This window comes from Saccopteryx leptura, chromosome 2, assembly GCF_036850995.1.
Source record: "Saccopteryx leptura isolate mSacLep1 chromosome 2, mSacLep1_pri_phased_curated, whole genome shotgun sequence".
NCBI lineage: Eukaryota > Metazoa > Chordata > Mammalia > Chiroptera > Emballonuridae > Saccopteryx > Saccopteryx leptura.
Genome location: NC_089504.1, coordinates 99,209,144 through 99,353,322, shown reverse-complemented (window position 1 = coordinate 99,353,322; position 144,179 = coordinate 99,209,144). Strand labels below are relative to the sequence as shown.

General features: G+C 42.5%; 1 protein-coding gene across 2 annotated transcripts; it reads right to left on the bottom strand.

Moving 5' to 3' along the window:
- Positions 1-25,153: 25,153 nt before the first annotated feature.
- On the bottom strand, positions 25,154-94,783 carry SPTLC1 (serine palmitoyltransferase long chain base subunit 1). Of its 2 annotated transcripts, XM_066368408.1 has the most exons (16): positions 94,695-94,783; positions 91,935-92,042; positions 89,270-89,364; positions 84,834-84,927; positions 84,256-84,328; positions 71,914-72,046; positions 52,487-52,616; positions 48,518-48,607; positions 43,118-43,225; positions 40,465-40,560; positions 39,602-39,698; positions 38,299-38,353; positions 31,272-31,389; positions 28,449-28,522; positions 27,964-27,968; positions 25,154-26,859 (listed from the first exon to the last, which is right to left on the bottom strand). In XM_066368408.1, the coding sequence occupies exons 1-16, from the start codon at positions 94,752-94,754 to the stop codon at positions 26,669-26,671; spliced, it is 1,527 nt and encodes a 508-aa protein (XP_066224505.1). In that variant the 5' UTR covers positions 94,755-94,783; the 3' UTR covers positions 25,154-26,668. The 2 variants fall into 2 exon arrangements, with proteins under 2 accessions (XP_066224505.1, XP_066224504.1); XM_066368407.1 differs by lacking the exon at positions 27,964-27,968 and having other exon boundaries at positions 26,600-26,896.
- Positions 94,784-144,179: the final 49,396 nt, after the last annotated feature.

Genomic DNA, 144,179 nt, shown 5'->3' with positions numbered 1-144,179 from the left:
ATAGAAGACACTTATGGTGGACAATCAGGGAAATTTGAATATGGGTTGGGAATTAGATTATAGTTGTAAAATATTAAATATGATAATGATATCATGGTTATAGAGAAGAAAATGGTTTGTTTGTTTTTTTACAGGGACAGTCAGAGAGAGGGATAGACAGGGACAGACAGAAATGGAGAGAGACGAGAAGCATCAATCATTAGTTTCTCGTTGCAACACCTTAGTTGTTCATTGATTGCTTTCTCATATGTGCCTTGACTGTGGGCCTTCAGCAGACTGAGCCACCCCTTGCTCGAGCCAGCAACCTTGGGTTCCAGCTGGTGAGCTTTTTGCTCAAGCCAGATGAGCCCGCGCTCAAGCTGGCGACCTCGGGGTTTCCAATCTGGGTCCTCTGCATCACAGTTCGACGCTCTATCCACTGCGCCACCGCTGGTCAGGCAAGAGAAGAAAATTTTTATATTGCTTGAAAGTGTAGGACCAAGCTTGCAGGGGCAGTGTCATGAAAGCCATAACCTATAGAATATACTTGTTTAGGAAAAAATATATACATTGCCTTATGTTGGGAGGTCATAGCAGAAAAAACAAAATCTAAGACTCGAGGACATGACAAAACTCTCAAAACGGTTTTCCTATACATTTCAGAAACTATCTCTGATGCTTTGTCTTAGTCAAGCTGTGTACTTCCCCTCAAACTAGCATTGTGCTTTGCTCAGAGCAATTGCTCCATTATTTCCTATTGAATTAGAAATGTTCAGAGACATTAGGCCACCTTTGGGGTAAAAATTGTTTGAGTTAGAGATAGCAGAAGCTGATGCAGGCTCAGCTCCTGCAAGCTACTGTCCAGAACCTAGGGTCTTCCATCTGCTCCTCCACCCTTGCTGTGATGAATCAGAACCTCCTGTCTGCAGGTGGCTGCAGCAGCATTCAATGGAGAAGAATGGTAACAGAGTAGCGCTGGTCTCAGAAGCCTCCCACAGGACTTTCACTGACATAGCTTTGGCCATAACCAGTCCCACAGCACACTGAGCTGCTAGGGAGTTGGGGAAATCAGTATTTTTAGCTATTCTAACCTCTCGTAAGGGTCATAAATTGGGCTCTGGAGGGGCTCACAGGTTTTACTTCCAACCATTCCTAAAATATCTAAATGTATATTTTAAATAGATTTCTTCATATGCAAATTAAAAGAAAACAAAAAGTTGAAAACATTTCATTTGAATATGTATTGAGTGTACAGATAGAGCATTAATTCTTCCCATAATTACTTAAGAAGCCACAGATTGTACACCAAACAGTGTGCTGAAAACAAGGAGACAGATATAAATGAGGGATATCCTGTGTCCTTAGAAAGTTTACAGCGCAACAGTGGGAACAGCACCGTGAATAAATTGTTACAATATAATGTGGGGACGACCCTACAAACTGAGCCAGGGACTCAGATATGCTTTAGAGAAATTTTAGCTCGGGTAAAGCCTAGTGATGAGGACAGCTTGGCACCCAGAGGAGCCGGGAGCAGCGCTCTGTGAGGAGAGTTTGTACCTGTTCTACAAAGGATTTGCATTTTTTTTCAGCTTTGCAGAAAATGTGCAAGACATGGAGTCAGGAATAGACTTCTCTATTTCTGCTGCCCATGAGCTGCGTGAAAGCAAGTTTGAAACCCAAGTCAGCGACCCTCTTGCTCCACCACCACACTCGTAGCCCGTTGCCCTCGTGTCTGGCGCACCGGTTCTTAGCTTCGGAGCTGACATGGGCTTGGAACTGCTGCCATCTGCTAGCACTTGGGGTATTTCTTTTTTCTTTTTGCAGAACCAGCCAGACATAACTTACTATGGCAAATTTGTACCTGGAAATCACGGGGACGTGACGGCGGACAAGCTGTGGTCTTGGAGGAATCCTGCCAAACTGTGACGTGAACCTGCATTCCGTTGGCGAGGCTTTCCTGGGACAACACTGGCTTCCAGGCGACTGGCAGGCACAGGAACAAGCCAGGCGCAGAAGCAAAAGACTTGCCACCAGGAAATACTGGAATCACCTGATCTCCGCCCAGTCGGGAGAGAGGCAGTCCACATGTCATCAGCTCTCTAATTTAATTTTGTTTTTTAACAGAAAGCCTTCACCTCTTCTTATTTTGGTTACTAGCTTTTTTTTTTTTTTTTGCTGGTGGCTTAGAAATGCCTTTTATTCCATGACATTGTAGGAAAGGCGGTCTTGGAGCCAGCCTTCAGTTATAAATGACTCTCGGCACAACTGTTTTTTATTTCCATTCTGTTTCACTGACTGAGAATGTAAATTGAACTTCAGTGCTCTTGCGCTTTCCTCTGCCTCTCTGTGGAAATGTGTTCTGCATTAAGGCCCACGGGGAAACCACAGCAGGCCCAAGCACCGCCCCGCAGCCTGGGAATAGCCTGCTAGCCTCACAGAGATAAAGAACGCGGCTTATGAGCCCCAGATGGCGGCAGAGTGGGTGTCGTGGATGTCTGTGTGCTGTGAGGTCAGGGGTTCAGTCTCCATCTGGAGCTGACTCAGAGCCACTTCACAAGGGAAGGAGTCAAGATGGGGTCCTGGGGGAGGCCCACGGCGCCTGTAGCACCTCACCCCGACCCTGTCAAGGCCCGGGGCACCCCTGCGTCCTTGATGCAGAGCAGAACACTGGGGAGCCCTCTCCCGCAGTCACCTGTCTCCACCCGCGTTTTCCCTGCACTGCGGCCATGGGTCAGCACCCTCCCTGCTAATTCCCCGGCCTCACAGCTTCCTCTGCCCTCTCATTCTTGAAGCAGGCAGGATGCTTCTTAGAACATTATCTGATTGTCCCCGTACTATTGTCCTGGAGAGGGAGAAACTACAAGAATGTTTCTGAGAACATTTTCTGTCTCACTCCCGAGCAGACATAAATCTCGTCAGAGAGGTGGCATTTTGTATCACTTTTACATAGTGCTGATATGGTAAAACCATGTTGACTTTGTGGCCATGTTACTCATTCATGTACCTTTTTAAAACACTTTTTAAAATTGTGGTAAAATACATACAACATAAAACTTACCATTTTAACCATTTTTTTTAAGTGAGAGAAAGGGAGATAGACAGATTTCCACGTGCACCCCAGCCAGGATCCACCTGGTAACCCCCATCTGGGGCTGATGCTTAAATCAACCAATTTTTAGTGCCCGAGGCTAACACCATCAGACCAACCAAGCTATCCTAAGCGCCCGGGACAAACACTCAAACCAGTTGAGCCACTGGCTGCAGAAGGGGAAAAGAGAGAGAAGGGGGAGAGAGTGGGGAAGAGAGAAGCAGATGGTCGCTTCTCCTGTGTGCCCTCACCAGGGATCGAACCTGGGACGTCAGCACACTGAACTGACACTCTATTCACTGACCCAACTGGAGAGGGATCCATTTTTAAAATGTTTTTTTTTTTTTAATTTAATTTAATTTTTTATTTATTTTATTTTTTACAGAGACAGAAAGAGAGCCAGAGAGAGGGATAGATAGGGACAGACAGGCAGGAACAGAGAGATGAGAAGCATCAATCATTAGTTTTTCTTTGCGACACCTTAGTTGTTCATTGATTGCTTTCTCATATGTGCCTTGACAGCAGGCCTTCAGCAGACTGAGTAACCCCTTGCTCGAGACAGTGACCTTGGATCCGAGCTGGTGAGCTTTTGCTCAAACCAGATGAGCCCGCTCTCAAGCTGGCGACCTTGGGGTCTTGAACCTGGGTCCTCCACATCCCAGTCTGACGCTCTATCCACTGCGCCACCACCTGGTCAGGCTTAAAGTGGTTTTTATTGATTGATTTGAGAGAGAGAGAGAGAGAGAGGAAGAGAAAAAGAAAGAGAGAAACATCAATCGGCTACTCCACCTACTCATGCACTCATCAGCTGACCCTTATATGTGCTCTGACTGGGGATTGAACTTGCAACTTTGGTGTATCAGGAAGACAACTCCAACCAACTGAGCCATCTGACAAGGGCTACCATCTTAACCATTTTAAAGCATAAAGCTATGTGGTATTAAGTATTCTCTCATCACCACTGTCCCTTCATAGAATGCTTTTCATTTTGCAAAACTAATATTCTGTCCCCATCAAACACTAACTCTCCCTTCCCCTCACCCACAACCTCTAGCAACCTTAATTCATGGACTTCTCCTAGACTTTTAGGTAAAACTAAAAGTCTACCGCACTCTGAAAAAAAACCCCAAAAAACAAACAAACAAAACAAAACCTGACCAGGCAGTGGCGCAGTGGAGCCTCGGACTGGGCCGTGGAGGACCCAGGTTCGAGACCCCGAGGTCGCCAGCTTGAGCACAGGCTCATCTGGTTTGAGCAAGGCTCACCAGCTTGAGCCCAAGGTGGCTGGCTTGAGCAAGGGGTCATTTGGTCTGCTGTAGCCCACCAGTCAAGGCACATATGAGAAAGCAATCAATGAACAACTAAGGTGCCGCAACGAAGAATTGATGCTTCTCATCTCTCTCCCTTCCTGTCTGTCTGTCCCTCTCTGTCCCTCCTTTCTCTGTCACAAAAAAAAAAAAAAAAAAAAAAAAAAATCTACAGCACTCTGTAGCTCAGGAACAGGGAACCTCCTCCCCGTGATGTGGAGAAGAGGGCGCCTTCTCTGAGGGGGGTCAGGGGGAGCTAAGTGAGCCTGGCTCATCCCCATATTTTGAAGGTAACATGACTATCCTCAGAGGTAGTCATGGGGTCTTCAGCCTTCTCAGTGACTGTGGTTGCTCACATTTGCCTGTGACTGGGTGGGGCTGGGGAGGATATTAAGGAAAAGGCCTCAGAAAGTGGAAAGAAAAACCCTGTTTTCCAATCAGCTTTAACATAAATGCAACTGATATCTTGATCTCTCTTTCTTATTTGTCAGTTGGTTCAGAACTCAGAAGGAGAAAAGAGGGGTGTTATTCAGTGCCCCCAAACCTCAACATGAGTGTGAGAACATTGTGCATGCCATACATTTGATTATTGTTTTTATTTTTAAGTTACTTTTTATGTTTATTTTGTTGATTTTAGAGAGAGGAAGGGAGAGAATGAGAGAGAGAGACAGGAACATCAATCTGTACCTGTGTGTGCCCTGACTGGGGATCAAACCAGCAACCTCTGTGCTTTGGGACTATGCTCCAACCAACTGAGCTATCCAGCCAGGGCCGTGCAATACATTTTAAATTATAAACACATTTTTGTCAACTTCATGCATATCTTTGAAGATTCCTTAACTCAACTTTATTTTAAAATTTTTTATTGATTTTATTTTATTTTTGATTCGGCAAGAGGAGGGGAGGCAGGAGAGACTCCTGAATGTACCCCTACTGAAATCTACCTGGCAAGTCCACTAGGGGGCGATGCTCTGCCCATCTGGGGTGTTGCTCTGTTGCTCAGCAACCAATCTCTTCTTAGAGCCTGAGGCGGAGGCCTTGGAGCCATCCTCAGTCCTCAGGGCCAACTTGCTCCAATTGAGCCATAGCAGCAGGAGGGGAAGAGAGAGAGAGATAGAGAAGTGAGAGGAGGAGGAGGAGTGGAGAAGCAGGTGGGTGCTTCTCCTGTGTGCCTGGACCAGGAATTGAACCCCCAGGACATCCACAAGCTGGCTGATGCTCTACCACTGAGCCAACCAGCCAGAGTTTATTGATTTTTAGGGAAGGGGGAGCAGGAAGCATCAACTCCCATCTGTGCCTTGACTAGGCAAGCCCAGGGTTTTGAACCGGTGACCTCAGCATTCCAGGTTGATGCCTTATCCACTGTGCCACCACAGGTTAGGCTCAACTGTCTGCTTCAGTCATATGCCAGTCTTGGTGTGCAAGGGCCAGTTCTCTTGTTATCAATAACTGGCATCTTCCCATTTTGCAAAAGACAAACAATCCCGAACACCGCTGTGCTGGTGCTGCTGCGGCTGCCCTGGAGAGAAGCAGCCAGGCCATTGTCACATGGCCACCATCACACACCCCTGCTGGCGGAGGGGGAGCGACCGCCGTGGGCTTGTGACTGGGTGCTCGAGTGGGAGGATACCATCCTCTCTGTTGCCATTGTTCCTTTTCTTTATATATTTTTTACCTTGAAATAATTTTGGCCTGACCTGTGATGGCACAGTGGATAAAGCGTCAACCTGGAAATGCTGAGGTCACCGGTTCGAAACCCTGGGCTTGCCTGGTCAAGGCACATATGGGAGTTGATGCTTCCTGCTCCTCCTCCCCTTCTCTCTCTGTCTCTCCCTCTCTCTCTCCTTTCTAAAAAATGAATAAATAAAAAATTAAAAAAAAAAATTTTGGACTTACAGAAATGCTGTACAATGGGCTGGAGAGTTCCCGTACACCCTCACCCAGGTTCCTCTAATGTTAGCATCTCCCAAACCATAAGACCCAACCCCGGAGATGAAGAGGGGGCCGAACACACAACGGGCCTGCTTTTGACTGTACCAGTTTTCCCACTGACATCCTTCTTCTGTTCCAGAATCCCTCCCTGCATTTAGTCTCCTCTGTTCTTGGACAGCTTCTCAGTCTTCTTTGTCCTTGGTGGCCTTGACACACATTTGAAGGTCACTGGTTCATTATTTCTAGAGACTGTCTCTAGATTTGGGTTTGCCTTGTGCTTTCTCCTGATGGGACTGAGGCCGCACACTAGGCAGGAATAGCACACCAGCGACGTGCCTTTCTCAGCGTGGTGGCCCAGTCTGCCCCTGACGTCATCGCGGCAGGCTCTCTGACCCAGGGTCGAGACTACCCTCGCTCCCTCGAGTAAGGCTGCCTGTAAGGGTTTTCACTGTGCAGCCTCCTAATGAGAGGGGGACATTTTGAGGCAGTGCAGACATCTCGTTTCTCCTCAAACTTTCCCCACTAATTTCACACCCACTGGAGGATCTTGCCTGTAACAATTGTCACTTCCATCTCTGCCTAAGGGTGATTTTCTATTTCCCTCACTTCTTCTACTTCTGTTGACTGGAGTGTGTCTGTAAGAAAAGAGCTGTTCCCATTTCTTTACTTATTCCAGTTTTGTTTGTATCATTGTGGACTCACGGATATTTACTTTATTCTCACAGTCTGTCTCCATTGCTCTCACTGTGTAACTTGCTGCTCCATTTGTTATCCTTGTGTCCAAACTCTGGGCTCCACCTCTTTCCTGCGTGGGGAACTGAGACAAAACATTTCTAAAGTTGGAGCAGACTTTGCTAGTTCCATGCACAAGCCACTGGATTTTTTCTAGTATCTTACTATAATATCCTACTAATTTATTTTTATTTTTATTATTATTATTTTTTTTTTGTATTTTTCCGAAGCCAGAAACGGGGAGGCAGTCAGACAGACTTCCGCATGAGCCCGACCGGGATCCACCCAGCACGCCCACCAGGGGGCGATGCTCTGCCCATCTTGGGGCATCGCTCTGCCGCAATCAGAGCCATTGTAGCGCCTGAGGCAGAGGCCATAGAGCTATCCTCAGCGCCCAGGCAAACTGCTCCAATGGAGCCCTGGCTGCGGGAGGGGAAGAGAGAGACAGAGAGGAAGGAGAGGGGGAGGGGTGGAGAGGCAGATGGGCGCTTCTCCTGTGTGCCCTGGCCGGGAATCGAACCCGGGACTCCTGCACGCCAGGCCGACGCTCTACCACTGAGCCAACCGGCCAGGGCCAATATCCTACTAATTTATATATATATTTTCAACCAATAGTTTTTTTTTTAAATTTTTTAAAATTTTTATTTATTTATTCATTTTTAGAGAAGAGAGAGAGAAAGAGAGAAAGGGGGGAGGAGCAGGAAGCATCAACTCCCATATGTGCCTTGATCAGGCAAGCCCAGGGTTTTGAACCGGCGACCTCAGCATTCCAGGTCGACGCTCTATCCACTGCGCCACCACAGGTCAGGCTCAACCAATAGTTTTTTTTTTTAATTTACTTCATTTATTTTAGTGAGAGAGGAAGGGAGAGATAGACAGAAACATTGATCTGTTCCTGTATGTGCTCTGATCAGGGCTCTAACCGGCAACCTGTATGCTTAGGGACAAAACTCTAACCAACTGAGCTATCTGGCCAGGGCCTAATTTATCTTGATTGAGTATTAAATTGATCAGTCATTAAAAGGTTTGGTACTCATGGGAGATTTTGCCTGGTTTTCGAGTGAATCAAATAAGCAGTCAACAAATTGTAGGGCTCACTGAATGAATGCTCATCACTGCTGATGTTCTCACTATTCAGGGGCAGTCCATAGAGATTCCAGCATTCCAGCAGAAACTCATTCAGCAAGAATCCCTGACTTCTAGAATGGAGAGAATACCTACCCCACAGAGTTATTTTATATATAAATTTTTTTTATTTTTAAATTTATTTATTTATTTTTTACAGAGACAGAGAGTCAGAGAGAGGAATAGATAGGGACAGACAGACAAAAACAGAGAGAGATGAGAAGCATCAATCATCAGTTTTTTGTTGCGACACCTTAATTGTTCATTGATTGCTTTCTCATATGTGCCTTGACCGCGGGCCTTCAGCAGATGGAGTAACCCCCTTGCTCAAGCCAGCGACCTTGGGTCCAAGCTGGTGAGCTTTTGCTCAAACCAGTTGAGTCCGCATTCAAGCTGGCGACCTTGGGGTCTTGAACCTGGGTCCTTCTGCATCCCAGTCCGACGCTCTATCCACTGTGTCACGGCCTGGCAGGCTATAAAATTATTTTTATATATTAATATTATTTTGTTGTTAAGTGTTAAGCAGACAACCTTCAAATATTTTTTCTTTAAAGATTGCTTCTCTACTCCCTGAATTAACTGTCACTAATTGGGTTACTACTTTTTTTTTCTGAGAGAGAGAGAGAGAGAGGTGGGGGGTACACACAGGGACAGACAGGAAGGGAAAGAGATAAGAAGTATCAACCTATAGTTGTGGCACCTTAGTTGTTCATTGATTGCTTTCTCATATGTGCCTTGACGGAGGACTCTAGCTGAGCCAGTGATCCCTTGTTCAAGCCAGTGACCTTGTGCTCAAGCCAGCAACCTTTGGGTTCAAGCCAGCAACCATGGGGTGGGTCATGTCTATAATCTCACATTCAAGCCGATGACTGTGCTCTAGCCAGCGACCCTGGGTTTTGAACCAAGTCCTCAGCATCCCAGGCTGACGCTCTATCCACTGCACCACCACCTGGTGAGGCAGGTTACTACTTCCAAATCTTAATAATTTGTCGGTTACCTCTGTGTGACAGGATTAAGGGTGAGTTTTGCACTTGACACCTTCCTGAACTTTTAAAGTTTTTATACAACAAACAGGTATCTCTTCTATTATAATAAAATGTTACTTGAAATATTTTATAATGTACCCCTATATCCTCCTCAAAAAGACATACAGACTTTACTTTGTTGAAGAGACACTATGCCTCCCCCCCTCTCCCCACTGCTAATACTTAAGTCTTGGTTGTTTGCCCTGGGGCACACACACTTGTTTGTTTATACATTAGAATGGTGTTAGAGAGATTATTTTGTTAGCTTGTAAAATACACCCAACTTTATTCATAGTTCTCCTTTTGAAAATAGTAACACTAGGAAAATGTGATCTGTTAAAAATTCCCCCAATATAGTAAAGGACTTTAATTTACTTATGTTTTGACTTCAGGAATGGGCTTGCTTAAACAAACTCCCTCAAGACCCTGGAGCGTTGTGCGCTGAGTACTGGATTACATTAAACAAGCAGAGTTTCCTTACCTAAGCATGGCTGTGTGGGAGTATCAGCATTGCATCAAAACTGCATTTGTTCACCCTGCTCTGTTAGAAACTTGAATGGGGCTTTAACCTAAATGGGTCTAATTCAGAAAACTCTTCCTACAGAAATAAACCCTGATAGCATTGTCATTCAGTGAAACATTTAGGGCAAAGCCGGACTCCAGCTGAGACGGAATGAATTAGGCTCGGCTGTAAGAAGGCCCCGCGGATTGTTTAGGTAAAGCCCACAGGAGGGGGGCAGGCAGCAGAGGGGCTGACGCTGGGGAGATTCCCCAGCAGGGCCCAAGTGCCAGGGCCTCACAAATTCCGGCCATGCAGCAGTGCTTGTTTGCACAGAATAATAATAATGCTGGTTAAAAATCTCCAGGCTGTTTACTTGCTGAATGGAAGTTAATGACCCTATCTGTGGAGAAGGCTGGCAGGACAAGGGAGTGGAGGGAAGAATGTGGAGGCCTTACCCCTCAGCCGGCTACCCCAAAACATACCCCACTTTGGCATAAGGACTATTCTGAGCGGAAGGCAAATGAGAGACAGCAAGTGTGGGAAAGGCTCTCTGTCCTTCTCCTTCCCACCTAAAAGCAAGACATAAAATTTCTCATGAAAATTGTGCCCTCTGTGCACCAAGAAGAGAACAGAGGGCTATGGGAACTCTCTCCACTATAGGTGATGGATAGTCTTCCTGAACTCGAGATATTCTTCCGCTCTCTTGTAACTTCCCATAGTGCTACTAAAAAGTCCTATGTTGCTGTTGTTATTGGTGCTTATTATTATGTGTATTAAGACACGCTGGGTAGCAGGGAACTGTAGGGGAGGAAAAACTCTTCCTCTGCCCTCTTAGTTCCTGTAGCTGTGGTTTGTGAATTAAACAAGAGACACATTTTTTTTAATTTATTTTATTTTTTTGTATTTTTCCGAAGCTAGAAATGGAGAGAGACAGACAGACAGACTCCTGCATGCGCCCGACCAGGATCCACCCAGCACGCCCACCAGGGGGCGATGCTCTGACCCTCTGGGGCGTCGCTCTGCCCCGCCTGGGGCAGAGGCCAAGGAGGGGCAGATGGCCCCAGCGCCCGGGCCATCTTTGCTCCAATGGAGCCTCAGCTGCGGGAGGGGAAGAGAGAGACAGAGAGGAAGGAGAGGGGGAGGGGTGGAGAAGCAGATGGGCGCTTCTCCTGTGTGCCCTGGCGGGGAATCGAACCTGTGACTTCTGCACGCCAGGACGACGCTCTACCACTGAGCCAACTGGCCAGGGCCCAAGAGACACATTTTTTAAAAATTAATTTTAATGAGGTGACATTGGTAAATCAAGGTACATATGTTCAGAGAAAACATCTCCAGGTTATTTTGACATTTGATTATGTTGCATACCCCTCACCCAAAGTCAAATTGTCTTCCCTCACCTTCTGGTTTTTTTTTTGTGCCCCTCCCCTCTCCCCTACCTCCCTCTGCTTCCTCCCCCCCCCCCCCCGACACATTTTTGAATTTGATGTAGTTTAATTTTCCTGTGTTCGTGGAGGCCTTCTAGTGAAGAAGCCACATAGGCGCAGCGGAACCTGGAGGCTTATCTACCATTTTAGCAAAGGGTCATAAATTGTGGAGACACAACCAGACAGAGGAAAGGGGTTTGGACTTCAGGAGGCAGAAGCTCACGGGAAGGTACATGTATGGGGGAAAGTAACGGAAGGTGAATTGGGTCTCCAGACTCATCTCAGTGCTGCCTCCATCTCCAGAGACTTAGGACGCTCTTCCCTTTGTGGTCTCAGAGAGGGGAAACCTTCACAAAGGGAAATTTATGCCTGTGTTTAGGGAGGCAGGGGGATGGCCGAGCTTTTCCTATGGGTCTGCTGCTTCTCCTTTGCCTTCAGTTCAAAATATTTCTTATGCCAGAGTGGCATGTTTTGGGGTGTCACGTTCTGATCCTCTCCAGAACATAATATCTATCTAAAAATAGCATGAGTGCGTTGATTGTCCCCTTAATGGGATAAGTGTAGGGGATTTCATGTCATATTGATAGTGTTGTGTTGACAGTTTTGAACTGTTTTCTCATAACCTTGGAACTTGACTGTGTCTATCATGTGATAGTCTAAGTTTTTAGATGACATTGTATAGACAAACTGTGTTTGTTACTTGAAGTTGTCACCTATAGTTCTTATTAAAAGGCTCACTTTACTCACCAACCCTGGTGACTCACTCGAATTTCATTTCACGGAGATGAACTCACCCTCTGTTGAAGGACAAAGTTAGAAATGTAGCTGAAGGTATAGCCTTTTGTGAATATGTATTATAAATAAATAATATGACGCTAACAGATTAAGTTTGAAAACACAATTCAGAAACTCAATGTGCTACATACAATATCTGACATTTCATAATGATATGCTTTGCCATGGGTCTTTTAAACTGATTTTTGGGCCCTGATCGGTTGGCTCAGCGGTAGAGCCTCGGCCTGGCGTGCGGGGGACCGGGGTTCAATTCCTAGCCAGGGCACATAGGAGAAGCGCCCATTTGCTTCTCCCCCCCCCCCTCCTTCCTCTCTGTCTCTCTCTTCCCCTCCCGCAGCCAAGGCTCCATTGGAGCAAAGATGGCCCAGGCGCTGGGGATGGCTCTGTGGCCTCTGCCTCAGGCGCTAGAGTGGCTCTGGTTGCAACATGGCGATGCCCAGGATGGGCAGAGCATCTGCCCCCTGGTGGGCAGAGCGTTGCCCCTGGTGGGCGTGCCGGGTGGATCCCGGTCGGGCGCATGCGGGAGTCTGTCTGACTGTCTCTCCCTGTTTCCAGCTTCAGAAAATTAAAAATGAAAAAAAAAAATAATAATAAACTGGTTTTTGGAGATGTTCAGTGGGCTTTTCCAGTATGGAAACTCACATCTGGACTCTGGAAAATTTCCATGGATTAACTTTTGAGGAAGGAGATGCCTGGGTTATTTATCCATTATCATTCTAGAAGGCCCAATATCTACCTAATATTTTGGTTAGTTAAGCTTTTAGTTAATTAAAACTTTTTTTTCTTTCTTTTTATACCTTCAGTTAATTAGATATTATTGTGCTTCCTAGACTGATTCTCTCATTTTTTATATTATCTCATATTTTTTTTCATTTCTCTATCCCTCTTGCCCTGATATTCCCTGAACTTCATCTCCCACGCCACCTACTGAACTTGTAAACAAAATTAATTTAGGTTATTTGAGTCTCTGATAATTATTCTCAATTTATACAAAATTTTCTCTATTTCTGATACCCAAACATAGGTGTGTGTATGTGAATAATTTACCTAAATTGTCTGTTTTGTTTGTTTATTTGTATTGGTTCCTCCTATGAGGGTAACTGTCATCTCTCTGTCACACTGAGTCAGGTGTTAAGAATCTGGCTGTATGTGAGCAAGGGGAGTTTGGGGCCTGGTGGCCCCCACTGAATGTGCTTGGCACAGAGCCAGTTCTATCACATGTCAGCACCTGGAGGTCCTTTGTCCAAAGAAGGGCCCTTGGATGCAGTGGCACAGCCTGCCAGAGTTCTAGAAGCCAGATAGGACAAAGGTGTCTGAAACAGGTCACCCAGGTCTTCCTTCCAGGAAGAGCTTGTCACCCCTGCTTTCAGCTCATTCAGGGTCAGCCTCAGTGCAGGCAGCGTCTCCCGGGGCATGTCCTGGGGACAGCCCTGTCCCATGCTGGATGAAGGTGACACCTGCCTTCCATGTCTGGCCCCCTAGCGTGAGCAGCTGGCAGGTTCAAAGTCCCCCAATGTCCTCAGTTTAACTCTCTGCTGGAAGTGACCAATGTCACTCTAAGGACTCCATAAATGCTGAGTTCTCTTTTGTAAAACCCGCAATAGCTGGTGTGGCAGCCAGCCTGGATGCCAGACTCCCGCTGAGCTGTGTCTGCAGATCCATGACCTACGGCCAGCGCTGTGGCCACAGGCGTGTGCGCAGGGGCAGGAATGTACCTGTAGCCGCCCTCACCTGGAGCGGGCCGAGGTAGGGCACCTGGCCAGCCTGACTCCCCAACAGGTCAGCCCAGCTGTCCACTGGGCCCTGTCTCTGACACTGTTCCTGGAGTAACATGCACGCCTCTGCCTCTCTCAGGTGCTTCCTGGGAGGACCTCCCAGGTCAGCAGCTGTGACCCAGTCAGTCAGTGGACAATCCCGTACATGTCCTCTTAGCCAGAGCTGACCTGTAGTGCAGGTCATGGGCTGCTGTGTGCAGGCCGTGGGCAGTGCTGCTGCCTTGTGTGGCCATTGCTGGCCACCGCTTCTGCACAGCAACTGAGGCTGCTGGTCTCACCCCATTATTTCACAGGAGTAGAGCTGGGGCTCAACACTTGAAACAAACACAGAACGGCATTGAACGTAAACTGTAATTTTAAACATTTAAAACATTACAAAATTAAAAGAAAACAAAAATGTTGCCTGAGGTCACATGGCTAAGTAACGGGGATGCCCTTGCTGAAATTCCACCTTCCCAACTCCAGGGTCCACATCCTCACACAGGCGAGTCTCTGCCAGGACAGGGACCAGCTGACAGTGGTTCAGGAACAACAGCTCCGGGAGAATCATGCATGTTCCCAACACTACGGACACCGATTCTCCAACAAACGTGTCTGCTTCTTTCTTCACGGTGTCTTAAGAGTCATTTCTGATATACAAGTAAAAACAAAAAACAAACAAACAAAAAACAACCCCACCCTAGTTTGAAGGGAGAACATTCCCAATCTGAAAGAAGGGGACGAGTAAACTCAGAAGAGTCATGTCGGGTTAGGGTTCAAGGGCCGTTTTTGAAATAACTGTTTTCCTAGGGTTTGATCCCCCAGTTATTTTTTGCCCATTTTGGATTGCTGGGGTAAAGACACAATTTCAGCTAGTGAGGTGAACAGGGATCAAGAGAGGGCCCGGGGGACATGCAGGCTGTGGGACCTGACACCAGTTAGCCTCTCCGCCTCCGCTTTCTCCTCTGTGCATGGATGGGGTGGGGTTTCCACGAGGCACAATTTCTTAGGGAGTCTCAAAACATAAGACTGCAGAACGCCCTGCACCCTCAGAGGGTTGTACACTGAGCCTCGGGGAGAAGCCTAAGTGTGGCTCCAACACCTGATGTGTATGCAAAGAAAGACCTTCTTCCCGGGTCTTCCTGGTGCAGAACCTCTTTCCAAAGCATAGGTTATTAAACCCTTTCCAAAAATGGAAGCTCATCAAAATTCCCTATTCATCTTTGAAATGTAAATGCACTTGGAATTTGGCTTCTATGAAATTACTTGCGTAAGGGCTGTGTGATGATTTCTGAAACAACATAAAACAGAGAATACAGACCATTGGTAACCTCTTTAGATGTAACTCTGATCCTGAAAAATAAACTTCTAAGTAGACACATTCTGGAAATCAGAACACTTATGTATCTTAGCTGCTAAAAACTGCGTTTACACCCTTTTATATCTTCTTGCTTGACTACAGTTAGGGTGCAGTGACGGACAGGTTGGTCTTGAATTCCTGCCCCCTGGAGGTGCAAAGGGAGTGAAGCCGTGGGCAGAGCACAGGGAGCCGGCAAGCCACCCTCTGGGGCAGGGGTCCCCAAACTTTTTACAGAGGGGGCCAGTTCACTGACCCTCAGACCGTTGGAGGGCTGCCACATACAGTGCTCCTCTCACTGACCACCAATGAAAGAGGTGCCCCTTCTAAAAGTGCAGCGGGGGGGGGGGGGCTGGATAAATGGCCTCAGGGGGCCACATGCGGCCCCCGGGCCGTGGTTTGGGGACGCCTGCCTGGGGCATGCTCGCATGTTGATGGCAGGTTACTTTGGAGTAATTCCCATTCACTTGATATTTATTGAAGAGGCTATTTAGTGTCACTTATGCTTCTGAGGGAAGAAATTAAATATGAATAAAATGCTCCAGGTTTAACTTACCTTTGGCATGAAAGCCATCATTACTGATCAAACGTAAAAGGTGAAGTGAAAGCTTATTAAAATGGGGTTTTGAAACAGCAAAGTAGAGAGTTGATATAAAAGCTCATTTCTAAAGTATTTAGAGCTTGTATTGATTTCCCATATCATCTCAGGACCCAAGGTCTGTCCGCAGTAGCAGCTTCATAGAAGGGTGGATGCCAGCGCCCCACAACCTAATTTAAAATAATCAGGTCCAGATGCTGTTGCCAAAAAAGAGGCTTGTACCATTTGCCGCCGTGACCTGGATCATATTTCAAAAGTGTCAAGTCGAAGCTGTCCCACCAAAGACTGATTTCTTAATGAATTCCTTATGCATTTCATCTCTTGAATATGAAATAGGGGGTATCCACTGGGGAGTGAAATTCGGACAAAAACAAAGCCGGCGGGTGTGACCCTTCCTGAGAAGTCACATGCACGCATGTGTGGATCCTCTCTTCTCGGGTGGAGTCACTTCCTGCTTCATTAAGATGCTCTTGTTTAAATGCCACATCCGAGAGGCATCAAAGTACTTACAGAGGAAAGAGAGCCCAGGCTGGAGGGAGTTGTGCTGAAAGGTTTGTCTTTACAAAACGCTGACATTCTGTCATGCTACTCTGATACCATTAAGGGTGAAGTATTAAAAATCTGTAATTTCTCTATGTTAAATACTGGCTTATTTCCTGAGAAAGTTTCCAGCTAACGATTTCTAGTCCTAATTTATGATGGTATGTATGTACGAATACTGAATAGCAGGTTTCCTGTTTTTCTCTTTTTTCTTAGAAAACAGAGAATAACGATCCTCAAAGTGACTAGCTAAATACATGTACGCAGACAGAAACAAGACAGACAAACACAGAGCTGAGTGGACAGATATCAGGAAAGAGCAGTGCTGTCAGCTTTGCAGAAGAGCAGTCCTCCACCTGCAGACAACCGGCTCACACGGACTTTCCTCAGGGAGATGCAGCCCCAAGGCCTTGAGAGACACCTGTCCAAGATTTGAGGCTGTGGGGCTCTTTATGCCCTGAGGACACTGAAACTGAAGTATGAAAACCCCATTCTCTCATTTGTTAACTGATAATCATCACAGTGCCCACTCTGCAACCAGGTCCAGGGGGAACTCTTGTAACCACGAAATTTATATGGTTCATTCCCATTTTTATTTGCCATATCTCAAAGGGTACTTCCAGAACAAGAAAGTATAGACCCACTGTTCCCTTCATCCCCCTAAAAACGACTAAGCCTGGAAACCAGTCCAAGAGACAATGAGAAAGGATAGGAAAAGCTGGAAAGGATGAGGTGGACCGGTTAGAGACCCCAGGACTCAAGGAATGATGATGTGGTGAGTTCTTTTATTTCCCACATGCTCCATCTGGGTGCCAGCAGGGCCTGATGCCTGGAATTGCCAACGGGCGGGCGCAGACGAGCAAACAAGGTAGGCTGGCCAAAGGACTGGGAAGGAGAAACCCGACAGAGGCCACTCTACAGGGGCCAGGCGGGGCTTGATTTGCCTCCTATGCCCCTACTCCACACCTGGGCAACGGTGGGTGTGCTGATCCATGGAGGGGCAGCATTGGCACAACCCAGCACCTCTCTGTCCTTCACCCACTGGCTGCGACCCCTCCCACGTTCCTTGGCAAAAGGTGCACTTGCAATACCAGGTTGTTATGGGAAACAACAATCACCCTTTCAGGCAGAGCGTGCAGGAACTGAGTGCTACCCGCAGAAATACCAGCTGAATAAGGCAGCCCAGAAGAAAACTGCAAGGGTCCTAAAAACTAAACTGTCCCTGGAACTGCAGCCCACAAGAGTGAGCCAGCATCTCGACATGAAACTTAAAAAGGGTGATTGCCACCTAAAGTATTGATAGATTTAATTTTAAAACCCCTGGCCTGCCTAGTCAAGGCACATATGGGAGTTGATGCTTCATGTTCCTCCTCCCTTCTCTCTCTTTTCCTCTCTCTCTCTGTCTCTCTCTCACCTCTATAGAAATAAATGAATAAAATCTTAAGAAAAAAAAGTCTCCGAACAGAATAACAAGAATGTCCAGGATATGATAAAAAAATTCACCCATCAAACCAAGAACCAGAGAATATTATATATAATTTTATATATAATATTATCAAGAATAGTTTTTAAACCATAGAAAGATCTCCAACAAACTGTGAGAAGCGCTACCAGTGGGGAGGAGAGTGAAATGGGGTAGAAATAGGATTTTCAAGTTTTATTCCTCACGCCTCCTTATAGTTTGGATGTTTAATATACTATATTGTAAATGCCTATCATTTATGTAAGTTTAAAAATGTAAACAACAGGAAAGCAAGGCCCCTTCTTACCAGGGATAAATAAGAAACTTGTGCGTCCACGTTAAACTCAAGAGTCCAACGAGCCCAAGGCCACATAAGCCTTAGAGGGCGGGAAACAGACACGGAGGAGCCGGGGCGGAGCTGGGGGCACACATCCTCACAAGCCCCTTTCCCGCTCAGCTCCAAGCAGAGATTGTGGGTCGTCCGCCCTGGGACAAAGGACAGTTTCCTCTTCATCTGAACAACGAAGAAAAACAAGATTTGGAGAGTGCCAGATGTGACCGCCACGAAATGATTTATCACCCACAGATCTGAGGCCTTGGAAATGGGGGCTTGTTCCTGTTCTCACTCACCATGGCTCACAGGGCCAGGCTGCCCAGACGGAGCCATTCGCGCTGGGAGCCAGGCCTGCCTGGTGGAGGCGGCCTCCCTGGAGTCCTGGCCCCGAACCCTCACTCCCTCTGGGAGCTGGTGGGCCGCAAGGAGCTCGGGAAGCGGTCAGGGCGGCACAGCTCTCCTCTTTCCCCTTCATCGGCTGCTGACACGCGGGTGCCTGAAGACCGATGCCAGGGACTCGCGCAGGTCCCTCTCCTTTGCTGACCTCCGCTCCGGCCGCACTGGAGACCACTTAGTTCCTCTGCTTTCTTTCCGTGGCTTTGCAGGGCACAGAGGGTGTGGGCTGGAATGTGCCACCAGGAGAGCTGGATCCTCAACCACATCCAGGAAGCTGGTTACGGGCACACCTGAGTGAAAGGCGACCGAAATACTCCTTTTCCTGAAAGTCTTCCGTGCGGCTCTGCAGAAGGAATCACGGAATTGGATGTCACAGAAATCATAGTCCTCCTAGAGTGACTTTCCCCCGACCCTGTTGAAGGGAGATCTGCACTTGCTACACGGAGTTCTTTTGCCAATGTGTCTTCGTCATGCTGTCATCGTTAAAAATAACATATGCCTTGGCAACACATCAAGTACAATTTCCAGCATTGCTTGTGTCGTCTCACAATGGCTTTGTGGGATTGGAGATGACCATTCTTAATTTGCAGGTGAGGAAACTGAGGCACAGAAGATTTGAGGCTCTAAGCATGGTAGGTGGAGATGTAGGTCCTCATCTGTGTGACCTCTCTCCTGGGGCTCGAAATCCTGTGTGCAGAGCCTGGAGCCCTTGGTGACTTCTTCGGACATCACATGGTCTGTGGGACAAAGGACAAAGGGTCCTCGCAGGAACGCACAGTAGGGAGGGTGACTGGAAGAAAGTGCAGGGGCCATTAAGTGGCAGTGGGATGGCATGTGGCTGAGGGGGGCCGAGGTGCTCTGCTGACAAGGAGTGACAGTTGCAGGAATGGAGCCCAGTATGTGAAGCTTTCTGGCTGATGCACTGTCACATAAAAATGGGGCATAGCTGGTGTGAGAGACTAAAAGGGTCTCTGCACTGCCCTTGAGAAAGGTGTGTGGTCCTTCTCTCTCTGAGACAGAGGTCTGTCTGGAGCTGAATAGAATTTTCCCAGTTGGCCTGGGGGAGCAGGAGGATTCCATCATTCCGACAGATACGGTCCTTCAGCTCAACCCTGTATCTCACAGCAAAGAACTGTCCAGTGAGGAGCAGGATCTCACCCAGGGTCTCTCAGCGACTGTCTCACAGGAAAGAACTGTCCAGTGAGGAGCAGGATCTCACCCAGGGTCTCTCAGCGACTGTCTCACAGGAAAGAACTGTCCAGTGAGGAGCAGGATCTCACCCAGGGTCTCTCAGCGACTGTCTCACAGGAAAGAACTGTCCAGTGAGGAGCAGGATCTCACCCAGGGTCTCTCAGCGACTGTCTCACAAGAAAGAACTGTCCAGTGAGGAGCAGGATCTCACCCAGGGTCTCTCAGCGACTGTCTCACAGGAAAGAACTGTCCAGTGAGGAGCAGGATCTCACCCAGGGTCTCTCAGCGACTGAATACAAGAGCTGGGACCAGATCTGCCTGCTGTTTTCAGATTTGCCTCGCACTACCTCCTGGAGGCCGCTGCCACTCCTTGGCTTACAGTCACATCCCTGCAACCTCTGTGTTCACAGGGCCATCTGCTCGGGTGTCACCTCCTCTGTGTGTCTGTGGATCATCTTCTGCCTCTACCTTCTGACTCTGGCGATGGTAGAGGCGATTATAACTGTGGTAATCTTGGTTATAATTCAGGGGCATCTCATCTTTATATCCTTAAGCATAGCCACACAGAGCCCTTTTTTCCCCCAGATAAGGTAACATTTACAAGGTCCAGGAATTAGGACTTGATTCTTTGGGTGGCCCTCATTCAATTTAGCACAGTATCTAATTCTTAGCACCATTCGTGGAAGACTATCCTTTTGCCGTTGAATTATCTCAGCACTTTGTAAAAAATCAGCTTAAGACAAATCTGAGGGTTTATTTCTGAACCCTCAGCTCTGTTCTATGGATAGATTCTTGAATCACTACCATACTATCTTTTTAACTGCAATATTATAGTAAGTTTTAAAATTAGTTAGTGTGGGCCCTGGCCGGTTGGCTCAGTGGTAGAGCGTCGGCCTGGCGTGCAGGAGTCCCAGGTTCGATTCCCGGCCAGGGTACACAGGAGAAGCGCCCATCTGCTTCTCCACCCCTCACCCTCTCCTTCCTCTCTGTCTCTCTCTTCCCCTCCCACAGCCAAGGCTCCATTGGAGCAAAGTTGGCCTGGGCGCTGGGGATGGCTCTATGGCCTCTGCCTCAGGCGCTAGAATGGCTCTGGTTGCAACAGAGCAACGCCCCAGATGGGTAGAACATTGCATGCCGGGTGGATCCCGGTTGGGCGCATGCTGGAGTCTGTCTGACTGCCTCCCCGTTTCCAACTTTACAAAAAATAAATAAAAAATAAAAAAATAAAATTAGTGTGGGTCATCCAAATTTGTTCTTTTAAAAAAAATTTGGCTACTGTAGGCCTTTGTATTTTCATATAAATTTTAGGATTGGCTTATTGATTTCTGCATAAAAATCTGCTGGAATTTTGATAGGAATTGCACTGGATCTATAAATCAATTCAGGGATTCTTCTAATCAATAAACATGAAATGTCTCTCCACTTATGTAAATCTTTAATTTCTCATAATATTTCATAGTTTTCAAGGCACAAGTCTTATACTTAATTAAACTTGTTATTCTTTTTAGTGCTATTATGAGTGGAACTGTCTTAATTTCATTTCAGATTGTTTATTGGTAACATAAAATTACAATTTATTTTTGTCTATTGAGCTTGTATCTTCTGATCTTGCTATAAACATTTATTGCCTTAAAATTTCTAAATAGTATTATGTCGTTTGAAAATAACAGTATTTTTTGCTTCTTTTCCAATCTGGATGTCTTCAATTTTTTTTTTTTTTTTTTTGCCTTATTGCATAGGCGAGGTTCTCCAGTAAAAATCTGAATAGAAGTTAAGGTTTTTTTGTGTTCATCTTCATGGGGCAATCTGTATGTACTGGCTTTGATATTAAGGTAATATTGATTTCATAATTGAATTGAGAGATGTTCCTATCTCCTGTTTTTCTGAAAGAAAATTGTAAGGGATTTGTATTACTTTAAGTAGTAGAATTTACTACTGAAATTATAATGATTTAACCAAAAAGCCCATCAATAGATGACTGGATAAAGAAGATGTGGCACATATATACTATGGAATACTACTCAGCCATAAGAAATGATGACATCAGATCATTTACAGCAAAATGGTGGGATCTTGATAACATTATACAAAGTGAAATAAGTAAATCAGAAAAAACCAGGAACTGCATAATTTCATACGTAGGTGGGACATAAAAGTGAGACTAAGAGACATTGATAAGAGTGTGGTGGTGGGGAGGAGGGAGAGGGAGAGGGGAAGGAGGAGGGGCACAAAGAAAACTAGATAGAAGGTGACAGAGGACAATTTGACTTTGGGTGATGGGTATGCAACATAATTGAATGACAAGATAACCTGGACATGTTATCTTTGAATATATGTATCCTGATTTATTGATGTCGCCCCATTAAAAAAATAAAATTATAAAAAAAAATAAATAAATTATAATGATTTAGGTATCTTTATGGAAAGATTTAAAATTATTAATTCAATTTCCTTACTTGTTATATAGTTCTATTCAGATTCTATTTTAGTTTTGATAATTCTTCATCATTTAAATTATCTAATTTGTTGGCATAAATTTGTGATATTCCCTTATAATCCTTTTAATTTCTGTGGAATTGGTAGTGATACTGCCTCTCTAGGTCTTGATTTCAGTAATTTGTATCTTGTTATCTTCTTGGCCAGTCCAGCTAAGAATTTGCCAAATTTGATCTTTTCAAGAAGAGAACTTTTGGTTTCATTTATTTTCTGTATGGTTTTTCTGTTTTTTATTTCATTCATTTCCTCTCTAATTGTTATTTTCTTCCTTTGGCTTGCTTTGGGTTTAGCTTGTTCTTTTCCTAATTTTTACGGTGGAACCTTAGGTAATTGATTGGAAACCTTTCTTCTTTTCAGATACTGGCATGTTTAGACCTATAATCCTGCTTATCGCTGCTTTAGCCATGTCACATAAATTTTGATGTATTTAGTTCATTCAGTTCAGAACACTCAAAAAATTTCCTTTGTAATTCTTCTTTGATCCAAGTTATTTAGAAGTATCCTGGTTAATAAACAAATATTTGGGGTTTTGCCAATTTTCTTTCTATTATTGATCTCTGATTTAATTGTGTTGTGGAGAACATATTTTTTAATCTTTTAAAATTTATTGAGACTTGTTTTATGGTCCAGCATATGGTTTATCGTGGACACTGCTTCATGTGCAGTTGAAGACTATGTATTTTAGAATCTGCGGAGTGCTCAATGAATATGTTTGTTCAGGTTGCTTGATGATGTTGATCACATTTTCCGTATCCTTACTATTTTCTTTCTGGTTGTTCTATCAATTATTTAAGGTGAATTCAAATCTTTAATTTTTATTATTGTTAAATTATTTCTCCTTTCATTTATGTCAGTTTTGCTTCATATACTTCAGGACTGTTTTCAAGAACATACATATTTTTGTTATATTTGCTTTACGTATTGATCGTTTTATTATCCTCAGATGTCTCTATTTATAGTAACATTTATCTGAAAGTCCATCATTTTTCTAGCTTTTATGGTTTGTATGGGAAATGACTTTTTATCTCTCTACTCTCTGCCCACTTGTGTCTTTGAATGTAAAGTGTATCTTTTATACACATCAGTTTTCGTTTTAAATTCAGCCTTTTGAATGAAATGTTTAGTTCATTCACATTCTAATGTGGAATTATTGATATAGTTGGGTTTTTACTATTTGTTTTATATATCACTTTTGTATCTGTTTCTCCTTTAGTATTTTTTCTGTTTCAATATTTTTTAGTTTACTATTCTAATTCCTCTATAAACTTGTTACTTGAAAGACAGCTTTTCTGGAATACAGTCCTTGATTTATGTTTTTTTGCCTTGAACCTCTAAAATGCTGGTTCACTTTTGTTTTGCTTTGTATATTGCTGTTGAGAGATGGACTTTTCTCTCCACCTGTGTTCCGTCATCTTTGAGCCTTCCAATTCATTCTCCCTATCAGACAATAAGCGAGGAAATAAGGTTTAAGTCTTTTCTACAACAGTCCATACTGTAGGTGTGGGCTGTCATCGTAAGGACACTGTCAGATGGGGATATTCAGATTTAGGTGGCTAATAATTATTATCAAACATCTCTATTTTGGGAACTAAAATTTTATGTCCACAAGGAAGCTGGCATCAGATTATTGTTTCAGATGCACTCTCTGATATTGAAATGCATCTTACAGATGATGGTGTGTTAGAGAGCAGAGTACATAAACACACAGGGTCCAGGTAGTAGTGTTCTGGATTTGAAGTACTGCTATCTTTTCTGTTCTAACTTGCCTCAAAGCCCCACTTTTCCTGAGTTAGAACCTCACTGTAGACAACAAAAAGGGAGCAGTCACGTGGTTCCTTCCTCCCCTTTGGGCAACTATGCTGAGTGGAAATGGGTTCCGAATGTTAGAAATGCTGTTCACCACAGCCACTTTCTCAAGAGGGGTCATTACAGAGCGCTACAGAAGCCTGGAATTCTAAGAGAAATCTGTAACCTGTATCAGACTTGAGAGGACTATTGTTTCCTCAGCTTTTGGCCTAGCTGACATTTTCGGTGTTGTACATTATTGAATTGTGGTCATGCTCTAGTTTTAATAAAAGATGTTATTTTTGTTTAAAATGTTGGTGCTTTACAAGAATTAAAATGAAATAATATGTGTTGCTCTAATATCTTTCCCAGGAATTTGCAATCCTTTTTTTTTTTTTTTTTACAGAGACAGAGAGAGGGATAGATAGGGACAGACAGATAGGAACGGAGAGAGATAAGAAGCATCAATCATCAGTTTTTTGTTGCAACACCTTAGTTGTTCATTGATTGCTTTCTCATATGTGCATTGACCGTGGGCCTTCAGCAGACCGAGTAACCCCTTGCTCAAGCCAGCGACTTTGGGTCCACGCTGGTGAGCTTTTGCTCAAACCAGTTGAGCCCGTGCTCAAGCTGGTGACCTTCGGTCTCGAACCTGGGTCTTTCCGCATCCCAGTTCGACGCTCTACCCACTTTGCCACCGCCTGGTCAGGCTGCAATCACTTTTTAAAAGTAGTAATAAACATCTAGGCTCTGGCTGGGTTGCTCAGTGGGTAGAGCGTCGATCCATTGCTTTGAGTTCGTGGGTTCCATCCCCAGTCAGGGAACCTATGAGACGTGACCAATGAGTGCACAATTAAATGAAACAACTAAGTGGAACAATGAGTTGTTGCTTCTCTCTCTTTCTCTCTCCCTTTCCCCTTTCTCTTCTTTCTCTCAAAGAAAAAAAAATTTTCTGATGCCTGGAATCGCCAACAGGCGGGCGCAGACAAGCAAACAAGGTAGGCTGGCCAAAGGACTGGGAAGGAGAAACCAGTCCTGATGGTTAAAGTACTGAAAACCATCTAGATGTTGCAATTTTGACTTAGAAGGCATAAAAGCAGTTGAAAAGTTACTATCCTCATTGTTTACAAAAGAACGGTTCTGGTATTTTTGTAGTTATATGTGGTCAAGCCTTAAATTAGTAGGAATGTAGGAAATTTCAGGTATTATATACTTAAATAATATACTAAGAAACTAATATTTTCTAACTCCCACAATACCACTCTAGATTTGTAAAATAAGAAAATCAAGGAACTATTCTGTTGAATATATTACATATGCAAACACATTCATTATCAGGAATGTAGATTTATTTTCATGAAAAAATAGTCATCCTTCAAAGAGTTCTGTATCCTTTAAGCAGCAGCAGCAATCACAAGGCACATATATATGAAATACCTCAAGCAAAATAGAAACCAAACATTAAAAAATGCATTATTTAAAAAGATGGTGAGTACAGGTTATAAAATGACATTTTTTTCAATTTTATTCCTTTAGCTTTAAAAAGAGAAAAATGGTATAATATTTATGTAACATGTGTGGCACACCACCAACATTTACACCATTAACTTGGTTTGCTAAGAAAAAAACAGCTGAAGTACAGCTTAAACATTTTATTTTTAGCGCTTTTCATCATTTTGGAATTAATCAGCTGAAAAGAAAAAACTTCTCATTTTCCTTAGCTCAGAAAAGCCTGTAGTTATATGTCCCTATGCAAACCCACTATACAAAAAAATAATACATTCAAGATACACTACAATATGGAAGACATGATTTATATTTTGGAATCATCACAATAACCTTCTTTCTAAAACAGATTAGTTCTACACATAATAAATGGGAAGGCCAGTTACATTAAAATAAAATATCTGATTTAAATTATTGCTCACTTAGGAAGTATAATGACTATTCTCTGGTTAGTGATACCAAGATTAGCTGTGAGAAATGGTGTAACATCAGTATTTAGTGCACATAAAAATCCTAGGATTCAAATAGAACAAAAAGTTTATAATAATTGCACAAAAAGAGTTCCTTTATATGTTAGCTACCACGAGTGTCACACGATGAAGACCGAAGAAGACGGAGTTGAATTAGATCTTTGTGTGTGTGTGTGTGTGTGTTTTTCTGAAGCTGGAAACGGGGAGAGACAGTCAGACAGACTCCTGCATGCGCCCGACCGGGATCCACCCAGCACGCCCACCAGGGGGTGATGCTCTGCCCCTCCGGGGCATCGCTCTGTTGCGACCAGAGCCATTCTAGCGCCTGGGGTAGAGGCCAAGGAGCCACCCCCAGCGCCCGGGCCATCTTTGCTCCAATGGAGCCTTGGCTGCGGGAGGGGAAGAGAGAGAGAGACAGAGAAGAAGGAGAGGGGGAGGGGTGGAGAAGCAGGTGGGCGCTTCTCCTGTGTGCCCTGGCCGGGAATCAAACCCAGGACTTCTGAACGCCAGGCCGACGCTCTACCACTGAGCCAACCGGCCAGGGCCTTGATTTAGATCTTAAAGAATACATTTCCCATCACATATGCTGAAGGGCTTCTTGGAGCCACAACGTTGCAGATGTTTCACGTAACCTGAAGGAGTGCTTGCAGAACCTTCAGTAGTAGAAGGGAGGGAAGATAAACTGAAGCTCCATTTTTAAACAATGACAATGACAAAGAAAAAATACCAAAATAAAACATTTAAATAGTACTAAATAGTACAATTTAAATACCAGTTATATGCTGTCATTAGTTTTCCTTAAAAAAAAAAAAAAGTTCCTGGTTTTTAGATGTGTTTCCTTTGTAAAAGTAACCAGCATCCTTCTCATGGTCATACACCGAGTCCACATCCACCGCATCTGGTGACAACAGTATCCAGTACGTGCAGGCCCTCCTGCTGCACATTCCCAGCAACACTGAGGCCCGTCTGTGAGTTGTATGGCAGCCACCAGGCCCTGAGATGGACTACAGTAGGACGGACTGGGCTACCGCCTTGATCGTGGATGCGGCTTTCTCCAGTTCCTCATCTGTTTGTTCCACTGTGACCACAACCCTAATGCTGAGAGATAACATAAGACATAAGAAATCCCCCAGTCATCCTGCTGCCTGCTCTCTGAACAGAGCTCTCCTGGAGCACGGCCCTCCCAGCAGCTGTCCTGCTATCTACAGACGCTTCCGCACTACTAAGGCAGGGCAAGGAGTTGTGACAGGGACCCTAGGTCCTGCAAGCAAGCCAGAACATTTACTATCAGGCCCTCTATAGGAGTGTATCGCTTCCTGCCTGGAGTGTGAGTGTCTACTTGCAGTAACCTTGCAGTGAGCCTCTGCCCAGGGACACCAGGAAACTCGGTCTTTGAAATGATCTACTGCTTCAAGCAGTACCCAGCCCAAAATGAAAACTCCAATTGTCTGGCTGCTCGTGTTTACAACTCAGTAAGTCATGTGGAACTTCTATAATACTTTGAGTCAAGGCAGACAGTTTCAAGTTAGCAGAAAATTGAAGACAAACACCAGATCCACAGGGCATTTCTATTGCTGTTCCTCTACATGTGTCTGCTTCATCCCCTGGACACATTCACTGAGCTGCACTATAAGAGGCTTGGAGCCTAGGACATAAAACACACTTTCCCCACCTTCCTGACACTAAGTCACACTTTTGCTGGGTGCAGTTAGAAACGACAGGGCATGACCTTTTGGGTGCTTCTGAGCTGCAGCCAGAGCTCCAGGCCAGCCTCTGTGTCCACACAGCGCTGACACCATGCATTCCCAGGCCTATTGCCAGGCTTTTTAAACTTATGCATTGGTTCCCACATGCAATAATAGCTCACTATGCCAGGGCATGCCTGCTACCGACTGGAAGGCCATGATGCCTACCAGACTGTCTGACATATTTCATTTTCCGGGCTCAGCTTATACATCTCAGAAGCCTGAGTTCCTCCAGGCCGGACTAACCATGGCCTACTCTGTGACCTCACCAACTCCATGCCATGACCCTGAAACATCATGCTCCAGGTGTCTCCCTTCTTCAACTACACTGTGAATACACAGAAGGCAGAATCCAGATGTTCTGTTAAGTCATGAGTCCAGGTTCATGCCCATGCAGGGAGGGCTTCCAGAACCTCTGACTTCCCCTACCGCCATATTCCTTGGGTGTGTGTAAGTGTCTGTGGGATCAAGTGCTACCTGACACTATAGCCCGGGACAGAGGAGTACTGCCCGCAGTGCCTCGTGGGGCGCTGGCTGTGTGCTGTCCCAGGGAGCTATAGCCAGGGGCAAGGGAGCACTGCCGACACTGCCCTCGTGAGGGGCTGGCCATGTGCTGTCTCATGGTAGGCATTTGCTGAATGAAGTTTCCGCCAGCCCAGTGCATTCTTGGGATCTAGGCATTTCTTTCAATCATCCAAGAGGATACTGTGAGTCCTGTGGGGCTTTTCAGCTATGATATCACATCTAGTTTAAGAACAGAAAATAGTTGATGTATTTCTATACTTTAATGATAACATTCTTCCCTACACTGTGATAGCCGTTCAAAACACTTTAAAACATGATACATTTCACACAGGTTTAAAGTAGGAAAACAAAAGTAAGCCTATACTTTAATAACCACCAACCTTGGAGGAGGGAGGCACTTCTCTTCCTTCTCCAAGTAGCGTGCCTGGGTTAATGCGATGTTCCTGTTCATGCACTGCAGGAAGGGGAGAAATACATTTAAACCTGGACTGCAGACTCTGTGGCAATCAAAACAGGAAGGCACACTGAAATGCCACCCTCAACAGTAGTTTTTATTCATTTTTCCAATTATAACTGCTAGAAGACAGAACTAAACCAGCACATCGTAATCAAGAGCAGCCCTGTTGCACAGAACTTCCCAAAGTAAGGAGGTGTTGTTGCTTCTGCACTGTCCGCATAGCAGCAGGGAGCCCGTGTGGCCACTGGGCACTTTAAGAAATGACTAGTGCCTCTGACAGAGCTGTCAATTCTACTTAACTGAAATGTCAATCGCCACAGGTAGCTAGAAGTTACCATTTTAGACAAACCAGAGTTAGGACATGGGGGGACAAGTCCAGCAAGGCTCCGCAGACTAACCAAGAGCTGCATGTTTCAGAGAGAATTTGCTCACCCTTCAAATACTAGCGATGCCCGATTCCTGTTCACTCACTCCCCGCGGCAGGGCTGCCAGGCACAGAGGCTGCTGCCACACATCTGTGCACAGCTTTCCCATGCCTTAGTCACCTGCTGACACTTTTTAATACTTAAAAAATATTCTCTATCAAAATAAAGCAAGCATAAAAATCAGATCTAGATAGTGAGTTTCAATGGTTTATTTTTGGGGGGTGTTGAAAACTTTTTGTAGTTTCAGCTGCACAAACTTGTGAGTTGTGCAGAAAGCACTCAACTGTATACTTTAAAAGGGTGGCTTTTATGGTATATGAATCATACACTGCTCATGGAAATTAGGGGATCAGGGAACGTGCAGATACTCCAGTACTTTCATTGTGCATTTTGTATAGTGCATTTTCACCAATGAAATAAAAGTTGGTTTTGTATCTCATTTGCATAATTAAACAACTTTGACTTATTTGCTTTTCTAATGTTCTTGTTTAATACAAAATAAATGTGCTTTTTTTATCGCTTCATATACATTTTGAAATATCCCCTAATTTTTGTGAGCAGTATACTTTTTTAGAATCATCTTATTTATTTACAGTGTGTCCGTAAAGTCATGGTACACTTTTGACTGGTCACAGGAAGCAACAAAAGACGATAGAAATGTGAAATCTGCACCAAATAAAAGGAAAACTCTCCCAGTTTCATACCTATTCTGTGCAGTTAGATGTGGGCTCACGCACAGATTTTTCAGGGCTCCTTAGGGAGCTATCCCGTATAACCTCTACAGACTCGTCACTGACTGATGGCCTACCAGAACGGGGTTTCTCCACCAAACTGCCAGTTTCCTTCAACTGCTTATCCCACCGAGTAATGTTATTCCTATGTGGTGGCGCTTCGTTATAAACGTGCCAATATTCACGTTGCACTTTGGTCACAGATTCGAATTTAGCGAGGCACAGAACACACTGAACTTTCCTCTGTACTGTCCACATCTCGACTGGCATGGCCATGGGCTGCTCCACTGTATACACGGTGTTACGTCATCATCTGCGCATGTGCACATGCTGCCACATCATCCTACAGAAACTGGGAGGGTTTTCCTTTTATTTGGTGCATATTTCACATTTCTATTGTCTTTTGTTGCTTTCCTGTGATTGGTCAAAAGTGCACCATGACTTTACGGACACACTGTATTTTAGAGAGGGGAGAGAGAGAGAGAGAGAAAGGAGAGGGGGAAGGGTGAAGCAGACGGACATTTCTCCTATGTGCCCTGGCTGGGAATCGAACCCGGGACATCCACATGCCAGGCTGATGCTCCACCACTGAGCCAACAGGCCAGGATCATATTTTCTTAATTAGTAATCTCACACTCTGAGCTTGGTAACATTTTGGTTTTTTAAGAGGACTGCCTCCAGAAGGCCACAAATTGCACAAAGTTATCCAGGAATCTGTTATTCTAGGTGATGTGGCTCACACATCTTGGGACACAGGACAGGTGGCGGCCATCACAATGACCCTGACACCAGGCAGTGGGCCTCACATAGGAACCTCCACAAGGAAACGACAAAGAAGCAGAGCATGGCCCTTCTCACTCTCACAAATACACTAGATGTGCTTCAGATTGAAGTAAGAAGCACGCATTTCCGGAGCTATGGGGCAGCAGCACGTGGGCAGGCACAGGAGGGGGGGATGCAGAGGCACGTGGGGGAGGACACTGTGGCACGCAGGCAGGCACGTGAGGGACAGGACTCCAAGAGGGAAGGGCAGGTGCTTTTTCCAAGTGAGCATTTCTTGGCTAATGACTGAGTTACAGTTAGTAATAAATTCACTTTCAGAGAGTAAATACATTGAAACTGACCTCCCAAATTAGGCCATGTTACAAATTGGTCCTCCCTCCTCTCCTTTGGGCTATAAGATTATCGCAGCCTGTTCTTGAGCTTTGCTGGGGCTCACCCTGACAGCTGCTCAGGGCTGCAGGGGCACCACACACTGGCCGGCCTGCCGGAAGAAAGCCTGGCATCGTAAATGGTGGCAAAAGGTTTTTGGGATGGCTATTCAGAGTTGAGGCAAAGTGTATTCTGCTTTAATACAAGGTGGCCCAGCACACGCCCCTTCAGTCCGACCTGAACGCAGATCCCACGGGACCGATCATTTCTGCAGAGATGCTGGACTCCACTGGACACCAGAGCAATCTCGCCAGCGGGACCAGTTCCTCCCTCATGCCCACCCTGGAGGGCAGAGAGAGCCCTCTGGAGAGAACATAGAGAAGGCGTGGGTCCAGGGGCAGGGTACAAGGAGAATCACTCGGATGATGGGACACTCACCTGATTTACAATCTCCTGAAGCAGCTTCACATCCTCCTCTCGGGACCCGGTGCTCTCTTCCAGCTGCAGGTGAAAGGCTGGCGATACGGCCTCACCCACCACCTTTAACCCGGAAATGCTGGGGAAACACACATGGTCAGAGCACATCCGCCAGGCCCAGGGGTCTCCACCCAGTCTGCCTGAGCGCGAGTCTCCGAGACCTGCAGCGCTGAGGGAGACCTGTGCGGGACTCTGACTGCCATGGTGAACACATGCTCCAGGCAGTGCACCCGCCCTCCATGCTGTTCCTATGAGCACGGCTGGGAGGAGCAGGCCGTCAAGAACAAATCTGGGCTACTTGTCACAGGAATCACCCCCGTTTCCCAGCAGCTCTGCAGGCCCTGCCCCCTCCCCACCGAGTGTGGCTAGTCCCTCGCCCTGTAGTTTCCTCTCCTCCCATGGCCCGCAGGCGCTGGACATCCCAGGTCTCTTCCCAGTGCCACCCGGGGCCTCTCACGGCTCACTGCAGGAAAGGGCTGCACTGTCCTCCCCACACTTACTGTTCACTTCCTCCACTTCACAAACTACTTATTACAAAGGATAACATTGTGTTCTTGATTATTATCTAAGTCTTGAGTCTGTGTCTTGTCTTCTCAGAAATTATCAGAATACGTAGACTACTAGCAATACATTTCGATTGAAAAGTTTCCTCTGTATTTCTATGTTTAATTTTAAATTTTACTTAATGATTCTTTTCTTTCTCTTTAGGATTAAGAGCTCAGAAATCTGCTTCTCAGGGAGAAAGACATTTAAAGATGATTTCTGACCTATCTCCTAGAACACAAATGGTAATACTGTACATGTTTATTTGAAATGAGGCTAAACATTCTGTTTTGCTTTCATTTACTTTGTTTCACCTGAGAAGACCACTTTTCCCTGGGAATGAAATGTGCACAAAGAGCACTTGGTAACAACATGCTTTACGCCTCAAATATGTTCCAGACTCCATAAGCTTTTACTGAATGTCTACCACGTGCCACGGAGCATATGAGCTGCTTGGAAGCTAACATCACCTGGATTTCAAACCACCATTGCAATTATTCAATTATGTTTCCTTTCTTTAAATGCCATACACTGTGCTATGATCCCTCAGTAAACCAGGCTGCAAATCTGAATCATGGAATCTTAGAATCTTAGGGTTTCTGGAATGTGGGAGAACCTTCTAGATTAGTTTTCTTTACAAATGCAGAAGCAAAACTGTGTGCTTTCAAAACCATTATCCTATGTAAATTTTAATGTGTTAAACTTGTACACAAAGAAGTACCAATTGTTTTTAGGTCATGAACTCTCAAGGGAGAATTTTAAAACTCATATTTCAAATAGCATTTCATCTGCATTAACTGGCTTGTGTTTTTCTTAACACGAACAAAGCAACTAGAACCCAGCTTAGCCTGTGTTGCCATCAAGGGCTCATCTCCCTGGGTGGGTGGGGGAAGCTGCTAGGGGAAGGAAGGAAACAAAATGCCCTCTCTCTGCTGCCATGACTGAATGCCAGAGGAAAGTATAATTAAAACCAAATGGACACAGAATTATAGCTCAAGTTCAGAAACTTAACAGCTGTATTTCAGGGCCCTATTATACTTTTTAAACAGAAATTGTAGAAAGCATATGATTTTATCCAAATGGACTAGGTGCCAAGGACAGGGCCATCAACACTTCAGCCATGGTCTCTGTCATGCGCTTGCAGTCTGGGGAGAAAGCTGATACAACTGTCCGCTATAATTTAAGGATTCTTAAGGTTCCAGCAAGTAATCAAACTAGCACAGGCTGCCGACCTGTCCCAAACACATCCTGAGAGATGAGAGAAGAGAAGCACTGATTAGACTATAAAAAGTTACTTAGAAGTGAACACTGAAAGCACTATCTTTGATATTGTTTACCTTTAAGGTATTTATTGGAAAATAAGAAATAAAACCAATAACCTAAGTAAGAAGCCTAAAAAAAGAGTAAGAAAACTTCAATCAATCAGAGTAGAAAAATAAGGAAAGAATCAATGAAAGAAAAGAAAATATAATTAAAACTTAAAATAACAAGATAGGCAAATTTCTGGAAAGATTATCATTAAATGCAAAATAAAGAAACTTATAATATAAAAGAGAAGAAATGTAGACTAAATGCAAAATAAAGAAACTTATAATATAAAAGAGAAGAAATGTAGACACAGAAAGATAATCACAGACTGTACCCAACACAAAGGCCCCAAGCCTCGAGAACCTTTCTTGCCCAACTCTGACGAAATAAACATCAAGCCTGGTCTTATGCAGTGGCTTCTTAAAAGCAGGAAAAGTGGGAAAATGGTTTAATTTGTTGAGGCTACCAGACACTGATTTCTAGGTTACATAAAGTTGGTATTAAAAAAAAGATATAGGACCATTTAAATTGTAAGTATGGATATAAAAATTCAAATTAAAATATAAGCTAACTAAATCAATAGTACAGAGAATTATATTATAGTCAAGTAGGAGTTTAGTCAGAAATGTGAGGATGGCTTAACATTAGAAAATATATCAATGCAATTCAGCATCTAACAAACCTATAATTTTTAAAAAGTCTCCAAATCTAGGAATAAATGTAATAAAGGCCACCCACAAAAACCTATTAAATGTTTTATACTTGATAAAGAAAATGCTTTTATATTGGGAACTAGAGAAGGATGTCTGCTATTACTGTCACTGTTCAACAGAGTATTAGAGACCCAGACGGATGCAAGAAAAGAAAATAAAAAAATAAGATGTTTAAGAATTAAGATAGAAAAACATTATTATAGATAATAGGATTTCATGTACATCTGAAACAAACTACTGGAATAAATAAGATCTTAGACTGCTGAATGTAAGATCGGTTTAGAGAAAACAATTAACATTCTTATAAATCAGCAACAATTAGACAATATAAAAGACAACTTGATTCATAATAGCAACAAAATCTATAGGATATTGACAAGTTGTCCTTAAAAGTCACATGAAGATACAAGAGCTTCAGGAAAAAATTTTAAATTTTCATTAAAGGAAATAAAGGAAAATTCAAATAAGTAGATGTAAAATAAATTCCCTCCACTATAACAAGAAAACTTAATAATTATACTATTAAAATTCTAGTAATATATTTGGTGGAACTTGAACTTATTCCAAAACTTATAGTGATTGTGCTCACTTTGTCAGACCATATAACCAAAGTTACAGTGATACAAACAGAGGTAGTAGTAAAAACAGTCTCAAGCATGAGCAAATAAACCAATAAAAGAGGAAAGGAAGAGAAAAAAAAAAGAAAAAAAAGAGAGAAAAAAAAAAAAAAGAGGAAAGAGAGCTAAAAACCAGATTCAGGTCAAAATGGGAAATTGGTAAAGGACAAAGACCAAGCAAGGAAGAAAGGACGTGGCATTCGGACATTTAGAAACTAATGGTACTAATATTCAAACAAATGGAGACCTCCCACCACGGAACCCATTTCTTCCTCCAGCCACCATCCCATTTCTCTATTCCTCTCAAGAGCAAAACTCCTCAGAACAGGTATGCAACTGTGTCCAAACCCTCCCTTCCTGGTTTCTCTTGAACCTGCTTCTATCAGGCTTTCTGCACCCACTGCTCCCCTGAAACTGCTCGAGTGCAGTAACCTCCACACTACAAAACCAAAGGACCAATTCTCAGCGCTCTTTACCTGATCTACCTGACGTGCTGACCTACTTACACGTTTTTTTCCCTAGACTCTTCCTTAGGTTTTCTCAGTCTCCTTGCCTGGTCCCTGACCTCTTCACATGGATATGCTTGAAATACCATTTACATGCAGTTGATCCCAAACTTATCTCTAGGTCAGGCTTCTCCCTTAAGCTTCAAATTGTATCTCTTGGACATCTGATTGCATTTCAAGCTTAACATATTCAACACTGGATTTTCCCAACAAATTTCCCCAAACAGTTCTATTATCCGTTTTATTTACTAGCAACTCTATCTAGTTATTCACCAAAAACCTAAAGAGCAAGCTTGAGTCATCTTTTCCTCACTCACCCTGAATATGAACTTCTGGCAAATCCAACTTCAAAATATATCCAGGTCCTGGCCAGTTGGCTCAGTGGTAGAGTGTCAGCCTGGCGTGTAGATGTTCCAGGTTCAATTCCCGGTCAGGCACACAGGAGAAGCGCCCATCTGCTTCTCCACCCCTCCCCCTCTCACTTCTATCTTCTCCTCCCCTCCTGTAGCCATGGCTTGATTAGAGCGAGTTGGCCCTGGGCACTGAGGATGGCCTCATGGCCTCCACCTCAGGTGCTAAAATATGGCACCAGTTGCAATGAAGCAAGGGCCCCGGATGGGCAAAGTATTGCCCCGTAGTGGGTTTGCCGGGTGGATCCTGGTTGGGGCGCATAAAGGAGTCTGTTTCTGCCTCCTCTTCTCTCAAGAAAAAAAAAAAAAAATCCAAAATCCACTGCTACTCTGAAGGTCAGAGCAACACTGTCTTTTACACACAGCACCACACAATCTCCTCACTGTTCTCTTGGCCTCTGTACTTACAAATATGTATTACATATTTTTTCACACAACACAAGAGTGATTTTGCTAAGATGAAAGTGCAGTCATGTCATGCCATTCTTTCGTTCAGAGCCCAGTCATGGCTCCCTATTTGAGCCTGGTTTTTGTCAAGGACTCCACGGCCCTTCATGTCCTGGCCCGTTCTCCCCTCTTACCACACTGGCATCATTGCTGTTCTGTCTCCTGTTCCCTCCAAATATCTAAACACCTGTGCGATGTACTCCCACACCTGCCTTACTGTGTGTTGGGCATGAGGTGCCTGTGGAGTCCTCCAAATAGAGATACTAGGTAAGCCTCTGGATGTGAGACCTGGAACTCTGAAGAGTGGGACAATAGTGGAAACACAGATTTGTGGGCTGCCCACACACAAGTGTCATGATCTGAAGCTCCAGGGCTGGAAGAAAGCAATTCCCCAAGAAGGCAGCGGAAAAGGCGGCCTATGACTAAACCCTGAAGAGGAGGATGCTAAAAGAAAGGATTCTAAGAAGACCAAGGTAAAGCGACTCAAATAGGCAGAAGCGGCCAGTGTGCCAGAACAGAGTCCAAGGAAGAGGGAGCTGCAGGAAGGCAGTGGCCAGTTGTGCTGGAGGCACTGGGACCACTGAGATGGGTTCTGAAGACGGTCTGCTGGAGTCAGCAACAAGGCAGGTACCGACAAGCCCAACGGAGCAGTCTGGGCAAAGGGAAGAGCAGAGGCAGATTCAGGAGTGTCAAGTGTAAACAGAGGTGAGGATGTAGAGAAAGCACAAACGACTCCAGAGAAGAAAAGCTACAAAGGAGAAGTGGAGCCCGGGCGAGCTGCTAGAGGTAGAGGTGTGCTTAGGGGAAGGAATGTGAGGGGTCAGAGGGCACCGAATGCTAACCACACACTCAGGAAGGAGAAGACCCACACCAAGAAGAGGGGACAACCAAAGGCACTTGGGCTTTAGGAAGAAGAGCTGTGACAGTTGGAGGAACATTTTTTTGGCTGTAACATAAGGGGAGATTGACTCAGATACCATAAGTGTGCAGATAGGTTTGTTAGGAAAAATGAGAGTTCCCAAGTGACAGCATGAGGCATGGTTGCCAGGATGAAGGATGTTGGAGAGATGAGAAGGTGTGAAAGAGCTGGGAGAAATGGAGACCTGGAGTCACAAAATAAACACTGACGTTGCCAAACAGCACGAAGAGCATCTGTTCCTGAATTTACAGTGACTCCAATGTGCTGGTCTGTGTTGGTACATTAATATTTCATAAACCAACACAAACACTATCTCTGCACCATAAATCATGCAAGAACTGATCTTATTATCAGGTAGACACACCCAGAACTTTAATTATTTCTGCCTCGACTTTATCTGGAACAGCTGTGATCTGCTCAGTTTTCAACTGTCCTTCTCTTTTAGAAAAGTTTCTGGTTTCCGCATCTGGCAATAAAGAGGCCTTTCATCACCAAAAAGGCATGTTTCACCTTAGAAAAGGCAAAAGAAAACACTTTGGGGCAATGTAAATCCATTTTCAGTAAGACCAGAAATCTGCCTGAATATGTCACCAATGTCAGTTTTTTTCTTCAACTGTAGGGAAATCTTAAAGAAGTACTCTTGTGTCATTAAAACAAATAAACCACTCATAGATTGACTTCAATTTCACATGTTTCTTCTTAACTTTAAATAAACACTAACTGTAAATAAAAATAATTTTCTAGTAAGGAATATGGACAGTATGAACAGACTATCATTTAATTACGCATCATGTGATTATATCCTTATATTTGTAGATGTGAAGAGATTCTCTAGGGTTTATGCTGGTTATTTCTGGTGGTAGAATGTCAGGTTATTATTTTTACCTTGCACACTGCTGTGCTTTTTTATTTTTAAGTGGGAGGAGGGGAGATAGAGAGACAGACTCCCGCATGTGCCCTGACCAGGATCCACCCGGCAACCCCTGTCCCCTGTCTAGGGCTGATGCTCTGCCCATCTGGGGCCATGCTCACAACTGAGCCGTTTCTAGCAACTGAAGCAGAAGCTCCACAGAGCCATCCTCAGCGCCCAGGGCCTATGTGCTCCAACCGATTGAGCCATGGCTGCAGAAAAGGAAGAAAGAGAGCGAGAGAAGGGGGTGGGGGAGGGAGGAGAAGCAGATGGTCGTCTCTCCTGTGTGCCCTGACTGGAAATTGAACCCAGGACTGCCAATATGTCGGGTCGACACTCTATCGCTGAGCCAATGGCCAGGGCCGTATACTACATTATTAAAGAGCTTGTATCATTTTTAGAAAAACATTCTTCAAAATAACGACACAATGAATACACACAAATTTACAAATCTGAGTGAATAGAGTTTTTGGTTTTATAGTTGCAGTTCAGTCAAACTGACCCAGGTCTATCAAATGTACCTAAAACCAAAGAGATGACATTCAAAATTTTACATTAATTTTTAAAATGTGATGCAGATGATTTGTAAGTTGGCTGCATACATATAAAACTTACCCTTGTAAAGCTTTATGAATTCGTTGGCTCTTTTCTTTCAATACTGCAAAAATACCTGAATGAAAAAAATGCATTCAATAGTATAGTTAACCTCTGAATAATGTGAGGGTTAGGGGTGCTGACACCCCCTGCCCCTCACAGTTGAAAATCTGCATATAACTTTTGACTTCTCAAAAACTTGAATTGTCCCTCGGTATTTGCAGGAAATACCAAAATCCACTGATACTCAAGTCTCTTATAAAATGACACAGATCAATGTATACAGTCAGCCTTCAGCATTCTTGAACTTCCAACTGCAGACTGAAAACAATACAGGTATTTATTTAAAAAAATCGTGAATTAGCGGTCTGTGAAGTTCAAACCTGTGTTGTTCAAGGGTCAACTATATATTTGGAAATTCTGGTTATTACAGACCTAAAAGTATTTTTAAAGATCTAGTTCAAGCTCATCAATTTAAAATGCTGCAAACCCTTCCACATACTAGTAACACACAGACAACCAGAGACTCCCCTGGAGGCCCAAGTGTTCATCTTTGACACATACTGATATGCTGTCACCCCACTTTCAGCAAAATCTGGGATGACGTTTTCCATAGCAGAACAATGGGTCTTGTTCTTACCAAAATTCTATAAATAATCTGGCTAAGAATAAATGGGTACAAATATATTTGTTATTTCTGGAATCTAAACAATTGGATAAAAAATATTGACTGTGTGTACAAAGTAATATTCATGACTCTCCTAGGTGTTTTTCCATTCCCTCACAGAAAAGTCAGAAACTGACATCTCTGAGAAGGCCAATGGCCAAGTAGGAAGGTGAATGTGCACAGAGAAGCACTCACATTTCCTAAGGTTCTGAATTAAAACCAAAGTTGAAAATTTAGAAATTCAGAAAATTTAAAATCCAGAAATACCAGGTAATGCCTGTTTCTCAAATTCTGTTTTTAGGCTTTGGTGAGGAGGTATGATCACAGTCAAAGACACATTTTAAATTTAGCTCTTTGTGCATGAAGTGAGCTTTAATAGCTGGTGAACTAGGTACTAAGTTCAAAGGCTAAAAAGGAAACCAGACAACCTGGGCATCTCCACCTGCCAAGGAAACCAGCACTTTGGCTCCAGCTCTGGGACAAGAGAGCAGCTCTACACTCAACTGCTGATGCAGAAACAACTACTTCTCTATTAGTCACACCTGATGATGGAAGGTCAGAGCTACTCTCTGATGAATCCTGCCCTCTAACTAATTCCTCCACAGCGTACACCAGGAGCATGGCCAGTGTCCGACTCCCTGGGCTGGAAGGTCGTACCTGGATTCTCTTCCATGATGTTGAGGGCCTCAATCGCAGCAGCGGCTAACAGGGGAGGCAATGAAGCTGAAAAGCAGTACCCCTGGCCGGAAAGTCGCTGAGGAGAAACAAACAAATTGAAAGCACTAATACATTTCTCTTTTTTTTTCCCAGCAAAAAAATCTAAACGCACCACATCTCTGAATCATTTACTGGATAGTATAAGTAGTGAGGCAGTTAAGATCCAGGCATGTATAAAACTCATACAGGTAACAAAAACAAGACTTTTTTAAAAAAAGGGAGATAATATAAAAATGTATCAAAATGTAAATATTTTGAGTGATTCTTTAACAAATTAACTTTTAAGGCTCTGGCCGGTTTGCTCAGTAGTAGAGCACTGGCCTGGTGTGTGGCGGTCCGTCCCAGGTTCAAATACTGGTCAGGGCACACAGGAGAGGCGACCATATGCTTTTCTACCCCTCCCCCTCTTGATTTTCTCTCTCTCTCTCTTCCCCTCCTGCAGCCATGGCTCGATTGGAGCGAGTTGGCTCAGGGTGCTGAATATGGTTCCATGGCCCCCACCTCAGACGCTAAGAACTCGGTTGCTGAGCAACAGCAATGCCCCAGATGGGCAGAGCACTGCCCCCTAGTGGGCTTGCTGAGTGGATCCTGGTCAGGGCGCATGTGAGAGTCTGTCACTGCCTTCCCTCCTCTCACTGAATAAAAAAAAAACAAAACCCTTTTAAATAAAAATTATGTGATTAACTAAAAAAAAAAATTATGTGATTAACTGTGAATGAGATTTTATTAATCAAAAGTTACATTTTGAGGTGACATGCAGCAGTGGGTTTCAGCTGCTTCTTTTGTTTCTGAAAAGAACCTACCTGGTGGTCAATTACAAAAGACCTGCCACAGCAGAATCCCCCAATGGAAGCAAGAGAATTCTCCATGTTTGCACTGATGAGATCAATATCATCGATCTGCCAGAAAAGAGGGACTGTGTCAATTATTTCTGGATTAAAAACAGACAATGTCAAGCCTAGAGACAAAATGTCAGCACTAATCACATCAACATCTGGGTTTTATGAACTATGCACATGGAAACAGAGGACAAACCACACAAGAGCTATCGTTAAAAGGACTGCCGTTTCAAAGCCCACCTGAAAGCGTCTTGCTTTTTCTTTCTTGCCATTGGATCATACGCTAACAATTTATACACAATGGAAGAGAGAGAGAAATCAAAAGATGAAACCCAAAGCTGTTTGATACTAAAAATATTCAGAGGTTCAAAAATCATTCCTCGCCTTCCCCACAAAAGGTACTTGAGGTAAATACAATCTAAGTTTTTTTTTGTTTGTTTTTTTAAAATTTAAAACACAAGAGCTTTTTTTTCCCCCAGAGACATAGAGAAAGGGATAGATAGAGACAGACAGGAACGGAGAGAGATGAGAGCATCAATCATCAGTTTTTCGTTGGGACACCTTAGTTGTTCATTGATTGCTTTCTCATATGTGCCTTGACCTAGGGCCTTCAGCAGACCAAGCAACCTCTTTTGCTCGAGCCCGTGACCTTGGGTCCAAGCTAGTGAACTTTTTACTCAAGCCAGATGAGCCCACGCTTAAGCTGGTGACCTCGGGGTCTCGAACCTGGGTTCTCCGCATCCCAGTCCGATGCTCTATCCACTGCGCCACCGCCTGGTCAGGCCAAATCTAAGTTTTGAGCACTCTGTTCCTACATCCCACTCACATCTATCTCTTCAAAAATGAACATGGCAATCGAGTCTTTGACCAGACTGGATGGGCCAGGCAGTAGATGAACCTAGTGTTCCCTGTGGGCTTCTGAGGCCCCACTATCGTCTCAACTCCTGCAGTAATCCTTTGCTCCTCACTGTCTGCTCCAGGCCCCAGATCCAGTTTCATCCTGGCCACAGAGTAACCAATCAATAGTTACTCACGGATGGCTATGATAATGACCAGTCAGATCATAGCTGGTGTTTTTCCAAGTGTTCCTATGCACTCTTATTTAAAAAAACAGAAACAAAAAAAACCACCTTTTATTATAAAAATTTTCAAATATATACAGAAGTAGAGAGAATAGAAGAAAGTATCCCATCACCCAGATTCAACTGTCAACTCATGGACTGTCTCATTCTATGTATAGCCACTATAACCCTCATTATTTCTCTGGAGTTAATTTCAGACTTCATATAGTTTCATCAATAAATATTTCAGTGCATATTGCTACAAGATATGGACTCTTTCAAAAATAAAATCACACCTAATAAATGAAAAATTTCTTTATAAATTTTTTTTATTTACTCATTTTAGAAAGGAGAGAGAGGGGGAGAGAGAGAGAGAGAGAGAGAGAGAAGAGAGACAGAGAGAGAAGGGGGGAGGAGGAGCAGAAAGCATCAACTCCCAAATGTGCCTTGACCAGGCAAGCCCAGGGTTTTGAACCGGCGACCTCAGCATTTCTAGGTTGATGCTTTATCCACTGTGCCACCACAGGTCAGGCAAAAAATTTCTTAATATCAAATATTTGGTGTTAAAATATTAGTCTCACAACGCTTTACTTTTGTTTTGTATTTTTACAGTATTTGTTTGACTCAAGATCTAAACAAAGCCCATATACTCTACTCTCACTCAAGCCCTCATATGTATTATCTCCATGACGACTGCTGAAAGCAGTTAGAAAACTAGAACAGTGATGGTTGACAGTACTTCTTCTCCCTCTTTAAAATTTTCATGCCTTAAATTTTGCTTGAATTACATTTCCATTTTATCTTCGATTCCTTTGGGAGTGTGTATGTCAATTTAACTGCTCTAGGACTGTATGCGTAGTGACGTGCAGTTAATCTAAGGTGATTTAACGGTTCATAGTTCAACTTGTTAACACAGGCTGCAAAACTTTTATGTACAGGACGTGAAGAAAAGATTCCTTCAACATGACAACACACATGGTTGGGTGGAGACAGGTTCTGTAGATGGGCGGACTCACTGCTCCATGAGGGCCAGGAGCACAAATCGCTAAGATCAGGGCAGTGGGGCTCACACTTCCCTTCAGCTAAAGAAAACATGACAAACTCATTTTGAGGGGCTTTGAATCCCGGCCACTGGTATTTCTGACATATGTTTATGTGTCAGGACTTTAAATATTAAAAGAACATCCGTTCACTGCCATCATAATAGATACTTTCTCAAGAACCACTTAGGGAATTCTTACTGACTTTAAGAAACAAACAAACAAACAAAATGGAAGGCAGATTCAATAGTTTCTAGAGAAGAGATACTGAAAGCCAGGATCCAACACTACCATGTAGACATGACACAAATTCTATGGTGAACCTTTCTGAGTGAATAGTTCTGAGAGTGTAAACAGGGCCCACTGGTCTGGCTCAGTGAAGTGACAGACACCAGAGTGGCATGGCCCTGTCCGCCCACCCACCCACGAGGAGCACTGTCTGTGACCATGAACCAGCTCAGAGGACACAACTGCGTCTTTCCTACATGAGGGAATGTTCCAAAAAGGAGAGCTTACATTGATTCCAAAATGCTCCGTGACTCCTCGGCCATGCTCCCCCAGGACTCCAAATGAGAGACTTTCTTCTAGAAAGATCCTGGCTTTGTATTTGTATTTTAACTTAACCTAAGTGTTAATAAAACATAACTTTACAATTCTGATGATTAGCAGCAGCAAACAGAACAACCTGGGAAAAACAAAATTAACAAGTGAAAAGGAGAAAAAAGCATGTACAGTTGCTCCTCAATATAGGTAGATTCTTATCTGTGACTCCGCACACTTGCTGAAATTTATAGGTAACCCCCAAATCAATACTCAGGGCACAAGACAGAGCAGTAAAACCCGAGTCACCCGACATGCATGTTCCCAGCTGAGTTGAATGAGGAGACTGCTTCAGCTCATCCTGTTCGCAACTGTCCTTTTAACAGTCTATCCATTGCCATAGTTTCTGCATTTTGTGATTTTTGTTAAAATGCTCCTAATCATAGGGCCCTGGCTGGTTAGTTAGTTGGTTAAGAGCATCATCCCAAAATGACAAAGTTGTGGGTTTGATCCAGGATCGGGTCCCAAATAGGAAGCAACCAATGAATGCACGACTGAGCAGAACAACAAATGAATGCTGTGAGGCCCCCCCCCCCCCCCCCCGGAAAAAAAAATTAAGCCCTGGCCGGCTTGATTTTGGAGCATTGTCCTAGAATGCAGAGGTTGTTGGTTCAATTCCCCAGTTAGGGCAGATGCAGGAACAGTTCGATATTCCTGTCTCTGTCACTGCCTCTCTTAAAAAAGGCTAAGGTGCTGTCTGGTGTTCTAATTGTGAGAAGGCTGTGATGTGTCTCATGGAGAAAACACGTGTGTTAGATGAGCTTCATTCAGGCAGGAGTTAGACTGCTATTGGCTGTGAGCTAGATGTGAATGAATCAACAATATAAATGAAGTAAGGTGTCTTCAAACAGAATCGTATATATTGTAAAATGAGGTAATGTACTGAATGACTGATGAAAAGTTGTGATTAGAGGCTTGCAGAAAACTAATTCTGGGTTTGTGCTGGGAGCAACAGGGCCGAATTCTGTAATTCACTATTTGCAGCATGTTTACAAAACATTAATGAGAACTGACTGCACTCTAAGATGCTCTAAAATGTTCAGACTCAGTAATACAGACAGCATAGTGCCGATTTCTCAAAAAAGTAAGTGTAAGACATTATGAGTACAGACACGTAACCCATCTGTTAGACATGGTCTGAGTCCCAGGGAAGTGCACGCCTTTTGCCCTCTGTGGCACTGTGTTCTAAAGTGGATCCATGGCATTTTTTTAGATGTGTCTATCTGCATGTTCTAAGTATTTCATGTTATTCACATTTGTGTTTACACATTGGGAAGTTGAACATATGCATGTTTGTGTATAGGTCTCCTACCCCAATGTTTAATGACACCTCATGGTATGTACTTGATCAGTTTCACAACTGAATTAAGTCATTATCAACCACTAACTTTATAAGTGATATGAGAAATTGACCTCTCCCATAACTCATATATCTTTATCTTTTCTTGTGCTAGTATTACACATTTAATTACTAAAGATTTAATTTTTAAGAACTTTTCCCACTAAAACCATAGAATGAACAACATGTATAAAATAATTTGATGTCCCATATCACAAGACTCAGATTATTTATTTTTTAGTCATCAAAATTTTATTGGCTAACCTTGCTAATCAGTATCAAACTCGGAGGGAGTGGGGATGTGCTTGGGCCACTGAGCTTTTTGCTGGATTTTCATTAAAAATGAGTCAACTCATTTGGGGAGAATCACATCTTTTCAACACTGACTCCTTTATATCCATTAACATGAATGAGATACTTTTAAAATATCATGTTTTAGAATATATTTAGGCCCTGGTTGGTTGGCTCAGTGGCAGAGCATCATTCCAGCATGTGGAAGTCCCAGGTTCAATTCCTGGTCAGGGCACACAGAAGTAACCATCTGATTCTCCACCTTTCCCCCATCTCTCTCTCTCTCTCTCTCTCTCTCTCTCTCTCTCTCTCTCCCTGTGGCAGCCATGGCTCAAGTAGTTCGAGCAGGTTGGCCCCGGGCACTGAGGGTGGCTCTATCGCCTCACCTCAAGTGCTAAAATAGCTCGACTGCCAAGCAATGGAGTAGCAGCCCCAGATGGGCAGAGCATCAGCCCCAGATGGGGGTTGCTGGATGGATCCTGGTGAAGGTGCATGTGGGAGTTTGTCTCTCTGCCTCCCAGCCTCTTACTTAAACACACACACACACACACACACACACACACACACACGTATTTAATAACATTATAAACATATTAGTGTGCAAATAAAAAAATCAGTAAAAGAAGGGAAACCCACAGTCAAGCCCTATTTTGTGTCCTGTGACCTTTGACCCTCACTACTCATACTTCACCTGCCCCTACACTTCCAGTACTGTGTCACTGCTCAGCTGTGCACTTGCCCATCAGTACTGCTCCATTATCGTAGCCCTGTAACATACAGTTCTAGTATCGTTTGCCCACCACCTCCCCCTCATTATTCTATCAGTCTCTGACACTCATGAAAACAAGGAGAGGGAAACAAATACATATTTTTCATTGATACTTAGGATGTATCTGTATTTTCTTAAAACATAGTGAAAAACTTTAAAAACAAGAAAAGAAACTCTCATTTAAAATCCTTATTCAACTGATGAACTCATAGATTCAAATTTCAATAGTCAAATGCAAGAGTGGTTCAACACAGGAAAACCGGCCAATGTAATACAGTACATAATTAATACAATGGCACAGCCACTGTGGGCAACAGTATGGCACTTTCCCGGTAAGTTAAACATAAAGCTACCATGTGATCTAGCAATTACACTGCTAGATATACAGACAAAAAAACACAGAAATTCAAACAAATACTTGTACAAATGGTCATAATGACACTATTCACAATACCCCAAAAGTGGAAACAATCCAAGTTCATCAGCAGATAAACAAAATGCAGTATATCTATAAACATGGCATTACTTAGTATTAACAAGAAGTACTGATGCATGCTACAAATTACAACTGTGAAAACATTAACCTAAGTGAATGAAGCCAGACACAGAGGTCATGTATTACAGTAGTCTCCCCTTAGCCTCAGTTTGCATTCCGTTTCACTCATCCATAGTCAACTGTGGTCTGAAAATATTAACGGGAAAATCCCAGAAATAAACAATTCATTGAGTTTTAAATTTCATGCTGCTCTGAGTAGTGTGATGAAATCTCGCGCCATTCCCAGTGCTGCTCAGGACGTGAATCACCCTTTGTCCAGCGTATCCACACAATACACACTTAGTAGTCGTCTCAGCTACCAGAGCTGCTGTCGAGGTGTTGCAGTGACTGTGTTCAAGTCACCCTTACTTTACTTACTAATGGCCCCAAAGTGCAAGAGTAGTGATGCTGGCAATTCAGATGTTGAAGAGAAGCCATTTGGTGTTTTCTTTACATGGAAAGGTGAAAGTTCTTGACTTAAAAAAAATCGACTTTGGGTGATGGGAATGCAGCATAAACAAATGTCAAAATAACCTAAAGATGTTTTCTCTGAACATATGTACCCTGATTTATCAATGTCACCCCATTAAAATAAAAAAAATTGTATGCTTAGGTTGCTAAGAGCTACAGTAAGAATGAATCTTCTATCTGTGAAATTGTGAAGAAGATAAAAGAAATTCATTGTATCTCAAACTACAAGTTACAATCACAGTACATGAATGGGAAAAGACATTAAATTAGCAGGTGGAAGATGTGCACAGGAAATGTATCCCAATTTGATGGCGACAGTTGCACCTGGAGGCATGGAGCCTATACAAGACTTCAGCAAGGGACCCCCTGAAACTGTGACTACCTTCACATAACTTTTATCACAGTGTAGTTATAATTGTTCTATTTTATTATGTCATTGTTAATCTTTTACTGTGCCTAATTTATAGGTTTATCTTTATCGTATATATGCATTTATAAGAAAAATGTGGTATATATTGGGTTTGATATTATGTACAAATTCAGGTGTCCACAGGGGTTTTTGGAATGTGTCCCCTGAAGTAAGGGGTGAACTACTATATATGATGTCTATGAGGATGATTCCATTTACAGATATACCCAGTTTAGGTAAATCCACACAGACAGAAAGCAGACTGGGGGTTGTTGAGGGCTAAAGGAGAGGGAAAAGGGGAGAGACTGCTCAATGGGTACAGGGGAGTGATGAAAAGATTTTAAACTAGATAGTTGATGTTTGTATAACACTGTGCATGTAGTAAATGCCATTAACCTGTACACTTTATTGATTGTAGAGAGAGAGGAAGGGATAAAGAGTGAGTGAAACACCAATTTGTTGTTCCACTTATTTATGCATCCATTGGTTGATCCACTGACCAGGGATCAAATTCACAACTTGGGAGTATCAGGATGATGCTCTAACCAACTGAGCTACCCAGTCAGGTTCTGATATGTATACTTTAAAATAGCTAATGTTATGTAATATAAATTTCACCTCCATTAAAAAAAAAATCTCAAGTCTTTCTTTTTTTTTAAGTGCACATACTTGAGAGAAACAGACAGTAAGAGAGAGAGATGAGAAGCATCAACTTATAGTCATATCACTTTAGTTGTTCATTAATTGCTCTCATACATGCCTTGACAACGCATCTGCAGCCAAGCCATTGATCCCCTGCTCAAGCCAGCCACCTTGGCTTCAAGCCAGCGACCTTTGGGCTCAAGCCAGAGACCATGGGATCACATCAACGATCCATGCTCAAGCTGGTGATCCTGAACTCAAGTGAGATGAGCCCACACTCAAGCCGGTGACTTCAGGGTTTTGAACCTGGGACCTTCGTGTCCCAGGTTAACGCTCTATCCACTGTACCACCACCAGTCAGGCCCAATAGTCATGGTTTCTAAAAACAGTATATTGCTTTCCTATTAAAAAACTTAAGTTTTATAAAATACATATGGTATTTTATCTTTATGAAATTATACAAAAGGCAAAACTATAGGAATGAAAAGATTAATGGTGGCCTTGGGCCAAGTCTGGGGGTACTGACTACTCAGGCATGAGGGAACTTTCTGAAGTGATAAATATGTTCTATATCTTGACTATGGTGGTGGTGACAGTGGTATATACAGCTGTTACAACTTATCAAAATGTACATTTAACTGCATACCTCTATGAAGCTGGTTTTAAAAAGCTGAGTCTTGATTCCTTTATAAAGGCCAAAGTAGGCATGAATGCTAATCTACATCTCAGGTATGATTAGAATGTGCTTATGATACCTGTTGTGCAAACCAGTGTGGACGCTATACATTAAAAATAGTCATAAAACAATAGCAAACTGCACCTAGTCTGAACACTCATTTGACAGCCAGCCAGCCACGTACCAGTTCTGGAAGAGGACAGATGGTTCCAGTGTTCATGTACAGCCCTTCAGCCACGATGAAACGCCGAGTCACACGAGCCTTGCGAGGATTCTTTGGAAAAAAAGCCCAGACATTTTAAATTTTAGTAACTCCAAATATAAAATCTGTTATAAGACTCATTCATCAAATTAAATAAATAAGAGTCTGGGTGAATTTCAAGCCCAGTCTCAGGTCATGTTTCCTCCTCTCAGATGTGGATTTCAGTTCATACAGTCCACTAGGAGACCTTATATGTGCACGTACACACACGTGCACACACATGGTTTACGCACTCTGAGAATAGTATCACACAAACAAACACCTCCAAGCCCAGAATGACAGGGAAGGAGGCCAAGGAACTTTCTGGGATGATAGGACTTTTGATATCATGATAGGGGCCAAGATACCAGGGTTACACAGGTCTAACCACTGGGAAAAACTGTATGGCTAGGATCTGTGTATTTCAGTGTCTGTAAATTTCACCTAAAATAAAAATAACTATTACAACAATGTCAGTCATCATCACAGAGATGTAGTGGGTAGTCAGGCAGAGATTCAGATGATACAAGAATGGCAGATGTTGGTAACAAGCTGGGATAAGGGCCCAGGAACTTCATTATACTTGTGCTTCCTTGGAATATGTCCAGAATTTTTCATAATAAAAGTTAAAAAACAGACAAACCCTGCTTTACTTTATTTACCAAAAAACAGATGAAACCCTTTTTCTTCCTTACTCTTCACTACTGGGTCAAGTGAAACTTGACTATGACCTTCCCTGGTGATGCTGGAAGTCAGTATGTGGAGGGACTTTTCGGATCACACACTCCTTCCCCACACCCAGTGATTCCAAGCCCCACTGCTGAATGTGGAAATACTTCAGGTGTGAGAGGCTGAAAACACTGAGACCCAGAGAGTCTACGGTCACCTTGCTACTTCAAGGTTCTGACTGCTAAGCTTCTGTCTGGTGGATAGCTAGAAACTCAAATATTAGAGCTATACTAAGGGGTCTCTTAGAACCCACAGCTGGAACACTTAGAAAGGCGCTTGGTTAAGTGTGCAAAAGCAGCCAGCACTGAGTCTGCTTGGTCCGTGCCACTCTGTCATTAACATAGACCCAAAGGCCATGGGTCTGCTAGCAGTCCCAGATGAGGACATGGGGGCATATCCCACTTCTCCCTGCCTTTTATAAATGAAGTGTTTTATTTAGGACTTAAAAATATTCACTAGAACTCTTAGGAAATGGAAAAGTACAAAAAAGAAGTAATTAGCTCATCACATCATACACTGATAACTTTGTCTTTCTTATAAAAAACGTATCTTTATAAATTACTTTGTTCAAATCAGGATTTCACTAGAACAATCTTAGGACCTGAATTTTAAAAATATTATGTCATGAGCATTTCCACATTATTTAATATTTACCAAAAATGAACGATTCTCCCAATGTTGGAAGTAGGCTGTTTCCCTCATTTTGCTGTTTTACATCATATTGCAAATACCACTTCTGATTACAGACAGCAATCCACATACAAGCCTGGAGGATATGGACATTTAAGAATACTGAGGAGCCTGACCAAGCGGTGGCGCAGCAGATAGAGCATTAGATTGGGACATGGAGGACCCAGGTTCGAAACCTCGAGGTTGCCAGCTTAAGTGCGGGCTCATCTGGTTTGAGCAAGGGGTCACTAGGTCTGCTGTAGTCTCCCTGTCAAGGCATATATGAGAAAGCAATCAGTGAACAACTAAGGTGCCGCAACGAAGAATTGATGCTTCTCATCTCTCTCCCTTCCTGTCTGCCTGTCCCTATCTGTCCCTCTCTCTCTGTCACCAAAAAACAAAAACAAAAAAACTGTAATATACTTGCTCACTTACCCTCTAGAATGACCATGTCAACTGAAACTCTTCCCAGAATTATAGGACGGCTCTCCGTGTCATCACACAGTGATTATTACTATTAAAGAATATCCCTAACTGGACAGCAAAACTGCCTAGCCTAATTTCTCTAATTACCACTGAAGCCAGGCTACTATTCACTTACTCAGTTATTTGTATTTCTTCTATGAACTGTTGTTTTTATCTACTGTCTTTTATTTCTTAGGAGGATATGGGACAAGAGAACCCAGTAGGAAATGAGAAACATCTTGGGAAATAAACTGTAATAACTTACTTTCAAAGGAAAGATAAGCATCTAAGTAAAAAAATACTAAAAAAATTTAACATTTATATTCATGTTAAAATAAAACTGAAAAGGTATTATTTTCAAAAACTAAAATGTAGTTATTTAGAAAGTCTACTCTTGGCAGGAAAATGTAGTATAAATTACTGAATTTTTCGCTCCATAAGACACACTTTGTTCCCCCAAAAGTGGAGGGGTAAATGCCTATGCATCTTATGGAGTGAATGTTCATTTTTTTAGCTGCTTGTGGGCTCCTGAACAACTAGAAGAGTATTTGAACATTAAAGTCTCTTCTTGTTTGTTAATGACAGTGCTAATGGTTGTTAATACTGCTGTTGAGTTTACATTGTTGAAATATTACTGTGGTATATTTTATTAAATATTTTAATACACCATTTGGTTCAGAATATTTTTTTTTCTTATTTTCCTCCTTAAAACCCTAGGTGTGTCTTATGGAGTGAAAAATATGGTAATAAGTAAAAAAGTAAAAACTATAAAATGAAAATAAATTTCAAGATAATTATATTTATTATTCTAAAAAAAAAGTTCCAGATTATAAATCTGGTAAAACACAAACACACAGGACACCTGATATGTTTTCCAAACCCGAACAATACTAACTTGGCACAATAAACTCCACAGCAGACTGGTCCCTGGTCCCACTACTCAGGGCAGTGATTGTGCATTCTATACTAAATTGCATAAGGGACATCTTTTACAATTTGTAAAAAGAAAGTCATTAATGGAACAGTTTCAATTTTAAGATTTTCCTCAACTGTGTAACTATAAAGCCCTGGCCGGTAGCACATCCAGCACGAAACAGCAAGTCTAGCCTTTGTATCACGATGGAAATTCATCACAGAATGTAACACATTCTTTAATAGATGTGCTTAGGCTGTCATCTAGACAAAGATGATAGGATCCTAAAGTAATAATGCAAATAGTATCTGGAAGAGCAGAAATTAATATAAAATTAAGGAACGTGACAGACATTTCATAATTTTATCTTAGTAAAAGAATGAGCTATGTTGGACAAGTCTGCTTGAAAGCGGTGCTGAGACCCAGGCTGTGGAAACCAGGTCCCTAGTACAGTCCACACAGCACAGATCCTGCAGAACCACAGGCAGCGCTGCCTTCTGCATCCATGTCATCAGAAAATAAATGATAATTCTAACAATGAAGCTCCACACACATTTCCTCTGCTGCACGCCAATGGAATGTGAGGAACAAACCCCTCCCCTACAGGGAAGAAAACGTAAATGGCTGCAAGGTGACAGGAAGCCACTCTGGGCTCCCCATAGCAGCTGCTCGGGGCTACCGCATAAAGGTGTGGTGCGGGAGGAGTCTCACTGTGTTCATAAATTCATAAATTCTGACCTGCTGTTACTGTTTCTTCCACTTAATTGATACATGATTTACTCTGACAGAAGTTAACCTAGTTTGAATTCATAGGTGCACCTCACTGACACTGTAATGAGTTCTGGAGCTATTGCTGCAGAGCTGACAGTGCCCACCCCCAACCCTAGTGCAGGCTGTTTCATCCCTCCGTTAGCTGCCTGATGACGGCCTCCAAACTTGCCACATATAATTATGGCAGTGACGGGGTGATTAGTCAGACCTGGCTCTGTACCATGAAGTACACTTAATAAACAGGAACGTCCTTAGTGTCCAAATGTGATCCTCAGGCAAGTTTTCATGACAAATCATGTTCCACATGTAAGTTAGCTGGTTACAAAGTAAAAAAGAACTCAACATTTTCTTCAGAAGAGTTATACCTTTTGATCTTCGACCTCTTGTTCTTTTAGCAGTCGCTCCAGATCAGCCATGTCATTATGCTCAAATAACTTAATGTCACTACGGGACGCCTGTAATCCTTTCTGAATAGCAAAGCAGGCAGCTCTGTCCCTGTAAGGAAGAAAGAACAACCACAATTGGGTTTAAAGGGCCTTGTCAACATTCTTAGAAAAGGAACGCTTGCTTTAGTAGTGATCAACATCCACTTGTTAACGTGTACACGACAAATAAAGCACGTCTGAACATTTGCACATCATTATTTGCACTTCCTCTGCAATCCTTCTCACAACACTGCATGTTGACTCTAACAAGCACACTCCTGTATTTTCAGTTCTCAGAAGTCAGCATGCATCTCACTAAGGGTAGTGTCTCAGCTGACTCGGCAATTTTCTCTTCCTGAGAAAAACACAAAACATTGCGCATTTCACCCTCAGTAGCACCTCTGATCTGAATGCCACACCCCTCTGCCCTTACACTCTGGCAGAGTGATACCAGAGAGCTGACTCCATCTGTATAACCCAGGGCAGAACTTCAAATCTTGAGGATTTAAACTTCCATAGATTGCTAAAAGTGAGTTAATCAGGAGAAAAAATATTTTTAAATTAAGTTATACTATTTATTTATTTTGTATTTTTCCAAAGTGAGAAAGGAGGGGGCAGAGACAGACTCCCACATGTGCCTGATCGGGATCCACCCAGCATGCCCACCAGGGGGCGATGTTCGGCCTCTCAGGGGTGTTGCTCTGCTGCAATCTGAGCCATTCTAGTGCCTGAGGCAGAGGCCATGGACCCATCCTCAGTGCCGGGGCCAACTTTGCTCCAATGGAGCCTTGGCCGTGGAGGGGAAAAGAGAGAGAGAGAGAAAAGAGAGGGGGAGGCGTGGAGAAGCAGATGGGCACTTCTCCTGTGTAGCCTGGCTGGAAATCGAACCCAGGACTTCCACATGCCAGGCTGATGCTCTACTGCTGAGCCAACCGGCCAGGGCCTTAAGTTGTACTATTTAAAAGTATAAGCAAGACTTCAATTTCTAGGAAGGTGACGTAGACATTTTTCTCCTACTTGTCTTACTAGGTATAACCCAAGCCCTGGCCATTACACATGAAACAAACATAAGACTGAAGGATGAGGACAAAAGTCAGACCAGCTGGAACCTGAGAAATGACATGAAATGAGTGTCCTGGACTTTCAGACTTGAGTCAGTAAAGCTGACACCTGGAAACGTCACAGACACAGACAAAAATCTCCAAAAGAACCTGTGCTCTGCAGCCAGCAAACAACATGTCTCTGCTGCAGCAACTTCATGGAAAACCCTGGCCCACCCCCTCCGCACCAGCACAGGACAAGGAGGACCTAGATACTGACCCTTGTGGGGCTGTAGCAAGTCAGCAAGTCACCCCAACAACCCTCAGGGGAGTGTGAGGTAAAGGAGCTGAGACTTTTTTATCTGCAACGAATGGTAACCTGTGGCCCCAACTGTGGTGACCATGAGACCATGTGAAGAGCCCCAAGTTCGACCCACCCTACAGTTGGGGACACTCTCCCTCTCTCAGTGTGGCCTGTATCAGAAGAGATACAGGGGAGCACAGGATGGAGAGACAACACCCCCACATCAATGTCAACAGAGGCTGAGTAGAGACCTCCACCTGGCAGCCCCCTGTCCCTGTTAGAAATATCAGAGAAAGTTTATTAAAACAGTACATTGAAATAAAGCATAAACTAAAATAGCAAAATATGAAAATGTCCAGATTTCAATAAACTATCACTTGTTATACCCAGAACCTGAAGATAGCTAACACAATGAAAGAAAACAACCAGCAATCAATGCAGAGGTGACAGAAATGTCAGCACTTCTGGTAAGTTCAGAGCAGTCTGGATAAAAATATTTCCTCAAAAAATTAAAAACAGAATCATTATTCGATCCAGCAATTCCACTTCTGTGTATTTATCCAAAGAAAATGAAAACACCAATTTAAAAACTTTTTTTTCTTCTTCTTCTTCTTTTTTTTTTACAGAGACAGAGAGAGAGTCAAAGAGAGGAATAGACAGGGACAGACAGACACGAACAGAGTGACGAGAAGCATCAATCATTAGTTTTTTGTTGCGCATTGCGACACCTTGGTTGTTCATTGATTGCTTTCTCATATATGTCTTGACCGTGGGCCTTCAGCAGACTGAGTAACCCCTTGCTGGAGCCAGCGACCTTGGGTCCAAGCTGGTGAGCTTGTGCTCAAACCAGATGAGCCTGCACTTAAGCTGGTGACCTTGGGGTCTCCAACCTGGGTCTTCGGCATCTCAGTCCGTCGCTCTACCCACTGCGCCACCGCCTGGTCAGGCGAAAACACTAATTTAAAAGACATACGCATCCTTATGTTCCCTGCAGCATTATTTACAACAGCCCAAGTGTCCATCATCAGACAAATGCGTAAAAACGCTGTGCTACATACACAGAATGGAATACTACTTGGCCATAAAAAAGAATGTAATCTTGCCATTTGTGACAACATGTATAAATCTAGAGGGTATTATACTCAGTGAAATAAGCCATGCAGAGAAAGACAAATGCCATATAATTTCACTTATATGTGAAACTAAAAAAACCCCAAAATAAAAACCAAAACCCCCCAAATAAACAAAAGCAAAAAGAGACTCATAGGTAGAGGAGACAATCTGGTGGTTACCAGAGCGAGGGAGTGACTTGGGGTCTGGTCAAAACTGGTGAAGAGGATTAAGAGGTACAAATTTCCAGTTACAAAAATGTGAAGGAGTCACAGGGATCTGATATATAGCATAGGCATTATAGCAACAATATTGTAATAACTTTGTATTGTGACAGATTTTATGTGGGGATCATTTCATATGTGTATATTATAGTATCAAATCAGTATAATGTGCAACTGTAACTAATAGGATGCATATGTTAATATGTATATTATAATATGTGTAATATAAGTAATGTATAATATACATAATAGGATACATAATTGTACATCAATTACAGGCCAATAAAAGAAAGTCTCCAATGAAACCAAGAGCTGATTCTCTGTAAAGATTAACAAGACTGATAAACCTTTAACCAGACTCATGAAAGAAAAAAGAAAGAGGACTCAAATTACTAAAACGAGAAATGAAAAAGGAGAGGTACAACTGAACCCAAAGAAATATAAATGATTGTAGGAAAATATAGCAAAAAACTAAATGCCAACAAATTAGACAATCTAGAAGAAATAAATTCCTAGAAACATACATTCTCCCTAAATTGAGTCAAGAAGAAACAGAAAATTTGAACAAACCAATAACGAAATCAAAGCAGTAATCTAAAAACTTCCAACAAACAAAACTGGACTGGAGGCTTACAGGTGAGTTTTATCAAACATTCAAAAGATAACACCTATCCTTTTCAACTATCCCAAAAAATTTAAGAGGAAGGAAGACTTCCAAGCTTATTTTATGAGATAAGCATTCTAATCCCAAAACCAGATAAAGATATCACAAAGAAAGAGAATTATACACCAATATCTCTGATGAACACGGATGCAAAAATTCTTAATAAAATATTGAAAAACTGAATGCAGCAATAAATTAAAAAATCATGCACCATGATCAAGTGAGACTTGTTCCTGGGATGCAAAACTGGTTCAATATCCACAAATTAATTAACATGATATACCACATAAATTTAAAAAAACACCATGATCACATAAATAGATGCAGAAATAGCATTTGACAGAATCTAGCACCCATTTATGATAAAAACTCAGCAAAGCTGGAATAGAGTGGTCATATGTCAATATAATAAAAGCCATATATGACAAACCCACAGCTAACATCATACCCAATGGAAAAAAACTAAAAGCATTTCCTTTAAGATCAGGAACAAGATAGGGGTATCCCCTTTCACCACTCTTATTCAACATAGTACTGAAAGTCTTATCCATATCAATAAGACATGAAGAAGAAATAAGTCATCCAAATAGGAAAAGAATAAGTAAAACTGTCATTACTTGCAGATGACATTATAATGTATATAGAGAACTCAAGATATTCCACCATAAAACTACTGGGACTGACAGAACTAAAGAAGTAAAAGACCTGTACTGAGAAAATTCTAAGACACTGAAGAAAGAAACTGATAGAGATACAAAGAAATATAAGCATATACCATGTTCATGGATAAGAAGAACTAACATTGTTAAAATGTCCATACTACCCAAAGCAAACTATAGATTCAACTCAATTCTTACCCAAACACCAATGGTATATTTCACAGAACTAGAATAATCCAAAAATTTATATGGAAGAACAAAAAAACCCCCCTCAAATAGCCATAGTAATCTTGAGAAAGAGGAAGAAAGTTGGAGAAATCATGCTTCCTGATTTCAAACCATATTCTAGGACCACAGTAATAAAAACAGCACAGTACTGGCATATAAACAGACATATTGATTAATGGAATAGAATAAAGAGCCCAGAAATAAACCCATGTCAATATGGTCAGTTAATATTTGACAAAGGAGTCTAAAATACACAATAGGGTAAAGATAAGTCTACTCAATAAATAGTGTTGGGAAAATTGAATAAATTAGGTACAAAAATAGTGAAACTAGTCAACCTTCTTATGCCATAAACTCAAAATGGATTAAAGACTTAAATATTAGATTCCAAACCATAAAAATCCTAGAAGAAAACATAGGCAGTAAAATCTTTGACAATTCTCTAATCATATTTTTCCTGATAGATCTCCTCAGGCAAGGAAAACAAACAAACAAAATAAACAAATGGGACTACATCGAACCAAAATGTTTTTGCACAGCAAAGGAAACCATCAACATAATAAAAAGACAATCCACTGAATGAGAGAAATATTTGCCAATGATGCATCCAATAAGGAGTTAATATCCAAAATTTATAAAGAACTCATAAAACTCAACACTAATAAAATAAATAATCCAATTAAAGGTGGGCAAAGGATGTAAATACAAATTTCTCCAAGGAGGACATACAGATGGCCAATAGATATGAAAAAGTGCTCAATGTAAATATCATCAGAGAAATGCAGATAAAAACCACAATGAGACATCACCTCACATCTGTCAGAATGGCGATCACCAATATATCAACAAAGAACAAGTGCTGGCGAGAATGTGGAGAAAAGGGAACCTTTGCACATTGGTGGGAATGCAGACTTGTGCAGCCACTGTGGAAAACAGTATGGAGTTTTCTCAAAAAAATTAACAGTAAAACTGTCTTATGGTCTAGCACTTCCACTTCTGAGGAGAAATCCAAAAGCCTAATTTGAAAGAATATATACACCCCTATGTTCATTGCAGTGTTATTTACAATAGCCAAGATATGGAAGCAACCCATGTGCCCATCAACAGACAAACAGATAAAAAATAGCTGTGGTACATATATACAATAGACTACTATTTGGTCATAAAAAAGAATGAAATCTTACCATTTGTCACAGCATAGATGGACCCAGAGGGTATTACACTCAATGAAATTATTTATTCAGAGAAAGACAAAAGTGTATGATTTTACTTATAAGGTTAGGGCAAAAGTAGGCTTATAGTCATAATATAAATAATACAATAATTAATAAATATTTGAAGAATGAACTCATGTTCTCACATCTGTAAACCTACATTTGCTCACCCCTATATGTGGAATCTAAAGAATACAAACAAGCAAACAAAATAGAAACAGACCTAGAGACACAGAGTACAGACTGATGGTTGCCAGAGGTGAGGGGATTGGGGGACTGAGTGAAAAAAGATGTACAAATTGGCAGTTAAAACACAGTCGTGGGATGTAAAGCACAGCTTAGGGAAAACAGTCAATGATGCTGTAGTAACTATGTATGGTGCCCATTCGGTACTGGAAACACAAGGGGAACACTCTTAAAGTATATGGTTGTCTACCACAATACTGTGCACCTGAAAGTAATACAAAATAATATTGAATATAACTGTAATTTAAAAAAAAAAAAAGAGAAATGGAAATATTTTCTACAACTTGTCTTTTTTACTTGGGGTTATACTATATTTTGAGTTTTTACTGAAAAAGATATTTTACTTTTCTCATTACTGTTTCAAAGGTTTAACATATTTACCCTAAAATTAAATTATTTTTAAAAGTTTCAATGAACAATTATGAATACTCTCGACACAAATGAAAAGTAAAAAGAGAAAACCTCAGTAAAGAAAAAGAAGATACAAAGAATCCAATGGAAATACTAGAACTGAAAAATGAAATAACTGTAAGAAAACATTTAGTATATACGGGTTCAGCAGCAGAATAGAAGAGACAGAGGAAAGAATCGGTGAACTGAAAGACTGCAGTAGTAGAAATTAGATATGCAGACCACAGAGATCAAAATGACTAGAAAGAGGGACCTGTGGGACTACAATAAAAGATGGAATATTCACATAAGTGAGGTCTCAATGAAGAGAAAGAGGTGTAGCTAAAAAGGTAGTCAAAGAAATAATAATTGAAAATGTTCCAAATTTGGTAAGAGGGTTAAACCTAAGAGTTAAGAAGCTGAGCAAAATTTATACATGTAATTCTAGACAAATAAATGCCAAGGCAGTTATAGTCCAATTCCTGAAAATGACTAATAAAAAAATATTGAAAGCAACCCAATGAAATGGACATCTTACAAATAAGAGAAAAACAATTTGATTTCTCATCAGAAACCATGGAATGGAGAACAGAAAAAGCATCACAATATATTTCAGATGGTGAAAGAAAAAAAAAGTCAACCAAAAACCCTATATCAAACAAAACTATCCTTTAGGAATAAAGAGAAAACCAAGATATTATCAATGGAAAGAAAACTAAGAATCTGTCCTTTAGACATCCCTTAAAGGAATGATTAAAGAAAGTTCTTCATGGAGGAAAAAGAATTAAAATATTGAATAAAAGAATCTTAGATTATCAGGAACAAAGGAAGAACACAGTAGGTAGAAAGTATAAACAATCACATTAGGCTTTTTTGTTCCTCCTCTAGTTTTCCAAATTATTTTGGATAAAGTAAAAATTACAACACTGTCTGCTGTGATGCTCAACATGTATACAGGAAATACCTAAAACAGTGACATTATAAATGAGGAGAATAAAAAGATGTAAAGGAAGTTAAAGATTTATACTTAAACTGGTAAAATAATGACCAGTAGAATAGGTCAATGATTTAAAAAACTATATAAAAATATTCAAAAACAATATGAATAAAAGTAGAATCCCAAAACATAGTCAAATAGTCAACAAAGAAGAAAAAGAAATCAGAAAAACAAAAACCATAAAGAACAATTAAACAAAATGGAAGATTTTAGCCTTCACATATCACTAAATGTAAATGGCCAAAACATAGAATTTAAAGTCAGAGATTGGCAGAGTAGATTAAACATGATCCAACCATATGCCTCCTCTAAAAATTCACTTTAAATGAAATACAAGTAGTTAGAATATAGTATATGTTTTTTACATAATACAGATGGTGAGAATATATACATTATATTCAGTAAGTATACCATGCAAGCATTCACCAACAAAAGCAGAACTGCCTATGTTAATATCTGATAAAGTAAACTCTGGAACAAAGAAAATTATCAGAGACAAAGAAGGACATTAAGTACTCACCAAAATGTACAGCTGCAAAAGATGAAACAAAACTGAATAAACTGAAAAGAGAAATTGACAAATCACAAATACACCAACTGATAGAACTACTAGATAGAAAATCAGCAAGGAAATAGAAGAACTCAACACTATCAATGGATTGTCATTTACAGAACACTCAACTGAACAATAGCAGAATGTTCTTTCTTAAGAAAGGTTCTTAAGATGACCACAGAACATATTTTAAGTTAGACCACATCAGCCCTGGCTGGTTTGTTCAGTGGATAGAGCATCGGGTCTGGCATATGGACGTCCTGGGTTTGATTCCCAGTCAGAGCACACAAGAGAAGTGACCATCTACTTCTCTCCGCCTCCCTCTCCTTCTTCTCGCTCTTCTCCTCCTCTCTTATAACGAGTAGCTCAAGTGGTTTGAGCATTGGCTCCAGACACTGAAATATAGCTTGATTGGTCTGAGCGCATCAGCCTCAGCTCAGTTGATTTGAGTGTCCACTTCTCTCAGCCCCCCTCTCCTTCTCCTCTCTCTCTTCCTCTCCTATAGCCAGTAGCTCAAATGGTTTAAGCATCAGTTCCAGGCACTGAGTATAGCTTGAATGGTCTGAGCGCATCAGTCTCAGCTGAGTTGATTTGAGCGCCCCCCCATCTGGGGGATCCTGGTCGGGGAACATGCGGGAGTCTATCTCCCCTCCTCTTACTTAAAAAAAAGAAAAAAAAACCACATCATGAGCCATAAAACAAACTGCAACTAATTAAAACCTTAAAACATTTGGAAACTCAACAACACACTTCTGTATAACCCAGGATCAAAGAGAAGGTCTAAAGGGAATAAAATACAATGAATAAAAATGAAAATAGACACATCAAAATTGTGGGACACAACTAAAGCTGAGAGGGTAATTCATAGCACTAATGCATCAGAAAAGAGGAAATGTCTGAAATCAATAATTCAAGTTCCCACCTCAAGAACCTAGAAAAAAAGAGCAAAACAAACTGATAATAAGGCAGAAAAAAAATACTAAAAGTCAACAGAACTTAAAACAAAAATAAAATGGAATAAAAGACCAATAAAACAAAGAGCTGATTCCATAAAAAGATCAATAAAATTGAGAAACCTTTAGGATTGACAAAAAAGAGTGGACGGAAATTACTAGTCACAGACAAAACGGGGTATCACTGCAACTCTGCAGACATTAGAAGGCTAATAATAGAAGAAGAATAATCATAGAGAGTGAAACATATCAATCTCACGACTTAAAAGAAGTGGACAAACTTCTTAAAGAACATAAACTATCTCGCCTGACCAGGTGGTGGTGCAGTGGATAAAGCGTAGGACTGGGATGTGGAGGACCCAGGTTCGAGATCCCGAGGTCGCCAGCTTGAGCGTGGGTGCATCTGGTTTGAGCAAAAGCTCACCAGCTTGAGCCCACGGTCTCTGGCTCAAGCAAGGGGTTACTCCGTCTGCTGAAGGCCCATGGTTAAGGCACATAGAGAAAGCAATCAATGAACAACTAAGGTGTTGCAACGAAAAACTAATAATTGATGCTTCTCATCTCTCTCCATTCCTGTCTGTCTGTCCCTATCTATCCCTCTCTCTGACTGTCTCTGTAAAAAAAAAAAAAAAGAAAAAAGAAAAAAAAAAGAACTATCTTAACTCACCCAATTTGATATAACTTAAATAGCCTTTTAAGTATGTACTAAGGAAACTGAATTCATAATTAAAATACTTCCAAAAAAGAAATCTCTAGGCCTAGTTGGTTTTACTGGAGAACTTCACCAGTTAAAGAATCAAAAATTTTATGCAATTTCTCCAGAAAACAGAAGAGAACACTTTCCAGTTGATTTTATGAAATATTACTCTGATGCCAAAATGAAACAAAAAAATGTGATCATTAGTTACTAGGAAAATGCAAATTAAAACAACAAAAAGATATCTCTACTCACTTATAAGAATGGCTAAAGTAAAGTTAGTGATAATACCAAATTCTCCTGAGGATGAGGAGAAACTAGATCACTTATACAGTGGTACCTTGAGATACGAATTTAATTCGTTCTGTAAGCGAGCTCGTAAGTCAGTCAACTCGTATATCAAACAAATTTCTCCCATTTAAAATAACTGAAATAGATTTAATCTGTTCCAGCCCTGTGAAACATCCCCAAACCATCCTAAATTATGAAAAAAGACATGTTTTTAATTAAGAAACACATATGTATACTTTACCAATGCATAACAAAATATATGAAATAAAAGAAAAAAGTGTTATTTAGTACTGTACTGTATTCTTACCTTGGAGACAGATGAGTGAGGCTGACTGGAGGTGAATGGTGGAGGAGGAGGGAGGGAGGGAGGAAGGGATGCAGGCACTGTAGACACATACACTAAAACTGTACTTTCTTAACACTAAATGTAAACTAAAACTGCATTTTCTTTACTTTAAACAAAACTAAAACTGCACTTTCTTTACTTAAAATGAAACCACAAAAACTTAATTGTAAAAAAATGCACTTTCTTAACTTTAAACTTAACCTAAGCTTAACATTACGTATTTTTCATTTAATCATCACCTGTTTTTGTCTTTTTGGCTGCACTTTCGGCACTTTCACTTGCAGGACTTTTGAATAAAAATCTATCCAAAGAGGTTTGCTTTTGCCTGTCTTTTAAAATGTTACAGAAATGTGACTAACAAGTATCAATTAAAAAGTGCTGAAGCATGACCAGTTGAAACTTTTTCTGGGTGTTTCTTTTCAATGAAACTTGAAAGCTTCTCCCACATTGCCAGCATGTCTTTAATTTCACTTGTAGAAATCACTTCCTCTAACTCTACCTCCTCCTCACTACTAATCTCTCGCAGAAGCTCCGTATGTTGCATCATCTGTAGCTCCTGCAACTCCTCAGTTGAGAGTTCCTCCTCATGTCCCTTGACGAGCTCGTTTACGTCACCCTCATCAACCTCCAGACCCATCGACTTTTGGAGGGACACAATCTCCTCCAAAGCTTCTACCTCAGTCTCAGTCTCTGGTTCGAATCCTTCGAAGTCCCTGTCTGCAACATCAGGCCATAACTTTTTCCATGCCAAATTCAAGGTTCTTCTTGTAACCTCTTGCCATGCCAAGTCAATAATGTATAAACATATCACAATGTTGTAGTGATCTTTCCAAAACTTTTGAAGGGTTAGATTTGTATTCTCAGTTACCTCAAAGTAGTGGCGGAACAAGTGCTTTATGTAAAGCTTTTTAAAGTTGGAAATGACCTGCTGATCCATAGGTTGCAAGATTGAAGTCGTGTTCAGTGGGAGGTAGAGGACTTTCACGAATTTGAACTTATCGAGATGTCATCTTCAAGACCAGGTGGGTGGGCTAGAGCATTTTCAAGGATTAGTAATGCTTTCATCAGGAGTTTATTTTCTTGAAGATATTTCTTCACTGCAGGACCAAAGACTAGATTTACACATTCAATAAAAAACTGCCACGTAACCCATGCCCTAGCATTGGCATGCCACATAACCTGCAGTTTTTCTTTAGGACTCTTGAGGATTTTCGGAATGATACACTAGCAGTGGCTTTACTTTATAGTCACCGCTAGCATTTGCACACAATGCAAGGATCAGACGGTCCTTAATGGGTTTATGGCCTGGCAGTTTCTTCTCCTCTGCGGTGATGAAAGTCCTCTGGGGCATTTTTTCCCAAAACAACCCTGTTTTGTCACAGTTGAACACTTGTTGGGGGATGTAGCTTTCCTTTGCAATAAGCACAGCAAAACGTGCAATGTACTCCTCAGCTGCCTATTGTCAGCACTTGCAGCTTCACCATATCTCACCACCGAGTGGATGCCAGATCTCTTCTTGAAATTTATTTATTTATTTATTCATTTTGGAGAGGGAGAGACAGAGGGAGAGAGAGAGGAGAGACAGAGAGAGAGAAGGGGGGGAGGAGCTGGAAGCATCAACTCCCATATGTGCCTTGACCAGGCAAGCCCAGGGTTTCGAACTGGTGACCTCAGCATTTCCAGGTTGACGCTTTATCCATTGCGCCACCACAGGTCGGGCTTCTTGAAATTTTTAAACCAGCCGTGACTTGCCCTAAACATATCTTTTGCTGCCTCTTTTGAGGTTGATGGTTCTTTCTTCTTCAAGTCACTGTAAATAATACATGCCTTTTCGCATATTATAGTCTCCGTCACTGTATCTCTCCTGCAAGCTCTTTCTCTTTTACCCACACCAGCAGAAGTTTCTCCATTTCTTCATGGATATTTGTCCTTAATTGGGACAGAATTGTAGTTTCTTTTGCTGGATTTGCGCTTTTGATGGCATCCTTTTAAGGATGGTACAAATTGTAGATGTATTGCGGTCGTACAGCCTTGCCAGTTCAATCACTCATACACCACACTCATGTTTTTCTATTATTTTTTGCTTTACTTCTATCGACATCATTCTCTTCTTCTTCTCACCACTGTCCTTTACACTCACTTTCTTCGGCCCCATGACAGCACACAAAAAAAGTTAGTGACAAATGCAAAAATGATGCAAGAATGAGTACAGTGCACGAAATTCAAGTTGATTCTGCGGGTAACACGTGAGAAAGAACGAGATGCTGGTGTTGTGCTGCCGATACTGGACCCGTGCATCAACGCACCACTAGCAGCAGCTTCCCAAATCATGACTCATATCTAGGAATTTTGCTCGGATCTCGAACAAAAATATGGACCGAGTCGCAGCTTGTATCTTAAATAATTCGTATGTTGGTCTGCTCATATCTCAAGGTACTACTATACATTGTTAATGGCAATACAGAATGATATAACTGCTCTAAAAAACAGTAATTTCTTTTTTTATTGATTGCTTTAGAAACAGAGAGAGTAAGGGGAGGAGAGGGAGTGCGGGGGAGGGGGAGGGAGTGTGGGAGGGGGCAAAGGGGGCACATTCATTTGTTGTTCCACTTAGTTGTGCACTCACTGGTTGCCCACTGTACATGCCCTAACGGGGGATCAAACCCTCAACCTTGGTGTTTTGGGACAACACTCCAATTGACTGATCTAACTGGCTAGAGCTAGTGCAGCAATTTCTTAAAAAACTAAATATGCATAACATATGACCCAGAAACTGTACTCCTTGGCATTTATCCCAGAGACAAGAAAACTTATGTTCACAGGAAAACCTGTATGTGAATGTTTACAATCACTTTATTTGTAATAACACTAAACTGGAAACAACTCAGTTGTCTTTGCAGATAAATAGTTCAACTAACTGTGGTGCAGCCTACCACGAAATATGATCCAGCAATCCAAAGAACAAGCTCTGGATCCACACAAGGACTTAAATGAATCTCCAGAGAACTAATGCGGAAGAAAGACAATCCCAAAATGCAGCCTACTATATGACTGCACTTGCACAATACTGAAATGACAGAAATGTAGAAATGGAGAACAGATGAGTGGTTGCCAAAGATTAAGAAGTGGGTAGAAGTGTAGGTAATCACAGTATTGCCTCCTCCCACAACCACATCAAGATTACAACTAAACTACAGAACACTCAGAATCGCCTGAATGGAAGTCCTACAACTAGGGAATTAAAGAAGCCACATTGAGACTGGTGGTGGTGGTGGGGGCAGAGACGCGGAAGGGGCTGCTCCCACACCCACTGTGGCAGATAAACATCTCCAGGGATATCTCGGCTGTGGAGGCCCCCCAGCCCAGGTGCCAGAGCCAGGAAGAGAAGTCCCCACAACTTCTGGCTGTAAAAGACAGTGGGGATTGAGACTGAGTGAGATGGAAAACTGTGGGAGTCTCAGACATTCCTCTTAAAAGGCCCATGCACAAACTAACTTGGACTCACTTCCCCTGAGCTCCAGTGCTGGGCAGCAGCTTGAAAAGAACCCAAGACATATGGGGAGAAACGGAACTGTCTGGCATCAGAGTGAGAACTTAGAGGCAGTGTCCTGCCAGACAAAAGTGCTGGCAGAAGCTGTTGTTCCTGTTCTGAGACCACCCCCTTCCCCACAGAGCCAGCAGGTGGGCACCATACTTGAGGCTCCATCCACCTGGCTCACACTGCTTGCCATGCATGCCCCAGTGATTGCTGAAAGCCCGCTCCACCCAACTTGCAAGCCCACCTAAGTTGTTTCTAATGGCTTTTCCATATGAATGGCCTGTCTTGGCTCATGCTTCAGACTTTCCAAAAATTTCTCAAACAAGCATCTGGCCTCACCATGCCCTATATCACTCATTAAATGGGCCCAGGTCTGGCACTAGCAGCAGTTGGCCTGGGGTCACAATTTGGCCTCTCCTAGGCACCTTTAAGCCCAGCACAAGTAGAGCCATCTGCATATTGCTTTGTAGCTCATGCCAGGTGGCCCCAGGGAGGGCATAGGTGGTAGCTGACCTTGGCCTCCACCTCCCAGGAGGCCCAGATTCAGTACACCCAGAGGACAGCTTCAGACCACATCAAAGCACCACCGACCACCTCTACATGCATCACACTCAATGGGTGGACTCAGTGGGCACCAGAGCCCCACTGAAGTAATTCCTGCTCTGTGGTGTGGGCCCTTGCACAGCTGATCCTCCACAGTGGTCAGTGGTCACAGCCAGTTCTTGCAGCTGATTGGTCTGGGGTAAATCCTTCCCATTGACATGACAATAGCAATTAAAGTTCAACTACAAGAGGAGGGTGTACACAGCCTACACGGAGAGCACACCTTGAGTGCCCACCTTGGGTACCGAGAGGCTGTGCTACTAGACCCTACAGGACACATACTACACAAGGCCACTGAACAAGTTCAGAAGACGTAGCAGCTCTACTTAATACATAGAAACAAACACAGGAAGGCAGCCAAAATGAGGAGACAAAGAAACGTGCCTCCAATGAAAGAACAAAACAAAACTCCAGAAACAGAACTAACCAAAATAGACAAGCAATCTACTAAATGCCAAGTTCAAAACACTGGTTATAAAACTGCTCAATAAAATTTAGTGAGAACTTCAATAGCATACAAAAGAGCCAGTCCATAAATGAAGAATACACTAACTGAAATGAAGAATAATTTACAGAATTAACAGTAGAGTAGATGAAGCTGAGAATCAAATCAGCAATTCAGAACATAAGGAAGCAAAAAACATCCCAACAGAACAGCAAAAAGAAAAAAGAACCTAAAAAATGAAGACAGTATAGTCTCTGGGACAACTTCAGGTGTACAAACATTTGCATCATGGAGGTGCTGAAAAGAGAAGAGAGTGAGAAATCATAAACCTATTTGAAAAAATATGACAGAAAACTTCCCTAATTTGGTGGAGGAAACAGACATACACGTCCAGGAAGCACAGAGTCCCACAGAAGAAGAACCCAAAGAGGCCCACACCAAGACACATTATAATTATAATGCAGAAGTTTAAAGACAAAAAGAGACTTAAAAATTTTTTTCTATTTATTGATTTTAGAGAGAGAAGAAAGGGGTGGGAGGTAGAGAGAGACAGAAACATCAATCTGTTCCTTCCTGTATGTGCATGACTGGGGATTGAACCAGCAACCTCTGTGCTCAAACCAACCAAGCTATCCAGCCAGTGCCAAAAAGAGGCTCTTAAAAGCAGGAAGAGAAAAGCAGTTACTGGGGGTCCTCTGGTTATGCCAGTCTGAACATATAATGTTTCAAGTTTACCATGCCAACCACAGGAATAGAGGTAAGAAAATTTTTTTTTTAAATTAAAAAAAAAAACTTTTTATTTATTTATTCATTTTAGAGAGATGGCAGGAGAGAGAGAGAGAGAGAGAGAGAGAGAGAGAGAGAGAGAAGGGGGAGGAGCAGGAACCATCAACTTCCATATGTGCCTTGACCGGGCAAGCCCAGGGTTTCGAACCCGTGACCTCAGCATTCCAGGTTAATGCTTTATCCACTGTGCCACCACAGGCCAGGCAGGTAAGGAAATTTTTTTACACTCATTTTTTTTCTGTTACTATAGTATAGTGTACAATACAGTATATTTATGTCTTTTTCTGTCGCTTACTTGTGTTTTTATGTTCTAGATTATGATTTTACAACTGCGTTAGGATAGGTAAGTGACTTAGGCTAGGGTGTGTTTTGACTTACACCAGAATTCAAGTTATGTCACTGTCGTAGGAACGGAACTGTGTCGTAACCTGAGGACCCTTTGTGGAGCTGCTATAAGATTGTCAGCTTGTATCTTAACAGAAACACTTCAGGCCAGAAGAGACTGGCAAGAAATATTCAAAATGATGAAAAGCAAGGAACTACAATCCAGATTACTCTATCTAGCAAGGCTATCATTTAGAATTGAAGGACAGATAAAGAGCTTCTCAGACAGAAAAATGTTAAAGGAGTTCATCACCCCTAGACCAGTATCACATGAAATGATAAAGAGTCTTCTTTAAGAAAAAGAAGAAAAAAAGAAAAATATGAACAATACAATGGTAATAATAATAAATACATATCTATCAACAGCTAAATCTCAAAAATAAAATAAACAAGCAGAATAAAATAAATAAATTTCTAGCTATGGAGAACATTTGGTGGTTACCACCAGATATGAGGGGGGTTAGAAAGATGGTGAAAAAGTTGTTACAGAACAGTCATGGGGATGTCAAGTACAATATATGGAATACAGTCAATGGTATTCCAATTACTATGGATGGTGTCAGAATTTATTGGGATAATCTCACTTAGTAAGTTGTGTAATGTCTAGTCACTGGGGTATACACCTTAAACCAGGGGTCTCAAACTAATATAATAACATGTCAACTGTAATTGAAAAATTAAAAAATGATTAAAAAAGAAAGAATGTAAAATAACTCACTAAAACCTTTTTTATATTGATTACATGTTAAAGGACACTATTTTGATAAACTGATTTAAATCAAATATATTATAAAAAAAACTTCATCTGAACGTGGGAAGGATAGGGGGACACGGGAGTGACAACATGCGCCCCCTCTGGTGAGGCAAACCTTTCGCATCTTGACTTGATCAACATCAGCATCCCAGCTGTGAAACTAACAGTCTTGCAAGAAGTGACTACTGTGGTGGACTACTAGGTCAAGGGCGCAGAGAATCTCTGCATTACTTTGTAGAAATGGATGTAAATCCACAATTACCTCAATATATAATAAAACACTGCATTAAAAAAAGGTATGTGAAGTCACATGAACATGCACTTGACAGTGACCAGGACAGGCTGAAAAACATGCACAGTCCTTGTGCTGAGACCTACAACTGGAAAGCCTTTTTCACTGTTTACTAAAAAAGGAAGAAAATAAAGCACTAGACTTATTGTCTATACCTAATGAATTTATCAAAAACAATTTCAAATAACATACTAAACACTATTTTTGTCTCTAGTTCTACTGAATTTCAGGCAGAATATTTAAAATTCTGTATAAGAGAATAATTAAGTTGTCTAATGATTCACTAGAAGTTGAAGTTCAAAGACACGGGCTTTAACATTTGGAAGTGAATTTAGTCTAGGTTTCCTAGCAGTTAAAACCAAAAGGACAGTATAGTTCTTATTAACTGACAAAGGAAGAACACAAAGTCAGTTGTTAACTGTACACTTTTTCTGGACTTAAAAATCAAGAAGGCATTTACAGCCTGACCAGGCAGCTGCACAGTGGCTAGAGCATTGAACTGGGACGCGGAGGACCCAGGTTCGAAATCCTGAGGTTGCCAGCTTGAGCGCAGGCTCAACTGGTTTGAGCAAGGCTAATCAGCTCGAGTCCAAGGTCACTGGCTTGAGCAAGGGGTGACTCGCTCTGCTGTAGCCCCCAGTCAAGGCACATATGAGAAAGCAATCAGTGAATAACTAAGGTGCCACAACAAAGAATTGATGCTTCTCATCTCTGTCCCTCTCTCTGTCTCTGTCACAAAAAAAAGGTATTTACAGTGTATGAATACTACATGACATTATAGTTATCTATAAAACTATGTTTTTACTAAAAAATAGAACCACTGCTTAAATCAGCAGCTCTCAAGTTTGTAATGAGTTGCTATTTGATTTTTTAACTGTGTGCAAAAAGTGAAAAAAGACATTCGCTTTCATGATCCCACAGGAAACACTACTACAGGCCGTCCTGGAGAGCTCCCAGGATGCTGCAGCACGATGGGGAAGAACAAGCAGTACGTGCCCTGGAACCCCAGGCAGAGCCAGCATGGCAACCCATGCAGGAGCACTGCACCAGCAGGACTTCCAGTAGTGAGTGAGAAGCAGCAGGCAGCTCCTGGGCTCTGAAGTCCATTCATTCACTCACTGAACTGGAATATACTGAGCACCATTAAATGGCAAATACTATGCTAGGCAAGGAACTACTATCAACTGCTGGCAGTGAAATAAAAGAGGATTCCAGTGAGTCTGAGACCAGATGAGAGAGCAGAGAGTGTGTATGCGTGTACACGCGCATGTGTACATGGGGAAGAGGAGCTGAGGACTGACAGGCAGCAAGTGCCATGATGTCTTGGGTTCACAAGGTGCCAGTCTCCTCTGGCAGTTAAGATCTTCTCCACATGTAGCAGGGGATCCTGACTTGGTCTGAGAGGGCGGGGAAGACTTTCCTGCATAGGTGATGATACTACATGCAGGTGAGCAGGGATTAATAAGCAGGATGTGAGATGAGGAACAATATTCTTACATGCACAAAGACCCTGAGATGAGAGAAAGCTAGTATAAAAGGCTGGTGAGGCTACAGTGCGACCTGAGGGGATTTAGTACAAAGTAAGCCAGAAAGGTAGTCTAGGACAGTGGTCCCCAACCCCCGAGCCATGGACCGGTACCAGTCTGCAGAGAAAGAATAAATAACTTACATTATTTCCATTTTATTTATATTTAAGTCTGAATGATGTTTTATTTTTAGAAAATGACCAGATTCCCTCTGTTACATCCGTCTAAGACTCACTCTTGACGCTTGTCTCGGTCACGTGATACATTTATCCCACCCTAAAGGCCGGTCCATGAAAATATTTTCTGACATTAAACCAGTCCATGGCCCAAAAAAGGTTAGGACCACTGGTCTAGGACATGCAAGATCAATATTTTAGGAACAAGTGAAGCTCTTGAAAGAGTGTAACATAATCAGATTTGGAGTTTTAAAAGATTATTCTGCCCATGATGTTAAAAAAAAGAGGAAGCAAAAGTAAATTTGTTCTTAAAATTAAGTCATTTAATTGTCCACTCCAAAGGTGACAGAGGCTTGGGCTAAAGACAGATGCTGACTTGTGCAGGCGGCCGCCTGGGCTGCACCAGCCTGTGCCCCGCTTCTCTGCCCCTCCTCTCCACAGGAACCGCAATGGATCCAGTGCACTCGCACGTGAGCTCTGTAGATGTGCTCATGGGAAGTGAAGGCCTCCACTCATGGCTTCTGTGTCCTCAACATGCCATGAAGAAGACCAGCAGAGACCAGGAGTTGGGTGGGGGTGCTGGGTAAGTGCAGTGGCTCTGCTAGGCAGTATGCGTGGTTGTGACCACAGGCTCACAGGAACACCACACTTCACAGAGCTGTACTGGGAAGGCAGATAGTTGGCCAATAGTTGGCTAGGTCTGGCTTCTCGATATCAATAAATAAAATCATAATGGAAGATAACAGAGTAACGACAATTCTAGGTATTCATTCCTTCTAATGACAGTATCACAAATTCTGTAAAATTACTTGGCTGGGGTGACAATGTATTTCTTTAAAAAATCAGTATTATTTTCAGCAGATAACATGTAACAAAGGATTTCTCTAGGAGGGTCAACATTATTTCCAAAGGAATTCTGATTAGAAAGATAGGCAAAGGCTACTTACACAAACACAATGTCCCCTCTCTTAGAGTAAGCGGGAATAGCACTGGCTATGGTGGCAAAGCCATACGAGTAGATGATGGCTTCTTCCGTCTTCATAAATTTCGCTAGGCGGTCTTCCAAATCCAAGTGCACATCTAGCTCAGTAATAAAAAAGTAAATGGTTAAACTGTCATATAAATTTTTCACTAACTAAATGATAAAAATAAACAGTTTAGTTATACTGTCACCTTATGGCCAAAATGTTATTGTTTTTAAGATATAATACATAAGGTCAATTAAGGTGATTCTGGGCCAATCCTACCTCTACAATCTGTGAACTGAATCAGCTACTCCTCTGTCCACACAACGTGTCACTAGGACAGATCCAGTTTGGGGCTTTGCTCTGATATTACTCTAGCCCAAGAATTCACAGCCCCGTGACTTTACCAGCTTTGAAGTCCTTCAACCAAGAGCAACAGTACTTTGCCAATGGACAACATTAATCATTAATGCCGTTTTGCATTTTAGAAGATATCAAACCGGGCACTAAGATAATGTCAATCAGCTTTTAACAGGGAAAGGATAAAAAAAAGAGAGAGAAGCAGTTCATTTAAAAAGAACCCCACACATTCTGCATCAAGAGCACGGCTGAGCAGTGGCGGTCACTCTTCTACAGCCGCTGCCGGCGCTCACTTGTAGCGACTGCCCTCCCGGCGCAGGACTGTGGCCCTGCCTCAATTCCTTTTTAAGTGTCCTGCAGAATTCATATTTAAAGTACCAAGGGAAACATGGTCTTTTATAAAGGAAGCTTCCGATGAATGCTGATGTAACAATGGGAACAAATAATCATTATGAAACTTTTTTCTTCTCTTGTATCATGATTCCTTCTAGCCTTTCACCTTCCCAGGCTGAGCCACAAGGCATCACGCCCTGGGATGGAAGATGTCTAGAACAAACAGTGCACTGACTGGCTCTGAATCTGAAATTTCAAAGTGGTCTTAAAATGAGGCATTATCCAGGAGAGAAAAAGACTTTTAAAACTTCCTTTAGCTCTTACCTATAGCAGGACCCTTGCCTGGAGAACGGGACCAGATTAATCACATGCCCAGCACAAAGAGAACTCAGAAGCTGACAAGGAGGGTGCCCTGGAGCTTTATGGGAGAAAAGAGGGAGGTCAGAGGTGGGAAAGGCAGACTTTGAGATTGTGTAAGGAGGGCAGCACGGCCGCTGAGGGGGAGCTCAGAAGTCTAAGCAGCAGCAGAGGACCTAGATGGTCCCCAAGGAGGGGTACGCAGAGGGCTGATGGGCTGGCAGAGCACCCTGGCCCAGGTGCTGAGGTCCCGTGGGTGGGAGCATCCCTAGAGACAGGCAAACCCCACCACCCTCTGCACCAGCCTTCCCTCCAGAGAGCATTGACACCTCACTCCAGAGACCAGGGAGAAGCAGGGCCCAGCGCCTCCACACTCTAGAGAGACTGGGATGCTCCCGCCCCCATGGAGGCTTTCTTGGTGAGGAGGAGGAGAGAAGCAGGACCTGAAAAACTGAGATACACAAAAGAGACGACATAACCAGCTGGGAACAAAGCCCGACTGTGAGTGGATTCGATATTTCCACAGTACGGGATGGGATGTGGCTAACTGTCCAGGGCAAGACTTTCGCCACTTTCCAGGGAGGCACAAGGCAGTGAGGTCAGGTCAGCTAAAGGAAATAAATACCTTTCTTAGCACCTTTGAATAAAGCGTCTAAAATCTGCAAACTCTTTCTGACTTATGAGGCAAACAACTGATTGTGATGCTTTGTAATTACCGTAGTTCAAGGCAAATTAAGAATTAGGAAAGTTGTAACTTCACAAAGGACTACATTTTAAAAAGTAGTCAGATGAGGGGGACCCACAATGTTCACAGTTAATTCATTCACTAATCACACATGCAGTGAGTATCACATAAAGACAGATGCTCTGATAAACAATGGATCAGGGTTTCTGCCGCAGGTCAGGACACACCTAAGAGAGTCATCCGGCAGCTGTCACTGGGACTCTGGGCCAGACGGCAGGTACAAGGGGAAGCTAAGCCTCCAGTCGATTGATCTGAAACACCTAAGTCCCTTCCACACTCAGAACCACAATACTCCACAGTGATTTCTGATGGAAGACAGTGAATACTCAACACCAAACCAAAGGTGGGTGACAACCAGGAGACACAGATGGTCTAAAATAAATCCCAACTGAATGGCAAGAGAGACATAGGAAGGAATTAGAAAGTTCAGTAGCAAGATATAGAGATTGAAGATCTCTACTTATAGATTCTTCATAGGATGTTATTAAATTGTGAAAAAACTGTTTATCCTATTCCAATCAAGTAATGATAAAAAACTAAGCACAGGTCTTCCCATTTATAAGTTAAAATATGTATACCAACATAGTCTATAAAAAAACACATGAAAACCATTTGATTTTCATCAGTAATTGTTAGTCATTTCATAAACGGACACTTTCATTATCTCAACATTATATAAAGCTGGGATTTTTACAGTAACAAAGAAGACTATATCCCACTTCATCAAAATGGTACCAAAAGGATGCTTGGCTTATCAGGCATCAGATCTGCGACATCAACACCGAGTCTGAGGAGTTGAGCCTGCAGCTGACTCTGCCCTGCTGTGACAGACGCTACCAATGGCAGGTTCCAGGCAAGATCTGGCAAGAACAAGGAGGCAGCGAAGCACTAGAGCTCAGGCGTGTCTTCCTTTCCCTCCATGGTGTTCTCTGCGTGCCTCCCCACAGCCAGGTCCCACCACTGCCACCTCTCCTTCCAATCAGACGTGACAGCAGGTCCTCTGTGCAAGGCCTCCTTCAAATTACAATGCTGCCTCTAAACTGGACTATGTACCCCATACCTTCACAATTTAGCTAGCTGGTGGGCAACCCAAGCTACACTGCACTGCTTTCATTCAGTCTCCATAAAGAAAAAACACACTCTGGAAGCAAGCTGCTTTTGCTAACTACACACATGACTTTAAATCATTTTCCAGACTTAACTTTAAAGAACTCTTCTCCTTGATTAGCAAGGAGACAGTAAAACAAACTTGTCTTTATTTCAGAGCTTCAACGTTCTTACCTAGTTGATGAAAATTCTGTTAGGAATAATATACTCACAACTGTTTTTATGTCGTTGACATAAAGTCTATATAATAAATCAATGACTTACTGGTTATTGCCTTGCTCCTATCTATAGACATGGGCTTTAGTTGAGTCAGCCTTGCGAAGCAGGTTTTGTCATACGGAAATATGAGTAAGCTACACAATTTCTTCTGCCGTATGACAGTGACTTTGCGCAATGAAAGTACTCTTGACTCAAGGGAAAGGGAGGCAGCACATAGGAGAACTGCCAGGGCCTGTTCCCCAGCTTTTGCTGTCTGATTCACTTCTAGGAACTGATGCGGGAGATAAGAGGTCACGTGGGGAGGTGGCCTGAAAGCCTGTCTCTCCCAGCACCAACTGCCCTTGGCTGCACCTGCTGTCTCACCAGAAAGGAACCGGGAGGGAGGGTCGGACAGGATGCCTGGCTCCAGCACAGGGCCCGGCCATAGTACTCATCAGGGGGCTCAGATCTGGGCTCCCTCATCACTAGGTTTGGACCCTGTACAGGCCTGAGCCTGCTCTGTACCTCTCGGGTCCTTCAGCCAATTGGGTAGCAGCTATACCTGCATCAAAGGGTGGTTCTAAGAACCTCTGAAGTCAGTGCTTATACAACATACAGCAATGCCTGGCATGCAAAGGCAGCACATTGTGTTTATTCATTTCAGTCTGTATTTCTAGAATAAAAAAAAGTTATCCTTTAAAGGGTAAGGAGAGTTACACAACCTTCTAATTAATTTATCCAAACCCAGACTATTTGAGAACTACCTTAAACTCCTGTGCTCAGGTTACCGTTTATGTAATATCTCCTCTTAACCTGGTAAGAGCAGGTATCAACATTAGAACAGTTTAAAGCACAATTGACATATTCTCTCCAGGTCTCCATATTTTTGTTACACACTGTTATTTTATTCAATCCTTTGAGAATTGGACAGTTTTCCTTAAAAGCACAATATCACTTATGCACTCATTAGAACATAAATACAGTGCAGAATGTTTTTCAAAATGTTTTTACAGAATATTATGCAATTTTCCCAAAATTTTCTGAGCTGCGCAAACAAGGGCTATTCACTTCCCATGCTGGGAACCCCAGACCGATCTTCAGGGTTCAGCTGACAGCTGCAAATTGTTCACTGCACAACTCTTTACTGCAGGCTTCAGGGCACAACTGAGTGCCACCCTCTCTCACCACAACACCCTGCCACTAATTGCCTTTTGATCAAGTTTAAGCCCAGAGACAAGTAAGCAAAGCAGGTTCTGGACACCAGCAATAAGCTACAGGTAAACAAGATCTGTTTGTATTATAATCGAAACAAGTTCTCAAGAGGAACTATCAAAATGCACTGGGACTCCATTAGCCTTAGAGTAAAGGAAGGTTCTACAAGCTGATAAAACCACTTCCTTGGTTCTAAAATACACATTGAGCCTGACCAGGCAGTGGCACAGTGGATAGAGCAGTGATTTTCAACCTTTGTTTCTCACGCACTCATAAACTAATTACTAAAGAAAAAAGGGCCCTGACCTCTTCTCCCTTAGTAACTAATTTATTTGTGCCATGAGATGAAGATGGTTGTATTTAGTCAGGGACACTGACCTTAGTAATTAGTGTATGTTTGTGCCATGGAAAAAAAAGGTTGAAAATCACTGGGATAGAGCGTCAGACTGGGATGCAGAGGACCCAGGTTCGAAACCCAGAGGTTGCTGGCTTGAGCACGAGCTCACCAGCTTGAACATGGGATCAGACATGACCCTGTGGTCGCTGGCTTGAGCCCAAAGGTCGTTGGCTTGAAGCCCAAGGTTACTGGCTTGAGCCCAAGATCGCTGGCTTGAGCAAGGGGTCACTGGCTCTGCTGTAGCCACTCCCCACCCAGGTCAGGGCATATAAGAGAAAGCAATCACTGAACAACTAAGGAGACTAAGGAACCGCAAGGAAGAGTTGATGCTTCTCATCTCTTTCCCTTCCTGCCTGTCCGCATCTCTGTCTCTGTCACACAGACACACAGATAGACACACAAATAAAAAAATACACACTGCAACAATAAAATGAGAAAGTGGAAAAGCTCATCATACCGTCCCCATGAGATCATTGTAACAACTTGGTTAGTTCTCTCTGCCAAGCCTAAGACACTAGATGAGCCTGACCAGGCGGTGGCGCAGTGGATAGAGCGTCGGACTGGGATGCGGAAGGACCCAGGTTCGAGACCCCAGGATAGCCAGCTTGAGCGTGGGCTCATCTGGCTTGAGCAAAAAAGCTCACTAGCATGGACCCAAGGTCACTGGCTCGAGCGGGGGGTTACTCAGTCTGCTGAAGGCCCGCGGTCATGGCACATATGAGAAAGCAATCAATGAACAACTAAGGTGTTGCAACGAAAAACTGATGATTGATGCTTCTCATCTCTCTGTTCCCATCTGTCCGTCCCTATCTATCCCTCTATCTGACTCTCTCTGTCCCTGTAAAAAAAAAAAAAGACACTAGATGAATACTAATTCAACTCTTGTTTGACTTTCATTTACTCTGTTAATCATCTCATATGTTACTGTGAAACAAAAAGAATGTTTTAATAAGGAAATGTACTTTTACAAGTGATTTATAGTCATTATCTGAAAAGTTGATGAAAGAGTTAAAAGAGTATTTTCATCTTTGAAGAGAGATGACTGGATGTGAGGCTTCCAGGAAAAAACAACAACCAAAAAACAAAATTAAAGACAACCTTCTGGGATCCAGAGAAAGAGATCCCAGACCTCAAAAGTACACAAGCAACTACAAAGAAGAGGAAATGGGCCCTCAACCTGCTTTATTTCACAGTGTAAAGGGCCAGCAGCTTCTCTGAGCTATCTAACACTGAAATTTCAAAGTAATTTAATATAACTACAATAGTTTAAGTGATTACTTCTAGAATAGGAAAAACATAGAAACTATCTTGTTGCGAAAATCAAAATGTCAAAAATATAGGTGAGGTATCTAAAGAAAGGAAAAAGATGATAAGTAAACATGGGCAACTGTTCAGGAACAAGAGAAGTTTATTGGAAGGACAAGGCACAAAAAAACACAACATGTAATTACTCCAAGCATTAGGTTTAGTGTCTTGTCACAAAAAACACTGCCAATTACTTTTCAACCTTTGCCAGATTACATAGTCTGAAGCTTCAACTCCAGTTAGGATAAAGATGACTCAGTGACCAATAGTCATTTACAGAGGCCTTGATACAGAACAATGTGTTCATTACACTGTCTCTGGTGGCACATTCAGACACCTAAAAAATCAAATCCAATTTAAAGCACTCCAATAGCAAGGTGAAGAACTTGTGTGGTATGCTGCCATTTTTGAAAAAAAAAAAAAGGGAGAAAAATATACATGTATGGAAGAGGTTTATATATGTTAAAAAAAAAGTCAAAGAGCTAACAAGAAATCACTGATAGCAGCTGTCTTTTTGGGGGATGGCATGGCAGTGGGAAAGGGAAGACTTGTCACTCTCTTTCTCTATAAACCTGCAATTTATATCACAAACTAAATTATTCAATCAAGAAAATTAATTAAAAAATATTCATCAAAAGATCCCATGTTTGGAAGCACAGAGCACCCTGTTACACATATTAAAGCTAAGGTCATCCAAATGGCAAGTTGACTGTGCTAGTCTAACAATATATTTCCACAGCTTTGGGAAAACTGGTCTTGAAGATTTAAAACATTTGTTTTTCATGACTTGATTTAGCAATAATTCTCTTATCTGTCATCCCAGATTAACTCCCAAGCCAGGGCCAAGGCCACATATGCAAGTAAAGTTCACTAGAGAGAGAGGCTTTTCAGAAAGCAATTACCCTATCCCGGTAGGCCATGGAAAGAAAGCCTTGTTGATCAGATTATAACAAACCCCATAAATAATGCCTTTCTATTTTCTTATCAAGGAAATCATTCTGCACTGATCAGAGCCAAGCAACAGTCCATGACTGCAGGAAGTTAGAGCAAAGAGGGAGACTCGTTTAAGAAACTGATCTTGCCATTAAGACTGGGAGTCACCAGTCATCAAGATGGCAGAGTAGGTAAACCTCCTCCCAAAACCACATTAAAATTACAATAAAACTACAGAACAACCATCACTGAGAACCACCTGAAGACAAGCTGAACTGCAGTCTTGTGACGAAGAAGATATGGAGGAAGCCATGTTGAGTCTGGCAGAAAGAGCAGAGATGGGGTATAAGCTGGTCCCACATCCACATATGGAGGTTAAAAAAAGGGAGGGATATCTTGGCTGCGGAAGTCCCTCCTGAGGAGTAAGGGGTCCCAGCTCCACACTAGACTACCAGCCCTGGGTTCTAGTCCTGGAGGAGAAGTCCCCATAACTTCTGGCTGTGAAAACCAGTGAAGATTGTGGCCGAGACAGAGACTACTGGGGTCCCAGGTATTCTTCTTAATGAGCCAGAGCACAGACTTACTCTGATGTACTTGCACTAAGTTCCAGGTCAAAAAGAACCAGGGACACATGGGGAGAAACTGAATTGTGTGGCTCTGGGTGAGGGTGGGAGGGGCAGCTTTCTCCTGGACAGAAGTGCCAGCAGAGGCCACCATTCCTTTGTGGAGCAGTCCCCACCACAAAGCTGGCAGGCAGACATAACTATATCTGAGTCTCCACCAACTTGCTCACACTGTAATTCCCTGATTCTTCCCCCACCCCAAATTTGCTGCCCACCCAAGCCACTTTTAGCAGCTTTTCCATATAAACAGCTGGTCTTGGCTCTCACTGTAGACTTTTCTAAAATCTCTTAAAGGTTCACAAACCCAGAACAAGTAGCATCTAGCCTCAGCATGTCCTGTACCTCTTGCTAAGCAGTTCTATGTCTGGCACTAGTGGCAGCTGGCCTCATTTAGAAGATTAGCCTCTTCCAAGTGCTTCCAAGCCCAACACAAGTGGCAATCACCTGTGGATCACTTGGTAACTCCTTTCAGGTGGCCCTGGGCAAGGCATTGGCAGTGGCTGACCTTGGCCTGCACAGTGCCTCCCAAAGGGCTCCAAAACCAGCACACCTGGTGGCCAGCTTCAGCACACCAGAGTACCACCCACTATCTCCACCAACAACACACCCAGAGGGTGGACTTGGCCGGCACCAGCGCCCCACTAAAGTGACTCCTGCCATGTAGGGTTAGCCTGAGGACCAACTCATCCCACTGACCTGCAAAGGAGGGAACACAGAACCCACACAGGGACAAATCTGGAGCACCCGGTTTAGGTGACCAGAACACCGGGCCCCAAGGACACCTACTACATAAAGCCACTAACAAGAACAGGAGACCCAGAAACACAGGGGGGCAGCAAAAATAAGGGGAGAAATAAACATACCCCAAATAAAAGAAAAGAAGAAAACTCTAGAAGAACTAAACAAAAAGGTGACAAAGAATCTACCAGATGCAGAGTTCAAAACACTGGTTATAGGTATGCTCAATAAATCCAGTGAGAACTTTAACAAAAAGACAGAAATCATATAAAATGGAGACAGAAAACATTAAAAAGAACTATCCAGAAGAATACAATAATTAAAATGAAAAGCACATTATAGAAAATCAACAGATTAATCAGGCATCCCTAAACTGTGGCCCCCTGAGGCCATTTATTTGGCCCCTGCCGCACGCACTTCTGGAAGGGGCACCTCTTTCATTGGTAGTTAGTGAGAGGAGCACTGTATGCGGCTGCCCTCCAACGGTCTGAGGGACAGTGAACTGGCCTGGGACTCAGATGAAGCAGAGGATGGAATCAGCGAGTTAGAAGACAAAGGAGCAGAAAACACCTAATCAGAACACCAAAAAGAAAAAAATTAAAAAACGAGGGTTTAAAGGGTCTTTAGGAAAAAATCAAGTGTAATAACATTCACATCACAGGGTTGCAGAAGAAGAGAGATACTGAAAACCAATTTGAAGAAATAAGGATGGAAAACTTCCCTAACCTGGCAAAGGAAATAGACATACACGTCCAGGAAGCACAGAGTCCCAAACAAGATGAACCCAAAGAGTCCCACACCAAGACACAACATAATTAAAATGTCAAAGAGATCATCATAAAAGCAGCAAGAGAAAAGCAGTTAGTTATCTGTAAATGAGCTCTCACAAGACTGTCGGCCGATTTCTCAACAGAAACTTTGTAGGCCAGAAGGGACTGGCATGAAATATTCAGTGATGAAAAAGCAAGGACCTACAACCAAGACTACACTAGCCAGCAAGGCTATCGTTTAGAATCAAAGGAAAAATAAAGAGCTTCTCCGCCAAATAAAAGCTAGAGTTCACCACCACCACAACAGTAGTACAAGAAATCTTTAGTAACTAGACATCTTTAAGAAGAGAAAAAAAAGATAAAAAATATGAATAACAAAATAGAAAAAACTTCATGTCCATCAACAATTATTTTAAATGTAAATGGACTAAATGTTTTAATCAAAAAACACAGGCTAGCTGAATGGATAACAAAACAAGACCCTTATATATGCCATCTACAGGAGCCCCACTTCAGATTGAAAGACACACACAGAGACTGAATGGAAACAGATGGAAAAAGATATTTCATACAAATGGAAACGTGAATAAAAAGTTAGGGCATCAATACTTAGATAAAATAGACTTGAATACAAAGAGTATAACGAGAGACAGAGAAGGACCCAGCAACTCCACTTCTGAGTATTTATCAGAAGAGACCCTGAACACGAACCTGAAAACATGTACATCTCTGTGTTCAACATAGTGCTATTTACAACAACCAAGACAAGGAAGCAGCCCCGGTGTCCATCAGTAGACAAATGGATAAAACAGAACTGGTGTATATATGTTTATATATGTAAATATGACTCAGCCATAAAAAAGAATGAATCTTACCATCTGCAACATCATGGATGAACTTAGTATTATACTAAGTAAAGTAAGTCAGACAGAAAAGGCAAATACCATATAATTTCACTTATATATGGAATGTAAAAAACAAAATAAATGAGCAAACAAAACAGAAAGAAACTCAGACACAGAGAACAAATTGATGGTTGCCAGATAGGAGGTGGGTCACGTAGATTGGTGAAAATGTAAAGGGATTAAGAAGCACAAATTGGCAGTTATAAAATTAGTCAAGAGGACATAAAATATAACATAGGGAATATAGTCAGTAATATAATAAGTATGTATGGAGTCAGATGAGTACAGTACTAGACTTACTGGGGTGATCACTTCATAAGTTATACAAATCTCAATTATACACATGAAGCTAGTATGATAATGTGTCTATAACTGAGAAATAAAAAAAATTGAGAAAATAATTATTAAACAACAATAAAGACTAGTAGTCAAAACACTTGTTTTCTAGTTTTAGGGCTGACATTAATGAGCTGTGTGACTGTGAAGAAGTCACTTAACCTCTCCGGGCTATTTGTTTAATAAATAGTTGGGATGCTGAAGGACAAGATTTTTTTTTAAAAGTTTTTATTTTTATTTTATTTTATTTTTCAGAGACAGAGCGAGAGTCAGAGAGAGGGATAGAAAGGGACAGACAGACAGGAACGGAGAGAGATGAGAAACATCAATCACCAGTTTTTTGTTGGGACACCTTAGTTGTTCACTGATTGCTTTCTCGTATGTGCCTTGACTGTGGGCCTTTAGCAGACCGAGTAACCTCTTGCTCAAGTCAGCGACCTTGGGTCCAAGCTGGTGAGCTTTTTGTTCACACCAGATGAGCCCGTGCTCAAGCTGGCGACCTTGGGGTCTCAAACCTAGGTCCTCCACATCCCAGTCCAACACTCCATCCATTGCGCCACCTCCTGGTCAGGCTGGAGGACAAGATTTTTAAGATCCTTTCCAGCTACAGGATTCTTGGACGCTAACTCCTGTCACCTGTTTCCAATATAAGTTATTTAACCATTAAAACAATTAAAAAATAAAGGGGAGCCGTAAAATAAAAACATCTAAAATGTTAAAGTAAACATACACACACACACAAAACTAGAAATGGATATGAGGACAGAAGATAGAAATGTCTGTGGCTCTACTTTCCCACACTCTGACATTTGTAACTCAGAATGTTATTTCCAGTAAATACTCATTTAAATAATTATTTAACATTTTCAAAAATTTCAGAAGGCCCTGGCCAGTTCGCTCAGTGGACAGAATGTCAGCCTGGTGTATAAATGTCCCAGGTTTGATTCCTGGTCAGGGCACACAAGAGAAGTGACCATCTGCTTCTCTTCCCATCCGTCTCCCCCTTCTCTCTCTCTTCTCCTCCCGCAGCCATTGGCTCAACTGGTTTGAACATTGGCTCAGGCACTGAGGATAGTTTGGTTGGTCCAAGCATGTCAGCCTCACGTGCTAAAAATAGCTCGGTTGATTTGAGCATTGGCTATACAGATGGGCGTTGCCAGGTGGATCCCAGTTGGGTTGCATGTGGGAGTCTAACTATCTCCCCTTCTCTCACTTAAAAAAGAATTTTTTTTTCATAAGAATAGAACAATGCCAGGGTCGTCTTTGACAAGTCTCAGTTAGAGAGTTAGTAGTGTTTGAAATCACCATTCATTCTAATATTTAATTAGCCTGTAGCAGTCACCCATACACAAGGAAGTCAATGGTCCTTTACCTTTATTCTGGAAAGAAAAGAGCAACAATCAAAGTCTACCCCCCACATCTGCTCCTGCCTTTCTCCCTGGCATGTGGCGGCTGCCCCTCTGCAGTGAGCATGGCTGGCTTATGATCTCACCAATACAATGCGAACAGGGTGATGTGCAGTGCCACCTGCGTGCCTAAGAGTACTGCTGCCCTGCACTCCTGCACCCCATTCACCCCACACTTGCCACTTGGCTGCAGCCACACAAAGACTGTACCCTCCACACTGCAGCAAGGAGACAGGGACGACCGTGTTTCCTGCACAACTATGAAGAGCATAGCCACCCACACAGAACCCTCCCCCTTACAGTCGTCATGCACCACAGACACAAACTGCTTCCTCACACCGCTGCCTCTTGGGGCACACAAAAGAGTGGCTCAAGCTTTGACCCAAGAACCACACCTCTAATGTAACCACAGCTCTTCTCCACAAGTGACACTCAACCCCACCAATGGTTGCAAACACACAATGTTCTAGAAAGTTAAGAAATAGCACTCACAAGCTTAATACCACAACTAATTAAGGTTATCTTCTCCAAGGAGTTTTGAAATGAAATGGAATCTTAATTCTTAAAGCAGCAGTCTGAAAAATACAACAGAAACGTACCAAACGTGCCATAGAATCCTCTAGGTCCACAAGTCCCCACACCGTACTTCTTTAGAGATGCCAAAGCTGCTGCCTTTGTGGAAGAAAAGAAAGTAAGAGCTCAAAACTGGCAGTTCCTATTCTAAACCATATACCTCTTCGTCCCCCTAATTTTCCTTTCTTTCTTAGAACTATGACATCCTAATAATAGTCTATAAATAAAAGACAGACATAGAGATTTAGGGATATAACTTAAAACATGGAACTGTTCTATTAACTCCTGGTTATCAAATCCTGGTTAACTCAGTGCCTTTCTACTTTTTGGTATTTGTGGACATATGTCTATCCTCAAAAATATTTACTGGCTGACCATCCCAATAGGAAATGGAGCAATTTTCTAGACACATCTTCACTATTACCAGGTCTGGCTCCTACCACACTAAACACACAGACACTCCTGCCACCTTCTATGGAAACGCAGGTCACAGCCTTCCAGAAAGAAGTAATGGCAACACTTACAGAGCCCTCGCTGTTGTTCTGCATTTTTTGATTTAAAGTCAGTTATACAATCTTCCTACATCAGCAAAGCTGCTACTTACCTTGACCCTAGGGTTATCCAACAATCCAAGAAAATTAAACGAGGCAAAATTTATACATTCTTTTCCATTCACCACGATGTTGTGACTTGGAGGGCTGGGAAAAAAGACGAGATTTATGTCAGCTGATATGGTGTTATCGTACACACACCATACTATGTTGGCCTCAGGCAGGACACACAAGTGTTAGGCTACCCTACTTGCATAGTGGTCTCCTAGCTCTTTTACTTTTATTTTATTTATTTTTATTATTATTCATTTTTTTTTGAGAGAGGAAGAGGTGGAGAGAAGCAGGAAGCATCAACTCCCATATGTGCCTTGACCAGGCAAGTCCAGTGTTTCAAACCAGCGATCTCAGCTTTTCCAGGTCAACTTTATCTGCTGCACCACTGTAGGTCAGGCCTTTTATTTTTTTTAAAAAAAATTAAACAGTGGTGCTCGACCAGGCAGTGGTACAGTGGATAGAACATTAGGCCTGGGACACTGAGGACCCAGGTTTGAAATCCTGAGGTCGATGGCTTGAGCGTGGGATCATAGACATAATTCCATGGTAGCTGGCTTGAGTCCAACGGTAACTGGCTTGTGCCCAAGGTCACTGGCTTGAGCAAGGGGTCACTGGTTTGGCCGGAGCCCCTGGTTAAAGCACGTATAAGAGGCCTGGCCTGTGGTGGCATAGTGGATAAAGCATCGACCTAGAATGCTAAGGTCACCAGTTTGAAACTCTGGGCTTGCCTAGTCAAAGTACATATGGGAGTTGATGCTTCCTGCTCCTCCCCCCTTTCTTTTTCTTTCTTTCTTTCCTTTCCGTTCCTTTCCTTTCTCTCTCTCTCTCTCCCCCCTTCCATTCTCCCTCCCTCTTCTCTAAAATGAATAAATCTTTTAAAAAAAGCATGTATGAGAAAGCAATTAACAAACAACTACAAGTTGATGCTTCTCATCTCTCTCCTTTCCTGTTGGTCTGCCCCCACCTCGTGCTAAAAAGATAAAATAAAATTAGACAGCAGTACATTAAAAATCAGATAGTCGACCAGTAATTCTATTCTTAATAGGCTTCCAAAATGGATGGATAGCAAATCTTTGAGTTTAAGTCACTTAAGAAAGACTAGTGAAATAAGGTACCTCAAAAAAACCCCCCAATTTTGGAATAAGATAAACAAGAAGGAAATATGAAGAGCCCAAGATCAGAAGTAGGACTAGGCAGAGCAAGTTACAATCTTACAGTGAAGTGGTTTAAAAATAAATGTTACCTACAGGGAGCACTAAAAGAACTGGGATATGTACCCAATTTCTAAAGTTAATGCTAAAATACCATTAAACAGAAATTCTTCCTTCGCAAACAAAAAAATCAGTATTAAAAAAAAAAAAAGAACGTAGCCAGCTCCACCAGAACCTGTCTCTGAGCCTGGCAGACTACCCGTCACGTCTCTGCTGACAAACACTAGATGGCAGCCATGCTACAGGACACGAGCAAGTAAAGGGCTGTAAGACCAGCCCATTGTAACAATAGGCGTATCAGCAGGTACTGTGCAGCTGATAGTGAGCCTGTGCTGGAACAGGGTCTCAGGACACAGCACTGTCTACCAGGCGTCCCCAAACTACGGCCCGCGGGCCGCAATGCGGCCCCCTGAGGCCATTTATCCAGCGCCCACTGCACTTCTGGAAGGGGCACCTCTTTCATTGGTGGTCAGTGAGAGGACCACTGTATTTGGCAGCCCTCCAATGGTCTGAGGGACAGTGAACTGGCCCCCTGTGTAAAAAGTTTGGAGACCCCTGGGCCGCTGCATGAAAGAACGAGGAGCTGCTCTCACTGCAGTTCCAACACAACTGGTTTTCCATGAGAAACAAGACACTGGGAAACAGGAAGAAAATGAACGACAACTTTCAGTAAATGCACAAAAGCAAGATACAAATTCACAGAAGGCAAGATGACTCAGTGAAAGGAACGTGGGCTGTGGAGTCAGACGATCCCATCTGCACTGTGGCTTCTGATGGCTTCAGAAACCTGTGGACGTTGCCTGGGCTTGTGAGCCTCGGTTTCGTCATCTGTAAGGTAGGGAGAGAGCCTTTCTCTCGAGGGAACTGTCACCAAAAAAGGGCCTGGCCCAAAGAGGTACTTCTAAAGGACTTCTTCCTTCTTCTCTGTGGTTTCCAGGACTGCTTCTTTCAGCCCACTGTGAGTGGGAATCCATCGCATCACTCAGTTTCACCCTTCTCAGGGCTTCTTACAGTTTCTCTGTCCTCCTGTGTGTGCAGGCCCTCCAACACACAACAGGACAAACAAATGGAACACCCACACAGATGAGCCTATAGGGACGGCTGCTGCTGTCAAAGTCAAGGCCGCTCTACAAACACTGTACCAGAAAAAGCAGACGATCCAGAACAAGTACCCAGCCCCTGACCACAGCCACAGGCAGCACACACAGGCTGTCTGGACCTGATTTCTGTCCAGCACCTGGGACAAGGAAGGAAAATGGTTTCTGCTGAGTAATCTGTGCCTCACATGACACAGGTATCTGGGATATAAGACCCTCCAGGGTCACCTAGCAGAAGCAAATGAAACCAATCAAAAAGATAGCTCCACAGCTGAGGCTTCAAGAGAATGGACAGAGGGAAAATAAAACCATCCCAATCAAAACCACAACCCCACTATTAGTGAGAACTCGTAATCAAACGATGAGTAAAGGTTCATAAATGGCTAAGTGAACTTAAAATTGGGAGAATGGTGCTTTACCAGAAAGAAACAAGTATCACAGACCCTGTTAATATCAGGTTTGGAGCTGGTGTGAGACTAGACAACTAGACCAATGAGAGAGTCTGGAACTCAAGAGAACTGTGGATACATAAGGCAGGTGCTGTCATTTGCTAAGAACTCAGCAAATGACAAAATCTGCCCCACAGAGGACTAAATTACACACAAGTATTTCTCCATGCAGAAAATCAAAGTTGTATAACTATGCACAAAGGTGAATTTGGACATTGTTACAAACCGAAAAGACATTCTGAAAAAAGATAACAAAAGAAAACATAGAAGAATGTCTTTGGGATCTTGGAGTAGGAAATGATTTCTGAAATGAGTCTAAAGCCACATAAACCATGACACCAAAATGGATGAATCTGATCAAGTAAAAATTAAGAATTCTAGTTCAATGAAGACACCAAAGACAAAGTTAGTAGCTGGGTATACAGATTTATTATATTTCACTGACTCTTAGAGGCCACCAAGTATATTTTATTTACCATCAAGGAAGAAAAATGCTGCCAATTAACATTTCCTGTCATCTAGAATTTTTTAGATTATATTTAATGAAAAGATCTATAGGGCATTCTTGGACACAGATTTAAAAAAAAATATTTTCACTGATTTGAAAGAGAGGGAGGGCAGGAGGTAGGGAAAAAGAGAGGAGTGGAGAAAGATGGAGACATCAACTTGTTTCATTTAGTTGTTCCATTTAATTGTGCACTCATTGATTCAGCCTCACAAGTGGTCTGACCGGGGATTGAACCCGCAATCCAGGCATGCTGGGACACTGCTCTATCCACTGAACCACCAGGCCAGGACCAACACAGATTTTTGCTACACTTTTTGAACTTATGAAAATGAATATACAAGCAATTAAATTGGTTAAGCCATTCCTCATCTCTTTGAGTTCCGATAGTCTGCTCTCCTCTGCTAAGTCACGGACACCAAGGACATTCACACAATGTCTGCTCCTGCCACCAAGTACCCAGGCATTGACTAGCATCTCTCCAATTACCTGACCCATTCTCTAAGTTTTAATAAGGGAACTTTCCTATTGGACTAAACTACTTTCATCTTTTTCCCAATCAAATCATGTGTCTAGAAAGCAAATTGTATTATCCAGAGGCAGCAGTCTGACAACAGGGTGTTCATAGTTTAGTCACCTCAGCCTCCTTCATCTGCTCGGAGCTGATTTACTAACCAGCAGTGCCCAGAACTCAGGTGAAGTGCTGGAAGTAAACAGTGCCGTGACCAAGATCACTATATATAGGCAATAACACCCCACCCCATCCTGGCTGACAATGACTTTCAGCAGCTGTAAGATTCACCTCTAACTCAGAGATCTTAATATTAGAAAAAGAAGTACATCTTAGAATCAATGTAATAAAGTACTACATCAAAAACCGGGCAAGGATTAGAATCTATGTGGGATACGGGACTCCTGTTAATTGAGACAGGCTTGGAGGAGCAGGACAACGCAAACTACATGAGCAGGAAGGCTGAACCCAGCAGCTAACAAAGAGATGAGATGGTACTCAAAGGAGACTACAAAAAATGCCCAAAAAGAAAGTTTTATACTGGAAACTAAAGCAGGTACTTTTTGATCTGCAGAAATTTCTAAATGTTTTATTTCAGGTGAAAAATGAATACCATTAAACCACTGTCTACTTTGGGGTAACCAAAGAGCAAACAGATTTACCCTGAAACAATGTTGTAGTTTAGAGCAGGATGGTCTTTTGAGATAGGAGGAACAAGAGGTTCTGGTTGCCACTCTTCGATCAATTCTTCCTTTTCCTGCAGGAAAAAAGGTGTTAAAACACAGCACAATGCTAGTCACTGGAGTGACTCCAGCACTATCTAAATTATTGTAATGGAACTATCACAATAAACACACTGCTAGAAATAGAGGTCTACTTGTGGCTAGAAATGAAACAATCACTTTAGAGCAGGGGTCCCCAAACATTTTACACAGGGGGCCAGTTCACTGTCCCTCAGACCGTTGGAGGGCCGGACTATAAAAAAAACACTATGAACAAATCCCTATGCACACTGCACATATCTTATTTTAAAGTAAAAAACAAAATGGGAACAAATACAATATTTAAAATAAAGAACAAGTAAATTTAAATCAACAAACTGACCAATATTTCAATGAGAACTATGGGCTTGCTTTTGGCTAATGAGATGGTCAATGTGCTCCTCTCACTGACCACCAATGAAAGAGGCGCCCTTTTCGGAAGTGCGGTGGGGGCCGGATAAATGGCCTCAGGGGGCCGCATGTGGCCCGCGGGCCGTAGTTTGGGGACCCCTGCTTTAGAGTTTGGGGCACTTAACTTCCTCGCCTCTTATCACAGACTAAAGGCTCTTTTTCCAATCAGTTTTGCAGGTGATTGGAAAATTTAAGAACATTTTATTTCAATGGTCAGAAATTTTCACTGTAGAAATACAAAGTATAACTTATACTGATTGTAAAACAAAAAGAAAGTCTACAACATAAAGGTGAGAAGCACAACTGTTCCTCAGTCGGTTCAGCCTCTGTTCCAGACAACATAGAAAGTGCTTACAGAGCAAGTGCCACACCCAAAGTGCTGACAGAGGCGACCACCATGGGAAGGGGTCAACCAGACCACAAGCCCTGTTTCTAAAATCCACCTACAGGCGTTCAAGTGTAGCTGAAATACAGACAAAAACTCATCATTATTGTTATGGGCTTTTGCTTGGAATTTCTCGTTAAAGTTACATTATTCCTTTTATCTGTTACTTCATACATTTTTAAGTATTTTGACTATTTTGAGTTTCTTATCCTTTCCTGAATCAGAAAAAAGGGTAATTTTGAAAATGTAGTCTGGATGAACCAGATAAAATGAGGCAACACACATTAACATGCTGGCCACAGCAATTCCTGCCTTGCAAACAGACCCTCTCTAAGTAGCTCCAGTCTCAGACTTCTGATAAATGATTCTGTGCATCTTTACCCTGACAGGCAACTCCACAGCAGGACCAAAAGCACCTTTCACCTGATTTTCAGGCACTCAAAAACTGCTGGCTGAATAAATCAACCAATAAGCTTCTCATCTGCTTCTGCTAATAACTTCACGGGAGAAAACAGTAGCCGAACAATCCTGGAGCACATGTCATACACACTGTCCACTTGCTACTGTGCAGACAGACGTCAGAATCCACTGCAGATGCTCTGCTGGTCAAGAGCCCCTGCAGATCTACCAAACTTGGCAGGGCGCTTCTCACTCACAACACTGCTATCAGGGTTAAGATGTCAGTGACTTCTAAATTCTGTGCTAGCTAAGTCTGCTTCCAGAGGATTATTCTAAAATTATGCTTAAAAATCGCTCTGAAAAAATATGTATGTGTGAATTGATATGTTTAAACTAAAACGAAGAATATTCGGATTAATCAAGTCTTTAAAAAGTTGGGCTAGAAATCTGCTTCATGGTCACCTAATCATTCACAAGACATTCTTAAATAACAAAGGAAGAAAGTATAGTTAGGATTTCTGGCCTAGAAGGCCCAGTCTTATGGCAACGCTCAGAAAGAGTGTTCATTCCATGGCACAATAACCCCACAAAGTACTCATTAAAGGGGCAGGGGGAGAGAGAGATAGATCTGTGGTCAAGGTTAGGGTATTCCTCCAAACAAAAGGTCAAATACGCACTGGTATATTAAAGGTATGCAATGAGAGCTCTCTTTACTCTGCTTTACCCAGGTTACCAAAATGTTTTGTCCTAAAAACTATATGCAGCATGTCCCTATAGGACAGTGCCTGATGATTTCATGATTCATATCAAGGATCAGGGCAGCAGCAGCCAGTCAGGGAAACCAGAGAAGCAACTGCTCATGGTTGAGCTAGTTCCCCTCCACATGCACACCCTCCTGTGACTGCTCCAGGAAGTACAGAGAAGCCCAAGGCTGCATCTTTGTGCTTCCTAAGGGTCACCTGGCTTGGGCCTGAGCTGGGTCCCCTATCTTACAGAACACATCAAAATTCGATTTGGGTCAGGGAGTTGTGGATTGTGGGGCAAGAAGGATTCTTTCCACTTATGAATTTCCTTCATGAAGACCACAGGGAAAACTTTCACTCAGGCTTCAGAAATAGAGGGCTCTTTTCGAGTAACACATGTAACCGTGCATACGAACACTGAAACCCAGTTGCTACCCATGCTGCCCTTTTGTCATCTGCTCATAAGACTGCTATTTACCCCCGCAAAGCAGAGAAGTCCGTAACATGGCACTCCTCTGCATGGGTACTTTTTTCTTGGCTTTCCCATATTTTGCCTACCATGTATTTAATTTCCCTTGATTTCTTTACATAACAGAAAACAGTTTAGCAGAGAGATTTAATTTCTTACCTTGACTGTAAGATCAGATCGTTCTTGCAATTTGTAAGTTTTAGAGAAAAGGAGTCTGATTATCCAGAGTATCAGAATTCCTTCCAAGATAAGATGGTAAGCAGGAGCCTAAGAGTGAGTTGAAAACAAAACAAGTAAAACAAACATTTCTAAAACCTGTATATAAAATTTAATGCACCTGTGCATACCACCTCCCATGACTTTTAATCTATCACATCTTAAAATTTACTTTCAAAGCTCCTCTTATTTCTACTCATTCCTTGCAATTGGTAGGCAATTTCTTCTACACATAAAATAGCTCCAATAGTGCAGCTTTAAAATATCTTTAGAAAAAAATCTTTAAAATAAAATCTGACACAATCTCAACATGTCAAACAACATCAACTAGGTCAGTGGTCGGCAAACTCATTAATCAACAGAGCCAAATATCAACAGTACAACGACTGAAATTTCTTTTGAGAGCCAAACTTTTTAAACTTAAACTATATAGGTAGGTACATTCCTTATCGAGGTAGTGCCCACACGTGGTATTTTGTGGAAAAGTCACACTCAAGAGGCCAAAGAGCCGCATGTGGCTCGCGAGTTGCAGTTTGCCAACCAGGGAATTAGGAGATCCTATAGGTAATTTAAATGTTTGCTGCTGGGAAATGACTCTAACAAATATCTCACAGCTTCACAAGCCTTACACAATACCATCTACATGGATGAGTTAAGAAAGTTATTCAGAAACTGTATTCTTCTGATAAGCCTCTTTAAATTCTTCTTGTAACATGGCAGAGACATAAAACTTTATAAATGCTTAAAGGGCAGGTCTTTTTTTCTGCTGTAGTTCTACAAAAGTATACAGTGTCTTCCATGTTGAGAGGCATAAAGATACCTTAATGAAATTATCTCTGTCAAGTCTTCTTTTCAGCTGTACGTTTCCAGGATAAAGATCAAAGTGACTTCTATCTTCTGTCCAACCAGACATACAAAGTACACATGAAAGACTCCACATAACAACTAAACCCCGTAACTATGGGGTCCTTTATTTCAATAGTTTGTCATCGGAAAATTTAAAAGAAATATTTTGAAATGTAAGCAGAAATCATTTTCAAACAAAGTGGTGATGGTTCACCACAGTTTTTAAAAATAAATTTCGGACTCTGGAAACAGGAAAACTGCTGAAAAACTCAAATGTAAACTTCTAGGTCAATGTACAAATGACTTTCAAACTATAACTACATACATATGGTACATATAGACACTATTATTTCTTTTTTGGGTACACTTCACAAAACTCCTCAAATTCTACACACCAAGTATATAGAATATTGGGAACAAGAAAAGAAACCTCTCTTTAAGAGGATTTTCAAATTTTCTAATCACTCTTAAATATAATTCATTTAAGAATAAGAACTCTAATCTAAATATCCGTTTGGTTTTCTCAATAATTGAATTTTAGTAGGAAAACATTTGCCCAAATCACTAAACATCCCACTCTACAAAGAAAGCATCCTAAGAAAAGTCAAATACTAACTGTTTAGTGAATTAATAACAATCACAAATGCAGCTTCTTTTTTCTGGAAATGTTACATTCAGGAGGACTTCTCCCAAAGTTCACTTCTGGTCAATTATGCAGTTTTCAATAAGAGAGCAAAAACAGAAAACAGGAAATTATTCATTTACACAGGGGGAAAAAAAGCATTACATTTTAGGGGCTTTTTTTTTTTTTTACTACAATTACCTAATGCTGGACATCCTTATGTCAACTGTTTTTCAGCAAGTCCTGGTAAGTTTAGCATCACCCATTTCAGTAGGCAGCAATGATTAAGTTTTAAAAAGCACTGTCAAAAGAAAACTGAGATTCACTTTAGATGAATGTGAGCTCTATAACCAAAGGGCCTTTCGCCTGTTTGTTCAATGCACTAGTCCAGCGTCCTGACTTCTGCTGTCCAGTATCATAGCCACTAAGTCACCAGATAATTATCTGAATATACATCTAAATTAAATTAAATAAAAATGTAGTCCCTTGGTCGCACTCGACACAGTTCAAGTGCCCAAAAGCCACATGTGGTTAGTGGCTACTGTGTTGAACAGCTCAAATAGAGAACAAAGTTCTACTGGACATTGCGGGGAAACTCGGTTAGATACCTATCAGATGAACAAACGCTCTCTTAAGACTGACATTCTGATTTCACTTTAACATACTTGAAATAGATGGCCTTTCAGAAAAACTGCTCACCACTCTTCCTTTAAAGGCCTAAAACAGTTGCCTATTTACAAGACAGAAAATGGGGCACACGTGAAATAGTAACGACATGCATTTCATAGTCCTAATTCCTAAGCTTTTCGGCTTCTTTTCTAACCTCACGCTCCGACGAAAATAGACCAAGTTCACCTTGTCACTTCTTCCCCTTCCGCCGGCCCCCCAGCTCCGAGGACCCTACTTCCGCAGTACCTCCGACACTGAGCACTGAAACCGTCTCTTAAGCATCACCTCCGACCAAGACTTTGGAGGATCAGCCTCCCCTGCGCCCCGACAGGACCCAGAGCGGGCGCGCGCCCGCGGGAGCTTACACCTAGAGTCCGGTCCCCGCTTCCGCCGGTCCAGTCCTCCCTCCCTTGCCGCTAGGACACCATGCGCCCGCGAGCGCTAGCAGCGAGGGACGCCGATGCTCCGAGCCCACCGCGCCCAAGCCTCTCAACACAAGTCCCCAAGAGTCGTCCCAATGCCCCAGGGTCGGTGGGCTCGTGGGCTGCCCAGGCCGTCGGGCTCACCTCATACAGCGCCTGTACCATCTCCACCAAAACCCACTGCTCCGTGGCAGTCGCCATCATCAGCCACTGGGGCTTCCTTCCGGAAGGCGGGCCTTAGGTGCGACAGACAGAGCGCGGCGCGGCCCAGTGACGTATTGGCTCCTGGGGGCGGGGCGGCCGTGCGCGGGACGTAGTGTCCTTGCGCTTGCGCACTGGGCGGTCGGGGGGCTGCGCAGGAGGGGAAGGGCTAGTGCTCTGGCTGGAAAATTGATTTAGGGACTCGCAACCTGGCTGGGAGGGTTGAAAACAGCACTCTGGCTTTTTGGAGAGATATTCGTTCCATGCTCGGCCTTCGAGATAAAGGGACTGAGTAAATGGCCTGTGTATGCATTTGGGCGCAGGGAGTGTTAGTAATCCTTTTTTTTTTTTTAAATCACTCAAGCAATCCAAGACTGTATTATTAAAAATACAAAAAATGAGTTAAAAATAGCTAACTCTTACATAGTACTTACTGTGCCATGCATGCATCGACTAAGGCTTTGCAGGTTCTGTCGCCCAACAGGTAGATGTGGAACCTTCCAGTATCTTCATGGTGTCAAGAGGAAAAAACGTCCAACCTATAGAAAAGTTTTATAGGAGTCTATGTGTGCCAAGACTTTGTGGACATGTCTGGAACAACCTAACACATTGGGAAAATGCTCTGGAGAATGGCAGGTTTGCAGCTCATTTTATCCATTGGAATGAAAGCAAATGAGGGTTACATGAAATCCATTAATGGTAGATTACTGAGGCAGGAGAAAGTTCAGGGCAGTTAAATTCTAGGACAGGATCAAAAGTCAAATGGGCAGATACATACTTCTTTTACATTGGTAGGTGCAGGGTAGTTAACATCAACAATACATAGAGATGTATGCAGGCAACAAGGTAACAATAAGGAATCTCTTCTTTGTTGCTGGCTGTTGTGTCTTCTCCCGGTCTGGGAAAGAAAATTACTCTGACATTTTAAAAGTGTGTTATCCTAGATCAGGGGTCCCCAAACTACGGCCTGTGTGCCGTATGCGGCCCCCTAAGGCTATTTATCCACCCAGCCGTACTTCTGGAAGGAGCATCTCTTTCATTGGTGGTCAGTGAGAGGAGCACATTGACCATCTCATTAGCCAAAAGCAGGCCCATAGTTCCCATTGAAATACTGGTCAGTTTGTTGATTTAAATTTACTTGTTCTTTATTTTAAATATTGTATTTGTTCCCATTTTGTTTTTTTACTTTAAAATAAGATATGTGCAGTGTGCATAGGGATTTGTTCATAGTTTTTTTTATAGTCCGGCCCTCCAATGGTCTGAGGGACAGTGAACTGGCCCCCTGTGTAAAAAGTTTGGGGACCCCTGTCCTAGATGCACAAAGACAATGGGCTCAGTTAAGGTAAAAATTGATCTTTATCGAGCAAGCTACAGGCCTGGGATTTGACTAACCACTATGACCTGCTCAGTTAGGATTTTTTTTAATGTTCATACTGGTAAGGCTGGTCAGGCCAGAAGAAGCAAACCCCCCCCCCCCCCCCCAGTGTGGGAATCTGGCCTCTGGCTTCAATACCTGTTTCCTTAGATATCCTGCCAGTGAGTCACCTCCCCATCACTTATCTGAACATTCTGTTACTTAATCATTAATCACCAACCCCACCCCACTCCATTGTTTAAGCGACAGAGGTAACAGAAGTTTTCACCCTGCAGCTGGAAACACCATCAAACCCCATCCTATGTAGGCTAGAGCAGGGATCCCCAAACTACATGCTGGCCACATGTGGCCCCCTGAGGCCATTTGTCCAGCCCTGCCGCACTTCCTGAAGGGGCACCTCTTTCATTGGTGGTCAGTTAGAGGAGCATAGTTCCCATTAAAATACTGGTCAGTTTGTTGATTTAAATTTACTTGTTCTTTATTTTAAATATTGTATTTGTTCTTGTTTTGGTTTTTTACTTTAAAATAAGATATGTGCAGTGTGCATAGGGATTTGTTCATAGTTTTTTTTTGTTTTGTTTTGTTTATTGTTTTCAGGGATGGTGAGAGAGTCAGAGAGAGGGATAGACAGGGACAGACAGACAGAAACGGAAAGAGATGAGAAGCATCAATCATTAGTTTTTTGTTGCGAGACCTTAGTTGTTCATTGATTGCTTTCTCATATGTGCCTTGACCGGGGGCCTTCAGCAGACCGAGTAACCCCTTGCTGGAGCCAGCGAGCTTGAGTTCAAGCTTCTGAGCTTTTGCTCAAACCAGATGAGCCTGTGCTCAAGCTGGCGACCTCGGGGTCTCGAACCTGGGTCCTCCGCATCCCAGTCCGATGCTCTATCCACTGCCCCACCGTCTGGCTAGACCATAGTTTTGTGTGTTTTTTTTATAGTCCAGCCCTCCAACGGTCTGAGGGACACTGAACTGGCCCCCTTTGTAAAAAGTTTGGGGACCCTTGGGCTAGAGCTTCTCTTCCTCTTGCTGCTGACAACACTTAGGGTCTCCGCCCATCTATTTGCAGAAGCCTAAATAAGTTTCTTATAAAACTCATCAGGCTTGTGCATCGCTCCTTTGACAATCTAACAATACTATCCTGTATGGTTACCTTTTTTTTTTTTTTTTTTTTTTTTTTGTTCACAGTATATATAAACAAACGTGATGAGCACACACAATTACATTGGATTTCTTAAATGCAATAGACCATAGGGATAACACTGTTTTACAACTTGCTTTTTTCTTATAGTTTTTTTTGTCTATAAATCTTGTATTTTTAATGGCCCAAGAAGACTATTTCTTGGAATAATTTGTTATATATATGTCTTTTCCATTTATTTAAACATTTTTTTAATGGTGAACACTTAGGCCTCCCCCACACACACACTTTTGCTTATCACAAATAATGCTGCAGTAAACATCTACATGAATGTCTCTTTCTGTACATGTTGGAACACTTCTGATGAGCTTCCTCAAAGGCACTTTTAGTCAAAGAGTATGCATATTATTAATGTTGATAGATACTGCCATACCGTTCTCCAGAATAGCCTTAACCAATTAAAAATGTTTGGACAGCCACCCTCTAGCCCATGAAGATAATCAACTTTTTTTTAAGTTTTTGACAATTTAATGAAGATAAAAATGATACCTCTCTGAGTTTTATTTTCCATGTTGCTGGTTAGTCATGAAGCTCAGCAACTTCTTATGTTTATTGGCATGTGTCATTCTGTGAATCATCAATTGATATCTCTGCCCATTTTTCTATTGTTTATTTTTCATTTTCTTAAGGATTTATGCATTCTGAATATCTTATGTTTTCCTATCTCATACATGTTATTTTTGCCTAGTTTCTATCTAGTTGTTTATGTTGTCTTCTATCATGTCTCCATTTTAAATTTTACGTAATGTCTCAGTCTGTTCCTTTATTACCTCTGCATTTGTATCTTGCTTAGAAAGACCATCTTCACCACACGAATGTTTTCATCCCATAGTTGCATCAGTCTGTTATTGTTTATAGTTAGCTATTTAATTACTCTGGAAATTATATTTTTGTATGATGAGAGGCATAGGCCTTATAATTACTTTTTCCTAAAGGAATAACAAACTTTCTTAATGTCATCTATTTGCATAATCTTGACTTTCCCTAGTTCCGGGAATTGGCACCAGCACTATGCATTATGTTTCAGCATGGTGTTGGCACCATGTCCCTGATGATCGCAGAGCTCTGCTCACATCCCCAGAACTTGGTAAAGTGTGTTAGCATGTTGCCTGACCCAGGCACTTTCATTCCCAACAGCCATCACTTGCATTTTTTAGAGAACTACCCCCAGGATGCCAGAACCCATGTTTCCTGTTCTCGCAGAGAATTGGAAAAATCTGAGAATGTTTATTTTCCCTAGGAAGCCCATGACTGGGTGGATAAGTGATGGTTTCTGGGATAAAAATATTGCAGCTTCCTTGCTGCTCAAAGCAAGACAACTCTGAGGGGAGCACTTCACCATCTCCCCTGAATTGAGTCAGTGGTAGTATCTGCAGATTCCTTTACATGCCCATCAAGGGGTAGAGTCTACATTCTCTTCCCTGATGGCTGGGCATATCTTTATGACAGCTCTACAGTAGAATGCAGCTGCCATGTAGAAAGATCACAGTGGGACCATGCAGAGGGAGAAAGAGATGGCCAAGGGACCCAACTCCAGCCCCCAGCTGTTTGAGTCATACAGCCCACGTGCCAGACATGAGGAGAGATGCCTTCAAGATTGCCCAGCTCCAGCCATCCTCTGGTCACAACCACTCAAAGGACCCTGAGTGACAAATGCCTAGCTAAGCCCAGACAACCCCCAAATTCCTGAACAAAATAGATGATTGTGGTTTTAAGTCATTGCTTTTGGATTTTGTTGTTGTTATTTGGCAGTGTTGTTTTCCTCTGTATTATTTTCCTAGGGCTGCCATAACAAATTATTACCAACTATATGGCTTGAAGCAACAGAAATTTATTCTCTCACCATTCCAGAGCCGGAAGTTTATAACCAAGGTGTTGGCAGGGCTTTGCTCCTTCCAAAGGCTCCAGAGGAGAATCCTTCATGTGTCTTCTAGCTCCTGGGGGCTCCAGGCATTCCTTAACTTGTGGCTGCATAGCTTCAACGTGTGCCCCTGTCTTCACACTGCTTTCTCTTCTTTGTCCTCTCTGTACCTCTTTATAGACACTTGTCATTGGATTTAGGGCCCATCCTGATAATCCAGAGTGGTCTTATCTCAGGAGCCTTGACTTAGTTACATCTGCAAGGAAACTTCTTCCAAATATGGCCATAGTCACAGGTTTTAGAGATTAGGCCATGGACATGTCTTTTGTTGGGCCATTATTCAACCCTCTGCAGCAGAACCTCCTGCCCACAAATTTACATCTGCCCCACATGCAAAATACATTCATCCCATCCCAATATCTCCAAAAGTCTTAACCCTCATCTAAATATGAGCTCAAAAAGTCCCAAATCTTCATAAGTCGTCTATGTCAGATGTGGTGAGACTCTAGGTATAATCCATCCAGGGGAAAAATTCTTCTCCATCTGTTGACCTGTGAAGCTAGAAATACAAAATACAATGGTTAGTCAGGTATAAATAGACATTCACCCTGGGCTTGGCTTGCCTGGTCAAGGCACATATGGGAGTTGATGCTTCCTGCTCCTACCCCCCTTCTCTCTGTCTCTCTCAATCTCTCTCTCTCTTTCTTCTCTAAAAAATGAATAAATAAATAAATAAAATTAATTAAAAAATACAATAGACATTCCCATTCCAAAAGAGAGAAAGTAGAAGGAATAAAGAAGACCAGCTCTAAGCAAGTAAGAAATACAATAGGACAAGTTTCATTGATTTCAGGGCCTGAGAATGTGGTTCAAATCTATACCACTTAGGCCAGTGATTTTCAACCTTTTCTGAGCCAAGGCACATTTTTTACATTTACAAAATCCTGGGGCACACCACCTACCAAAATGACACTCTAACACAGTACATATTATACATATAGTTAATAATATAGTTTCTAAATGTATTTATACTCACACCTGACCATGTCTCATGGCACACTGGTTGAAAAACACTGACCTAGGCCACAGCTCCTTTGGCCTCCGTACCCATGGCAGGTTGACTGGGCTTTGCTCTCACGCCTCCACCCTCTACCTCTGCCTCTGGGATTCTGCCCTTGTAGTCACACTCTCTTTTTCTTAAAGGGCAGCATATGCTTACAGCTCAATAGCTCTATCCGCCCATTTCCTGCCTATAGAATTTCTGAAAATATAAGAGCCCCCTTTCTCTTTGTCCTATCTCTGTCCCTTCAGGCCAAGCTAGAAGTGTTTGTGCTGATAAGACATTCTCAAAAACCTTGTGGGTCTACCATGTATGTCATGAGGACTCATGTCATTAGACAAGGGCCTCCTCCTACAGACCTTCCTTGAAGAGCTCTATTTCTGTTTCCTGGCTCTGCTGGGAGTTTGTGTGGATCCATGGCACAAACGCCTAATCTCTTCAGCAAAGTCTGTCCAGCTGCCATTGGTCCTCTCTCCAGAGCCTACTTTCTCAACAGTGAGTCTACTGATTTTTTTTTTTATCCTTTGAAATAGGGATAAGCCAAGAATCTTCCAAATCCTTAAGTGCTGGTTAATTTTTTGCTTAACAGTTTCTTTCTCAATTTTATTTAAAATAGCGACCATCTGCTTTGCTCCTCCCTCTCTCTGTTCTCTCCCTCTTCCCCTCATGCAGCCAGTGGCTCGATTGCTTCAGTGTTGGCCCCAGACGGGGGTTGCTGGGTAGACCCCGGTCAGGGCACATGCAGGAGTCTGTCTCACTATCTTTCCTCCTTTCACTAAAAAAACCCAAAACATATATAACAGTCCCCACCTTCATCATTTTGCTTGGAAACTTCCTCAGCTAGTTATCCAAGTTCATCACCTACAAATTCTGCTTTCCACAGAACTATAGGGCACAGTTCAGCCAAGTCCTTTGCCGCCACGTCACAAGGACCGCCTTTCCTGCAATTTCCAATAACATGTTCCTTATTTTCTTCTGAGCCCCCAACATAAATGCCTTGAACATATGTATTTACTAACATTCTACTCATGGTGAGAGATGCATTTTCTGAGATAACAGAAATTTTCTCTATCAACCTCTCTACTTCCTTCTGTGCTCTCACCAGAACTGCCGTTAATGTCCGTATTTCTGTTAATAGTCTCTTCAAGGAAATCTGGGGTTTTTCTTTCATGCATCTCAGAATTCTTCCTACCTCTAGCCATACCTAATTCCAAAGCCACTTCCCCAGTTTTTGGTATTTGTTGCATCAGCACTCCCCTTCCCAGTACCAAAATATGTATTAACTTCCTAGGGTTTCTGTAACAAATGACCACAGACCCAGTAGCTTAAAATAAGAGAAATGTATTTTCTTATAGTTCTGGAGGTCAGACGTCCAAAATCAAGGTGTCTGAAAGGAGCACCCCTTCTGAAGGCTGTAGGGGAGACTCCCTTCTTGCTCCTTTCAAGTTCTGGCGGCTGCAGACATCCCTGCCTTGTGGCTACGTCACTCCAGTGCCTGCCTCAATCTTTACGTGGCTTTTTCCTCTTTCTAAATTTACTGTACGTCTCTCCTCTTTTCTTTCCTAGAAGAAAACTTGTCATTGGATTTAGGGTGCACCTGGATAATCCAGGATAATTTCATTTTGGGATCCTTAATTACTTCTGCTTACGACCCTTTTTTGCTAATAAGGTCACATGCACAGGGTCTGAGACATGGACATGTCTTTTGGGGGGCCACCCTTCAACCCTCTCCAGTCTCCTTTCCTTCCTGATCATTCCACCTTATTCTGCACATTTCCTGAGAATGTGTATTAATAAGTCGTATGACATAAATCCTTGCCTCATGGTTTGCTACAAGGGAACCAAACCCGACAGAGTTGATATCTGGAGTCTCTATGTGATTCCATTCATGAGGTTGTTTGTGCCTATTAAAATGCAATGTTGCTTTTAAAAAGTTAAATTACTTATTTTGAGCTATTTGTAAATTCTTCTAGTCTCATAAGAAATAATACAGAGACATCTCACATACCCTTTACCTTACCCAGTGTCCCCCAGTGATAACTGCTAGGTTCAGGTCCAGGGCCCTTTACCAAAAAACCTCTGGTTAAACTTGAAGTCATCTAGCGTCAGGGCAGTTCCCGTAACTCCCCACCTGAGCAAACCTGCTGATATATCCGTGCCCTCCCCTCACCTCCCACTTGCACAGCTTTCTCAGTCAGCGACCCCCTCTTCCAACCTCCAGTTTAAGAAACTCCAGGATAATATGCTGCTCCTATGAGTCAGCTAAACAAGAAAGAAGATGGCATGGGTCCCCCGGTGCAGAAAAGAAGGGGAGGATCCGAGGACGACACCTGTGGGGCAGGCCTGCAGTGTGAACTGGTCACATTGGATGAAGGGCAGAGGGAAGAAGGAGAAGACCTGGGAGTACAACACCAAGCTAAATCCCGAAGGAAAGGACGCAGACTCTTTCTGTGTTTCCATTCTGCAGTCCTCGGCATGGTGGCTTTGTGTTGTTAGGATCGTCACCGATACCAGATCGCCACAGTGCCACACGTGCGCACACAGTTGGGATGAGAGAGCAGAAAAGGACCTTTCTCCTTGAGCTCTTGAAGCTTTCTCCATAAGCCTGTTTGCCCCAGCAGCCTCCAGCAGTCTATTTGTATGTACTTTATGTCTCCTGACCAGTCACTGGGAAAGAGGGGGGAAGTTAGTTAGGGGCTGGGCTTACCATCACAGAGACCAAGGGGTCTCTGCCCACTGGCTGAGTAAAATGGGATTCAGTTTTCAAGAAAGAGGGGTGGAACTGGATATGCCTAATCCTTAATGACCCTTTTGTTCTGCGTCTTGGCACATGTACCTGGAACACACGCTCTGTACATAGAAGGCTCTCCTCTCCCCGTCCAGACCTGAGATCTGTGCCCTTCATGTCTCAGCTCAGACACCACTTCCTCAGGGAGCTCTCCCCTTCTGAGTTATACGATCTCTCAGAACTCCGCACTTGTTGGCTTTGGTGTAATAAAGCCTTAAGTATGTAGTTGTACATGTCCAAATTATTGTACGCCTTCTCCGTAGACCATAGATAGAAGCTGTGTCAGTGTTTTCGTCACTATATTCACAAGTCTCTGATAGATGCTCATTAATAAGTTTTTCAGTTTCAGTTCAGGATACTACAAATAAGTGATTTCTAATAATAAAGAACCTTGTTCTTCTTTTAAGTCTACAAAAATGATGTGTTCATTTTTGCACAAATGCCGATGATCGTGATTAGGAGAGCCCCTTCAGGAGGGACTAAGTAAGTTGCTCTAGAAATTAATGTATTGTGTTAACAAACCCAACTTGCAGGGCTCAGGGGTGCTAATTGGAAGGTGAACCTTCTGGCCCTACAAGAGTAGCCAAGGGTGAAAAGTGGTGAGGAGGCCGTGTGAAGCCCCATGCCCCTTCCCAGCTGTGTGAACTTGGGCAAGTTTCAAAAACTCATGTGCCTCATTTTCCTCATCTGTCAAGCAGGGAATGACAGCAGGACTCACCTCCTAAAGTGATCATGCGGGACAAACAAGACAGTACATAACTGTGTTCAGAGTCGGACTTGGTACAGCCAACATTCATAGACCTTTACTATTACTATGTCTGAGAAAAATCTGGGTGTTTTAAAGTGGAAAATGTCTATAATACTTCCATTGGTAGTTTTCTTCCTGTGCTATTTATTTTCAGCAGGGTCACCATAGACTTCGCTTCGGAGCACAGGCCTATCATGTTTTAGACCTGCAGCTGGGAGCTCCTCTCTAGCTCCTCTCATAACTGCTCATGACCCCCTCAGCAGTACTGGGAGGGAGTGACTACAAGTTACACAGGGTTTCAGACAGGAAGACTGAAACTGGAGCTTGGAGCTTGTGTGGCTCAGAGAAGACCTGGGATTGGAAGACTTAGATGGGGCCATTTAAGGAGGTATAGGAGATGGCTATGGCCTGTTGGTTCAGTGGATAGAGTGTCGGCCCAGCGTATGAACATCCTGGGTTCGATACCTGGTCAGGGCACACAGGAGAAAGGACCATCTGCTTCTCTCTTCCACACTCTCCCTCATCTTTCCCGCTTTCCCTCCTGCAACCAGTGGCTCCATTGGTCCAAGTGTGTCAGTCTCAGGTGCTAAAAATAGATTGGTTGATTTGAGCATCAGCCCCAGACTGGGGTTGCTGGATCCTGGTAGGGGTGATGCGGGAGTCTATCTCACTATCTCCCCTCCTCTCTCTTAAAAAAAAAAAGGATGTGTAGGAGGAATGAGAGAGGATGAGGAGGGGCTTGGGCAAGGGCCCAGAGGCAGGGATGGATGGGGCACTTTCTACCCTGCAGAAAGTGACATTTCCTGGTAACAAGAAAGACAAGAAATCAGAGCCACTCAGATCCTGCCAGGTGGTCACGTTATGCCCAGGTGCCTCTTCCTGCTTTGCTTGTTGAGATGGATGACTTGCATTTGTCATCTGGGAAGTGGCTTTTAAATGCCTGTAGCATTTCCATTTTAGAATGACTTACAATCATGGACAGCAGATTCTTTCCAGTTTTATATAATTATACATTGGAGTGAAGTATATACATTGCATATCCATTTGTGTGTGTGCACACCCCTGAGTATATGCATCCATTCTTGTGTGTGGATCGATAGCTACTATGCACTACTGTGAATACCTCTTCCAATATAGGGAGATTTTGCTTCATGTTCTCTCCTCCTCCCTCCTTTTCAATCTGTTATATTTCTTTGTTAGATGAAAAATCTTGAAGTAATCAAGTCAGTCCTCTCTGTTGGATAGTCAAAGATCCCAAGGCTGTGCTCCGGATAAGATGTGAATGGAATAATAAAAAGGTTTAACTTGAATTCTTTCAGGAGGGCTATGGGGGCCACATCTGGGAACTGGAGTGGGGACAGAAGGCCACAGCCCCCTGAGTGAAGCCCACTTGGATGGGTCCAGCCCACACTCCTAGCATTGAGGTTCTCAGCATATTTTTAAAAATCTCTCTTTCTCTCTTTCTTTTTTGTTTTGGATTTCTTTTCTTATGTCATAGACTGGAAAAAAATTAATGTACAATTAATTAGCATACTGTTCTCACTACCACAGGACTAGTGTGCCCTCTTGGGTCATCATGAAGCTAATGAAACACCTAACATAGGAGTAGTGAACAATGACTGGAAGTTGTTGTTATTAGAAGAGTCCCCATTTCGGTGGGGACAGTTGTGCAGGTAGCCTAACCAACATGTTGTAGGACTCATTCAGAGCCAATTCAGGGAGTGACTAGGTGACTCGACAGGATTCCTCAGCTGAAATGGGACAAGGTGTGACTGCCAGTGGCTTCCCCTGGTTCATCTAAGGTGAAGAAGGCACTCATCTGTACTCCAGACAAAAGTATGATCAGGGCGTAATGCGGAAGGACTCTGGGACATGCTTAAGATTTTGCCTCTCTTCTTCCTACCGTAGCAACCACTAAGGTTTCAAGGAAGAGGTCAGCCGCTCAGCCCAGTTCACTGTGACTGACTCCACTCTGAGCAGGGTGGAGTGCTCATTTGCTCAGAGCTCTCAGGAGAGACATTCTACATCTCTTGATCTGTATGCCAAGAGGGGTCGCTAAGATTCTCTGCCACGGACTCACCTTTTTGGATGTCACGGTAGCCTCTGTACCCCCCTTGATGAGCCAAGTGTGAAATGGGTAGAGGGCAACACAAGAATGAGCCATCTTGGCCCTGACCCTACCCCTCTCCCCCCTCATGTAGCCAGTAGTTCAGTTTGAGTGTGGCTCCAGGCACTGAGCATAGCTTGGTTGGTCCCAGTGAATCAGCCTCAGGTGCTAAAAATAGCTTGGTACTTGAGCATCAGCCCAAGATGGGGTTGCCAGTCGATCCTGGTCGGGGCACATGTGGGAGTCTGCCTCACTGTACACTCTCCTCTCACCTAAAAGAAAAAAGAAATGAGCCACCACGTTGGTCTAGTCGGTATGTGCTCAGAAGGAACTCAAAGAAGTGCCTGTGAAGCCGGGTCAGTGCCAAGAGAAGCCTAGGGGACTCTGAACCCCTCATAGTCCCTGTCAGCCCCCTGTTCCCACCTCACATTTGCTTGATTTGGGAAGCTGGTTTGTTCTCCATCTTGTACAAAGTACCCTACAAATGCAGGTTCAGCTGCCTCCTGGGTGGAGCTCCAAAGGCCTTCCTTCACCCAGAATCTGGACGGAGTTGATCCACCTAGATTGTTGCATCCATCCACTCAGTCAAGTTTTTACCTCAAGCTCTCAAACAGAGTGAATTTTATTTTTCCATCATAGACTGGAGGACATCAACAACCACTCCTTCCCGATTCCAAACAGGTGATTGTTCAGGTGTGCTGCTGGGCTGATCCTGAACCTGGAGTGCACCATGTTTGAACGAGAGATGGTGAACAGCCAAGGGAAGTAGGAGTGTCCCGCGCTTTCTTGAATAACTTGATTAGAATTAAGTGCAGGGTTTCTGGAGGCAAACATTCAGGATCCACAGGGAGCAGGATGAGTTTGGCAATGTCCTGACCTCCTTTGCTGGGCTCCTGGGAGCTGGTTTCTCAATGGCAGGTACGCACAATAGAGTTTAAGAGGTGGACAAGGCCACCCATTATAATACCGTGTTTCCTTTTCACTCCTGTGTGTTAAATGTGGATTTAAATCCTGGAGCTGCATTTCTAGGGAGGCTAAATAGTTTTCTCAATCCAAACCACTGCTGCTGACACATGAGTTCTAAAACCTCTTAGAATTCCAGAAGGCATGAGCAGAAGTTTACTGACTGACTAACATGCCTAAACACTTTCTCACCCCCTATAAGGAAAAGCAGCAGTGTAATCAACATAAAAGTAATCACAGAACAATGTTGCTTATCATGTTTCTGTTACTTGAGGGTTGTAAAAAACAAAACATCTATTTTTTTAGATTTAGGTTCACAGCAAAATTGACAGAAAGTACAGAAACTTCCCTACACCCCTTCCCCCACTGAGGTGCAGCCTCTCCTGCCATCAACACACCTGCCAGAGTGAAACGTTTCTCACAATCCGTGAAACAACATTGATACATCACTCTCGCTCAGAGTCCAGAGTTTACCTTGGGTTTACTCTTGCTGTACGTTCTGTGGGTTTGGACCACAGAATAATGGCACGTTTCCACCATTGTATCAGACCGATAGTTTCACTGCCCTGAAAATCCTGTGTCTGCCTACTCATTCCTCTTGCTTCCCCTTGACAACCAAGGACCCTTTTCTTTCTTTTTTAAAAAAGATTTTATTTATTCATTTTGAAGACAAGAGAGAGAGAGAGAGAGAGAGAGAGAGAGAAAGGAGCAGGAAGCATCAACTCCCATATGTGCCTTGACCAAGCAAGCCCAGGGTTTTGAACCAGCGACCTCAGCATTCCAGGTCAATGCTTTACCCACGGCGCCACCACATGTCAGGCACACGATCCTTTTCTTGTCTCTGTAGTTTTGCCTTTCTCAGAATGTCATACAATTGGAATTATATAGCGTGTATTTAGCCTTTTCAGATTGGCTTCTTTCAGTTGGTAATATGCAGTTAAGATTCCTCCATGTCTTTTGTGACTTGATAGTTCATTTCTTTTTAGCACTGAATACTATTCCATGGGTGTACCGCAGTTATCAATACATTCACCTACTTAGTTGCTTCCAAGTTTTGGCAATGATGCATAAAGCTGCTGCGAACATCTGTGTGCAGATTTTTGTGTAGACATACATTTTCCCACTTGATCACAGTGTATGATGTTTTTAATGTATTGCTGATTCGGTCTGCTAATATTTGGTTGAGGGTTCTTGCATCTGTGCTCATCAGGGATATCAACTTATAATATTTTTTGTAATGTCTGAGTTTGGAATTAGGGCTTGTAAAATGAGCTTGGAAGCCTTTCTTCTTAAATTTTTTGAAATAATCTGAGAAGTATAGCCATTCATTCCCCTTTGAATGTTTGGCAAAATGCACCTGTGGAGCCATGCAGTTAAAAAAACAGCTCTCGGTTTCATTGACCTCCACATTATTTTACACTCTGTTTTGTTTATTTCTTCTGCAATTTTTGTTATTTTTTCTTTCTATTCTTATTGAGTCTTGTTTTTCTTTTTCTAGTTCCTGTAGGTGTAAGGTTAGACTGTTTATTTCAGATTTCTTTTGATGGGTTTGTATTTGCTTTGAATTTCTAAGATTTGCTTTCACAGTGCTCTCCGTAGACTTTGGATTATGTTTTTATTTTATTTGTCTCAAGGTATCTTTTTATTTCTTCCTTGATTTCATTGTTAGCTTATTCATTAGTAGTATGTCATTTAGCCTCCATTTGTTTGTGTTTTTTAGTTTTTAATTGTTTTTTGTTTTGTTTTGTTTTTTGGTAATTATTTCTAGTTTCATACCATTATAGTAAAAGAATATGCTAATAGAATTTCAATCTTCTTAAATTTATTGATAGTTGTTTTGTGGCCTAACATATGGTCTATCCTGGGAAATGGTCTATGGACACTTAAAACGAATATATATTCTGCTGCTTTGGGGTAAAATGCTCTAAAAATATTAATTCAGTACATCTGGTCTAATATGTCATCTAAGGCTGCTGTTTTCTTGTTGAACTTCTGTTTGGAAAACCAACTCATTGATGTCATTGGGGTGTTAAAGTTCTCTGCTATGGCTACTTTACTGTAGATCTCTCTGTTTATATTTGTCAGGATTTGTTTTATGTATTTCGGAGCTCCTATTTTGAGATAATGTTTACACAATGTTTACATGTTTAATGTATGAATGTTTACAAGAATATTCCTTTGTTGAATGGATCCCTTTATCACCGTGAAATCTTCTTCTTTATCTCTTATTATAGCTTTTGTTTTAAAGTTTCTTTTAGCTGATAGAAGTTTGCCTTCACAGCTTTTTTTTTGCTTCCATTTGCATGAAATATCTTTTCCTGTCATTTGTGTGGTTTTAAAAATCTGAAGTGGGTCTCTTGTAGACATTATACCTATGGCTCTTGTTTTCTTATCCATTCACCGACCCTGTGTCTTTTGTTTGGGGCATTTAATATGTTTACATTTAAAGTAATTATTGATAGGTGCAGAGTTATTACAATTTTATTATTCATATTTATGTTTCTCTTTTTCTTAAAGAGGTACCTATAACATTTGTTGTAATACTGGTGTGGTGGTGATGAACTCCTGTAGCTTTTTCTTGTCTAGGGAGCTCTTTATCTCTTTCAACTTTAAATAATGGCCCTGGTGGGTGGAGTAATCTTGGTTGTAAGTTCTTGCTTTTCATCACTTTGAATACTTTGTGCCAATCCCTTCTGGCCCGCAAAGTTTCTGTTGAGAAATTAACTGACAGTCTTATGGGAGCTCCCTTGTAGGTAACCAACTGAAGTTGTCTTGCTGCTTTTGAAATTCTCTTTTTCTTGATCCTGCAGTATTTTAATTATGGTGTGTCTTGGTGTGGGCCTTTCTGAATTTATGTTGTTGGGGACCCTCTGTGCTTCCTCTCCCTGTCTGTCTATTTTCTTCACGAGGTTAAAAACGTTTTCAGTCATTACTTCTTCTCAATTCCTTGGTCTCTTTTTGTACTATGATGAGACTATTGTTATGTTTGATTTTGCCCTAGAGGTTCTTCAAACTACCTCAATTTTTAAAATTCTTTTTTCTTTTCTTTTTCTGTTCTGATTGGGTGTTTTCTGCTACCTTGTTTTTCTAATCATTCATTCAATTCTCCCCTTCTCATTTGTTGTTTAATTCTTCTAGTTTAGTCTTAATTTCAGCTAGTGTAGTCTTTATTTCTGACTGGTTCTATTGCATAATTCCTAGGTTCTTTTTCATGCTGTCTGTGTTGAAGTTCTCACTGAGTTTGCCTATTCTTCCACTAAGTTCCTTGAGCATCCTTATAACCAGTATTTTGAACTTGGTGTCTGGTACATCATTTGCCTCCATTTTGTTTAGTTATTCTTCTGGAGTCTTCTTTTGTTCTTTCATTTGGGAAATGTTTCCCTGTCTCTTTATTTTAGCTACCTCTCTGTGTTTGTTTCTATGTATTAGATAGAACTGCTACATCTTCAGCCTTGATGGTGGCCTTATGTAGTAGGCGTCCTGTGGAGCCTAGTGGTGCAATCTTCCTGGTCACCTGAGCCAGTTGCTCCAGGGTGTCCCATGTATGGGTCATGTGTGCCATCCTGTTGTAGTTGAGACTTGATTGCTGTTGGCATGACAGTAGGTGGGGTTGACCCTCAGACGGCCTGGCTGTGAGAATTGGCCATGACCACAGCACACGAGCTTCTATGTGGGGCTGACTCCATGAAGAGCTATTTACCCTAACATGGTCTGGTGCCTGCTGAGACTGTCCTTAGGGTGTGCCACTTGTGGAGCTAATCATGTGGTGCTCTGTTGTGGTCAGAAGCTGATTACTGGGCATGATATTCCTTGGGCCTCTTGGGAGGGCTTTGGTGCAGGGCAAGGTGAGCTGTTGTCTGTGACTGACCTGGGCCTACCTGGTAGGAGCTAGAAAGTGGTCCATGGTTGGTACTGGTCGTGCTGGGCTTGGAAGCACATGGCAGAGACCACACTGTAAAGTGAGGCTGGCTGCCACCATTACCAGGTATAGGGCTGCTCAGCAAAAGGCACAGGGACCCCAAGGCCTGTTGCCACTTGCCAGCTGCCCGTGAGGCTCAGCTGCGGAAAGAGCTTACATTGGCATGAGCACAAGGCTGAGTGCTTGGCACTGAAAGAGCCTCTGGTGGTGCTTGGGTTGGATGGATGCAGTCTCAGGGAGCTAACGGGGCAAGGCAGTGGTGTTCACCAAGCTAATTTGGCCATGTGGGCGGAGGTCTCAACATGGGGGTCATAGTGGCTGTTCCTTTAGCCTTCTCTCTGGAGCCGCACAACCCATTTTTTTTCCTGTATGTCTTTGTTGCCCCCACGCTGATGTCCTCCCATTGAAGCCCATGGGAAATGCCTGTTATTGAGTTTGTGCACAGGCCCTTTAAGAGGACACGTGGGTTTCCAGCAGGCTTCCATCTCCCCCTGATGGAGGGAATCCCCATTGATTTTCACAGCAGATGTTGTGGGAGCTCTTCCTAGCCCTGTTGCTCTGAACTGAGGAGCCCCTGGTGGGGCTAGGCCAGGTGTGGCCAACAGTTTTTGCTCCCGGGACAGATTAGAAAGAAAACTTTTTTCACGGGCTGGACGAAATATTAAAACTAAAAAATGTTAAATACAAAAGTGATTTAAGTAAACAAAATTTTATTATGCAATTTATGAAAAAATATGAGTGAAAAATTTAATATACTATATTATTTTAATAAAATATATTTTAATAAAAATATAATTACATACCGTATAAATATTCAAACTATTGCAATCAATCAAAACAATATTTAATTAATAAATGAGCTTAAAGGGGTTATGTCACAAATAAAACAATTACTTTGTTTTATAAACAGCCTGGACACGTTTTAAGTTATCAACTGCAGCTACTGTCTATGCTACAATGCCACTTGATTCAGCACACTTGGCCACAAAAATAACGAATTGTTTAACCTTGGGTACGCACTGGCAAACTCCACCTAAAAGAATGTGGGTGTCACATCGCCGCTAAACGTCAAACAGTTCATATCGAGTACAGACAAGTACAAAAGTTGTAAACCTTTATAATGGAATTTCTTTAAAAAAATAAAGAAGTATCGTGAATCCATTCAACCAATTATTGGAAGTTAACCCGAGATTAGTCACACGCGGAATTCTTTTCCGCATATCACTATCTTCTTAAATATCTCGATTTCCAATAATCAAAGATGCTTCCACTTCAGAATAGCTGAGATTTTAAAGTAGCGGAGAGTATTAAAAATTTAATCACAGAACTAAGAGACATTGATAAGAGTGTGGTGGTTACGGGGGGGGGGGGGAGGGGGGAATGGGAGAGGGAAAGGGGGAGGGGGAGGGGCACAAAGAAAACAAGATAGAAGGTGACAGAGGACAATCTGACTTTGGGTGATGGGTATGCAACATAATTCAACGACAAGATAACCTGGACTTGTTATCTTTGAATATATGTATCCTGATTTATTGATGTCACCCCATTAAAAAAATAAAATTATTAAAAAAAAAAATTTAATCACAGGCCATATAAACTCATTACGCGGGCAGGATCCGGCCTGCGGGCCATATGTTGGCCATGCCTGGGCTAGGCAGTTCTGGGATTCAGCTGGTTCACACTGGCTCGGCAGAACTGATACTTCATTTTTTGAATTTGGTGAACCAGTTCTTAAAATGGCACCTGTATCAGGGTTCTCTCTAAGGTGGGCACCTGGGCAGCTGCCCAATGTGGAAATCACAGATTTATATTTTTTATTCTTTTTTAACATTCATCTGTGCAGCAGCATATTCTAAGCACCCATAGTAATGTTAGTTCTGTCCATAGTTGAAAAGAATTGCAAGTGAGTATGCCAATCAAGAACCAATATGGAAATATCTTTTTTTTTTTTTTTTTTTTTACAGAGGCAGAGATAGACAGGGACAGACAGACAGGAACGGAGAGAGATGAGAAGCATCAATCATCAGTTTCTCGTTGCGCATTGCGACTTCTTAGTTGTTCATTGATTGCTTTCTCACATGGGCCTTGACCGTGGGCCTTCAGCAGACCGAGTAACCCCCTGCTGGAGCCAGCGACCTTGGGTCCAAGCTGGTGAGCTCTCTGCTCAAGCCAGATGAGCCCGCGCTCAAGCTGGCGACCTCGGGGTCCCGAACCTGGGTCCTTCCGCATCCCAGTCCGATGCTCTATCCACTGCGCCACCACCTGGTCAGGCCAATATGGAAATATCTTAAATAACAGTTTTATTGTTTTTTTTTGTCAAATATGATTTAATATTTTTTCATTAATGTTTTAAAAGTCATAACATCTAGTTTTGTGTACCTCTTTTATTGTTCTTATTTAAGTATTAAATGCATGAAATAATAAACTACCTTTTGGTAAATCTTTTTTTATACTTAAAATGGTCATTAGGGCAGAGAACTGGTTGTTAAATTATTTGAATCCCACGTCTGGCTGTATCCCATGAGAGTGGACCTGCTGGTCTGTTCTGGGCTCTCCTGGAAACAGAGGTTCTTACAGACCCCGGGCCTGAGCTCCTTGGTGCCCAGCTGTCCTTGTGCTTTGGGTCCCGGAAGCAGCACCTCAAGAGCTTGGCACGGCAACAGAGACCTCCTTAGAACAAGAGAGAGCGAAGCTTGGGCCCGTGGGTGCAAGTCCATCTACTGCAGGGGACCTACAAGGTTGGGGCTGAAACATAATAGCACGATTGTAACTAGACACACTGGTTTAAGAATGTTTTTAATCCCCTGTTGGGCTAGCTGTGGAACCCTCATGCAAGATGGAGTCAGAGGACACAGTCAGCACTCCAAGCACTCAGCCTCTTGTTTCAAGAAGTTTGTTCCTTTGAGAAGTAAGAAATTGTTTCCAAGGATGTCAGCACCAGAATTTCCATTAATTGTTAAAAATTATACATGTTTGAGATCTGCATTTGCCTAACCCACCTGTTCTTGTGCTCAGCTTTCACAGAGGAAAATGGCACCTGTGGAGTAGATTGTCCAGAAGAGGGCGCCAAAGACTTTCACAAGTGCTGATAGCCCTGATCTGACTCCAGGGCACAGGGAGTCAGTGGTGCGGCTTCCCTAACTCTCATGGCACCTGCTGCCCTCACACTGGGAGCTCAGGGGGCTCCATCCACGGTCTCCCCATGAATCAGTCACGTAGGACCTGGGGGTCCAGGGATCCTGCCTGTCCCTATTTAAGAATCCTTTCTTGGGCTGACCAGGATAGCATAAATTATGCACATGTGCTTCCCCACCCTCCCCCACTTTACGAATTGTTATCAGAACTTAGTAGAGTCCGAAGCTAAACATCTCCCAATCTACCCGTAGACACAAATACTAGTGCCGATTGGTTCAGACTCCTAAACATTGCATATCTATAATCTTTCTTTGAATGGCACCTACTCTGCTGCCCTGGGCTTGCACAGGGGTCTTTTCCAGGTTGACTTGTCTGCTGCTGGAGGTGTAGAGAAGAGATGAATGAGAGAGTGGACCTACAGACTGATGAGGATGAGACGCAAACAAGGGAGTCCCAGATCAGGGAGACTTTGGGCTCATCTCTGTTCTTGCTTTATCCTTCAAAACTAAAATCAACAACAATAAAACTGCCCTCTTCTGAAGAGTCCCAGTGATCACAACAGCAAGGAGTGTTGTGGCAGGGAGTGAGCAGAGCCCTCTCTCCTTTGAGGGCACATCTGGCTGCAGGTGGACCTGCAGCTCTGCTTCTCTGCCCCCTGGTAAAGAGGCTTGTCAGCTGGGCCGCCAGGCAGTGTGGACTGTGGTACAAGTAACTCCGACTGACTGTCAAGGGCATCTGACCTCAAGGACTGCACATCTCCATAGGCGTGTCTGGTGGGATGCTGTCTCCCTGACTAGGGTGACTTGGGGCTGGGACTGTCCCATGCAGGAAGCAAGGAAGCCATACCTGTGGGGATTGCAGGGGAGAACAGTGCTCCTGTGGGGCCAGGTCCTTCTCAGTCTGATGCCAAAGGGACCTGCCTGTCTTATAGGGCTCCATGTCTATCTAGTAAACAACACCCTGGAGATGCTGCATGAGGATACAGCCAGGGCTCCAGCCTGGTTCTTGGTGAGCTTATGTCTCAGAGAGCACTTACTTACAAATGAAACTACTGCTAAGAAATGAATATGTTCAGTGCATCAAGGAATTTGAGATCTTAAATGATGATTAAAAATCTATATTATTGTGATTTTACCATAATTTAGGAGCTAAAACATTCACTGATTACTTATGGTCATGCCAGTTGAAATCTTGATATAAAATGATTCTGGCCCTGGCTGGTGACTCAGTGGGTAAAGCATCAGCCCCATGTATGGATGTCTTGGGTTCAATTTCTGGTCAGGACACACATCTGCTTCTCTCTTCCTCTCCTCTCCCTCTTCTCCTCCCGCAGCCAGTGGCTTGATTGGTTGGAGTGTGGCCCTGGGTGCTGAAGATAGCTCCATTGGAGTATATAAGCCTCAGGCACTAAAAATAGCTTGGTACTCAAGCATCAGCCAAAGATGGGATTGCAGGGTGATTCCTGTCAGGACACATGCAGGAGTCTGCCTCACTATCTCCCCACCTCTTAGCTGAAAAACAAACAAACAAACAAACAAAAAACAATGATTAGGTCTGGTGGCTCTAATATGTAAGCAGACCTCTCAGTGTTTCTCAGTAGCATGCTTGTCCATGTGCATCACAAGAACACGCTACAGTCATTCAGCATCTCAAGGACTCTTGGAGATTAGACTATGAGCACCTTGGAAACAGACATTTATAATATGCTACCTGGTACCATGTGGCTGTCAATGCCATTTTACCTAAAATACTTAAAATTAACTCCCCCAAACTATATATAGTATATGCAAAGCAACCTGTTGTCATTTCACTGTTAATGTTATAGTTTCTTGTCCTACACTTCCTGGTGAACTCTGACACTGGCCAGTGAGTGTCAACCCCGTCACAGGCCTTGCTCAATTCACAGTCAGATGTGTTCACACTCATTTGGGTGTGAAGAGCAACAGGCACAGGGGCTGGTGAAGACCCCTAACATATGGCGCTCACAGCGAGCGTCAGCACACCTAGCAGGATTGGGCCATCAGTGCTGGGCGGGGCTCTGGAAGAAACTGGTGGGGAGAGTACAAGATTCTATGACTTTCCAGAGTTTGGGAGATCTGTTATCAATATCACAGAGCAGGAAGCATCTCCATGGGAGCTCAGTTGTGACAATAATGGAAACACTGACATAGCTAATACACCTGATGGGGGCAGGATTGTGTCCCCTTCTTCCAAGTTCATATATTGACATCCCAACCCCCAGTACCTTAGACTGTAAGCATATTTGAAGGTACGATCCCTAGGGAGGTGACTAAGCTAAAATGTGATCATTACAGAGGTCCTGATCCAATGTGACTGGTGTCCTTATAAGAAGAGATTAGAACACAGCCACACACACAGAGAGGACCGTGTGAAGACACAGGTGGGGATGGCTTTCTATGTGCCTTAGAAGACAGCAACCCTGTTGACACTTTGATCTCGAACTTCTGGCCTCCAGAATTGAGGGAGAATAAATTCCTGCTGCTGAAGCCACCCAGTTTTTGGCATTTTATTGTGGCAGTCTTAGAAAACTAATTCAGCACCCATTTCGAGGAGCCCAGTCCCTGTTCTTACCGGTGTTGGCCGTGTCAGTTCTGTGTGGTGCTCGGTATGACCCAACAGAGATGGCAGCAGCCTCTGGTCCCAGGTGATCGTGTGTAGCCATTCCCGGTCTCACCTGCTCTGGGAAGCCAAGGAGAAGAGAAGGGAGGGGTGCTGCTGGGAGGACAGTGTTGGGGCACCCTAGTTCTTGGTCCAGCACCACCTGCTTCAGCTCTGGCATGGGGGCAAGCTCTGGTTCCTGGCAGCCCAGGATGAAGGTGTTTGAGGGCAGGAGTTCGAGTCAATGGTTCCCTCCTGTTCAGAAGCAAAGGAGCTGCTGTCAAGGGGCTTTTGACACCAGAAAATGAAGGTTGTTTCTCGGTTTCTGTTGCAAATACTTACCTCAATCAGATGTCATAGGTCAGCCCTCAGGTGTCGTGCAGGTGCCCCACCTCTGCCTCTGCCCGGCCCTCCCTTTCTGTGTAGGTGGAATGGAAGCCTCTGGGGGGGCCCAGCAGAGCCTCAACCCCTACCCCGTGTGGAAGAGGAAGGAGAACTTCAAAGCAGGTAGATGGCTTCCAGCAGAAGCTTCAGAGAGATCAATTTCTTCTTCATTTCTCTCCATCTTTGCCTACAACTGGGGTTCATGGTTTTGAGCGTCACGTTTTGACTGAGCTCCGCTCAGCACCTCTAATGGTGTTCAGCACCTTGGCCATGACTGATGAGCAGCTGAGCTGCTCGTCCTAAACTGCCTGTCAGGATGGGTTGGTGCCTGTCCCATCTCTGCAAAGAGCCGAAGGACCCTGCTGCCATCCCTTCCCTCTGCCTCCCCGAGTCAGTTTCCATGTGAACACGGGCTTCTTCTTAACTTTTAATGCTTCTCGTTGGATTTCAAGGTGCTTTGCTGGTGCTCACTTGTTTCTAGGTTAACATAAAGACACCAATTGAGTTTCAGGAGCTATATAAATGTAAATATGTAATCTTGTGCTTATGCAAAATGTCGAACACATTTGAATCATTTTACTTTGTAAAGTAGTTCTGGGCCGTCTCCACCTTGAGAGTCTCCTGTTGGTGAATTCTGCGTAGCTCCTCCCTCAGCCTGAGCCCTGAGCTTCTCACATTCTACAGTCTTCTGTCTCAGAGACCCCTCCACCCCGTGCATCTGGCAGACTCCTGCTCACCCTTTGGGAGTCAGCACATGTGCCACCGCCCTGCGAAGCCCCCCCACCACGCTCCATCCAGGCTTCTGTAACACTTCCTCACCCCTGCAATATTACCGGACCAATATTTCCCCCATAATCCTCATAAAGTGTGTGAAAACCAGTTTGAAATTTTTTTAAAAAATGTAAACATACGATTAGCATGTGCTCCCAAATTTCGTGTGTCCATACGAAAACTTATTCATGGATGTCCACAGAAGTATTATTTGTCACGGTGAAAGGCAGGAACAACCCAAAGGCCCACTAACAGGTGGCAGGGAGAACAAAGCGTGGTCTACGCAGTGAAATACTTACCCCCCGCAGTGGCAGGATAGAGTCGTGATGCGTGCAGGAGCAGGGAGATTTCTTGAAAGCATTTTGCTGAACAAAAGAAGCCAGACACAACGGAATCTGTACTGTATGATTCCAGGCAGGGGAGCAGAAGGACAGAGCCTTGTCTGCTGGAACCACTTCCCTGGGAGACACCACACAACCAAGCCTGGGATCACGTGACTGAGAGCAGGAGGGTATGTGATTGTGGTGGTGGTAGGGCGGAGGGGGAAGGAGCCAGGATGCTGGTGGAGGCCGGGAGAGGGCCGGTGGACATTTTATTATATACCTGTCAGCAGAGTGAGAGTTCCAGTTCCTCTGTATTCTCACCCGTCTCTGGCTTGCTGTTTAATTTTCTTAATGGTGCCTTTCAAAAAGCAGCTGTTTTAATATTGTCTTCTGTGTTTAGCTTAATTTTTTTTCTGTCCTACTTAAGAAATCTTTGCTCAGTGCAAGTAGTGTCACGAGGACTTTTTCTTGTGCTCCATTTTAGAAACTTTATAGTTCTAGATCTTAAATTCAAGCCTATAATACATTTTCAGTTAATTTACTTTTTTTTAAAATTGATTTTTGTGAAAGAAGAAGAGAGGTAGGGAGAGAGAGAGAGACAGGAATATCAATTTGCTCCTCTTTGTGCCCTGACCAGGGATCAAACTGTCAACCTCTGTTTTTCAGAACAATGCTCTCACCAACTGAGCTATCTGGCCAGGGCACATTTTCAGTTAATTTTTATGCATTGTATTAGTTTTCTAGGACTGCCATACCAATGGCCACAAATGTGGTAGCTTCAAATGACAGAAACGCATTCCGTCACCACTCTGAGGCAGAAATCTGGGAGGGCCGTGCTCCCTCTGAAGGCTCCAGGGAGTCGTCCTGCTTCCTTCAGCTTCTGGGGGCTCCAGTTGTGCCTCAGTTAGTGGCAGCGTAATTCCGGTCTTTGCTTTCATCTCTGCATAGTCTTCTCCCGTGTGTCAACTCTTTTGTCTGTGTCTTTGGGCCACCTGATCAATCCAGGATAACCTCATCTCAAGGTCCTTCCCTTAATCACATCTGCAAAGACCTTTTGCCAAATAAGGTCACACTCCCAGGTACCGGGGATGAGGACTTGCACAATACTTCTGGCACAAAAAATACTGTACTATGTCAGTTAAAAATTTTCAGTTTATTATTTTCTATGTGGATATTTCGTTTTCTACTATAGTTGAAAACTCTTCATTTCTCAACTCTACTTTGTTGAATATCAATTCATCCCTATGGATGGTCTGTTTCTGACTCTCTGTTTAGTTCCCTGATCTATACATCTGTCTTCATGCTCATATTTGACTCCCTTGATTGTTGAGCTTTAATCATCTTTTACCCTTGAGATTAGGTCATATAAACCCTCTAACTAAGTTCTTTTTCAAAATTATTCTGGCTATTCTAGATCATTTTGATTTCCATGCACATTTTAGAATTAACTTGTCAATTTCTACAAAAACATGTGCTGGGCATTTGGTAGAGTTGTGTTAATTTTATAGATCAATTTGGGGACAGTGGATATCTTAACAATATTGAATATAGTTCAATGTTTTGAATTGATTAAATGATGTGTCAATTTCATTAATAGGAAACTAACAAAACTCACCCTCAGTCCTTAGTTATTGTAATTATTGACAAATCTTAATGATCTGGGAGTATGGAAAAAAGTGTTATAATGATTAAATAACATCTGCAAACAGACTGTTGAAATGGGAGTTTTTTTTATTTATTTTATTTATTTTATTTTTTTGAAGCTGGAAATGGGGAGAGACAGTCAGACAGACTCCCGCATGCGCCCGACCGGGATACACCTGGCACACCCACCAGGGGCGATGCTCTGCCCACCAGGGGGTGATGCTCTTCCCCTCTGGGGCATCACTCTGTTGCGACCAGAGCTACTCTAGCGCCTGGGGCAGAGGCCAAGGAGCCATCCCCAGCGCCCGGGAGATCTTTGCTCCAATGGAGCCTCGGCTCCAGGAGGGGAAGAGAGAGACAGAGAGGAAGGAGAGGGGGAGGGGTGGAGAAGCAGATGGGTGCTTCTCCTCTGTGCCCTGGCTGGGAATCGAACCCGGGACTTCTGTACGCCAGGCCAATGCTCTACCACTGAGCCAACTGGCCAGGGCTGAAATGGGAGTTTTTGTGGGGGGTTAGTAGTGGAATATTTGACCTCAGAAGTAGCTCTCCAAAAAGCAATCTAACCTGATCAGATGGTGGCTGAGTGTATAGAGCATCCACTTGGGATGCTGAGGACCCTGGTTTGAAACCTCAAAGTCACCAACTTGACACGGGGTTGCTGGCTTAAGTGTGGGATCATAGACATGATCTGAGGTTGCTGGTTTGAACAAGAGGTCATTGGCTCAGCTGGAGCCCCCAGGTCAAGGCACATATGAGAAAGCAATCAATGAACAACTAAGGTGCTGTAACGACAAGTGGATGCTTCTCAACTGTCTTACTTCATGTTTGCCTCTATCTATATCTTGTAGAAAGAAAAAGGGAGAGAGAGAGAGAGAGAGAGAGAAAGAAAGAAAGAAAAAGAAAAACAGTTTAGTGTCTAAACCAATGTCCATGAGGGAGGGAAGGCAGGGCTGGATCCCAGCTGGTTGTGTAATCCAAGGTAGCTCCTGGTCAGGGGATAAGATTTCTAAGTATCAGAGACACTGTAGAGTGTGGGTGGCAGGGACTGTGTTCCCTGACATGAAGGCTGGGTGTTCAGGGCACAGGCCAGGGAGCTTCCCAGTTGGTTGTTTGGACAGGTGCCAAGTAAATCTGAGCAAAAAAATGGACTTAATTTACAAATCAAAGTTGTACAAAACCCAGGGTACCACGGCCTTGGGTCTATCCTTTACCTGAAATCAACACGTGGCAGTGCAGGGCAGGCTCTGGGAGCTTTGGTCAGGGAAAAGAAGGCCTCATTGGGGCAGCTCGAGGTAATCCCGTACCTCCCAGGCCAGGTGCAATGGGGCGGGCGCATGGACATCTCCAGGCTCAACCAGCCCAGTGTTTGTGGGTGGGGCAGCTCTGGGGGTCTCCTGGATTCATAAAGGAAGTTGCTAATATCAGGACCAGGCTCACACTGACATTTTAGCATTTCTTGCTCATTTCAATGTCTCCCAGCAGGTTTCCTAGTCCTTCAGCACCACCTAGATGCAGGAAAATGAGATTAGATTGTCTTTCATTTATTTTTTCTTTGTCCATCAAATAGGTGAAGATGTTAATCAGTTGAGAAATGACCCAGAGGCCGAAAAGCAAGGTCAAAGTAAAAACAGAGGCAGGGAATTGAGTGACCTCTGAGTGAGGTAGTTTTTTCCTGGATAATCAGGCCTGAAGTGACAGCAGTGACCTTGAAGCACAGAAAGCCACACCCATGAGAGAGCAGGTAGTGTCACTAAGAAGCTGTGGCTTTTCAAGAGGTTGATTTCCACACATATGAGTTTTATTTGAGAAATGATACAAAGTGAGACCATAAGTATGACTAAGTGGAAAACAATGGTTGAAAATGCAACAAATGGATGCATCCAAAAGAAAGTCGGTATGGCAATTTCTCTAGATAATGATGTTATTTCAGAAACTGAATCTGGCAGCTATGGAAAAGTTTCTTGGTCCTGGCAGTTTCACTCAGTGGTAGAGCATTGGCCTGGCGTGTGGATGTCCTAGGTTTGATTACCAATCAGGGCACACAGGAAAAGTGACCATCTGCTTCTCTACCTGTCCCTCTCCCCCTTCCTTCTCTTCCCCTCCCACAGCTGTGCCTCGATGGCTCTGTGGAGATGCCACCTCAGGTGTTAAAAATAGCTCCACTGTGAGCATGGTCTCTGTTGAGCAGAGCATTGGTCCCATACAGGGTTGCCAGGTGGATCCCAGATGGGGTGCATGCAGGAGTTTGTTTATCTCCCCTCTTCTCACTTGGGGGAAAAAAAAGTTCTTCCTGTCACACATAGAGGTTGGCATACTAAAAATGTTTAAACTTGTGTAAATTTGAGACATGAAGATGGCAGCATAGTAGGCAACAAAGAGACTCCCAGCTCACACCACCGAACTGGAATATTAACTAATTTATAAACAATGAGCGTGAAAAACCAAATCTAGACTACAAGAACAGCTCTCGAAAACCAAGGAGCGCCCTGGCCGGTAGGCTCAGTGGTAGAGCGTCGGCCTAGCGTGCGGAGGACCCGGGTTCGATTCCCGGCCAGGGCACACAGGAGAAGCGCCCATTTGCTTCTCCACCCCTCCGCCGCACTTTCCTCTCTGTCTCTCTCTTCCCCTCCCGCAGCCAAGGCTCCATTGGAGCAAAGATGGCCCGGGCGCTGGGGATGGCTCTGTGGCCTCTGCCCCAGGCGCTAGAGTGGCTCTGGTCGCAATATGGCGACGCCCAGGATGGGCAGAGCATCGCCCCCTGGTGGGCAGAGCGTCGCCCCCTGGTGGGCGTGCCGGGTGGATCCCGGTCGGGCGCATGCGGGAGTCTGTCTGACTGTCTCTCCCCGTTTCCAGCTTCAGAAAAATGAAAAAAAAAAAAAAAAAAAAAAAAAAAAAAAAAAAAAAAAAAAAGAAAACCAAGGAGCAAAGAAGAAGCCACAACAAACCTGGTCGGAAGTGCCTGAATCTCCCCTGCTTACAGGAACGGGGGGGGGGGGGTTGAGGTGGCGCTCTCACTCCAAGGAAGAGAGCAGTAAATACTGCTTACAGCCACTTGCCTTGCGACTGGGGAATGAGGTGTGCTGAAAGGGCCTGCTTGTCTTCCAAAAAGAAAGGAGAGAGAGAGAGACAGTTGATGAGGGGGAGAGGAATGCAGGTGATGACCTGAAAAGCTGACTCATTCAGTGCTGGAGGCAGCCATAACTGGAGGAGGGGCTGCTCCTTCCACAAAGCAAAATACAAAAGTACTTCCAGGTCACAGAGATACAGACATCTCTCTAGCTCCAATCAGCACAACAAGAAAAAGCTGAAAACAAGAAGTGGGGAGGAGGGGCAGTAAATCATGTCTCCATGGAGATCTGAGATACACCTCCCCCTACTGAAGCTGAGAAAGCAACTTGCCCTCAGAGAGATTACCTGGCAGAAGAGGACTTCAGAGCCTCAGGTCACACCCACCGCATTCCTGGATACAGTTTCAAATAAGCCCCCTGCTGAGATCAGAAACAAGACAATTAGCTGTTAAGAAAACAAACAAGCCCTGGCCGGTTGGCTCAGTGGTAGAGCGTTGGCCTAGCGTGCGGAGGACCCGGGTTCGATTCCTGGCCAGGGCACACAGGAGAAGCGCCCATTTGCTTCTCCACCCCTCCGCCGCGCTTTCCTCTCTGTCTCTCTCTTCCCCTCCCGCAGCCGAGGCTCCATTGGAGCAAAGATGGCCCGGGTGCTGGGGATGGCTCTGTGGCCTCTGCCCCAGGCGCTAGAGTGGCTCTGGTCACAATATGGCGACGCCCAAGATGGGCAGAGCATCGCCCCCTGGTGGGCAGAGCGTCGCCCCCTGCTGGGCGTGCCGGGTGGATCCCGGTCGGGCGCATGCGGGAGTCTGTCTGACTGTCTCTCCCTGTTTCCAGCTTCAGAAAAATGAAGAAAAAAAAAAAAAAAAGAAAACAAACAAACCAAAACTTCAAAGAGGCCCAATTCCGAAAGTAGATTACAAATAATAGCTGATGCCAACCCAAGAAGCCCTAGAAATAACACAATTGAAAACTGGAGGCAGACAACACCAAGCCTAGACTCAACCAGCTCTACAAAGAAAACACCCAAATACACAGATACAATGAGAAGACAGAGAAGTGCTATCCAAATGAAACCACAAGAGAAACGTCCATGAAATGAACTGAGTGATATGGAAATAACCAAACTTCCAGATGTGGAGTTCAAAATAATGATTGTAAGGATGCTTAGGGATATTAGAATAACAATGAATGGTCATTACAAACACCTAAATAAAGAAATAGCAAGTATAAAAAAGGATAATGAAATATTAAAAAAGAAGCAGTCAGAGATGACAAATACAATATTAGAAATAAAGACCACAATAGAAGGAATTAAAAACAGGATGGATAGAGCTGAGGATCAAATCAGCGAGTTGGAGGACAACTTAAATGAAGGCAAGAAAGCAGAGAAGAAAAAAAAAAAGGAGACTCAAAAAGTCTGAGGAAAATCTTAGAGAGCTCTGTGACAACATAAAGAGAAATAACATCCGCATCATAGGGGTTCCTGAAGAAGAAGAGAAAGAACAAGGGATAGAGACTTTGTTCAATCATATCATAGCTGAAAAATTTCCTAAATTAATGCAGGAGAAACTCTCACAAGTTCAGGAAGCACAGAGGACTCCATTAAAGAGAAACCCAAAGAAACCTACACCAAGACACATCATAATTAAAATACCAAAGCTAAGTGATAAAGAGAAAATATTAAAAGCTGCTAGAGAAAAAAAGACTATCAACTACAAAGGAGCCCCCATAAGGATGACATCCGACTTCTCAACAGAAACACTTGAGGTCAGAAGGGAATGGCAAGAAATATTCAAAGTAATGCAGAACAAGAACCTACAGCCAAGACTACTTTATGCAGCAAGGCTATCATTTAAAATTGAAGGAGAAATAAAAAGTTTTCCAGACAAAAAAAAAAACTCAAGGAATTTATTACAACCAAACCAATGCTGCAGGAAATGTTAAGGGGCATGGTGTAAACAGATCAAAGTGGGAAAAGAATATAGCAAAAGAGAAATACAGCTTTAAAGAATAAAATGGCAATAAACAATTACATATCAATAATAACCTTAAATGTAAATGGTTAAATGATCCAATCAAAGGACATAGGGTAGCTACATGGATATGAAAACAGGACCCATACATATGATGTCTACAAGAGACACAGCTTAAAACAAAAGATGCACATAGGCTGAAGGTAAAAGGATGGAAAAAAAACATTTCATGCAAATGGAAATGAGAAAAAAGTTGGGGTAGCAATATTTATATCAGACAAAATGGACTTTAAAACAAAGAATATATTAAGAGATAAAGAATGCCGTTACATTCCAGTCTACCTGAATCATTACCAGCTAGAAGCAGCGGTCATTGGGACTTGGACATGAGCTGCAAAGTATAGAATGGTGACAACAATTCCAGTGCCATGAGGACTTTTCCTGGACTCCTGCTCCCTGTGAGAGCTCCTAACAGACTGAACTGTGGTTGGGTTGCATTTTTCAGGAATTTGGCATGGTGTTGGGGCCAACTTGGACTTGGTGAACATGTTAAGGACACTACTCTTTTATGGATTCTTGCTGTATTGGCCAAGAGTTTGCTTAAAGGCTTTTAATCACTGTAAAAAAAATATAGAAGACTGGATAAAGAAGATGGGGCCCATATACACCATGGTATACTATTCAGCTAGAAGAAATGATGACATCGGATCACTTACAGCAGGATGGTGGAATCTTGATAACATTATGCGGAGTGAAATAAGTGAATCAGAAAAAAAACAAGAACTGCAGGATTCCATACATTGGTGGGACAAAAAACGAGACTAAGAGACATGGACAGGCGTGGGGTGGTTACAGGGGGTGGGGGGAGGGAAGGAAGGAGAGGGGGAGGGGTACAAAGAAAACTGGATAGAGGGTAATGGAGGACAATCTCTCTTTGGGTGATGGGTATGCAACAGAACTAAATGACAAGATAACCTGGAAATGTGTTCTTTGAATATATGTACCCTGATTTATTGATGTCACCCTATTAAAATAAAAATTTATAAAAATAAAACAACAAAAAAACCTGGGTGCGCCTTATACAGTGGTTGTAATTTCTTTACTTGCATTTCCCACTTGAATTGTTGTATAAATTTTATGATGAATAAAACGAGTTCAATAACTTTTTTAAAAAAATGAATGCCGTTACATAATGATAAAGGGAGCAATCCAACAGGAAGATATAACTATTATAAATATCTCTGCACCTAATATAGGAGAACCTAAATATATAAAGCAGACTTTGATGGATATAAAGAGCGAGATCAATAGCAACACTATAATAAGTAGGGGATTTTAATACCCCCCTAACATTACTAGATAAATCCTCAAGAAAGAAAATTAACAAAGAAACAGCAAACTTAAAGGACACACTAGATCAACTCGATTTAATAGATATCTTCAGAACCTTTCACCCTAAAGCAACAGAATATACATTCTTTTCAAGTGCTCATGGTACATTCTCTAGGATAGACCACATGTTAGCGCACAAAAGGGGTCTCAACAAATTTAAGAAAATTGAAATCATATCAAACACTTTCTCAGATCACAATGGCATGAAACTAGAAATCAACCACAATAGAAAAGCTCAAAAATTCTCAAACACATGGAAACTAAGTAGCAGGTTGTTAAATAATGAATGGATTAAGAATGAGATCAAAGAAGAAATAAAAAAATTTCTAGAAACGAATGATATTGAGCATACAGCAACTCAAAATTTATGGGACACAGCGAAAGCACTATGAGAGGGAAATTCATAGCACTACAGGAACACTTTAAGAAGCTAGAAAAAAAAACTTAAATAAACAACTTAACCCTGCATCTAAAAGACTAGAAAAAGAACAGCAATTAAAGCCCAAATGTAGTAGAAGGAAGGAAATAATAAAGATCAGAGCAGAAATAAATGACATAGAGACTAAAGAAACAATACAGAGGATCAATGAAACTAGGAGCTGGTTCTTTGAAACGGTAAACAAGATTGGGGAACCTTTAACTAGACTCACCAAGAAAAAATAAGAGAGGACTCAAATAAATAAAATTAGAAATGAGAGTGGAGAAATAACAACTGACACAACAGAAATACAAAATATTGTAAGAAAATACTATGAAGAACTGTATGCCAGAAAACTAGACAACCTAGATGAAATGGACAAATTCCTTGACACATACAATCTTCCAAAAATCAATCTGGAAGAATGAGAAAACCTAAACAGACCGATTACAGCAAATGAGATCAAACAGTTATCAAAAAACTCCCAACAAAGAAAAGTCCTGGGCCAGATGGCTTCACATGTGAATTTTACCAAATATTCAAAGAACTAACTCCTATCCTTCTCAAGGTATTTCAAAAAATTCAAGAGGAAGAAAGACTTCCAAGCTCCTTTTATGAGGCGAGCATAATTCTGATTCCAAAACCACGCAAAGACAACACAAAGAAAGAAAATTATAGGCCAATATCCCTGATGAATATAGATGCTAAAATCCTCAACAAAATATTAGCATACCGGATCCAACAATATATGGAAAAAATCATACACCATGATCAAGTGGTATTTATTCTGGGGAGGCAAGGCTGGTACAATATTCGCAAATCAATCAATGTGATTCACCACATAAATAAAAGGAGAAAAACCACATGATAATTTCAATAGATGCAGAAAAAGCACTTGATAAAATCCAGCACCCATTCATGATCAAAACTCTCAACAAAGTGGGAATACAGGGAACATACCTCAACATGATAAAAGCCATCTATGACAAACCCACAGCCAACATCATACTCAATGAGCAAAAATTAAAAGCAATCCCCTTAAGATCAGGAGCAAGGCAGAGGTGCCCCCTTTCACCACTCTTATTCAACATAGTCCTGGAAATCCTAGCCACAGCAATCAGACAAGAAGAAGAAATAAAAGGCATTCAAGTTGGAAAAGAGGAAATAAAGCTATCATTATTTGCAGATGATATGATATTGCATATAGAAAACCCTAAAGATTCAGTCAAAAAAGTACTGGACCTGATAAATGAATTCAGCAAAGTGGCAGGATATAAAATCAATACTCAGAAATCAGAGGCATTTTTATACACTAACAATGAACAGTCAGAAAGAGAAATTAAGGAAACAATCCCCTTCACTATTACAACCAAAAAAATAAAGTACCTAGAAGTTTATTTAACCAAGGTGACTAAAGACTTGTATTTGGAAAATTATAAAACATTGATAAAAGAAATTAAAGAAGATACAAACAAGTGGAAGCATATACCATGCTCATGGTTAAGAAGAACAAACATCATTAAAATGTCTATATTACCCAAAGCAATCTATAAATTCAATGCAATACTAATTAAAATACAAATGAGATACTTCAAAGATATAGATCACATATTCCAAAAATTTATATAGATCCAAAAGAGAACATGAATAGCCTCAACAATCTTAAAAAAAAAAGAATAAAGGGGGAGGTATCACACTTCCTGATATCAAGCTATACTACAAGGGCGTTGTACTCAAAACAGCATGGTACTGGCATAAGAAGAGGCATATAGATCAATGGAACAGAATGGAGAATCCAGAAATAAACCCACAGCTCTATGGACAACTGATATTTGATAAAGATGGTTAGGGCATACAATGGAGTAAAAACAGCCTCTTCAACAAATGGTGTTGGTAAAATTGGACAGCAATCAGCAAAAAAATGAAACTAGATCACCAACTTACACCATTCACAAAAATAAACTCAAAATGGATAAAAGACTTAAATGTAAGGCGTGAAACCATAAGCATCTTAGAAGAAAACATAGGCAGTAAGCTCTCCGACATCTCTCGGAGCAATATATTTGTTGATTTATCTCCACGGGCAAGGGAAATTAAAGACAGGATAAACAAATGGGACTATATGAAACTAAAAAGCTTTTGCACAGCTAAAGACAATAAAAACAGAATAAAAAGACAAACTACACAATGGGAGAACATATTTGACAGTAGGTCTGATAAGGGGTTAATAACCAAAATTTATAAAGAACTTGTAAATCTCAACACCAGAAAGACAAACAGTCCAATCAAAAAATGGGCAAAAGAAATGAATAGACCCTTGTCCAAAGAGGACATACAGATGACCAATAGGCATATGAAAAAATGCTCAACATCACTAATCATTAAAGAAATGCAAATTAAAACCACAATGAGATATCATCTCACACTGGTCAGAATGGCTCTCATCAACAAAACAACACAGAATAAGTGCTGGCGAGGATGTGGAGAAAAGGGAACCCTCCTACACTGCTGGTGGGAATGCAGACTGGTGCATCCTCTGTGGAAAACGGTATGGGGATTCCTCAAAAAATTGAAAATCAAACTGCCTTTTTACCCAGCCATCCCACTTTTGGAATATACCCTAAGAACACCATAGAACGGTTCCAGAAGGAGGTTCCAGAAATGCACCCCCATGTTTATAGCAGCATTGTTCACAATAGCGAAGATCTGGAAACAGTCCAATTGTTTGTCAGACGACGAGTGGATTAAAAAGCTTTGGTACATATATACTATGGAATATTACTCAGTCATAAGAAATGATGACATTGGATCATTTACAATTTTATTTTATTTATTTTTTTGTATTTTTCTGAAGCTGCAAACGGGGAGAGACAGTCAGACAGACTCCCGCATGCGCCCGACCGGGATCCACCCGGCACGCCCACCAGGGGCGAAGCTCTGCCCACCAGGGGGCGATGCTCTGCCCCTCTGGGGCTTCGCTCTGCCGCGACCAGAGCCTGGGGCAGAGGCCAAGGAGCCATCCCCAGCTCCCGGGCCATCTTTGCTCCAACGGAACCTTGGCAGCGGGAGGGGAAGAGAGAGACAGAGAGGAAGAAGGGGGAGGGTGGAGAAGCAAATGGGCGCTTCTCCTATGTGCCCTGGCCGGGAATCAAACCTGGGTCCCCTGCACGCCAGGCCGACGCTCTACCGCTGAGCCAATCGGCCAGGGCCAGGATCATTTACAATAACATGGATGGACCTTGATAACATTATACGGAGTGAAATTAGTAAATCAGAAAAAACTAAGAACTATATGAACCCATACAATAGATGGGACATAAAAATGAGACTCAGAGACATGGACAAGAATGTGATGGTAACAGGGGATGGGGTGGAGGGGTGGGGAAGGGGCAAGGAAGGAGAGGGAGGGGGTGGGGGGAGGGTAAGGGCACAAAGAAAACCAGATAGAAGGAGACAGAAGACAATTTGACTTTGGGTGAGGGGTATGCAGTATAATCAAATGTCAAAATAATCTGGAGTTCTTTTCTCAGAACATATGTACCCTGATTTATCAATGTCACTGAATAAAAAGTAATAGATTAAAAAAAGAAATGCAATTTTTTTATAGGCAAGAACTTGAAAAAAGAAAAAAACTTTTGTAAATTAATTTTTTTCTCAGCTCCCTTATACTTAAACTCAACAAAACAAGTGAAAACAAAACACATCAGAGCTCAATGTAAATGGAGCTATTTATTACAAAGACTCACATATTGGATCAAATTAAACTATATGGTTGGTTTTGCCCCCAAAAACACTATTTAAATTTGAACAAGGAAGCCTTATGTCCTATTGTTTACAGCCTTTCCTCTGGAGGCCTTTGCACTCCTTGACGTGAGGGTACAAGCCTTGCCAGCACTTGTTTATAAACAGACTTTACCAGCAGTGAACCATGCCTTGGTCCGCAGGCAGGTGAACTAGGAGACAGGCACACTTCCAGTTGCACAGGTGCTGAACTCGAGAACCATCCTGTAATCTGAATAAACACTGTGCTTCTGGTCCAGGTTGGCACTGCCTGCCTTTCCCCACATCGGGTCATGGTAGTGCACGACCCAAAACACACTTCAATATGATGTGCCGCCTTGACAGTGTTCCCTTTCCCACTCTGTCCCCACAGACAAGGTCACCCAGCCCAATGACCCTGCTTATTGCGGGGATCAGGGGCAGTTCCTGTGTCCCCAGAGCAGCAATCTTCACTTTCCTGCCAGACTCAGAATTATTCAAACCAGTCAACTATATCATTCTGCAGGGCCTAAAGGGGGACCCGACCTCTTGTTACTACAGCTCGTGCTCATGTACCCTGCTGCTGAGTACAACTCCTGTGTGGTCCTGCGTGTTGTCTGGTGTCCTCCTCCCTGGGCTGTGAGTATATGTGAGCATCGAGCTCATCTGTTTTCTGTTAGGTGTGGTGTGTTTGGTCCTTCCCACAACCCTAGGTGGTTATCTCTTGCTCACCAACAGGATGACAAGGAGCCAACTGAAGACTCATTTATGAATGTGTATCTGCGTAAATTTCTTTTCTCTTCAAATGTGATCAAGTGTCCTTTAGGGACACAGCCTGCTCTGGTGTAGCAGGTATATATCCCTAATGGAGCAACCCAGTCCAGATGCTTCTCCTGTTCTTTCTGTTAGTGTTGGTCCCTGTTCCTCCATCCTTGCTCTGGGTCAGGGAGAACCTCTCTACTTCTCCTCTCCTGTTATCCTTCTTCTCTGTGAAAGAGCTCCCATTTTCATATTTTAGCTATTATTCTATGGGTGCTGAATTTATTAATCTCAAACTTTAAAAAAAGCTCATTACAGATCACTGTCTGATTGTAAAATGCCTCTGTATTTTGGAGAAGACATCTTTTCAACTAAAAATGTACACAGCATCTCATCGTCTCTACTCCTCTCTTGAAATGTGGCCATCAGTCCACACTGCTTTTCTCACTGATAGTCCCGGGCTCTAACTTCTGCAGATGTGACCCTCTTCTTTGCTTTCTCTCTTCAGGTCCTTTCCAATCCCTCTGCTTCTGTGGTAACTTTCTGTGTTTCACCTATAAAATGGTAGTTTGTAAAACAAGCATGAAAGGCAACAGCTCCTGAGGTTTGAGAGGCAAAACCCAAGAGTGACATCAGAGAAATGGTGGTGTGAGAGATTCCCTTTACTCTCTTCCCTTGAAGTTTAGACAGTTTCAAGAGCTGTAACTCAACAAAGGTTTCCCTGTTTAACGCACAAACGTGTCCGACACATCCATGCCTTGAAACATCTAAAGGTAAGTAAGTGGGAGTGAAAAGGGAAAACAAGAAGTTAGAAAAGCTGAGATGAGCCATGGACACAGCCCTGCAGCAGGGAGCGCATGGTGGGGCTCAACATGGAGAGGGGAGGAATTGGGTTGTGGCTGGTGCTAACTTCCGCTGGGAAAAGTGATTTGGTGAGCATTCCTGTAGGAATGAGTAGTATGTGCTGTGGCTGAGTCTAGAGACCTGGGCAAGAATAGAGCACAAGAGGGCAGCCTCAGTTATTGGAAAGCAAGCATTTCAGAAAGGGAAACAAAGCCACAGAGACCACAGAGCTTGGCCCCCAGGTAGCTCCCAGAGTTCACCTCCGTTTGTCCTTGGTGTTGGGTGGCAGAGCACATTATCTGCAAACCCAAGAACTGGTGCTTTAGAATCACTATTTTTTTCTCCCTGAGAAAAAAGTGCATTCTGTGATCTGTTCCAGTGTTGGGGGTACAGAGGTGAACCTGTAGGGGCCTGAAGTCACCCTTACTGGGAAGACAAAACAACACAGAAGGCTGGCTACCAGGTTCCCCCAGCCTACCCCAACCCCACGCATGCAGCTACACTGTTGGCAACATCTGGCTGTGAGGTACAGCACTGAGATTCCACAGAGCTAATCTTCAGCACAACCTACAAGAAAGTAATAGAAAGACCTCTTCATGTCAATCTGCTAGAGAAGTGCCACTCATACCTAGATACCTACAAAGAGAAGAAATTCATCAAATAAAATGAATAATCAACACAACAAAGGAACTCAGAGAGAACAGTAAAAATGCCTGAAAACAAATTTACACCCATACAAATGTGTGATATAAGAGACCAAATTCAAGATTGTATTCTGAAAATATTCAACAAGATGCAAGAAATACAGACAGGCCATTTAATGAGCTCAGAAAACAAATCAACAAACAAAATGAGTACTTTACCAAAGAAATTGAAACTTTAAAAAGGAACCACACAGAAATTCTGGAGGTGAAGAATTCAGTAAAAGAGATCAAGAATGAACTAGTGAGCATAAGAAACAGAGTGAATCAGATAGAGAAAAGGATTAGTGATACTGAAGATAATAACCTAGAAATAATGCAGAGGGAAGAAGAGAGAGATTTGAACATAAAAAGAAAAAAAACTTTCTGAGAACTATCTGACTCCATCAGATAGAGAAATATAGGAATAATAGGTATAGGAAGAGAAGAACTGAGGGAAAAGGGAATGAAGAGCCTATTCAAATAAATAGTTGATAAGAATACCCCAAACAGTTGGGAAGAGCTAGATCCTTGAATCCACGAAGCAAACAGAACACCTAGTTACCCAATCCAAAGAGACTTTCTCCAAAGCACATTGTACTAAAACTGTCAAAAATTAATGACAAAGAAAGAATTCTCAAGGCAGCCAGGGGGAAAAGACAGTAACCTATAAAGGAAATCTCATTAGATCATCATTAGATTTCTCAGCAGATACACTACAAGACAGAAGAGAGTGGAATCGAGTATTCAAATTACTGAAAGAGAGAAATTAAGAGCCAAGAATAATATATCCAGCAAAGTTATCCATCGGATTTGAAGGAGAAACACACACTTTTGCAGATATAAGAAGCTGGGGGAATTTACCACCAGAAGACCTCCCACTGCAGGAAATACTCAAGGGTGTTATTTTACCTGAAACAAAGAACAAAGGGTAATAAAACTACAACTAAGGTCACTAACAAACTTACAGCATAAACAAGGATAATTTGTGACAACAAAAACATAAAAGGAGAAAGGGTAAAGCTTTGAATTTACAGAAGATGGAGATCAGATGCATTCAAAAGAAGAAGGACTACTGTATATATAAATCTTTCTTTTTCATAAACCTAATGGTAATCACAAAACACACACACCTGAGACACTTAGCTTAAAAAGAGAGAAAAAAAGAAGTATGGAATACCACCAAACAAAAGAGACAGGTACACAAAGGAAAAGAACAAATGAAACAGCACTATCAGATAACAAAGATAAAATCAACATGCATCAATAAACACCCTAAATATAAGGGGACTGAATTCAACATAAAGAGGCATAGACTAACAGGTTGGATCAAAAAGCAAACCCAACCATTTGCTGCCTTCAGAAGACAGATCTAAGCTGCAAGAACAAAAGTAGATTCAAAGTGAAAAGGTGGAAAATGATTCTATAAGCAAATAACTTCAAAGGAAAAGCAGGTGTAGCCATACTTACATATGACAAAATAGATTTCATGATAGAGTTAACAAAAGATAAGATGGACATACTTTAATGACAGAGGGAGCACTATATCAAGAAGACATAACACTTCTTCTTTTTTTTTTTTTCTTTTCTGTATTTTTCTGAAGCCGGAAATGGGGAGAGACAGCCAGCCAGACTCCCGCATGCGCCCGACCGGGATCCACCCGGCACGCCCACCATGTGGCGATGCTCTGCCCCTCTGGGGCGTCGCTCTGTTGTGACCAGAGCCACTCTAGCGCCTGGGGCAGAGGCCGAGGAGCCATCCCCAGCGCCCGGGCCATCTTTGCTCCAGTGGAGCCTCGGCTGCGGGAGGGGAAGAGAGAGACAGAGAGGAAGGAGACGGGGAGGGGTGGAGAAGCAGATGGGCGCTTCTCCTGTGTGCCCTGGCCGGGAATCGAACCTGGGTCTCCTGCACCCCAGGTCGACGCTCTACTACTGAGCCAACTGGCCAGGGCCTACATTGTTGTTTTGACACCAAATAATTATTTTGGTGACTATATTTCCTTACAAACTATGGAATATTTTTATCTCCAATGGTTTCTGAACTAGCAGCCCCCTGTTATTATTGTGTGCATATACAGGTGGGGAAAACGGTGTTCCCCACCATGCCGTCTCCACTGACACACACTATCCTCTTACCTGACCTGCTGAGTCCAAGGGGTTTCTTATCTCTGTCTTTTGTTCATCCATTACCAGCCTACAAAAACATAGGCCTCAGGAGTTTGTAAACACAGTTGAAATCCCTAACAAGTAGCCTCAGAACTCATCGTAAAACAGGAAGAAAACCACTGTGCACTTTCTCTTGGGTTTCTAGGCTGTAGGGTCCATTTAATTCCTCACAAACAGGTTATTCACATTTTCAGATAATATTACCAACTGGATCCTGTCCACCAGGTGCTATGGACTGAACTCTTGTGTCTACAAAATTCACACATTTGGTGAAGCCCTCGACCCCTGTGTGGTGCTATTTTTTAGGGAGGTGATTAGGGCTAGACTAGCTTATGCAGTAGTGCTCTCATGATGGAATTAATGGCCTAAAAAGGGGGAGAGACACAAGATATCGCTCTCCCCTAGGTGAAGATGCAGAGAGAGGGTGGCTGTCTGTGAACTAGGAAGGGGGCGCTCTCAGCAGACACGAGATCCACCAGCACCTTGATACAGGAATTCTCAGCCTCCAGAACTCTGCAAAATAAAGTGTGTTATTTACAATGGAGAAAAGAAAGCCTCTTCAATAAATGGTGCTGGGAAAACTGGAAAGCCACATGCAAAAGAATGAAACTGGACTACAGTCTCTCCCCCTGTACAAAAATTAACTCAAAATGGATCAAAGATCTAAACATAAGACCTGAAACAATTAAGTACATAGAAGAAGACATAGGTACTCAACTCATGGACCTGGGTTTTAAAGAGCATTTTATGAATTTGACTCCACAGGCAAGAGAAGTGAAGGCAAAAATTAATGAATGGGACTACATCAGACTAAGAAGTTTTTGCTCAGCAAGAGAAACTGGTAACAAAATAAACAGAAAGCCAACTAAATGGGAAATGATATTTTCAAACAACAGCTCAGATAAGGGCCTAATATCCAGAATATACAAAGAACTCATAAAACTCAACAACAAACAAATAAACAATCCAATAAAAAAATGGGAAGAGGATATGAATAGACACTTCTCCCAGGAAGAAATACAAATGGCCAACAGATATATGAAAAGATGCTCATCTTCTTTAGCTATTAGAGAAATGCAAATCAAAACGGCAATGAGATACCACCTCACACCTGTTCGATTAGCTGTTATTAGCAAGACAGGTAATAGCAAATGTTGGAGAGGCTGTGGAGAAAAAGGAACCCTCATACACTGTTGGTGGGAATGTAAAGTAGTACAACCATTATGGAAGAAAGTATGGTGGTTCCTCAAAAAACTGAAAATAGAACTACCTTATGACCCAGCAATCCCTCTACTGGGTATTTACCCCAAAAACTCAGAAACATTGATACATAAAGACACATGCAGCCCCATGTTCATTGCAGCATTGTTCACAGTGGCCAGGACATGGAAACAACCAAAAAATCCCGTCAATAGATGACTGGATAAAGAAGATGTGGCACATATACACTATGGAATACTACTCAGCCATAAGAAATGATGACATCGGAACATTTACAGCAAAATGGTGGGATCTTGATAACATGATATGAAGCGAAATAAGTAAATCAGAAAAAACCAGGAACTGCATTATTCCATACGTAGGTGGGACATAAAAGTGAAACTAAGAGACATTGATAAGAGTGTGGTGGTTACGGGGGGAGGGGGGAATGGGAGAGGGAAAGGGGGAGGGGGAGGGGCACAAAGAAAACAAGATAGAAGGTGACAGAGGACAATCTGACTTTGGGTGATGTGTATGCAACATAATTGAACGACAAGATAACTTAGATTTGTTATCTTTGAATATATGTATCCTGATTTATTGATGTCACCCCATTAAAAAAATAAAATTATTAAAAAAAAAATAAAGTGTGTTATTTAAGTCAGCACATGAGTGGTGGTTCTTTACTGAGTCTTTACAAACTCAACAGCCCATCTCCCAGTAACAGGGGTAGCTGAGGAGATATCCTCATGTGCCCTTGCACCAATTAAACATGCCTTTTTAAAAATGAGTGCATTGGCTGTGGCTGGCTGGCTCAGTGGATAGTGTGCCAGCCCAGCTGTATGGATGTCCTGGGTTTGATTCCCAGTCAGGGCACACAAGAAAAACAACCATCTGCTTCTCTCCTCCACCGTTCCCCCTTCTTTCCTTTCCCTCTCCTATGGCCAGTGGCTGAATTGGTTCCAGTGTCAGCCCCAGGTGCTGAGGATAGCTTAGCTGATTCCAGCATTGGCCCCAGATGCGGGTTGCCAGGTGGGTCCCCATGGGCGCATGTGAGAGTCTGTTTATCTGCTCTCCTCTTTATTAAAAAATAATGAGTGAATTATACCTCTCTACTAAAATACAAAGTGTGTTGATGTTAATAGTGAACCTTTTCTTTTCCTCTCTGATGCCCACATGGCAGTGTTGGCAGAGCACAGGAGCAGTGCTCAGACCTCTGGGACCCTGTCCCAAGGCTGCAGCCTGTCTCTCCTCCTTGCAAGGTGAGATATTTCTATTTAAAAAATGTTGTTGAACCGCCTAAATTCAGAAGTGAAGGGTCCCAGGTAAAAGGAGCCTGAGACACAAGTGAAACCCATTGGAAATATATCACGTGATAAAAAGGGCTTGGTGTTACTTCTGTACTAGTTAACGGACCTGTGAATAAACGCCATTTACCTCTGAGACCGGTTTCAGCGTTGATTCTCTTCATAGTTTTCAACTGGATACCTTTAAGTGCAATGAAATCTGACTTACTTACCCTGCAGGACACTGGAGGAATTTTTTTACGGTGACAATACTCCATTGATTTTAACTCTTTCCAAGTTGTATACTGAAAGTTACAGTGTGATCTAAAACAAACTTTTCTTATATCATCTATCAGCTGATATTTGGTTGCAATGAAATAATTGGGAACAACTTGACTTGTGGGAGAGTGTATCATCCAGTCACCTACGTTCTGAGAAGTTCACCTACATGACAGCAAATTATACCTTCTGTCTTTTGCACCCAGAGTGAGACATAATGTAGAGTATAATAATATATTCTATGGATTTCATATGTAACCTAAATAGTTCATTCTTGGGGGAAGTGGGACTTCCTACCAGTTTCACCACAGAAAGCTCCATGTAAATGGAGCATCACATGAAATAAAGGAAAACAGGCCCTGGCCAGTTTGCTCAGTGGATAGAGCGTCAGCCTGGCATGCATACATACCCAGTTTGATCCCCGATCAGGCACACAGAAGAAGCAACCATCTGTTTGTCTCCCACTCCATTTCCCCCCTTCAGTCTCTCTTCCCCTCTCGCAACCAGTGGCTCAATTTGTTCGAGTGTCAGCCCTGGGCGTTGAGGATAGTTCAGTTGGTCTGAGAACATCAGCCTCAGTTGCTAAAAAGAGTTCGGTTGATTTGAGCATCGTCCCCAGACGGGGTTTGCCAGGTGGATCTCCATTGGGACACATGTGGGAATCTGTCTCTTTATCTCCCCTCCTCTCACTTAATAATAATAATAATAATAATAATAATAATAATAAATGAAATAAAGAATAAACATTTATTTCAGGTATAGGTTTGGACATTTTGGGTGCAAACAATTTAAGTGCTACATAGATTTCATCAAAAGGGATTGTGCCATGCCAGTCAAGTTTCAGAAGGCACCGACACTATTTGCTTGGCGTTGATATTTCAGATGACAACAGTATATTGGCATATTACACAAAGAGTAAACTTTGATGAGAAAGACTATGATCCAGTATTTGACTGAGTATCCAAAATGCAAACAGGAACCCAGACCAGCAGGCTGCCAGGCTGGAGAACAGAACAGTGCTTTTCCCCGGGGTCTTCAAACTCATAATTGAACTAACAAATATTTTCAACAAACTTTAAAGTTTCTCTTGACCAAAATGAATGAAGAAACAAAAGTAAAATGTGTTCAAAGCTTGAAGCTTCCTGAATGGCTAATTCTACAGCAGTAGTCATTCTTTTCTTTTTATGATTTTATCCTGCTTGGGAAATCAACAAGCCCATAGAGATGCACTTTGCTCACCACAGGACACTCCTTTCAGGACGAAGGTGTCGGGGTGGAGGCTCTCACTGGGCCTCCGGGATGATGGGATAATCAGGTGTTTAGATCACAAATGCAACTGTATATACACAGAATGTTTCTAACAGTACATTTCTTTTCTCTTGTTTATTTAGACATGTTTTCTTTTAAGGGTCTCAAAGCAGCCCAAAGTACTAGGGGCTTCTATGGTACCTTGAATGCTTTCTAGGGTATTTGATGATTTTTCAAATAATGGTATAGTGAATTAGGTGAGATTCAATCAGAGGGAGCCGTTATTTAAAGTTATACTCTTTTCTTTTGGCTGTTAGTGGACTTTCCAAACTTCTAGAAGCCTATTCTGAACATTAAGATTCTCATGAGAACACATGAGTCTGAAGTTGAAATAAGTACAATTTGAAAAGGAAAGCTATCTTAGTAACGGGAAAATATCAGGATAAATGTCTATAAAAGGTATCAAATGAGGCTGTAGCTAGAGGGCTTTGTTTCTTGTCAGCCCATATTTCATAAGAGATATTGGGAGAAAGTAGCACTGTGAAACTGATTAAAAAAACTTTATTTAAATAAAGTTGGAAGGCCTGAAAGGGCACTACCATTCCACGTCAACTACACACTTCACAGGAAGAGATGCCCTTGTATTCCTAACAGAAGCGTCTCTATTTTCTACTGCCGCAGGAGGAAGGAAGATTTTCTCCTTGCCCGGCAATAAGCCCAAACAACGAGAGTGGTCACAACTCAGCCAATGAAAAGTTATTACCACTCTGAAGGCTTCTTTTCCTCCAATGGAAATTTGTTCAAAGCACCTCCTCTCAAATTCCACCTTTTTTTTTCTATAATGTAACCTTTTATTTCATTTGTTTGCTGGACTTACCCATAGGTTTTGCTGTCTGATGCTTTTCCTCAATTGTAATTCTCTGCTATTCCCAAATATATCATTTTTTTTTCGGATAAAGATAACTGGCTGTTTAATTTTTAAGGTCAACAAAACAAAGTCACAGGAACATTAAAACATAGAAAAAAGTATAGGACTACCAGATATCAGGAAATAAAACTAGATTCAATTTTCAAAATTAAAAATTATTGGGAACAAATGTCATCACAGTATTTCTGACTTTTTCAGCAGAATATTGGTCAAAGAGTGAGATCCCTCATTTTCATTCATTAGTGCAGTGATTTTCAACCTTTTTTGAGCTGCAGCACATTTCTTACATTTACAAAATCCTGGGGCATACCACCTACCAAAATGACACCAAATGACACTCTAACACAGTACATATTATACATATAGTTAATAATATAGTTTCTAAATGTATTTATACTCACTTAGTGTGAAACCTGGGCTGGTTCCGATGAACACAAAAGGGATATCCTGGCAGGAATGGTAGAAAGACACACACAAAGCTGTTCCTCAACAATTTTCAGTCTCTCTCTGTTTTTAGTTTTTATCGCAGTCAAGCTTGAGAAGCTCAGCTCATATAGATATGTGGTTGAAAACGGGAGCTATGTCAAATCGCTTTGTTGTTCAGAATGGGGAACTCCTTGGCAACAGATAACCAAAAACTATCCAAAGGAAGATCAGCAAACTTCAGCTTTAAACCATGATCTTGTTTCAGTTCAATGAGCTCCTCTTGTTCCTTTAAAGTCATGTCCTTTCCAGCAACAGATACTGAGCTGTATGGGTCCCTAACCCAGTCAAGGCATTCTGTGAAGGCTGAAGAGAAATGAAATGACAACGTCTTCTCAAGTGTTTTCAAATGTCTGCCAATCACCTCGCACATTGCAGCAGTGTTGCCATCATGCTGTTTCTCGGTGAGTGGGAACATCTCAAGGTTGCCATGCTGCACATGTTGTTGCCAGAGCTGCACCTTTAAACGAAATCTGTTCATTTTATCAGTGCTTGTGAGCAGGTTTTCATTTCGGCCTTGCATCCGTGTGTTCAGTTCATTCAGATAATGAAATCTATCAGCCAGGTATGCCAGCTTTGCACACCACTCATCACTTGCAAGCAGCTTTGCGTAATCGGACCTCTCGTTTGTCAGAAATACTTTAAGTTCCTCTTGCAACTCATACACACGGGCCAGCACTTTGCCGCGCAACAGCCACTGGACCTCCATGTGGAGCAATAAGATTTTATGTTCCGCTCCCATTTCTTTACACAAACACGCAAATAAGTGACATCTCAAAGGTCGTGTCTTCACAAAGTTCACTATGCTCACAACATCATCCAACACAGGAGCTAGATCTGCTGGTAAGGTCTTTGCAACAAGGGCTTCATGGTGCAAAAATCAGTGCATAACAATAACATCTGTGTTTCTTTCTTTGATCCTACTTACGAAGCCTTTGATGAGCCCGACCATGGCTGCGGCTCCATTAGTGCCAGACACCTGTGCAGTTTTCCCATGTAAGCCTGCTTTTATCAAGATATCCCCATGAGACCCGAAATATTTCCTCTCCTGTTGATTTTTCTGGCAGTGTCTTGCAAAATAGGAAGTTTTCTCTAATGGCTTCTCCATCCACAAAACATGCGTTGGCCAAGAGCTGACAATGTCTACTAATATCCGTCAGCTCATCAAGTTGCAAGGCAAATTTCTTTCTAATGTGCAGTTGTGTTATCTGAGAGAGGCACTTTAGCTATCTCTTTGGCCGCGGTAGGGCCAAGCAGCTCATTTACAATGGATTTACAAGCTGGCAGCATTAATGTTTCTGCCACAGTGTGGGACTTTTTTGATTTAGCTACAAGTTCAGCAACAAGGTAGCTAGCTTTGAGGGCTCTCTCGTTTACCTTTGTGGTTTTTCTCAAAAAAGTTGCCCGTTTCTCATTGTTTGTATGTAAGTGTATAATATAGTCCGTCGACTTGTTTTGAACAGAAGGGTGTTTCGTTTGGAGATGGCATTTAAGCTTGCTTGGCACCATGGTGCTATTAAGCTTCTCACCACACATCAAGCACAGTGGAGTCGGTGCTGTCTCATCCCCGGTGAAAGAAAATCCAAATGAAAGATAGCTTTCTCTGCATTGTCTCAAGCTCACCGTCTTTTCTTTTTTCTTTTGTCGACCACTCATACTAGGGCCTTCATCTGGGTCAGAATTTTGTCCAGGGCCGTGTTCGGCATTTGCATTTTCCCTTCTCAAAAACTTCTCCATCATTGTCACTTGTTCGTCTTGCTGAGATCCCAAACTGTCACAAAAGTGAAATATGCCTGGCAGAGGTCCTTTAAATAAATTACATTTATTCAAAAAAAAGTTAAATAAAAAAGGATAACCTCCTCATATATACAGTCCCATGTAACATCCTTCATATATACAGTCCCACGTAACATCCCTCATATATACAGTCCCACATAACATCCCTCATATATACAGTCCCACGTAACATCCCTCATATATACAGTCCCATGTAACATCCCTCATATACAGTCCCACGTAACATCCCTCATATATACAGTCCCATGTAACATCCTCTCATATACAGTCCCACGTAACATCCTCTCATGTATAGTCCCATGTACCCTCATATATACAGTCCCATGTAACCCCTCATATATACAGTCCCATGTATCCCCTCATATATACAGTCCCGCTAATAGACACTGGAGCTTTCATCAAGGTTGTAGGTTCAAATCAATTTGGCAAATACTCTCTTTATATAGAGACTGGACAAAATCAATTTCAGAAAATGTTGGGTACTTGTGTAACATCATAAGTCCTCAGAGCATCTCTACTGTCAGATTGAGAAGTTTGCTTTCTAGGTAAGGATTCTCATAAATACTAGAGTTCTCCCTGAGATTGTGGGTTCAAATCTCATGGTCAGCTGGGTGCAGGGGCCTTGGCTGTGTTTGTTTTGATGATGTATATAGAGATTTGAGCTCTTTAAGAAGATGACCCTTCAGGAGGCCATATACAATATAAATAACATTGTGATGCATTGTATATCACCCTCTGCAGGGGCCTTTTTTAAAAAGAAAAAGGTCAAATATCTATATACACCATCAGGATAGACATAACCAGCTGAGGCTGAGACTTCATCTAGTGGTGGCAACATTTACCTCTAGTCCTGACCAGGATTTGAAATCGGGACCATGGGGAGGAGTAACAGTTTCAACTACTCGCCACGGCCACACAATGACAAGTGCGCGGCAGCCCCAGAGGGGACCTTCCTGGGTGTAGATGAGAGGTGGCCTACTATTGGTTCATTGCTTCTAATCCTAGAAGGTGATTGGTCAGTGAGCGTTCCCTGTGCCTCCACTCTTCCTGTCGCTGTTAGCTGGAGGGATTGTGAGGGGAATGTTTATGTTTGGATGGAGGTGGCTGGCGGTGGGCCAGATAAATAGCCTCCACGGGCTGTATCCAGCACACGGGCTGTAGTTTGGGGACCCATGTTTAATTTCCCCATGGCACACCTGACCATGTCTCATGGCACACTGGTTGAAAAACACTGCATTAGTGAATTTAAATGTAATATCTTTTCCCCATGTGCAGAATTTATGCTTTAGTTGAAAAGTTAAACTAATATTTTCCAAATTTTTCTTCAATTTTAAAACTCTGTGATTCAGACATGGGCCTGATCTTGAGACTTATACCTACCTGTATGCAACAGTCTTTGAAGGGGCCCCGGGTTCCACACAGTGCTCTAGAAACTGTGAGCATGCAGGGATGCCACCTCTAAGGTCAGGCTGTTCTGTAGCCCAGGTCACCTTAAAACTGGGTAGGCTTGATCTAATCACATGAGCCCTGAAAGGGAGAGAACTTTCTCTGGCCGGTGGCAGAAGACAAAGGTGACATAAGTCAGAAATCAAAGAACTGAAAGGATGTGATATACTGTTGGTGGCCTTGAACCCAGAGGAGGTTTCTTGAGAAGTGTTATAGGAGCAGAGTGTGACTTCCAGGTGACAGCCAGCAAGGTGTTAAAGATATAACCACATGAAACTGAATTCTGCCAACAATCTGATTAAGCCTGAAAAGCAAGTAAGGCAGGAATCTCTGGGTAAGTGCCCACCAGCCTGAAGCTTGGTTTTAGCTCATGAGACTGGGAGAAGCCTCCAGGCATCCTCTCCTGAACCCGAGATCTATAAAGTCAGATAACAGACACATGCTGTATTAGCCACCAAGTTTGTGGTACCCAAGGATAGAAAGCTCATGTAGTAGACTTGTGGTACTTACTGAAGTCTTAAGTGAATTAATGCCGTTCTGAAACATGGGATATTTATCCATTTTGTGTATTATATCTTATGATACTTGGGCATTTTGTGGTTTTGCCTTTGTTTCATCTGCTTTCAGCAAACATACATTTTTTAAATAGTTTTTTAAAGATTTTATTTATTCATTTTAGAGAGGAGAGAGAGAGAGAGAGAGAGAGAGAGAGAGAAGGAGGAAGAGGAGCAGGAAGCATCAACTCCCATATGTGCCATGACCAGGCAAGCCCAAGAATTCAAACCAGCAACCTCAGCATTACAGG

Coding starts and splice junctions, on each gene's coding strand:
- SPTLC1 (XM_066368408.1), bottom strand. CDS start 94,754: ATGATGGCGACTGCCACGGAGCAGTGGGTTTTGGTGGAGATGGTACAG. Junction 84,928..89,269: donor AACTACAACATTGTTTCAGG/GTAAATCTGTTT, acceptor CTTTTTTCCCAG/CCCTCCAAGTCACAACATCG. Junction 52,617..71,913: donor AGAGGGGACATTGTGTTTGT/GTAAGTAGCCTT, acceptor TCTTCCTTACAG/GGACAGAGCTGCCTGCTTTG.